Genomic DNA, 144,179 nt, shown 5'->3' on the forward strand with positions numbered 1-144,179 from the left:
CAAACAAGACCCAGCATTCATGATATGCACGCACTTAAGACTGTGCAATTGGGCAATTAGTTGAAAGGGGTGTGTTCAAGTTAATTCAATAGAATTAAATGTTTTTTGATTCCCAGTTAAACCGTATATGTGACAGAAATCACTGTATGATAACAAAGATCCATTCCTATCAACCAAATGAATTATTGACCAAATACCTTTCTCCATCCAGTCTTCCAAAAAAAGCCTATTTCTGAATAAAAAAATTCTGAATAAAAAAAATCACATTTAAGTAAGAACTCTATACCATCCAACTTCTTAAATATTTCTCTATGGATATGCCACAAATAATCATTTTAGAAAGGATTTTAACCAGTTTACTTTCAAGTTTCCATCCATCCATTATCTATACCCGCTTATTCCTTAACCCTCTGGGGTCGACGCACGCGCCGGCGCGTTTTGACGCATCTTTTTCTGATAAGGCCGAAACAAACTTAAATTACTCCGTCAATTCTGATCGCACAGATAAAAGAAGTATATCATTCAAATCTGTGTGGTGTGAGGGTAAAATTAATAAACCTATAAATGAGACAGGAAATCAACAACGCCACCCGGGGAAAACCCCAGAAACCCAAAAAAAAAAACACTCTTGAACAGATCAAAAGAGGAACCGCGCTAGGGACGGACACAAAAGAGAGACGTGATGCCCTAATTACCAAACAAAACCAATTTTATTTTAATACAATTAGCTAAAACACAATAGGCCTCTAAGATAAAATAGGACTAATGATAAAATAACCCACAACCAGTAATACATCAAACATAATAACAACAAAACTGATTAATAATCAAACACACCCGCGCCAATAGGGCACAGGGCACACAACACAACAAACCATGCAAATAAAAAGAAAAGTAAAGACAAAACACAGCAACAATAAACTCAAATCACAAAATCAAACCAACATTTAAATCACATTTACGAAATGAACATAAAACAAACAATCAACGAACCCCTTTCCGTCGGGGTGGAAACAGCACTCCCTTAACGGAGCACTCTCACGCCCCACCCGCCCCAACACACCGCGGAGGGGAAAAAAGAGCCCCGACAACGGCGTTCACAATGTGAGCAACGGCCCCCTTACCAAATAGCAGCCTTCACTCCGGGCTGCATTCAACTCCGGTACCTAAATAAAAAAAACACCAACATCAGTACATTGGCGCAAAACTAATCTGAATACACGCCATAAAGCTTTACCTACCAATGAAGACAAAGCACTTCCAGACAGCCAAAGGAGGAGAAACGCCCACAGGGATCAGCGGACAATCTTCACCACAACACAGGATCTAAACAAACAATTCTTTTTTTTTTAGATCAGCCCAAACATAAGGCCAGAAACACCCAGCGGAACAATGAGCCGACTTACCCTCCGGGAAGAGTCCCAACACTCACGACGCCAGTCAAGCTGGAACGCCGAGACGCACAACGTGCTCTAACCAAGAAACGATGGCCAATTACCAAATGGCACTACCGCTATGCCCACACAGCGTCGCACTCTCGCGAGCAAACCATCCCCTGAGCTTTTATAGTCTAACTAGCACCACCCACCAATCACGTCACAGGTACAGTGGACACCTACATGCTACATCTGTAAAGGGTCTAGTTTTAGTGGTATACCATCATAATAACAACAAAACGTTGTGCTTGTGCTAAAAAACACTGAAAAAAGCACAAATGTCAGGACATGTCAAAATTTGTCCAGGCCCCAAAACCCCCTCAGACCCCAGAGGGTTAACCAGTGTCACAGGGATCTGCTGGAGCCTATCCCAGCTCTCTTTTCGGGTGGAAGGCAGCGCTACACCCTGGACAGGTCACAGGGCGGTCACAGGGCGGTCACAGGGCGGTCACACAAAGACAAACAACCTCACACAGTCACGGGCAATTTAGAGTCACCAATCGAACTAATATGCATGTTTTTGGACTGTGGGAGGAAACTGGAGTACATGGAGTAAACCCACTCAAGAACATGCAAACTCCACACAGAAAGGCCAGGTGTGAACCCACAACCTTCTTGCTGTGAAGCAACAGTGCTTAACCACTCAGCCACCATGCTGCCCCATAAGGTTCCATCCATGAATTCAAAATCAATAGCTTTCAGGCCTCCCTCCTTCACTTCTTTAATCATCAATGCCCTTTTAACAGTGTGTTTTTTTCCTCCATATGTAATCAAAATCAATGTGATTAATTTTTTTAATAGCAACCTTATGAAAAGAGCAATCAAATACGCTGGGTAGATGTATCCTGATATACTTTCCATTATAGTCAAAAAGCTTCAGCCCGTTAAACTGATGTCAACAGCCAAGAGTTAAGTTTATTCTGGCAGTCTTTTATAACCTTCCATATGTTTATATTCTCTGTTTCAGAAGGACACATGTATTCCTAGATATTTTACAGAAGATTTTATAGGGATGGTGTAAGCACCTGTTAAATGACACTGATGGATTGGCATTAGTTCACATTTATTTAAATGTAGTTTTAAGCCAGAGGCCTTGGAGAAGGTTTCAACCAACTGAATTATCTTTGGGACTTCAGCGTGCTGTTTCATGAAGATAGTTGTGTCATCAGCTAACTGACTAATGATCACTGGTCTGCCAAGTGCATTTAAGGGAGCAGATGACATTCAGCTGTATCTATCTATTAAACCTGTTAACACAAACCAGTTAACCAGACTTCAAGCCTGTCTAACTGACATAAAGGCCTGGATGACCAGTAACTTTTTACTTTTAAACTCAGAGAAAACAGAAGTCATTATATTTGGGCCAAAAAATCTCAGAAATAACTTTTCTCAAATTATAGCTACTTTAGATGGCATAACCCTGGCCTCTAGCACTGTAAAAAACCTTGGAGTTATTTTTGACCAGGACATGTCCTTTAACTCACACATAAAACAAATCTCTAGAACTGCATTCTTTCACCTGCGCAACATTTCCAAAATTAGGAGCTTCCTGTCTCAAAATGATGCAGAAAAACTAGTCCATGCATTTGTTACCTCAAGGCTAGATTACTGTAACTCATTACTATCTGGATGATAGCAAGAGAGATCATATTTCTCCTATATTGGCTTCTCTTCATTGGCTCCCTGTAAAATATAGAATAGAATTTAAAATCCTTCTTCTTACATACAAATCCCTTCATAATCAAGCTCCTTCGTACCTTAAAGACCTCATAGTACCATATTATCCCAATAGACCACTTCACTCTCAGAGTGCAGGTCTACTTGTGGTTCCCAGAGTTTCCAGAAGCAGACTGGGAGGCAGAGCCTTTAGTTATCACGCTCCTCTCCTGTGGAACCAGCTCCCAGCCTGGGTTCAGGAGGCAGACACTCTCTGTACTTTTAAGGCTAGACTTAAAACCTTCCTCTTTGACAAAGCATATAGTTAGGGCTGGCCTCAGGCAACCCTGAACCATCCCTTAGTTATGCTGCTATAGGCCTAGACTGCCCGAGGACCATCGGTGCACTGACCTCCCCTACCCTTCCGTTAAAGGGAGTTTTTTCCTCTGCACTGTCGCCAAGTGCTTGCTCATAAGGGAATTGTTGGGTTTTTAGTTTTAGTTTTTGTAAAGTGCCTTGAGATGATTTGTATTGTGATTTGGTGCTATACAAATAAAATTGAATTGAATTGAATTGTTTTGTAACTGGGAATCGAACGTATCCATTTTTCAGTTAACAGCTCAATGGCTTTCATAACGGCATTCATACCCACTGCATCCTCTAGATCAGTGTCTTTTCTTTTAGTAGCAGGCGTTGGAATTACAGAAGTTTCTATCTTCGCAGCTTAGTCATGATAAATGGATAGATCGTTACCGCGAACCACAACAGGCGTCATTCTCGTTGTCATTAAATGATTTTTGAGGTGGTATCTTATCAAATGCACATATAGACATGCATAAACAGTTCCAAGGTTGAACCATTGAAGGCTGGTGACAAAAACATAAATATAACTGGGACAGAAAGGGAGTCGAAAAAAAAATACAAAATTCTGCATCGGGTCCGCCATCTTGCCGGAAGCCTATTACACCCAGACCTGGCTGCTCAGCCAGTGACAGGGCGACGAAACATTTGCCCTCCGTTGCCACTATTCTTTTTCTCTCACATACATATACTCTCTCACACACATATTCTCTCTCTCACACACATTCTCTCAATCAAATGATTATACTGTAAAGGGTCAAGGACTAATAGAATGAGAATATGTGTGTGTGTGTGTGAGAGAGAATACATGTATGTGAGAGAATATCAGCAGCTGAAGGGGCCCACCAACTCAGTGATTTAGGGTTCTGTACACTGCAGTGCCCATGTCTTACATTGAAATCTCCTTCAGCAGATACAGATCTCAGCGAAAACATTCAGCAAGGGAGTGCAGGAATGCATCATCACAGCCAAGAGATTAGAGTTACTGATGAAATCACAGTCACGAGGTGGCAGTATTGCCCACCCAGGTCCTTTTGTTTCTCTCTCCCTCTTCCTCGTTTGTGTTGTCTGTGCATGTTTTTTGTACCTTACTAAACTTACCTGTGTTTTTTGTCCCAGGTCTCCTGCACCTGTATCTACTGCTGAGTTGCTGGCCCAGACGGTGAGTCCCATTTCATCTCATCCTGAGTTTTTTCCTGTGGGGTTAGCCTGGTGGAACCAGTGATTTTTTGTTCTTTAACCCTCTGGGGTCTAAGGGTGTTTTGGGGCCCTGGACAAGTTTTGACATGCCCTGACATTTGTGCTTTTTTCAGTTGCTTTTAAACATATTAATGTCTAAAGTCTGATAACACTGTAATCAGCACAAATTGGGCTACAATAATATGTGAGCAGCAAGTTTATACATGATTGTGTTTTTGAGAAAACAGCGTTTATGCATGGTTAGTGAAAAAATAAAATATTTAAATCACTGAAATAAAAATACAGAACATTGGTTCACAAGACTTTTGAGAACTGGATCTTGTAGCCTAGAGTGTTTGCTTCAAAATTATATGAAAGTCATCTTGTTCACTTATTCACAGAAAACAAGACACTGATTTTAATTTTTTAAGACACTTGTTTTAGTAGAGAAGACATGCAGGATGGTGTGCCGATCATGAATAATCATGTGATTTACCTGAGAAGACAAAGACCCACATAATGAGCTGCATAATGAGCCTTTCAGTCGGGAATGTGGCTGAGAGGGAATTACTGCAATGCAGTGCAGATGCAAACATTCGTCAGGTGAGACAGCCTGCCTGACTGCTGGTTTGCTGACCCAACATGTGTTTTGGTATCCCTCAAGATATCATGTCGGACCCAGGCACCTAATTCACCTTCCAGGTGTGGAGGTCGTTCTTCAGGTCCCTAGGTGACACGGTCAGAGGACGCTCCGTCTCCTGGACATACGCCAGAGAGAGAGGGATCTCCAGTACCTCATCGACTAGGAGGGATATGGCCCAGAGTAGGGCTCATGGGTCTTGTGCTCCACCATCCTGGACCTAACACTTGACCGACGACACCCTGACAAACCAGGTGGTAGCTGGGTAGCGACCGTAAGGGGGGGGGGTACTGTCATGAGGTGGCAGTATTGTTCTCCCAGGTCCTCTTGTTTCTCTCTCCCTCTTCCTCGTGTGTGTTGTCTGTCTACTGTTAGATGATTGTGAAGGAGGACCCAAATGCAGATCCGAGTGAGCAAAACTTTATTAAACAATTTTATTTTTAATGGAGACAAAAGGCGTCTCGATCTGGTAATTCTCATCTCCAAAGGGGTGGCAGCTCGCAGGAAGGAAGGTGACGGCAGAGTGCCGGTAGCAGGTGTGTCTAATTTCCACCAGGCTGGAGATGCAGCTGGTTAGGCAAGTTGATAGTGGAGGTGAAGGCAATCTGCAAGGCAAACAGTTGGCCCACTGGAGCACCTGCGGATGCACAACAACAGGGACACGGTGGGACAGGAGGATTGGTTCAGGTGGAGTCCCAGATGTGGAATGGGAAAAGAAGGGGGGACAGGGCGTCTGTCTTGACGTTGCGTGAACCTGGCCGGTAAGTCGCAGTGAAATCGAAAGGGGGCCAACCGTGCCTGGCGAGAGTTCAACCTTTTGGCTGTCCGGATGTACTCCAGGTTTCTGTGGTCAGTCCAGACGATAAATGGCTGCTCTGCTCCCTCCAACCAGTGTCTCCTTTCCTCTAAAGATAGTTTAAGAGCTAGAGGTTCCCAGTTCCCCACGTCATAGTTAGACTCTGCAGAAGAAAGCTGTCGTGAGAAAAAGGCTCAGGGGTGGAGCTTGTGGTCTGTTTCTGAGCGCTGAGAGAGTACTGCGCCCACTCCGACATACGAGGCATCCACTTCCACCAAAAACTGTCGCTGAGGATGTGGCTGGACCAGGATGGGAGCTGAGGTGAACCGCTGTTTCAACTCTGAGAAGGCCTCCTCGGCCTGTGGGCTGCAGACAAAAGGAACTTTAACTGAAGTAAGCCGGATAAGGGGTTGGGCGAGGCTGCTGTAATTGCGAAATTTGCAAAGCCCAAAAACTGCTGAAGCCCCCGCCGGCTAGTGGGCCACAGCCAGTTGACCACTGTGCGGACTGAAACCAAGCAACGACAAGGGGTTGGCGATGAAACTCGCACTTCTCCACCTTGACGAACATCCGATTCTCCAAGAGTCTCTGCAGCACCTGGCGAACGTGGATGGTATGTTCGTCAAAGTTACGTGAGTAGATCAGGATGTTGTCAAGGTAGACGAAGACACACTAGTGGAGGAAGTCCCCACATCGTTAATGAGGGCCTGGAAGATCGCCAGGGCACTGGACAGACCAAATGGCATAACTGCATAGCTAAGTATTTGAAATGCCCTAATGGTGTTTTAAATGCGGTCTTCCATTCATCACATTCCTGTATGCAGATGAGATGGTGTGTAGGCGTTGCGGAGGTCAAGTTTTATTTTAATGATGGAGATGAAGGGTTTCTTGATCTGGGAATTCTCTTCTCCAAAGAGGCGACAGCTCACTGGCGAGGAAGGAAGGTGACAGCAGAATGCTGGTAGCAGGAGTGCCTAAATTCCACCAGGCTGGAGACGCAGAGGGGAAGGCGAGTTGACAGCGGAGGTGAGTTTTTTCCAGTGTGGAGTTAGCCTTGTGGAACTAGTGATTTTTTTGCTTAAATTTTGCTTTTAAATAAACACATTTTTGCCTTTGCCAATCCTGCACTTGGGTCCTCTTTCTAGATCATAACACACATTCATGTAAATCCCTTAAAATTGACTCACTTTAATAATATGGAATTGCACAGGTAATACATACAGTGCAGGTATGTATTACCTCTGTGGTGAACTGATCAGTCAGAAAGTTTGTCTCCTCTAGAATAGAAATTGGTGAAAAGGTTGAGCATGGAAGTGCTGATTTAAACCAGAAAAGTCTGACCAAGGACAAAACTCTTGTCATGACAAATGACACACTCAAACTCAAACAAATACATGTCAAGATAAATACATGTTAACAGTGTGTCTGTGTAAGTGTGTGTTACATAGATATCTGGGCATTATAGCAGTAATTGTAAAAATAATTTGCCAGTATTTGGCTTTTATCAAAAGTCAGATAGCCCCCTGCCACACTTTGCTAGCATTTTGTAGTAACAGAACTTTTTGGACAGTAGTCAATTTAAGGGGAGGAAACAGAACTGTGGTCTTGCAGACTTTTGTTGAAGAAATCATTTGAAACATTTACACTTAACTCACAAACATCACTGTTGTGTATAAACTTAGTACAGACACTTCACCAGCGATGTGTGCACATTTTTCACCTTTGGTCACGACACTAAATGAGTCCAATAATATCATATTAGAGTCAAATGTGTGTAGTTCACATGCATTTAGCCAGCCATTGTTCATGTAGAGATGGCTTTTATGTGGGGGAGGAAAAGCTTGACTTATTCCAAGCAAGACGAACACTGGGGAATGAATGTTACTAACCTTGTGCTCTCTCTCTCCCCTAGTTTGTGCTCTCTCCCTCCCTCTCTCTCTCTCTCTGTACCTTCTGCAGGTGTCCCTGGTCCTGGAGCTGTTTATCGCTGATGTGCAGTTACTGGCCCCACCAACTTGCAGTGTCTATTTGTTGTTTATTGTTGCTGTTCTTTTCTCTCTGCTCTATCCACTCACCCCAACCGGTCGAGGCAGATGGCCGCCCAAACTGAGCCCGGTTCTGCTGGAGGTTTTTTTTTCTTCCGTTAAAGGGAGTTTTTTCCTCTCCACTGTCGCCAAGTGCTTGCTCATAAGGGAATTGTTGGGTTTTTAGTTTTAGTTTTTGTAAAGTGCCTTGAGATGATTTGTATTGTGATTTGGCGCTATACAAATAAAATTGAATTGAATTGAATTGAATTGAATTGGGCTGGGCTTTCAAGGCGGAGCAGACAGCCCAGACAGGCTTATCTACTGTGGGCCAAGAAGGAAGATTAGAGTATTGATTCTGTAGGGTGAAATTCTTGATCAGGAGTCCAAGGGGTTGAGATTGGCAACTGGCAATGTGAGAAACTGTTTGCAGGAAGAGGAAGAAGGAGGAAGTGGCTGTAAATGAGAAAGCATTCAATTTCACTGCTAGGAAGTGATAGAACTTAGACACTCAAGTGCATCTGTTACCCAAACCACAGGAGGACTTTGTTTAGATTTTGATATAACAAAAAACATTTTCATGTTTTGAAGCTTTAATAGCTCCTCAGCTTCCTCTTTGAGCATTCTCAAAAAAGTGTTATTCAAATCTTTGCTTTTGTTCTGATAAGTATACAGAGGCTTGGCACAGGAGTTTTGTAATCGTGCCTTTTTATGTCTTCTTCACTTGTGTAATGACAGTACAATTCCCACTGAGGGCCCTATTTACTATTTGAATAGCTTGCACCAGAACAATGTTTGTATCTGTCCATTATATGTAAAAATATTGATGAGTCTGATTATTTAGTCTGATCTTTCATTTCTCAAATCTAGAAAAGCACCCTCTGCTGTATAGGAGGGCAATAGCTATTCCCACAAAGACGTGGCAGACAGTGTGCACACAGCCACAAAATGAGAAAAGACATTTGGCTTTTAAGATATCTCAAACATGATCCATTGCATGAAGTCCACAAAGTCAGTGTATTAAAATAACAAGTGCAAAAAACAAAAGGGAGACTGAGGACATGCTAGTCAAACATGGTCTGTACAATCTCTGCAGTGCTGGGCAGAGGTCTCATCAGACAAGTGAAAGTGAAACATCTGTGGGGGTGTGTCATGGCTGTGTGCGGTCTTTATAGTTTGTTCTTTGCCTGCATTTCTTCAAGGTCTATAAATTCACTATGACAACTAGTCTGAGCAGGCAAGGAAAAACAAACACCAGTTCTGCACACTTCTCAAATTCAAGGTTCTGTTATGATTCCATCAGTATTCTCCACATAACATGGGCTAGCAGATGGAATAATGAACATTGCTGTGTTCCATGAGTGTTGTGCATCAGCCTTTGAACCAATGGGACTATTGAACCAGATTTCTGTTTGGTTGCGGTAGTATCAATATGACCATGTACAGTCTGACCTGCATTGACAGGCTCGTTTCTGACCATCGATCCCACTTAGCCTGCTCAAACCAAACTATATGCAGCCACTTGCTGAATAATACAAATTCACACTCCACAGCAGCGTGCTAACAATGTGCTAACCCCCTATCCCTCACACTAGAATAGAATACTGAACACTGGCCACACGTACACACACATGCAGATAGACACTAATGAGTACAGGAAAGACATGCAACAATAGGATCTTGTTCTCTCTATTCCTGTTGTCTTCATTATTCTTCACAGGTTTTTTTTCCACCATAAGGAGAGTAGATCATTTTGGGTATAGACAATGAGGGGAAAAAGTCTGCCTTTGCCTTTTCTCTTTCTGACTTACACTCTTAAACACACACATATACACACACACCACACACAACAGTATGAACCCTGCTGATGACTGCACCAAGGTGCTGGCTTGATTGATGGCAATTAGCATGCTGTAATGGTAACAGCTGTTTGGGGTGTCAGGAGGCTGCTACTGTACCTGATGCCTACCACACCATCTGCTGCCTGCAGGAGTGTGATGATACACGCATATGTGTATGGGGGGGTGGGCAAAGAGCATGTTTTAATGTAAAACATTATGAAAATGAAAAAAACATCTAAACCCCACATAGACTTGTGTCAGCTAAACTGATGTTGACAACCTGTGGTATGTCAGTGTTTGTGTGTGTGTGCGTGTATGCCAGGCTGGCAGCTTCTTAATGTAGAACTCTGGCACTTGGTGCAGGCTGTCAACTGTATTATTAATGATACCATGTCTCCTAATGGCACCGCAACTCCATCTGTAAAGATCCTACACACATGCACACATACAACATGACCCTAAACAACCCCACTTGGTGAGAGTGGGTGATTGTGTGTGTGAACTTGGCTGAGAATGAAAGACTGAAATGAATGAAAATGAAATGAAAGAATGAATGAAAGTGACTTATATGGCCAAGTATGGTGGCCCATACTTGGAATTTGTGCTCTGCATTTAACCCACCCAAGTGCACACACACAGCGGTGAACACACACACACCGTGAACACACACCCTGAGCAGTGGGCAGCCAGTGCTGCAGCGCCCGGCGAGCAGTTGGGGGTCCGGAGCCTTGCTCAAGGGTCTAACCTCAGTCGTGGTATTGAAGGTGGACAGCGTGCTGGCTATTCACTCTGTGCCACCAACAATTCCTGCAATTTAGGCCACGACTGTCCAATGGGCCAACAGTTTATCCTTGGAGACTGCTGGTCATTGAAAACCTTCCCATTTGTCCATCTGTGCACCTCAGGGTGAACAACTTCAAGTGTGTCTATCTGTGTGTGTTTTCTCTATGTCTCAGTTTGCCAGGCAAGGCCCGTTGTGAGGTACTCTGTTACCTCAGAGAAAGTGGGCTGACTCAGCTGTGTGCAATATTGGCATACATTGTGCTTGTGATGGGGCCTGTGTTGTTTGCTGTGAAAACATTAAATAGCAAGAAAGAAGCATGGTGAGTCAGACAGAGAGATAAAACCTGACAAAAGGGAAATGTATCCTCATGTGATACAGCAACATTTTAGTCCACCGAAAAAACCAGGTCACACCCTTCCATCCACACAAGCAGTGTCTAACTTATGACTGGATCCAATAGCTTCACAGCACTGTAGTTTCTTTCCTGTTTTCCACATGGCATCAAAAGTCCATGGTTAAGGTATACAAGGATTTCACATGTACTGTACATAGCCATATGTGTCACAGTACATAAGACAGCTTAATTACTCTGTCCAAACTGTCAAATTTTGGAGAGGCTCCCAAATCTTTCCATTCATCATTTCTGACCATTTCTGTAATGATCAGGCATAGCTCCACAATTATATGCTTGGAATAACTTTTATACTTTAGATGAAGTGCACTAACAGATAAGAACTAGTCATGGCACTATTTTTCATAAGCATTTTCTCTTTATCTTTAGTGCCTAGAGCATATGCACAATTCAGTATGTGCATGAAATTTTATCACAAAAAAAATTAGCTTCATATTTATCTATAATTTATATCCATACTGTTAATTTCCCTCAGGTGTAAAAAGTGAAGCTTTGAGCAGCATGGAAAAAAAAAGATGTGCGGCTAGCAGACAGCTCTGGGCTACTCTCAAGTGTTAATTAAGCATGATTAAAGAATATCTTGGAACAGAATATCTCACCTTCATCACTTTCAATAAATGACCCCTACTCAGGAAGTAGTTGCAACTCTAGTTTTAACATAATCTGTTCTACTCTCCGTTTTACCAGTGCCTATACTTGTCTGAAGTTCAGAACAATAGGTATTTTATTATTATTATTATTTAATATATATATCTCCAGGAGCTCTTCACAGGGCTGACACAGAGACAAGACAAGCATTCATACCTAGCCCACCAACGTAATCCCAAATTGCATCAATTTGGACTATGGGAGAAAACCCACACAGACAGTGAGAACATGCAAACCTTCTTTGTGTCAGGAGGCAGTACTGACCACCATACTGCTGTGCCACTCCCTTTTAAACTCATCTAACTAATTTGGTAAAGAGCTCAAACGATTATCATTATTCTATAAACTGACTGAGCTGTGATCATGTAATTGACGCATGAACCTCCTGAGCATGCACTGGGGTAATGGACTAATGCAGCGGTCTCCAACCTTTTTTGAACCAAGGACCAGTTTCATGCATGGAAATGATTTTTCTGTAGACTGGGTAGAGGTGCGGGGGTTCCAATAACAAATACGTTTGTCAGTTCATAGTATGTCATTTGAATGCAACAATTATACTTTATATTAGGCAATTACAATACACTGCACTATACTATACTCTACACTATAATATCAACTCACCATAATGCAGAGTCAGTGGGAGCCCTGAGCTTGTTTCCCTGCAACTAGATGGTCCCATCTGGGGGTGATGGGAGACAGTGACACTCGTATTGTGTTCCGTATATCCACTCTACTCCGTAGTCTTCTTTTGGTGGCTGACACTGCAGAAAACCCCGCCTCACAAAGATATGAGGTTGGAAGCGTAAGAAGGGCTTTCAGTGATTTTGTGACGATGTTGCAAATTGCAAATAGGTTCGAAGTTGCGTCAAACATAGATCGAAGGCCACAAACCTTGGAGTTATTTTTGACCAGGACATGTCCTCACACACTCACACATAAAACAAATTTCTAGAACTGCATTCTTTCACCTGCGCAACATTTTCAAAATTAGGAACATCCTGTCTCAAAATGATGCAGAAAAACTAGTCCATGCATTTGTTACCTCAAGGCTAGATTACTGTAACTCATTACTATCTGGATATCCCAGTAACTCCATAAAAAGCCTCCAGTTAATCCAGAATGCTGCAGCCAGAGTCCTGACAGGAACTAGCAAGAGAGATCATATTTCTTTAGTTATCCTTCCTTAAGTTAGCCTTTAGCTATCAAACTCCTCTCCTGTGGAACCAGCTCCCAGTCTGGGTTCTGGAGGCAGAGACTCTCTGTACTTTTAAGGCTAGACTTAAAACCTTCCTCTTTGACAAAGCTTATAGTTAGGGCTGGCTTCAGGCAACCCTGAACCATCCCTTAGTTATGCTGCTATAGGCCTAGACTGCCTAGACCATCAGTGCACTGAGCTCCCCTACCCTAACCCTCCCCCTTCCCTTCCCCTCTCTTCCTCTTCTCCCACCTCATGTATATTCCACCATTGAATGTTACTAACCTTGTGCTCTCTCTCTCCCCTAGTTTGTGCTCTCTCCCTCTCTCTGTTCTCTCTGTACCTTCTGCAGGTGTCCCTGGTCCTTGAGCTGTATATTGCTGATGTGCAGTTACTGGTCCCACCAACCTGCAGTGTCTATTTGTTGTTTATTGTTGCTGTTCTTTTCTCTCTGCTCTATCCACTCACCCTAACCGGTCGAGGCAGATGGCCGCCCAAACTGAGCCTGGTCCTGCTGGAGGTTTTTTCTTCCGTTAAAGGGAGTTTTTTCCTCTGCACTGTCGCCAAGTGCTTACTCATAAAGGATTTGTTGGGTTTTTAGTTTTAGTTTTTGTAAAGTGCCTTGAGATGATTTGTATTGTGATTTGGCGCTATACAAATAAAATTTAATTGAATTGAATTGAACCATCATTTGCAATAGGGTTGAGTGACCTAGCATGTTCACATGCATTCCTTTCCCATCCTGAGGTCTTTTGTGATTGGGAAGTAATGCTCAAACTCTTTTAAAAGCTGCGACAGGTGGTAATTACCAACTGAAATAAACATACACTGAGCCATGCTTATTTGTATATTGTGTTTTTTCATTAAATAGGTTTCCATCTGCTCCTGGTTTTGAATTATATAAATGTGACTTTGTGGTTCTTGAGACAAAGCAATTTCCAGCATTGTAATCTTCCACATTGGAATACTCTGCAGTTATTGAGAAGATTCAAATATTGGTTTCAGGGCTATTTTTAGAGGGGGCAGTGCTTGTTAATAGAAGTTGGGAGGCTTGTGAATTAAAATGCACATGCAGCTTCAAAGCCTGTAGGTGCAATTTAATTTTTAATGTGTTTACAAGTAATTGCACAAGCACTAAATGTTGTGGATGCACTTTCTGTTAATGAGGTTTGGGCTGCGGCTGTTTAGAGAAGCCCCTTTAAGGACTAACACACAATAAGACGTGAATGTGTGTGTCTGTGCAAGTACACTGACACGTCAATGAAAGATTTAGGTAAGAAACTACTGCTGTTTTAGGATCCAGTAAATATAACAGTCTTATTTAGTGTCTATTAATTCATGTTATTCAAATAAAGTAATGGCCTGGTTTAAGTGTAATGCCACTTTTCTGATTGCAAAGATATTTTATCCAACACAGATTTAAAACACAGTGTTGAACTTAAAGACAAACTGATGATGCTAATGATAATGAATAGCCACGCCCCTTTTTATTGCAATTACTCAACAGTGCTCAGTTTGGGTGTTGTGGGCTGTCTTAAAAACAGCTGAATTCCTCTTGCATTCCCTCACTCATGCCAGTACTGTTGAGAGTTTCTGAGTTACCACTTGCAATGAAAGAACCAGTAAGTGCTATATGAGTTGACGTTTACATAGCAGAGGATGCTTCATGATTTACTGAGGCCCTCGGTATCAAAGTCATTCTCACTGATCACTTCAGAAAAGCTGAAAACTCTTAGGCTTAATTAATTCTTGTCAATGAATAACAAAAAACAGGAATAAATAGTGTCTGAATGCAACATTGCCTCAGAAAGAAACAGGAAAATGAGACTGTCATACAACAAAAACAGCTAAAGGTACAACAATATGAATACAAATGCTGTCAAAGGATCTCCACTTATACAACAATAAACAGGTTGACCTGCCTGGACCTGCAATGAAAAAAAAGTCAAAATAAACAGTGTTGTTTTGAAGAACATCTTTCTGCAGTGTAAAACAAGAATTGGGCTTAAGCAAATATAGAATAGTGTGTCGTTGCTGTCTCCTGAACAAGACCCCCATTTTATTTTCTTTCAGTTTTCAACTTAAAAGAAAATTAAAAGATACATTTAAATTGTCTCTGCAGTAATTCTGGATTAGCAACACTTTTACCATCATATACATCATGCTTCCCTCATTTTAATTAGTATGTAATTTGTCTAGTTGTGTAAGAAACATGCATATGTACTATATATACAGTATATATATAAAGGTTTTCTGTCTACTTTTCTTTTGCTCAGTCCCATCCAGTTCCTCTATGAAATCTTCCAGTGCAATTCTATTTTTTTATTCTACTCAAAATTATTTCTGTTGTTGAATTGGGTAGGTATAATAATTCTGATCAATATTCTTCATATTTGGAAATGAGGTAATTCCCTACAGCACATGATGAAGTGCATGATCACCACCAAAACACATGAACGATTCAGGGAGGTGCACATGAAGGCTCCACCCCATGTTGTCCCCCTCACATTTACCCTACATGTCCCCTCTTGTCCTCTTTCTTTTATCTCCTAATTCCGGCTCTTCCTTCTTCGTGCTGGGCCTTCACCCAGCACTCCTACTGCCTGCAGTCCCCCTGGCTTTCATCTTTGCCCTGTCAGGTGAGCCTTTTCAAGGTCTGTGTAGGGTGCAGGGAGTGGGGAGGGTTGACAACAGGGCCGGTTCTTGCCAGCTGTGGAAGGGTGGGTTGGCAGATATCCTGGGTGGGCAATTATTACGATAAATTCAGAATAATGATTTATTTATTTATTTATTCATTTAACACAGATTACAATGCTTCCATGATTCTGAATAGACTACTAAACAGAATGTGTAATTTACTTGAGGTTCTGACAAATTTTAATTGCTTGAGTCTATTTAAAAATAGCATTCCAGTGCTGCTTTCCAATTTGTATAACCACACGACATCTTTCTCGTTAGCAACACTAAACTTACGACAAGGGAAACAGAAGCACGCGTCCCACAAAACGCTGTATTCAAGCCATGTACGCAAACGGTACCACCCAGCATTAAATGACTGCGATATGGGCCCAAATGTAGGTTTGGGGTAGTGATTTAATACTGGCTGGGATGGTGCGTTTAAATTTAGGTCCAGTATTTCGCTGCCACTGGCAGCATGAATTTCAGTGGCTGAGGTGGAGGGAGACAGATTTATTTCTGAAGGGGGAGATGGGGAAGATGAAGTTTGTGAAACAACAATAACAGTTTCGCGGGTGCTGGAGCCACTAACAGGCTTCCTTATAGACACCAAAAATCTATGCATTGCATGCAAATACTCCTGCTTGTTATTGCTTGTGTTATTGTCTGTCAGAAACTGAATCTAAAAAATACTGCATTTTTCTGGTGTTATTTTTTGATTAGTTTGGACAGTCTACAACCATCCCTCAAACTTCATAACACGCAGCCCGCCTTAGATCGCCTTTACCAAAGCACAAATCATAAAAACTCGTAGATAAATTCTGTCTTTCACTAAATTCTAATTGGGTGGGCAAGACTGGCAAGCCCACCCCTACCCATGCCTAGATCCACCCCTGGTTGACAATTGACTCGACCTGACATAATCTGTCCCAGAATCAACAGTAAGGTAACACCAATGCTTCAGTTCTCTGGTAAATGAGGTATTCTTGTATACTTTGTCAACAGAGAGCAAAGAGTGCTTTAACATTAAGAGCAGATGTATAGTGTATAGAGTTGTGGATTGTTTCTTTAACTTTCTAAAGAAGACTTATATCATTGTTTGAAGAGCCTCAGATGTAGCTTGGAGCAGGTCAAATAGAGTATAAGCTTGACACACTTTGCCTGGGTAATCAGTTTGATTGAATGGGCACTCAACTGCTCAGGTCTGGGAATGAACAAGGTTAAAGCACCTTTATGACAACTTCCTGGATTTATTCCTGCCTCACTCATTTTCTGAAAGAATGACGTGCAAGAAAAGAGGGAAAGAAAGAGGTGGAGGGATGAGGCGAGAACATACAATAGCGCAACAAATAATCTAAAAGAGTGATAGTGTTCCTGTCCTTTTAAAAAATAAGCATCCATTTCCAAAATGAAGTGCACCACTGAATAAATCAGTCTCAGGTTAATAAAGTTGTCATTGGTTTGATTTTCCTGAAGAAAAAGTAAGGCAAAAAAGGAGAAAACAATGGCAGAAATATGACCCTGTCAACATTATCACTTTATTTCACAGAGGTCACTGTGAACACAGCTCCTCCAGTCGTTTTTCCTCCAACCTTTCTTACAGAATTTCAGTCTGTTCTTAAGCTATTTTAAGACTATGAATGAAAAACCACAAAAAACTAGAAAAACGTTTCCACACTGTGATGTCGGTTTTCTGGTGGTACACACATTTTACATCCCACCATACACCACTTAAACATGCAAGTAACTGCCACAAATAGTTTCCAGAACTTTGTTTCTTCAGCCCTTTGCACTTTAACTGCTTTTATTTGGTTTTCAGGCTGCCAAAAGAAGATTTTGCAAAACACAGCACAGACAAAGCAGTGGCTGTCAGTGATGGCATGGATATTCATGGAACCAATTTCAACTGTCCCTCACACCATTAAAAGGGTAGAGTGGACAGTGGCTGCACCAGCACTGAAGAGAGCTCAGCAGAATCCCCCTAAGTGCAAACTCTAAGACTTTAAAGCATACTACATAGCTGTGCAAAACAAACAAACAAAACAAAAAAAAAAAAACACACCACCTACATATATATTATTCTTTGTAAAGTAAAAGCTTTCCTTTCCATATTTGCAATAGTCTATGCAGGTATGTGTGTCTAGAACAGTTTTAAAGATTATATTTACAATTAATAAACATAGCAGATTCAAACAGGAACAAATCTGAATCTACTGATATTACAAATCATTAAAAGATCCCTACATAGGGCTGTGTAAGAGTTTAAATTATCAAGATATTAACAGTAACTGTTTTCCAGTATTGCTGTTAATTACAAAAGTTCAAATGCATCCTTATTGAGAATAAACCAACTGATGTTCAGTACATAATTCACTGCTTAATATCTACAAAAATATGAATTGACTTCAAATTTCCTTCCAGTGATTTTGACATGAGTATTTCTGATAAGTAGATCCAGACTTGCAGTGGTAGTTGGCCCAACTGTGGAGAATCAACAACATGCAGTTTGCTGCTTTTTGACTTAACCATGTAATAGTGTCAGAAATACTAAATTACAACCACATAAGGCCTTTTCTATTTATTCAAAATCAATAACACATTTATTAATAAGAGTATGAAAAAAAATCTTTCAGTTGAGACAGTTGTTTGTACGCGCTCTCCCTCTCAGGCATTCCCTTGGCAGTTGTACCTCCATCATTATGAAAAAAATCATGAATGTACGTAATGAAAATACTCTTTATGGCAGAACAAAACTTAGTGGTGGCAGATTAAGAAATAGTTCAGAATATGGTACTATTACTTGTTCACTGCAGAAAGTGCAGTTTACCCTCCTGAAAATCAAGGGAACATACTGTGCACTTAGATGACTTTCTGTCAGTGTGAATACTACATGACACCTATGGCACAGGACAGACTTAGTAATTTGGCCTTTACCCTGGTGATTAAGGGTGATCTGAGGCCTTTTTGTCTTTCTATGATAGGTCATACTAGGCTGCACCCACACACAAAGGGACACAATGTGACCTGAGTATGCTGTGACCATGCTTGTCCCAGGGGGACTGCAGGTTATCGATGGTTAGAACACGACATGCAGGGGACTGCTCACACAAGAACGCATTAACACCTACAAATACGATATGGATGGTGTGTGTCTGTACACACACAAAGAAAAAGAAGCAAATATACTATAAGACACAGGAATTAGGAAGTAACAATGAAGAAACAATATATGTAGAGATAATATTTTCAGTCAGGTGATCCTGCAGTATGACAAAAGGACAGGCAGGCTTTTTTGTTTCTTTTTTCCTCAATTGACAGAAAAACACACACACAATATCATGACTTTTTTTCTCTAGTGTGCACAGGACAGTTAATCCTCAATGCAGTATGAAATACAGTATTAAAGATGAAATTATATTGTATCAGCCAGTCCATTAAAAATATCTATGCAGCAAGTTCATGCTGTTTGACACTTGTAACAAACTGCTGGCCCTCCACTCTTTTCTCCATTCATCTGTATCATATGTGATATATTTTTTCAACACTCCTCCTTGCACAGCTTGCTTTGGTATTCTGTGCATGTTTTCTTGCCTCTCATGCAGTGGCTGGGAAATTATGTGTTTATGTTCAAATCTGTGTTTGAGTGTATGTTGGCTGTATATGTTTTTGTGTGAAACGGACTTCCCGTTTCTATTTGGCCCTGCAGACCCACATCTTATAGGTGTATTCTGAAAACCTAGAACAGGATGAAGCAAGGCTAACACCTTCATTTTCAGTGGGGTGTGGATACATTTGATTTGAGAGTCTTCATGATTTGGTGTAGGGTTTCCCACTGGGCGCAGGAAAGCCTCGCTTTAGGTTTTCAGCTCTGCAGCGCCAAGACAAGATAGCTGTGTCTGTAACCTGCTGTGTCCACCTCTGAGCCATGGCTGCTGATAAAGATCCTAGAACTCAAACTGTGATCTTCAAAATAATTTGTGAGATGGAATGAATGATGGACAAGGAAAATCTAAGGTGACACAGGATGAAAGACTGATCTTGTGTTCTTGTGTTAAGACCGAGTCTGGTCTGTCAGATGTGGTTTTGGTTTTATAAATGCCTTAGTCTCAGCTAGGGATGCAAACTTTCCCAAAATGCCCAATCCATCAGAATCAAATGCCTTAGAGGTTATCAAGTCTTTTTATTGATGCTGACATGTTTTTTCCAATAGTAGTGTATACATCATCACCTCAAAGTCAGTCTACGCTGATGGAAATTTGCAACAATAAGGATTTAACAATTTGCATTTTTTCATGAAAGATGAAAAGGTGGTTCAACCATTGGTTAATTTCATTAAGATGACACCAAATGATAACTTCAAGTAAGGGTTGAAAGACATTTAACATGTTGAAACATCTTTTGAAACAACACTACACAAAAGTGCCACTGCTTCCCAACTGAGCAGCAGTATATCCGTCGCTGAGGGTAAACATATTATAATGATATTAGCACCACCGGGCTCTGCAGATTTTTCTTTGACTAAAAATAATAAATAATGCTTTATGCTGTATGTTTAATAAACATGTCCACTCATAATTTTAATGTCATATTATTTGGGCAATAGTAAATCTGCATTTCTATAACTTAATGTTAAACTGAACCAGCACTTGTTTGCAAGTTAAAATGAGCAAGTGACTATTCAAGCCATAGCTATTTAGCCAGACTAATGGGGCTTTTCAATTAGCGACAGGTCAAGTAGTGCTCAACTCGGTATTTGGGGTTTTCCATTAGAGGATAGTACCTGGTAGCAGGTCCTTTTTTAGTACCTCCTCAGCCGAGGCCCCAAGTGATCTGAGTCAATTATAATTATATGACAATTATGATTCAAAATGTTAAAACTTCATTTCAACTATACTCACTATCTAATATATAATCAGGGAAAAACACTGGAAATGGCCATCAAGATGTCATCATAAACAAATATCACAGCTACCACCATTGGAAGCACCCCCCTTACTTAAAAAAAAAGAAAAACAAACAAATTAAGCTTATTTTTTTTAATTTTCAAAACACAAGTGGCAGGAGTTCATGATCTTCTTCTTTTCCTTTCGGCTGCTCCCTTCAGGGGTCCCCCACAGCAAATCATCTTCCTCCATTTAAACCTGTCCTCTGTATCCTCCTCACCCACACCAACTATCCTCATGTCCTCCTTCACTACATCCAAGAACCTCATCTTTGGTCTTCCTCTAGTCCTCCTTCCTGGCAGCTCTAACCTCAGCACCCTTTTACCAATGTATTCACTGTCCCTCCTCTGAACATGTCCAAACCATCTCAATTTGGCTTCCCTGGCTTTTTCTCCAAAACATCTAACATGAGCTGTCCCTCTGATGTACTCATTCCCGATCCTATCCATCCTCGTCACTCCCAGAGAGAACCTCAACATCTTCAGCTCTGCTACCTCCAGCTCTGCCTCCTGTCTTTGTCTCAGTGCCACTGTCTCTAAACTATGCAACATTGCTGGTCTCACCACTGTCTTGTACACCTTTCCTTTCATTCTTTCTGACACTCTTTTGTCACACATCACACCTGACACTTTCCTCCACCCGTTCCAACCTGCTTGCACACGTCTCTTCACTTCTTTTCCACACTTTCCATTGCTCTGGACTGTTGACCCTAGGTACTTAAAATCCTCCACCTTCTTCACCTCTACTCCCTGTAACCTCACCGTTCTACTTGAGTCCCTCTCATTTACACACATGTACTCTGTTTTACTGTGGCTAACCTTCATTCTTCTCCTTTCCAGAGCAAACCTCCACCTCTCTATATTTTCCTCCAGCTGCTCCCTGCTCTCACTACAGATGACAATGTCATCTGCAAACATCATGGTCCACAGAGATTCCTGTCTAACCTCATCTGTCAGCCTATCCATCACCACAGCAAAGAAGAAGGGGCTCAAAGCCGATCCTTGGTGCGGTCCCACCTCCACCTTGAACTCCTCTGTCACCCCTGCAGCACACCTCACTACTGTCTTACTGCTCTCATACATGTCCTGCACCACTCGAACATACTTCTCTGCCACGCCAGACTTCCTCATACAAAACCATAGGTCCTCTCTTGGCACCCTGTCATACTCTTCTTCCAAATCTACAAAGACACAATGCAGCTCCTTCTGACCTTCTCTGTACTTCTCAATCAGCATTTGCAAAGCAAATATTGCATCTGTGGTGTTCTTTCTTGGCATGAAACCGTACTGCTGCTCACAAATGCTCACTTCTGACCTCAGCCTAGCCTCCACCACTCTTGAACTTCATTGTGTGACTCATCAGCTTTATTCCTCTATAGTTTCCACAACTCTGCACGTCTCCCTTGTTCTTAAAGATGGGCACCAGTACACTTATCCTCCATTCCTCAGGCATCCTCTCACTCTCCAAGATCTTGTTAAGTAGCCCAGTCAAAGACTCTACTGCCACCTCTCCTAAACACTTCCATACTTCCACAGGTATGTCATCAGCACTAACTGCCTTTCCACTCTTCATCCTCTTCAACGCCTTCCTCACTTCATCCTTCCTGCTCCACAACAGTCACCTCTTCTACTCTGTGCTCTCTAACATTTTCCTCATTCATCAACTCTTCAAAGTATTCCTTCCATCTTTCCATAACACTTGTGGCACCTGTGAACACATTTCCATCCCTGTCCTTAACCCTCTGGGGTCTGAGGGGGTTTTTGGGGCCTGGACAAATTTTGACATGTCCTGACATTTGTGCTTTTTTCAGTGTCTTTTAAACATATTAATGTCTAAAGTCTGATAACACTGTAATCAGCTCAAAATTGGCTACAATAATATGTGAGCAGCAAGTTTATACATTATTGTGTTTTTGAGAAAAAAGTGGTTATGCTTGGTTAGTGAAAAACTACAATTTTTTACTCACTGAAATAAGACCATAAAACACAAACAGAACATTGGTTCACAAGACTTTGGAGACCAGCATGTTGTAGGCTTAAGTGTTTACTTCAGAGTGCTGTGAATGTCATCACACATTCACAGTAAACAATACCACTGATTTAAATTTTCTAAGACACTTTTTGTCCAGAAAGGCCATATGCAAGAGGGTGTGTCTGAGGATGAATAGTCATGTGATTTACCTGAGAACACAAAAGACGCACTGAACGACCAGACAAAGACGCGCATAATGAGCCTTTCAGTCAATGTAGATGGGACGGATTAGTGCAGCACAATACAACACAATGAGGAGCCTAACGATCCTCATTTGAGTTAAAATCAGTGTTTTTACTCTGAGGACAAACTAAACTATTTGTCTCTGTGTGGAATATAAGGAGCGCCGCTTCACGTGCGTAACGCGCCATCATCCAAACGCGCAGAAAAAGTGAGTAAATTCTATGATGAAGTTTGATATTTTGTGTCATTTCTCGGGGGTGTGCACATATTTACCTGGTTCACCTGAGATTATTTACATGTGAACAGTGGACAGTGTACAAGGCGGGACCGCATTACCTTACTCCGGGTATTCCGGTCTCCTCCCACAGACCAAAAACATGCATGTTAGGTTGATTGGTGACTCTAAAGTGAGTGTGAGTGAGTGTGAGTGTGTGAGGTTGTCTGTCTTTTTGTGTCGCTATGTGGCCCTGTGACAGACTGGTGACCTGTCCAGGGTGTACCCCTGCCTTTCACCTGAGAGGGGAGCTGGGATAGGCTCCAGCAGATCCCCGTGACCCTGGCTTTCACGAAAAAGCGGGTATAGAAAATGGATGGATGGATATCTGTGCAGTTAGTAGTTGAATCAATCACTGGTAGAAATGGGAGAGGACTCAGGTGGTGCTCCAGGGAAAACACAACATATACATCCAAATTTAAAAACAGCTGGAGTTAAGAAATTAATATTATATCTCAAAGTTACATTGAAAACACCCATGCCTTTCTTTTGTTTCTGTTACAGTGACTTTAACAAACATGGTGGGGAAAAAGACATTACACAGCACTTGAAATCACAGCAAAATCGCCCAGCATAGGCACAGAAGGGCACACAGGCCATTTCCACTTTCATCACTGGGTAGAGTCAGAAACTGTTACAGACGGTTTATGTTTTAAAATTTGTAATATTAGTAATATAAATAGGTAAAATTAAACATTAGTCACCTTATTATCACAATGCTGCATAGGTCATATTTCATACGGAAAAAACTACATTTGTTTTTTTATTAAAAAGAGTGGTAGGAGTTTATACCACAGGTCATTTCCCAAAAAGGTAAAATGTTGCCAGATATGTTTCATTAAAACCACAATTCAGTAGATAAATTGCTGCGCTTATCTTTTCAGCTTGTCTGTGTGCCTGTGGCCTGGATCTGAGGACTGCTCTGCTGCACCGTCTCCTCTTCACAAAAGAGCACCTGGCCAGCCGCATAATCCGCTCAGACCCCTATAGAGCCTGGAGCTCTAGATCTCCCCCTGGAGGCAGCAGCTAACCGCTAACAGCTTCTAGCATCTGGATAGTCATCACTAAATGCTAATGACAAATACAATGAGTGGAGAAATTTCAATTGTATAGCTGTCCGGGAGTCAGGAGAATGAAGCGATTTTTGAAAAGCATGTTAATATATTCTGCACACATTTTCAGTGATGTTCAGGGATTTTTTTTCCCAAGAATCTCCCCCAAAGCTACAGAATCTGTGCTTCTTTTCAAATACCAAATCAGTTACACTGAGCATGCACAAACACGCAAAAAGCATTTCACATGAATTTTTCAGACTAGAAAGTCTCTCAAACCCTCTTGGTGCCTCTAGCCCAGCTTTTCTTGTTTTCCGGTTTTGCTGTGCGTTGGCACTACTTTCTGTAAGAGCCAAGAAAGGAAACAACCCTCCAGAGATCAACTAAAGCGTACACACACAAACACGCTCATAAATTAATTACAAGGTCCCATCTTTGGTTTGCTACAGTAACGATAACTTTGTGATAACAGTAATGTGCTACTTAATAATCCTCAGCATGATACACCTTAACACAAATGCTATTATTTCAAGACCTATTAATAAATAAATTAAACCCATACCTTAGAAATGATAAGTTGTGACTTTACTCTTCTCAGTGAATGTTTTATTATTACAAAATACAATATTGTTTTTCTTATCTTGCAGCTTCCATTTTAGAATTACACAATTTCTCTTCTTCAGAAATATTTTTAGGCTGATTAAATCCCTTAGTGATATGAAACTAAAATAAAGCTCAAAAACAGGACTGTAAAGACTTAAAATTGGAATGACTGTATAATCTGAATGACAAAATAATTTACAGGTCTTTTTTATGCCTGTAGTTTGGTTCACTTCGTGCTGAGCAAGGAAATGAAAATTGTTATTATCTGGTTTATGTTCGAACAGGGATTTTGCAAAATAACCAACATGTGAAAGAAAGCCTTCATTCATTCATTCATCCATCATCTCTACGCACTTATTCCTATTTAGGATCACAGGAATCTGCTGGAGCCTATCCTAGCTCTCTTTAGGTGAAAAGCAGAGGTTCACCCTGGACATTCAAGCCAATCTGACCAACGATGACATGTTTAGCCGCATGTCGTCGTTCCGTCACTGGCTGTCTAGGTGATGTCCAGCAAACGATGTGGGTCACTTTCTGGGCAAAACCAGAGTGGGGACCGGGAAACAGAGACTCAGTCTAAAACGCCTCTCTGCAGTTTCTTTAGAGCCGTCACCCCCCTCAAACCCCATAGAGATTGTGTCTGCCCCTCGAACATCTAAGTCACATAAATCAGAAGTTAAGATCAAGATCAAGAGGCTTTATTGTCATGCACACAATATAAACATAACAGTTACACTGTGCGATGAAATTCTTATTTGCGACTCTCCTTCCACAGTAGTCAAAGTAAATAGAAATAAATTAACACAAAAATAACAGAAGTGATCCGTCTGTGTCAAAAGGGAGCCGCAAGGACGTTCGCCACAGTGGGCGCCATCTTGTGCCATTTCATTTAACGCAAGAGAAGTTATTAATAAAATCCTAATAAGAAATAAGACCACTCCTCTTACTGAACTCAACAACAGAACAGTCAGATGTGGATTATTAAATATTAGGTCTCTTTTGTCTAAATCTCTGTTAGTAAATGATTTGATAACTGATCACCAAATTGACTTACTCTGTCTTACTGAAACCTGGCTACAGCAGGATAAATATGTCAGTCTGTATGACTCAACCCCCCTCAGTCATAAAAATTATCATGTTCCTCGAAGCACAGGTCGAGGTGGAGGAGTAGCTGCAATCTTCCACTCAAACTTATTATTAGACTTTCATCCTCAGAACAGTTATTACTGAATGAGAGCCTCACTCAGCCTCTCACATCCAAACTGGAAAACACAAAAACCAGTTCTACTTGTCACTGTGTACCGTCCACCTGTCCCTTACTCAGAGTTTTTAAGTGAATTCCCAGACTTCCTGTCTGATTTAGTGCTTAGTTCAGATAAAGTCATTATAGTGAGAGATTTTAACATTCATGTAGATGTTGAAAATAATAGTCTCAGCACTGCATTTAGTTCAATATTAGATTCAATTGGTTTCACTCAAAATGTTAATAAACCCACCCACTGTTTCAATCACACCCTTGATCTTGTTCTGACCTATGGCATCGAAATTGAACATTTAATAGTTTTTCCCCAACATCCACTTTTGTCAGATCATTCTTTATTAACTTTCAAACTTAACATAATGGATCATGCAGCATTTGGAAGAAAATTCCACAACAGTAGATGTTTATCTGACATTGCTATTAATAAATTTAAGCAAATGATTCCATCTTTATTTAGGTCTATGCCATGTGCCAACACAGTGGAAGGCAGCTGCCTCATTCCCACTCCCTACCAAATTGATCATGTTGTTCTTGACAGTGCTGTATGTAGCCTAACTGCGTGAAACGCTTGATACTGTGGACCCTCTGAAAAAGCAGTTAGTGAATCAGAGGAGATTAGCTCCATGGTATAATTTACATATCCGTACCTTAAAGCAGCATCACGAAGGCTGGAAAGGAAGTGTTGTTCCACAAATTTAGAAGAATTTTAAGTAGCCTGGAAAAATCTATTAACATATAAAAAAGCTCTCTGTAAAGCCAGAACTGCATATTATTCATCACTAATAAAGGAAAATAAGAACAATCCTAGGTTTCTTTTCAGCACTGTAGCCAGGCTGACAAAAAGTCACAGCTCTGTTGAGCCCAGTGTTCCCTTAGCTCTCAGCAGTGATGACTTTGCATTTCTATACAAATCATAACCATTAGAGATAAAATTCATCAGATGCTTCCTATAGCTGCAATAAATGAATCATTTACTACTACTACTACTACTACAGTAGCTCTTGAATCATCTGTAAGACCTCAGTTATGTTTAGACTGCTTCTCTCCCATAGATCTCTCTGAATTTACATCAATATTTGCTTCATCCAAATCATTAACATGTCTCTTAGACCCCATCCCGACTAGACTGCTTAAAGACACCCTGCCATTAATTAACTCATCTTTATTAGACTTGGTAAATTTATCTGTAGTATCAGGCTACGTACCATAGGCCTTTAAGACTGCAGTAATCAAACCCTTTACTCAAAAAGCCTAGTCTTGATCCAGGAGTCTTGGCTAATTATAGACCAATATCCAACCTACCATTTATTTCTGCTAAGCAGCTATCAGACCACTTACAAAGAAATGAACTAGATTTTCAATCAGGATTTAGAGCACATCATAGTACAGAAACAGCACTGCTATGCAGATGACACTCAGTTGTATCTATCTATGAATCCAGTTAACACAAACCAGTTAACCAGACTTCAAGCATGTCTAACTGACATAAAGGCCTGGATGACGAGTAACTTTCTACTTTTAAATAAATAAAAAAGAGAAGAAAAAAGAGAAGTTATTGTATTTGGGCCTAAGAACTTCTGAAATAGGTTTTCTAAAATTATAGCTACTTTAGATGGCATAGCCCAGGCCTCCAGCACTACAGTGAAAAACCTTGGAGTTATTTTTGACCAGGACATGTCCTTTAACTCACATATAAAACAAATCTCTGGAACTGCCTTCTGTCACTTGCGCAACATTGCCAAAATTAGGAACATCCTGTCTCAAAATGATGCAGAAAAACTAGTACACGCATTTGTTACCTCAAAGCTAGATTACTATAACTCATTACTATCTGGATGTCCCAGTATCTCCATAAAAAGCCTCCAGTTAATCCAGAATGCTGCAGCCAGAGTCCTGACAAGAACTAGCAAGAGAGATCATATTTCTCCTATATCTTCTCTTCATTGGTTCCCTGTATAGTTAGGGCGTATAGTTAGGGCTGGCTTCAGGTAACCCTGAACCATCTCTTAGTTATGCTGCTATGGGCCTAGACTGGCCGAGGACCATCGATGCACTGAGCTCCCCTACCCTACCCCTCCCCTCCCCTCCCTTCCCTTCCCCTCTCCTCCCCCCTCACCTGTATATTCCACCATTGAATGTCACTAACATTGTGCTCTCTCTCTCCCCTAGTTTGTGCTCTCTCCCTCTCTCTCTGTACTCTCCCTCTCTCTCTGTTCTCTCTGTACCTTCTGCAGGTGTCCCTGGTCCTGGAGCTGTATATTGCTGATGTGCAGTTACTGGTCCCACCAACCTGCAGTGTCCATTTGTTGTTTATTGTTGCTGTTCTTTTCTCTCTCCTCTATCCACTCACCCCAACCGGTTGAGGCAGATGGCCGCCCAAACTGAGCCTGGTTCTGCTGGAGGTTTTTTTCTTCCATTACAGGGATTTCCCCGTCTCCACTGTCACCAAGTGCTTGCTCATAAGGTATTTGTTGGGTTTTTTTTTTGTTTTTTGTAAAATGCCTTGAGATGATTGTATTGTGATTTGGCACTATACAAATAAAATTGAATTGAATTGAAATTGAATTGAAGTCAACCACTTGGCAGTGTTACCAACGTCATCTGAGATCAAACAGTGTGAGAACACTGTTTGACCTCAGAAGATGATAAACTGCTTGTTTATGAGCATTATTAGTCAAGACTGCAACTGGAGCTTATATGTAACACAGAAAACTAAACTGAGAAACAGTACGACATGTCTTGTACCATTATCATGTAGGAATATTTATTGTTTTTAATAGATACAGTACATTTGTAATTTGAATCCCTGCACTTTTGCATATGCATGATTATGTTACCATGGTTACCAAAATATCTTGCAGTAATATATATGCAGTTTCTAATATTTATGCAGTGCCAGTTTTTGATGATGAATTTAAAAGCAGTTTATAATTTTGTTTTATGTTAAAAATCACCAGCTATGAGACCGTCTTATGGTGTTCCTGCTTTGCTTTCACACAATGATATAATGCTGACAAACTTACCAGCTGTGGTTTTCTGTAGTTGAAATGTGGAAGAAATGCGAGGAGCTTCTGTCAGACTGTTAGCATCTCTCTGCTGTCTGAGAGGGGGGAAGACACACAGAAAAATGGTTCAATGGATTTGAAACCTTTTATTCAACAATGTCAATGAACGGTCATTATTTTTTAATCTAGCACCCACAAAGGTTCACATATCAACCCTGGAAGTTGCCCTGATAAGTCACTGAGCACAGACACTGGAGGAGCTGGGAATTCAGTTTTTGCTTTAGGGCAGCCTGGAAGCAGCAGAACCTAACCTTAGAAGAGCTATCAATATTAAATAGGGGTTACTTTTCACCAATTTTATGTTTAGACACATATGGCAGTAAGATGTAGAGGACACACACACACAAACACACATTGAATGACAGACATCAGACAAAAATCATCAGTATATTTTGGCTTTCACTGTAGTTTTTATGTTTCTCTGTATTACCCAACTACTTGATATGGCACAAAGCATAACAAAGGTCAAAAGACCTACACATCAGCAAACCAGGGACTACACACTGATGCAGCATTAAACAGTAATGAGCAGTTAAATTACATAATTAGTTCTGCTTTCACATTAATGATTTTTTTTTTTTGCACTGCTGAATTAAATCTTGACTTATAAAAGCTTCAAAAGTACTGCAATCTACAGTAATGTGGGGTGGCTGGTGCTCATGAGGTAGAGTAGGTCAGCCATGAACCAAAGGGTTTGTGGTTTGAAGTGTTCTTGGGCAAGACACTGAACCTCCGGTGGCTGTTCCAACGTGTGTGTGTGCGAATGGGCAAAATAGTATAAAAGTGCACTTGAGTGTAGAAAAGCACTCTACAAGTATAAGACCATTAATAAAGTAATTTATTTAATTTGTCAGAGATGGGTATTTTATGTTCTTTTTTGTTAGACTGGTAAAAATTCAGGATATTTCAGTCATTTTTATTCCCACTACAGTTACCAATACACATGTGGCAAACAGTGTCAGGTGCGCAGAATCAGAGGACCAAAAATACCACACTCTTAAGTTCTGAACGAGAGTTTATTTACAAAAACAAATGAGGAAGTCGAAGACTGTGATGAAGACCATGGAGTATGGAGGAGAGAATTCGGACGTAGTCAACAGGAGGTTGGTTTATGCCTAGGCCCGCACCTGGTAACTTCACGGGGAGTCTAGGTTGGTAGGAGGAATGAAACCGGGTCTTGGTCCGCAGAGCAGAATCTCATGGTGCAGTGTATCCTTGGTCAGAATTCCGGGGCAACGGAAGAAAACAAAACACCTCCAAAACAAAACTCCAAGCAGGAAATGGAGGGCAAAACACAGCAAATAGTCCCTCTCCAAGACTTCACTTTGTACATCAGAGAACGGAGCAAAGAGTCATTGAATGCACAGACTTAGTCCGATAGACTGTTACCGGAGTTGCCGGGAGTAACGTGGCGGAGAGGTTCGGACCACCTTCCTTGGATCAGCATGTAGCTCCTCTGTGAGATCCCTCCGAAGCTTCTGATGATGGGTCTCGCAGTAATACCTCGTAAGACGAAGCAGACAATCCCGCACTAGACTGTGGCGGCCGAGGAGGATAAATACTGTGGGCTCCTGAAAGACAGACAGGTGAACAGAGTTGCCTGCTAATTACCAGAGGTCCAGGAAACCTAGGCACACAGGGAAATTACAAAACAAGAGTCGACCGGAAACCTACGTGACCGATCGTGACAGTACCCCCCCCTTAACGGCCGACCCCCGGCGGCCCCTAGGTTGATCAGGGTGTGACTGGTGGAAATCCCTGACGAGTTCGGAGTCCAGAATGCGACTCCCAGGTACCCAGGAACGCTCCTCAGGACCATACCCCTCCCAGTCCACCAGGTATTGTATGCCCCTACCCCTGCGTCAGGACTGGAGGAGACGACGGACCGAGTAGGCCGGACCGCCGTCGATGAGCCGGGGAGGTGGGGGGGACGGGGGAGGAGGCAAGAGGTTGCTATTATGGACAGGCTTGACACGTGAGACATGAAAGGTTGGGTGAATCCTCAAAGCTCTAGGTAACTGTAGCCTAACTGCTGCAGGGTTTATCACCTTGGTAATGGGGAACGGCCCAATAAATCTGGGGGCTAACTTAGCATATGGTACCTTCAGAGGAACCTCCCGGGACGACAACCAGACCCTCTGTCCTTTTTGGTAGTGAGGAGCCGGCCTCCGCCTTCTATTTGCCTGCCGGCTGTACCTGGACCCCGAGACTAGGAGGGCTCGCCTCGCCCTCCTCCAGGCCAGATGGCACTGGCGAAACCCCGCGGTGGCTGATGATGACTCTCCTCGGGGTAACGGCGAGTCGAACACCGAGGGCTGAAAACCATACACAATCTGAAAGGGAGAGAGTTTAGTAGATGAGGATGGAAGCGTGTTGTGGGCGAATTCCACCCATGCCAAGTTCCTTGCCCAAGTCCCTGGATCTTCGGCGCAAAGGATGCGCAAACCCTTCTCCAACTCCTGATTGAGTCTCTCGGCCTGTCCATTGGTCTGCGGGTGATAGCCTGAAGACAGACTCAGGGTGATCCCCAAGAGTCGGCAGAACTCTTTCCAGGATCTCTCGATAAACTGAGGGCCCCGATCGGACACGATCTCCTGTGGGACCCCGTGTAGGCGAATAACATGGTCCACAAGAGCCTGCGCGGTTCGGGTGGCCGAGGGTAATCTGGGTAAGGGAACAAAATGCACCATCTTGGAGAAACGGTCCACAATTGTCAAAATGGTCGTATTACCAGAAGATGGAGGAAGGCCGGTCACGAAGTCTATGGCAATGTGGGTCCAAGGACGCCGGGGTATCGGAAGAGGCTGGAGGAGGCCCGAGGGCGCCTGGTTGGATCCTTTGAATCTGGCACAGGTCGTGCAGGCCAGGACATACTGGTGAACGTCTCCTCTTAACCCCGGCCACCAGAAGCGCTGTAGGACTACCTGGAGGGTTCGTCTAACTCCGGGATGGACATGGAGTCGGGACGCGTGGCAGATCTCCAGAACCTTGGAACGTAACTGGGGAGGAACAAAGAGACAGTGAGGGGGACAACGGGAAGGGGAAGGATTACCAGCATTAGCCTGTGAAATCTCCAGCTCCAACGAAAGCTCCCTAGTCTCGCTGAGGCTGGCAGGATGAATTCTGGTTCCACATTAGAGTCCGGCGGGGAGTGAAGACGAGACAGAGCGTCGGCCTTTGAGTTCTTGGACCCGGGGCGAAAGGACAGGGTGAAGTGGAACCTGGCGAAGAACCCAGACCACCGGGCTTGGCGTGGGTTGAGGCGCTTGGCAGTTCGAAAATGTTCCAGATTCTTATGGTCAGTGAGGATGGTAAAGGGGTGCCTGGCTCCCTCCAACCAATGCCTCCACTCCTCCAAGGCCAGCCTCACTGCCAACAACTCCCGGTCCCCGACATCGTAATTTCTCTCAGCAGGAGACAGTCTCTTGGAGAAGAAGGCGCAAGGGTGAGCCTTAGAATCCTTGGAGACTACCTGAGAGATGACTGCCCCCACCCCTGTGTCTGATGCGTCCACCTCCACCAAGAAGGGTAAGTCAGGGTTGGGAATAGTCAGAACAGGTGCAGAGGTGAAGCGGACCTTCAGAGAATTGAAGGCTCTTTTGGCCTCGGGAGTCCAGGAGAAGGGAACTCTGATGGAAGTGAGTTGGTGAAGGGGTTGGGCTACGGAGCTGTAGTTCCTAATGAACTTACGATAGAAGTTAGCAAATCCTAAAAAGCTCTGTAACTGTTTGCGGGTCTGGGGTACCGGCCACTCCCTCACTGCCCTAACCTTCTCAGGATCCATGGCAATACTACCTGGCTCTATAATAAATCCCAAGAAGGAAGTCCTCTTGGAGTGGAACTCACACTTCTCTACTTTAGCAAATAACCGGTTCTGGAGAAGCCTCTGAAGGACCGCCCGGATGTGGAGAATATGTTCGGTCTCAGAACGGGAGAAAATGAGGATGTCGTCGAGGTATACGAAGACGAACTTATTAATCATATCTCCCAAAACATCATTGACCAGATTCTGAAATACAGCAGGAGCGTTGGTCAACCCAAATGGCATAACTAGATATTCAAAATGGCCGTTGGGTGTATTAAAGGCAGTCTTCCATTCGTCACCCTCCCTAATCCTGATTAGGTGATAAGCATTCCGTAAATCTAATTTAGAAAAAACCTTTGCACCCTGAATGAGTTCAAAAGCTGAGGTGAGAAGAGGTAATGGATAAGAGTTCCTTATAGTAATGTTATTAAGACCCCGATAGTCAATACAAGGGCGTAAACCTCCGTCCCGCTTCTTAACAAAAAAAAACCCCGCCCCTGCTGGGGATCTAGAAGGTCGAATTATGCCAGAAGCTAATGATTCCTGAATGTAAGACTGCATGGCCTCTCGTTCCTGCCCCGATAAGGGATACAACCGACCCTTTGGAGGGACGGAGTCCGGTAGTAACCGGATGGCACAGTCATAAGGGCGATGAGGCGGCAGAGAAGAGGCTCGCTCTTTATTGAAAACCTCCCGAAGGTCCAGGTACACAGAGGGAACTTTAGTCAGGTCGGGCTGGTACCGGCTCTCGGAGGCTGGGACGCTGGTACTAAGGGCGGTATGAAGACATGTGGCATGACAACTTGGACTCCACTCCAAAATCTCCCCCGTAGACCAATCGATCCGGGGATTGTGAGCCTGTAACCAAGGAAGACCTAGCACACTTGAAGATAAGGGAGAATCAACAACTAGGAAGGTAACGTACTCACGGTGGTTAGCAGTGGTTAGTAAAACAGGCTTAGTTCTGACCTGAACTTGATGTAGAGGTCGGTTGTTGAGAGCCTTGACCAGAAGGACTTGGCCCAAGGGTTCAGTGTCCAAATGGAGTGCCTCCACCACAGACTGAGAGATGAGATTTGTGTCCGAGCCGGAGTCGATGAGTATTGGAAGCTGCTTCTGATGCGGAGACGACCTGAAGAGGGCCTTGGTGAGGGGACGTGAGAAATTCAGTTCAGGCGATGGTTGGCTCAGCAAGGACCTCACCCTCCTTACTGAGCCGGGTCTTTTACTGGACACTGACGAATCTGATGTCCCGATCTGCCACAGTAGAAGCATAGGCCCCGGCTGCGTCGTCGGTCTCGCTCTGCCGGAGAAAGTCGACCTCGACCATGCTGCATAGGCTCCGGGTTTGACGGTCGAGGCTGATCCCAGGAGGGCTGGAAGCTTGGACGATGATTGCTGGTGTGAGATCCGGACGGCATCCGCTCTAACCGGCGTTCTAAATACCGTTCCTCCAGGCGAGTGGTAACCTCGATCAGTCCCTTTAAGTCCCTGGGACGCGGTTGGTGAGCCAGATCGTCCTTAAGTCGGCCGTTGAGTCCCAAGTAGAAGTGGTCGTACAGTGCGGCAGCGTTCCAGGCGCTGTCCTCCGCCAGGCGTCGAAATTGGACCACGTATTCGGCTAAGGGCCTGTCCCCCTGAAGTAGCCTGGTGAGGTGGTTCTGGGCTCCTACTTCAGGTCGGATGGGGTCGAAAATACTGGAGAGTTGTTCCCCAAAATCTCTAGCAGATCTACAATAACTATCCTGTCTTCTCCATGCAGAAGTTCCCCACTGGGCTGCCTCCCCCTCTAGTAGGGAGATGATATAGATAACTTTTGACTCCTCAGTGGGGAAGGCAGATGGTTGAAGGGAGAAAACAAAGTCGCACTTGGTGAGGAAGGAACGGCTACGACCAACCTCTCCACTATAGGAAGTGGGAGGAGGGAGTCGTGGCTCCGAGACGACGGGACTCCGGATTGTGGGAGGGGAGGCCGGTAGGGGCGTGTCGGAGGCCTCGCGGGATGGACGGGCGGGAATCAACTGTTGAAGCTGGCCGGATATGCGTTCCATGGACTGGGCGAGACTCAGGAATCGGTCTTCATGTGACTGAAGAGCGGTCTCGATGGTGGCGCACCATGATGACGTGGCAGAGGTGGCTTGATCCATAGTGGTGGGATTGTACTGTCAGGTGGAATCAGAGGACCAAAAATACCACACTCTTAAGTTCTGAACGAGAGTTTATTTACAAAAACAAATGAGGAAGTCGAAGACTGTGATGAAGACCATGGAGTATGGAAGAGAGAATTCGGACGTAGTCAACAGGAGGTTGGTTTATGCCTAGGCCCGCACCTGGTAACTTCACGGGGAGTCTAGGTTGGTAGGAGGAATGAAACCGGGTCTTGGTCCGCAGAGCAGAATCTCACGGTGCAGTGTATCCTTGGTCAGAATTCCGGGGCAACGGAAGAAAACAAAACACCTCCAAAACAAAACTCCAAGCAGGAAATGGAGGGCAAAACACAGCAAATAGTCCCTCTCCAAGACTTCACTTTGTACATCAGAGAACGGAGCAAAGAGTCATTGAATGCACAGACTTAGTCCGATAGACTGTTACCGGAGTTGCCGGGAGTAACGTGGCGGAGAGGTTCGGACCACCTTCCTTGGATCAGCATGTAGCTCCTCTGTGAGATCCCTCCGAAGCTTCTGATGATGGGTCTCGCAGTAATACCTCGTAAGGCGAAGCAGACAATCCCGCACTAGACTGTGGCGGCCGAGGAGGATAAATACTGTGGGCTCCTGAAAGACAGACAGGTGAACAGAGTTGCCTGCTAATTACCGGAGGTCCAGGAAACCTAGGCACACAGGGAAATTACAAAACAAGAGTCGATCGGAAACCTACGTGACCGGTCGTGACAAACAGTGACTGAGCATTCCTATGGAATCTCCACATCCATATTAAATTATGCTTGATCATGTGGTCCCAAAGATGAGTGTCCAGTCACACCATGATAAATCTTCAAGGCCCTACAACAAACATTCTACAACCCTAAGCTGTGATATAAAATACAAATCCCAGGATTTCACAGGCACCAGTACAGTGCTTGGGGGAAAAATCCAGGCCATCCAGCAGGTTCAGACTCACTGATACAGTCAATTTCTTTCGCTTGTGCAACACTGCCAAAATTAGGAACATCCTGTCTTGAAATGATGCAGAAAAACTAGTCCATGCATTTGTTACCTCAAGGTTAGATTACTGTAACTCATTACTATCTGGATGTCCCAGTATCTCCATAAAAAGCCTCCAGTTAATCCAGAATGCTGCAGCCAGAGTCCTGACAGGAACTAGCAAGAGAGATCATATTTCTCCTATATTAGCTTTTTTTCATTGGCTCCCTGTAAAATACAGAATAGAATTTAAAATCCTTCTTCTCACATACAAATCCCTTCATGATCAAGCTCCTTCATACCTTAAAGACCTCATAGTACCATATTATCCAATAAACCACTTCATTCTCAGAGTGCAGGTCTATTTGTGGTTCCCAGAAGTAAAAGTAAAAGTAGAATGGGAGGCAGAGTCTTTAGCTATCAAGCTCCTCTCCTGTGGAACCAGCTCCCAGCCTGGGTTCAGGAGGCAGACACTCTCTGTACTTTTAAGGCTAGACTTTATACCTTCCTTTTTGACAAAGCGTAATCCTGAACCAGGGGCACCGCTAGCAGTTTTGGGCCCTATGAAAAAATTTGAAGTTGGGCCCTCTACCTCACCCATTCTGCACCAAACATACAAACCAAACTAGATATCCAAAATCTTTGCAGTTTAGTCATAGTACTGACCTCTGCCTTTTATTATTTGTTTTGACCACAACGTATCAGTATTCAGTCAAAGAACAACCATAGCTGTAGGTAGCAGATGATCCATCCATCCATTTTCTATACCCGCTTTTCCTGGCTCAGGGTCACGGGGATCTGCTGGAGCCTATCCCAGCTCTCTCTCGGGTGGAAGGCAGGGGTACACCCTGGACAGGTCACCAGTCCATCACAGGGCCACATATACACTATAGACACACAAAGACAGACAACCTCACACACTCACACTCACTCCTACGGGCAATTTTAGAGTCACCAATCAACCTAACATGCATGTTTTTGCATGTTAGTGGGAGGAAACCGGAGTACCCGGAGTAAACCCACGCAAGCACAGGGAACATGCAAACTCCACACAGAAAGGCCGGGATGCGAACCCACAACCTTCCTGCTGTGAGGCAACAGTGCTAACCACTCATCCACCATGCGTAGCAGCAAATGTAAATGTTATACAAAAATAAAGTATAGTAATACAGTAATAAAGTACAAAAATAATAACTGAAAAATGAAAAAAAACATTCTTAAACATGCATTACAAACACAAAAAAATATAAACTATGTATAAAAAAGTGCAATGTGCAATACACTACAACAGTGACTTAACAATCAATGTGTCATTATAATAAATTAGAAATGGTCTTTAACCTGCCAATGACTTAAATGGCAAAAACCTGGCCTTCTTGCAAAATCTTCAACCAAATATATCAAACAAACAGAGTGCAAAATGCAATACATTGCAACAATGACTTTTCAAAATAAATTAGACACAACATAAATAAATTGGAAATGGTCTTTTTTTTAACTGGCCAATGTCTTAAATGCCAAAGGCCAAACGTCTGGCCTTCTCGCTGGCAAAATCCTCAATCAAATCCTTAAAATCCAGTCTTAAAGCCAACTGGCTTTCAATGGACAGTATAGCAAGGTTGTTCAACCTCTCCTAAGACATGGTTGATCTCAAGTAACTTTTTATTCGTTTAAGCTTGCAAAATACCCTCCCTCCACTGGGAACAATGACAGGAAGAGTGCAAAAGATCCTCAGGGCAATACACACCTCTCCAAAAATGCTGGCAAGTGGCTACAAATTAAAGATCTATATCTGGATTAAAATTACATTATTTCATTTTCAATGGTGAAAAACGTTTATTGAATAAGAGTGTCAGCTATTAAAGTAGGGCTAACATTACTGCAAAGGATAAACAAACCTTTCTTTTCAAAAAAAAATTGTAAGTAATTGTCGGCCCTTCTTGTCTTCTCTCCCTGCTTTGTTAAACCTTTCTTTTCGTTTCTGATGGCCGTATTTATTCGTCGTTGACCGCGAGGACATTGCTGCTTTATAACAGTTTACGATCTGACGAATCAGCATCGAGGATACAGATGGACGGACAGAACCATGCAGTAAATGGGAGGAGGGGTGTCATTTGACCGGAGAGGCAGAAATAAGCCGTAATTTAGTTTTATTTGTATCTCTTTCATAGATAAATTTGTTATATCAATATATTACTGCTAATAATGTTATTATGAATAAAGCTGGTCTCTGGGGCCCCCAAAGTTCGTGGGCCCTTAGAATCGTCCTAGCTTTCCCTCCCTTAGCGGCACCCCTGCCCTGAACCATCCCTTAGTTATGCTGCTATAGGCCTAGACTGCCTGATGACCATCGGTGCACTGAGCTCCCCTACCCTAACCCTCTCCTCCTCGCCTCCCTCCTCACATGTATATGCCACCACTGAATACACAAATATACAAATAAAATTGAATTGAATTGAATTGCCTATACTCACAAGGACAGGACAAGGACAGCTCAACATCCTGTTTACCTTGTTAGCTTGGTCATTCTATCACAGAACTACCCACTCTGAAGATGAAATTTACCTCTCTAACAGTCACAATCTGAACATATGTTGAAGTTTACAATTCAGTCCAGTCTATTAGTTCTACACTTACCTATCATTGCCCCAGTGACACACCTTTCTCAGACTGCACTGTTAGCCATGTTTTACACTGTTCAATTTAGGCAATTTTATATCCAATTCACTAAACAGAGAAAAAACTCACTTGCCCTTTGTATTGAGCCTCTAGCCCCGTGCAGTAATCCTGAACAAAATATGTCCAAGCATTTAGTCCTAAAATGTGCTATCAGTTCTATCCTATTTGGCTATACAAAAGAAAAATAAAACCACTGTTGTTCAATATGCAGTTTTTAATATCCTTAAAGAGGATTTTGTAATGAAAGTGAAAGTGACTTATATGGCCAAGTATGGTGACCCATACTCGGAATTTGTGCTCTGCATTTAACCCACTCAAGTGCACACACACCAGGAGCAGTGGCCAGCCAATACTGCAGCACCTGGGGAGCAGTTGGGGGTACGGTGCCTTGCTCAAGGGTCTCATCTCAGTCATTGTATTGAGCCTGGACAGGGCAATGGCCATTCACTCTGCCACCGACAATTCCTGGCAGACCTGAGACTCGAACCTGAAATTTTCAGGTTACAAGCCACGACTGCCCCCTAAATGAAACAAACAAGCCCTCATTCAAGTTTGTTTGAGGCACATTGCATAATCCCTTGTACCTCTTCATGAACTGCAAACCGTTTTATTCTCCGCAGGAGTTCAGCTCATTCATTCTGGCCGGAGTGTGCATCCCATCTGAGGCCTGTGTCACTGAGGTGGCACAACAGCTGGCTGAGTGGGTAACGAATGTGGAGATGCAACATGCACCCAGACTCCTGCTCATCATTCTGGGGGATTTTAACAGAGCAAACCTCACCCGTGAACTTCCCAATTCCGGACAGCATATAAAATATCCCACCTGGGACACAAACACACTTGACCACTGTTTCACCGCTTTGAAGGATGCTTATTGCTCTGTTCTCCATGCTGTTTTAGGACTCTCTGATTACTGTCTGCTTCATGTCATCCCAACCTGCAGGCAGAAGTTGAAATCCTCTAAGCCTGTTATAAGGACTGTGAAGTAATGGACAGCCGAGTCAAAGCTGGGGTTGCAGGGCTGCTTTGACAGCATTGATTGTAGTGTTTTTGAAAGTGCAGCCACAGACCTCAACAAACTCATTGACATTGTGACATCTTACATCAGTTTTTGTGAGGACATGTGTGCGCAGACCAAAACCTTTTGTGTATACAACAACAAATAATGGTTCATACCCTACCTCCAGCCATGGTGAGGCCAACATAAGCGGGCCCTGTACAAGCAGGCCATAAACAAGCTGATAAAGGAGATGAGGTAGCTAAGAAGAGGTACAGTAAGAGGCTAAAAAAGAGCTTCTCAGTCATAGACAGTGTCAGTTTGGAGAAGCCCGCAGCACATTACCAACTACAGGAAACCATCCCCCCACCCTGAGGAAAACCTTAGACTGGCAGACAACTTGAAGAGTTTCTATTGCAGGTTTGAAGAGAGTCCTATCACACCTCTCACTCATGTGAATGGACTGCCTGCAAATCCCATCCCCCTCCACCCAGACCCCTGCCTGCACTAAAGATCTGTGAACAGGATGTTCGACAGCTCTTTCATAGACAAAAGATCAGGAAGGCTCCATGCTCTAACAGTCTGGCCCTCTCCTGCCTGAGTCTGTGCTGATGAGCTGGTGCCCAAATTCTTTGAAATTCTGGTATTGAGCCACCTGAAGGACATCACAGGACTCTTGCCATCACAGGTTGGTGGATGATCCTGTCAGCATGCAACTGCGCTACATCTTGCATCACCTTGACTCCCCAGGGACATACATTGCTGTGAAGTGTTGGCTCCTTCCTGATTTCTTATTTTTTTTACTTGTTTGTCACACTTTGTTTCAGATCATCAAACAAATTTAAATATTAGTCAAAGATAACACAAGTAAACATATCATGCATATCATGGTTTTTATTATTAAGGGGAAAAAAATCCAAAACTACATGGCCCTGTGTGAAAAAGTGTTTGCCCCCCATCACACTACCACCACCATATTTTACTGTTGGTACTATGTTCTTTTTCTGAAATGCAGTGTTACTTTTACGCCAGACGTAATGGGACACACACCTTCCAAAAAGTTCAACTTTCGTCTCGTCAGTCCACAGAGTTTTTCCCCAAAGTCTTTCCCCAAAGTCTTTCTTATGGTGGAGTCATGAACAGTGACCTTAACTGAGGCAAGTGAGGCCTGCAGTTCTTTGGATGTTCGACACCATCATCCCTGAAATGCACAAGAAGCTCACCCAGCTCACAGTGCCCACCTCCACCTGTCAGTAGATGACCAGCTTCTTGACTGACTGTCATGATTCCCTTTTGGGGCTTCCTGCTGGGGACCTTTACTTTGTACTGGTCCCCGGCAGCTTTACATTAATTAACCGTAATCACTTTCACCTGGTCACACGCTGCCTTTTGTTCTCTCTTCATTTATATGTGTTCTTCTTTCCCTTGTGTTTTTGGGCGCATTAACATCTGTTCGTAGTTGTCAGTGGATGCTAGGATTACATTTATTTGTATTTTTCCTGAGCCCTGATAATTCCAGGGAAATAAAAGCCTTTTTTCTTGTCCTGCACTTGGGTCCTACACCTCTTCTTCTCCAGCACACCACTGCGACATAACACTTACAGGAGACAGCAGGTGATGCTGGGGAGCATCACATTCAGGCAGGAAGTGGAACAGCTGGTCCACTGATTCAGTCAGAACGATCTGGAGCTGAACCCGCTCAAGACTGGAAATGATGGTGAACTTCAGGAAAAGCCCCCCGACTCCCGACAATCCAGTCTGCATCAGGGATGATGTTGCCTCCATCCAAGAACTGTATCAGTCCATGGTCAGGAGATAGGAAATGAGCACCTCTGCAGAGCCCTCACACCCTAGACACAAACTGTTCACACTTTTCCCTTAGGTGCTACAGAGCACTGTACCTTGCGCTCATATTGCACTAGTTAAGAAACTGTATATATAATATAAATTTAAAATATATTCTAGCCTTTTTGTATTTTTTATTTTATTTATTTTTATCTTTTGCTTTCTTTTTAATCTTCTATTTTACTTTTTTAAAAAAGAAATTTAGCTTAATTTTAATGCTTGTACAAAAAGAGAACTTTGTGAACCAGGATCAGATTCCTTGTTTGTGAGCACAAACTTGGCCAATAAAGCTGATTCTGAAAGCAACCCTTATGGGTGCATCAACACTGGTGGTACTGAACCTGTTCTGTATGTTCTGAACTGCAAGTCAAGTAGGTGTAATGCAGTGTAAATGAAGCACAACAATGCAATACTATCAATTTTACCTATTTGGTAGCTTTAGAGAACCAAACATTGCATGAGTTGTTTTTACATTAAAACAGCTTCCTGCAGGCAGGATAGCACGCTGCTATTAACCAAAAGAAAAGGCCCTCTCTGCATCTCTTTATGAAAACTATTGACTGTCCTTTGTATTGCATATGTACACTGCCAACTACTGGATACTGAACACTAAAATGCAGTACATCGTTTTTCTTTTGTTTTCAGTATTTCAGTGGACAGTTCACCATGAAAAATAAACGCATATATAAGAGCAAATGCAACTAACACTGTCGTATTTTTGCTTCTGTGTTTGATATACTTTCAGTTTGGCATTTAAAATCTTCCATATGTTTGAGGAGCAGCTTGTATGAAGTTTTGGCAGAGTGTGGAGATGCTCTGTTATTGGACTGTAGCTCCAGGCAGTAGAATTGCACATGTATACACATGTGACACATGTATAATTAAACAGCAGCAATCATGAAAGGTGCTTCCTCTTCCATATGAAGGATTTCGCTTTTGTGTTCTCCTTTACCACTTCGCACTCACACTCATCTCTCAAACTGATATTGAAAAGTCCTACCGGTGGCTGGAAAAAGCTGGACTGAAAGACAGCACAGAGGCACTAGATCCCAGGAACAACATCAGAGGTCTCAGTTCAGAAGAGCGCAGTGCTAGGAACAGCTAAGATACTGTGAAGAGCCCTCAAACTCCCAGGCCTCTGGTAGAGGAACCAAGATTGAGGAAGACACACACATACCACCCGTAGGGGTGAGAAGGGAAATGGGAGAAAACAAAGAGAGCAGCTGGGAGAAAACAAAGAGAAGATACAGTGGGTACGGAAAGTATTCAGACCCCTTTAAATTTTTCACTCTTTGTGTCATTGCAGCCATTTGCCAAAATCAAAAAAGTTCATTTTATTTCTCATTAATGTACACTCAGCACCCCATCTTGACAGAAAAAAACAGAAATGTAGACATTTTTGCAAATTTATTAAAAAAGAAAAACTGAAATATCACATGGTCATAAGTATTCAGACCCTGTGCTCAGTATTGAGTAGAAGCACCCTTTTGAGCTAGTACAGCCATGAGTCTTCTTGGTAATGATGCAACAAGTTTTTCACACCTGGATTTGGGGATCCTCTGCCATTCTTCCTTGCAGATCCTCTCCAGTTCAGAGGATCCCCAAATCCAGGTGTGAAAAACTTGTTGCATTGTTGTATAGCCTGATGGCAGTAGGGATGAAGGATCGCCTGTGGCCTCTTTACTATGTGTATCTCTCCACCACAGTGTCCAGTGAGTCTAGTTTAATTCCAGTCACTGAACCAGGTTTTTACACCAGTTTGTCCAGCATCTTTCTGCTTTATGCTGCCTGCCCAAAAGACTGCAGCATAAATCAGCACACTTGCTACCAGTTTGGTAAAACATGTGCAGCATCTTCCTGAAGTTGTCTAAGGACCTAAATAGCCTTAGGAGGAAAAGTCATCTCTGCTCTTTTTTTACATAGAACATTTGTATTCAGTGACCAGTCCAACCTATTGTCCAGGTTCATGCCTAGATATCTGTAGGTTGACACCACTTCACTTGACTGGATAAGGAGGGGGCTTAGACCTTCAAAAGTCCACTACTGTTTCATTTGTGTTAGAGGTGTTCAGTAGGAGGCAGTTTATGTGACACAGCAATGAATGCTTTTGTCAGACCCCTATTCTCCTTTTCTTCTCCATTCCTGACAATTACTTCTCCAGTATTGAGATGCATATAAGAAAATAGTTTAGCAATGACAGATTAGTATTGCCATACTGGGAGGGGATAAGAAGAGATGTAGGAGATGGAAAATAGACAGAGAAGAAATGTCATTGTTCTGCTTGTTTTACTTTCAGGTCTTTAAAAATTTATTTTCACTATGACTGTTTGGTAGAAAGAGACAAAAGAAAGCAAAACAGACAACTCATTGAGAAAGCTTTGGAAAAGAGTGTCAGGGTTTCACACCAGAAGGCAGCACAGTGGATTAGTGGTTAGCACTGTTGCCTCACAGCAAGAATGATCCTGGTTCAAAACCTAGCAGAGGCCTTCCTGCTTGTGTGGGTTTTCTCCTAGTACTCTGGTTTCCTCCCACAGTCCAAAAACATATATGTCAGGTTGATTGGTGACTCTATATTGCCTATAGGAGTGAGTGTGATTGTGTGTAAATTCCTCTTTTTAAATATTAAGAGGGTCTTGGTTATTACTGACCTAGCTGTACTAACTGGTAATTTGTTACCAGTTTAATGTTAATTAGTTATTTAATTAATTAGTTTGATGGCACCAAATTCTATGTACAAATTAAAACCAAAAAATGTCAAACTTCTCTAGTTGGCTAAATTCTTGTGATAAAGAAGAAAAATATTCTCATCTGGCCAAGCTGTCCAAGAAGTAAAAAGAACTGTTGTTTTTCTACATGTCCATCTTTATAGCCACTATAAGAACCACTCAAAACGTAATGATGACATAGATATGTGTTTCAACATAAGTATACATATATCAAGAGAGAAACACTGTTTTGAGATGTGGTCACATTTTATGAAGAAATCTTAAATATCTTACATATAAGTTTTGAATATTCTAAACACTTTAAACTGAAATGCACAAGGAATTTAGAACAATTACTGTAATCACGGAACAATTCTCAGGTATTGTTCCTAAAGTGTTCTGCAAATGTTATGTGTGATTATGTGTGATCGCACAGAGACAAATACAAATAGATGCACCAAAATCAATACATCTAGATGCACACTTTTGTGGATTATTTCTTCATGGCCATCACCTTGTTAGTTTGTCATACAGGCATAAACCACAGTGAGCTTTCACAACTGTTTAGAGCTCTACTGAATGAACTGGCCAGAAATCAAAATGCAGTCTGACTTAGTTTACTCATTTGTGTACACTTTTGCATGGGTACCTTTGAGTTCAACCTGGTTTTCCATGCAGTTAGTACAAGGAACTTGAAGTCAGTGCCATGTACTGTAGTTTCAATCTGAATGAGACACAACTGAGTGAAATAAACACGCTGAGAGCATGTTCTTAAAGAGAGGGAGTCTGCTGTGAACACAAGAAAAGTCAATTTCAACAAGCTTAACAATTACCTTGCTAGAGATTCAACCAGCTGAATTAGCATATTTAAAGAATGTTTCACTTCACTTTCACAAAGATAATGATGATGGGCTCAAAATAGCTTTGCTAAATTAAACATTCATGTTTGTGAACACATGTATGTGTGTGCACATGAATAGACAAAGTAAATATTAGTGTGTGGCTCAACAAGCCAATATGCCAGCTTCACATGTAGGGACTGGGCTTGTCATACAGCCTGAGGAATGTAATAATAAACAATATAATGAGGTTAAGCTAAACCCAAGATGCAGTCAAAATTCCTTGCTGTTGCATAACTTCCTTCAGGCATTCCTTCCATTTCTACAATTTAAATGAAAGGAAATTTAACTAAATTTACATTATTTAAAAAAAATCTTCCAAGATAGCAAAATAATCAAAATTGTGGTTTGACATTACTATCTTCCAAAGTTGTTACACATCACTATTATAAAAATGATTCATGATGACTTTTCGTCACATGCCATCACTGTGATTAAGCTTAAATAAAGTTATGCAAGTTGATGCAAAGTTATGCAACAAGTACTTTGTCAGGTTACAAAGTACCTTTGTCAACATGGTACACTATCTTTGACAAACTTTGCTCCTTACATTTCACTAGAAGTCCCTGTCAATTTACTTGTGGAGACAAGCATGCACTGTAAATTTTGTTTCATTGGGAAAAGAATCTTATTCTGCACCCAGTGGCTATGTTTATTAATGATCTGCAGCATCAAGAGACATTTTCTCTCTTTTTCATCCTCTCACTTCCCAGTAACATTCCCATGGAACATTTCAACTCCCCTGGGGCCTATGCTTGGGTCCTGTTTGTGGACTTCAGCTTTGCATTCAACACCATTGTTCCAGACATCATCTGGTCCAAACTCACCAAGCTCACATCCTGACAGACTGGAGACAGCAGGTGAGGCTGAGGACTTGGTGAGGCTGAGGAAGTACAACCTGCCTGAGGAGCTGGTGGTACAGTATGGCTACAGGGGAAACTGTTCTCTGCTTGTCCATCACTGTTTGGTTTGGTTCAGCATCTAAACATGACAGAAACAGACTCCAGTGGACAGTTCGGGCTGCCCTCCATCGTATACCTGTACACCCCTCACATCTGGGTCACAAACTGTTTGAGCTCCTCCCTTCTGGTTGGTGCTACAGAACACTACACCAAAACAACCAGGAGCAAGGACAGTTTCCTTAACTGTGCTCTGGTGAACACTTAAAGACTTAATCCATGTTGTCTGACAACAGAACACTGTGAACAACCCCCAGTGCAATATCTGTCCAAGTGCAGCAACTATTATTGGTGCAATAACTGTGAATAACAACTGTAAATATTGTAACAATATCACCTTTAAATACTGTAAATATGCAACAATTACTCAGAAACTCTTCTACTCTCTGGACTTGACCTACTCCTATTTCTATTTCCATTTCCACTCTATTTCTCCCACATGTATTTAATTAATCTTGTCACTTATGTACATATTGTGTGAACTGTTGTGAGACGCACACTGAGAGCCAATGTACCGGAGTCAAATTCCTTGTGTGTCCAAATTACTTGGCAATAAACCTGATACTGATTACACTAACACTAGCTGATATTCTTTCTTACTGTGATATGTTAGTGGACATTTTGCAGATGCATGCATGTTTACTATTTTCTTATGCTGATGTATGCAGGTAATATTGCATTTCCTTCTAAATATTTGAGTTGAGAGGGTTGTAATCCATCAAATGCAGAAAAAACCAAATCAATCCAAAGCATCCCCTGTTCATTAGAATGTTAATAATAAGGCGCCCCAGTGCATGAATGAATAACATCTATTTACCACCTCAGAACAACTGAAGTCCAAGACAAACAATGTCAATTTTTGCTTTTTACTATTTATCTATCAGGAAACAATGTACCAAGTTGTTCTTTGGGGTTGTGCCTGTGTTGAACTGACAGTTCTGCTTATTCTGACAGCACATAAGAGCAGCACAATTTCCTATATACAGTGGGTACGGAAAGTATTCAGACCCCTTTAAATCTTTCACTCTTTGTGTCATTGCAGCCATTTGCCAAAATCAAAGAAGTTCATTTTATTTCTCATTAATGTACACTCAGCACCCCATCTTGACAGAAAAAAACAAAAATGTAGAAATTTTTGCAAATTTATTAAAAAAGAAAAACTGAAATATCACATGGTCATAAGTATTCAGACCCTGTGCTCAGTATTGAGTAGAAGCACCCTTTTGAGCTAGTACAGCCATGAGTCTTCTTGGGAATGATGCCACAAGTTTTTCACACCTGGATTTGGGGATCCTCTACCAGGTTGGATGGTTGGATGTTCTGTCAGGTTGGATGGTGAACGTTGGTGGACAGCCATTTTCAGGTCTCTCCAGAGATGCTCAATTGGGTTTAGGTGTGGGCTCTGGCTGGGCCAGTCAAGAACGCTCACAGAGTTGTTCCGAAGCCACTCCTTTGTTATTTTAGCTGTGTGCTTAGGGTCATTGTCCTGTTGAAAGGTGAACCTTCGGCCCAGTCTGAGGTCCTGAGCACTCTGGAAGAGGTTTTCTTCCAGGATATCTCTGTACTTGGCCGCATTCATCTTTCCTTCAATTGCAACCAGTCGTCCTGTCCCTGCAGCTGAAAAACACCCCCACAACATGATGCTCCCACCACCATGTTTCACTGTAGGGATTGTATTGGACAGGTGATGAGCAGTGCCTGGTTTTCTCCACACATACCGCTTAGAATTAACGCCAAAAAGTTCAATCTTGGTCTCATCAGACCAGAGAATCTTATTTCTCATAGTCTGGGAGTCCTTCATGTGTTTTTTGGCAAACTCTATGTGAGCTTTCATGTGTCTTGCGCTGAGGAGAGGCTTCCGTCGGGCCACTCTGCCACAAAGCCCCGACTGGTGGAGGGCTGCAGTGATAGTTGACTCTGTGGAACTTTCTCCCATCTCCCTACAGCATCTCTGGAGCTCAGCCACAGTGATCTTTGGGTTCTTCTTTACCTCTCTCACCAAGGCTCTTCTCCCATGATTGCTCAGTTTGGCTGGACGGCCAGGTCTAGGAAGAGTTCTGGTCGTCCCAAACTTTTTCCATTTGAGGATTATGGAGGCCACTGTGCTCTTAGGAACCTTGAGTGCTGCAGAAATTCTTTTGTAACCTTGGCCAGATCTGTGCCTTGCCACAATTCTGTCTCTGAGCTCCTTGGGCAGTTCCTTCGACCTCATGATTCTCATTTGCTCTGACATGCACTGTGAGCTGTAAGGCCTTATATAGACAGGTGTGTGCCTTTCCTAATCAAGTCCAATCAGTTTAATTAAACACAGCTGGACTCCAATGAAGGAGCAGAACCATCTCAAGGAGGATCAGAAGAAATGGACAGCATGTGAGTTAAATATGAGTGTCAGTGCAAAGGGTCTGAATACTTATGACCATGTGATATTTCAGTTTTTCTTTTTTAATAAATTTGCAAAAATTTCTACATTTCTGTTTTTTTTCTGTCAAGATGGGGTGCTGAGTGTACATTAATGAGAAATAAAATGAACTTTTTTGATTTTGGCAAATGGCTGCAATGACACAAAGAGTGAAAAATTTAAAGGGGTCTGAATACTTTCCGTACCCACTGTATATATATTGTATATATATGTGTGTGTGTGTGTGTGTGTGTGTGTGTGTGTGTGTGTGGCTGTCTCCAAGCCCAGATATTGGTAATTGTCAGTGTTTTGGCAGGGCAATCAGTTCCATGCCACTAAGCACCACGTCTTGACATGCTCTATAGCAACTCTCGATACACACATACAAACTCCAGGCGCCTGACCGCCACACCTGTTCAGTGGTGTGAGAGTATGAACCCTGTTCCCCACTGCCTCGCCTAAGAAGAACAAAATAACAACCTACTACTACTACTACTGCTATTACTACACACAAACACGCAGAGTCATGTTTTCATCTCTTTAGAGGACATTACATGGACTTACATTCATTTTCTAGCACATACCCTGACCTTAATCATAACCAGCAGAACCCTAAACTTAAACCAAGGTGTCACTCTAAAATCAGGGGACTTGCTTTATGTCCCAATAAAGACATACACTCCCCACCATGGGACTGCCTAAAGAGATTTATGTAATACCAGTGCATACACACATACACATAAACTGTATGTCAAGGCTAAAGAGGCGCTAGTCCCAAGTAACTTGTGTGTTCAAATTCAGCCTCAACACACAAAAGTGTAATATCACAGTCAACTGCACAGTTCTGAATTACATTATACTGATGGATAAAGATATTGCCCATTTATCAACTGGCAATATGAAAATAAAGAGGTAGTTCTATTCAGAGATGAAAAGAGGTTATACTTTCTTTAACTTTAACAGAGCAGCCTAGAAGTTTTGTCATACCTCTAGTTAACATGCTAAGCTAGACTAACCATGCTGTGGCATGAGATTAGTATCAAGTTTTTTATTTAACTTCTGACAAGAAAGCAAATTATCCAAAATGTCAAACTACAGGTTTCCTTTCATTTCCTCAACCACAATACAGTATGGACTTAATATAAAATGAAATAGCCAGTGTACACAGCAATAGCCAGTGTACACAGCAAGTGTATTAATTCATCACAGAACACAAATACACATAGACTTGTGAATCAGTCAGGAATCACCATTCATCATGGAGCCCATGTGCTGCTGCTGTTAGCTGTTGATTGGCTGACCTTTTCTGAAAGAGGCAGTGAAAGTAAAACTAATGACTCTTAACACAACAACGTCACAGCTTTGACAGAGCAAAACTGTCATTACACTGAATTGTGTGTATGTGTGCAAATACAGATGCTAGAAAGAGCATCACAGGAGTTATAACAATAAGCTTACATCAAATGCACATAGACTCTATAGCACATACACGTAGCCAACCTGATCATCAATCACACATGCACACAGTCACATTTTCAGTTCAATTCTGAAGTCACAGAATTTATATTAATGGACAACTAAAATGATCAATTCTGTCAAAATCATTATGGCTGTCAAAAAGTGATCTTTATAAAAGTAACCTTTTCCATTCTTGTGTATCTAAGTGTGTTCAATCAGCCCTTTCCCTAGACTAACCCCATAAAAACTGGTAGATGGAAAACCCAACTAGTGTTATTAAGTACTGTCCATCTCATACAGTACATTTTCTAATATGTGGCTCTCATATTAGGCACACCCATTAATCACTTCATTTGAAAGGCTGACAAACATACAGTAATGCAACCCACAGTAATGGCAGGTAATCTCCTATTTCTCTTTACCATTCCAATCCAATCAAACTTAGGGTGGCGGGAGCAGGGATGTCTGTTGTGGAGGTTTGCGAACAACAGAGGATGAGGTACACAAGTCCGCTGGGGCCTGTCTGAAGGGAGTGTCTCAAGTTGATTGAGAAAGTGGTCCTGACACCATGTATGCATGGCCTGTCTAACCCTGGTTCTGCCTTGTGGACCCAGCCTGTCAGTGCAGCGTGTTCGAATATTTATCAGCAGAGAAAACAGCTTGTCCTTGTTACTACTGTCATGTATGCTGAGGGAAGCAGAGAGTGAGGCTGAGAAAGGAGAGCAAAGGAGAGCATACAATAGTATGCATGAATGCATTACGATCATAAATGCTGAAAATAACTATAAAAACCATGAGAGTGACAGAAAACTAATAAAAACATATTTTACAATATGCTTTACAGCACAATAAATTGAAAATAAGATATTGGCTTTCAATTATATGTACTACATCAACCGTGAGGACTAGTGCTGATACTGATAAAAGTCCTCAAATACTTTGTGTGAAGTGAATACAGAGCTACAAATGGCATGCAGATTAGCAATAGCTGTACTTGTGCTGGTTTCACAACTTGCTTAGTTCTAATGCAGTGTGGGGAGGACATTAAACTCTGTGCAAACCCCAAATGTTTGTATTGTTACCACTCCAAATGATGGAAAATTAATTGTCATGTTTTTACCTCCATGCACTTTTCATATCTTCTCCTACATTCCTGGCTTCCTTCCCCCTCTCCTGCTCTTTGTGCTAGAGGCAACAGCTCATAAACAAAAAAGCAACAGAGAATTGTAAATTGTACTGTACAGTCATGACTGGTAAATAACATTTGGTGCTGTTTCTGGACCTAAACCTGCTCACTCATGTAGAAAAGGATTACAGTTCCACTGGCTGTTAAATCAAATATGACTGAAAATGAAGTTGTTGAAGGGATCACAGTATTGAACTCTGGATCAACTCTATAGGTTTATGACTTAGTTTCTTATTCATTTTGAAATGCTAAGGTACAGTGGAAGGTATGGAAGCTGGAATCTTTGAGTGTTTGAGGCCTCATCAGCTGGTTCATGGTCCTGAGGAAGGTTTATTCATCAGCTCACTTGTACACAACCCTAATAGTCAGGGTGGGGGAGGATAAGAAAGAGAGAGAGCTATGAAAGGGAGTAGGGTGAAGAGTCAAATCTTTCAAATTAATACCCTGAAGTAAGTAGAAGGATACTATAGCAAGTCCTGATGCAGGATAGGTAAACTCCTCATAATGCATGAGTAACTAGTGGAGTAAGAAACTCAACTTTGACTTCACAGGATAGAGTTCATGCATAGGTAAGTAACATAACCTTTGCCTCTCAGCACAGACACAAAGGGATTCATGAACAGGATGACACAGATTAACAGCAATCTAAAGCAACTGACCAGAGAAAAGAAGTCCATACATAAACCTGGGAACAAGACACGCTCATTGTAAGGGATTCTTCAAATGAACAAGGAGAGAGAAATAGGAGTGAGACACTTCCACAGTGGAACCTGGCCACCTAAAGACTAGAGATGCAACACAGCTCCAAGGAGTTGGAATGACATGCTTTGTATTACGAACTGTCTAAAATCAAAAGATATTTCATTTACAAGATTTACTAAGAATAGGGAAACCAGTAAATCCTCACAAGTGACAAGCGGTATCAAGAAAATGTTGCAGATTATTTTTCTGTCAGTGGATAAATAGTTGATGGATCTCGTGTCATGGAATAAATATATGAATGCGATAGGCTAACATATAGGTTGTGCAGCCTTTGTCAGAAAAGAAAGTTAGAAAGTTTTATTTTGTTTCTTTGCATATTATTACAATTATTGTTATCACTTTGCTGTTACATATGCATAAGTCACCATCTGTTCAAATGCACAAGACCCTCCATATTTTTTAAAAAATGGCTTCTATACATTGAGTATTAAGTTTGGAAATCTCACTTCTACAGGTTACATCAACAATGGAGTGGGGACAATTTCAGTCTAGCTTGAAATTCTCAGCCCTCAGACTGAGCAATACAACATCTACAGTAGTAACAAAATTTGTCTATTTTGGTTGATTGCCTTTCATGTGAGCTTCCAGTTCTGACATGGAGCCTCGTCTGCCTGCAGCTTGCCAGCTTCAAAAGCAGAGCTGACCTAATTTCCCTGTCCTCCTGCTGAGTCTGGCCCACTGCAGATGGTCAGGCATGGGGAGTTCATCGTCACGCTCACAACAACACAACTTTGTTCTATTCACCTCTACTCTTTGACGGCCAGTTAGGCACCTGGTGTTGGTGTCTCTGTTTGTGTGTGTGGGTGGGTGAATGATACTGCAACTGACAAATACTTTCGCAGGTTATGGTAGCCCTTGAAATTTGGTTTGTCACCGTAACAAACAATGCAGGAATTTAGGAAAAGTTAAGGCTTGCAAGATGTTTATGGCACATCAATGCAGATAAAAACACTGGATCCTGACTATGCAGCCAGCAGCATTCAGTTTTATTTGTATAGCGCCAAATCACAATACAATCATTTCAAGGCATTTTACAAAAAACAAAAAACCCAACAAATCCTTTCAAGAGCAAGCATTTGGTGACAGTGGAGAGGAAAAACTCCCTTTAACAAAAGAAAAAACCTCCAGCATAACCAGGCTCATAAAGCTTGGTTATGCTGGAGGTTTTCTGTTAAAGGAAAGAGAAAAGAGCATCCTTATCCCCTTGAAGTTCTGAGGGCACAAATACATTTTTGCAATCTCCAATTTTTTGTGCACATGCCTGAAAAATTAAACTTGTTGTACTGTATTTTAAGGGTTTGGCCTATATTGATGACCTTGGTATCATTGGAAAGGATTTTTTGGCCAGATCTGTGCCTTTTTTTTAATGTGTTTTTGACTAGAAAGCTCTAAATTTAGGTTATTCTGGTGAACCTAGTGACAAAATGAATTTAGAGCCCACACTTGTGGACCAACACAGGTCCAAATGTTGTCACAAAGGAGCTAAAATCAAACTTTTTTTTTGTAAGACTATGTCTAGGTGGACCTCATTGTGCCATTTGGACACTCCAAAATTGGCACAATGCAACTAAATGACTTATGGGTTTTAGAACTGTAAAACGCAAATATTATATTATATATTATTTTATACAAATAAGCAAAACTAGATTAACTATTCATACAAAGTGGATTTATTGTAAAAAAAAATTTAAAAAAAGAAGCAAAACAGCCGATACAGCTGTAGTGCTGCTAGTAGAAGCAGTTGGTTCCTTCTGCCTGGACCTTGCTCCTATCTTATTACTTCCTCTGGTCGATCCCAGTTTACCTTCTCTGTGTCAAACCCACAGCTCTGCTCTCACCAAAATCTATGGGGCACAACAGACTGTTTAGCAGCTGCTCTGGGCAGATCTGAACAGTAGAAACACATAGAAAAACAGAATGAAAATCCCTTCTAGAATCACTGGCTCTCACTGTGTCACAGGTGTTATCAGGGCAACACAGCAATCTGCAGAATGTAAATCTACTGTCTGTTTGTTTCGTGGTAAATAAACGGTGAAAACAACCAGAGAGCAAACAGAATTAAAACTTTTTAATGAGGACTGAAAAATGAAGGATGATGGTTGTATGGCTTTTACTCAAGGATAATATGTCTTTTGGACTCAAAACATTGAGGCATTTTGTTCACTGGACTCTTACGAAAAAAACAGATATGCAACACTACAGTACAGTGTGGAACTGTACACATCAGCAAGTTAAGAATTATTGTCTGTATTTGTGCTTTAGGAACTGTTGTTGCTGTGATAATTCAGTCCTACATTGGTTTACACCATTTGAATCATGGAGCTTTCTGCTTTCAGATATATAGTTTATCATTAATAGAACAGTAACTGCGTAGATATCCAAGGCTGGACTGGTGTCTCACTCTTGTTCACTGTGTTGTGAATGTTACGCAGAGCAGCATGCGGTGGTGCCATCCAGGTTTGGTGACAGTAAGAAGAGCCAGTATGTTGACATCCATTGCTGCTCTACACCAAAAGAGGCCAGGACCACAGAGGCAGCCATCACACCTGTCCATATTCACCCCCCACCCACACACACATATACTTTGACCAATGCTCACAATGTCACTTAGAATTATGCTCATGATGGACAATACAGTCCACGATTTAGAGACTGAGGTGGAAATATTGATATGGAAGTTATGTTGGTGTTGTGCACTAGGCTCAAGGCCCAAGTTCATGTTCCGTGTCTGAACTTCAAACACTCTGATCAAAACCTTTTATTAACTTGAAGAATTCTTATAAAAGAAACTGTCTGTTAGTTTTTGCCATCATATCAATCATTTCACATCATTTCATTTCTATCAGTTCTTGTACGCAAAAAGGTGAACATAATGACAACATTCAAAATAAGTCCAACAAGGCAAGAAATGAGCAGACAAGTTGAAAACTTTTCTTTTTAGAATTAAACATTTTATTACTCGGTTGGTCATACACAATTTCACACAGTATGCAACATTGAACACATTTGAGCTCAGAAGATTGAAAATTACAGACTGAATGCTAGGGATACACATTTTCACCAATACACACACACGTCTTTATGTACCATTCATCTGCCATGCCATCACTCCATCTGCTGCCATAGACCCAGCATGGGAACTGCTCTAAGTATATGTGGCGCTCTCTTTTTGTTTCTCTCTATGCCTTCAGCCCTTCTGTGTCACCTCAGGCAGAGAGAATGTGCATGAAAATGAGTCTGCTGGATTGTATTGCTGACAAATTTGGAGTCCCTGAACCTTGGGAGTGAAGTCAGCTGATCCTCAGAACTGCACTGTTCTGTGACACTTCTAGCTCTACACCAACTTCTCATTATCACAACACCCTATCTGTTCTTTGAAGGAGGCCTAGTGATAAAAGCAGCAGCAACTCCCACCTCCACCTCCCACTCTGACACTGACAGAAGCTGACACTCAATCAGCTGCAGAGAAGCCAAGGGCTTATATACCCGAACGTGCAGTCACATCAAAGGACCCCAGACCCTTTCCTTTAGAAAGTAGCTAAAGTAGCATTAACATCGAAGCAAATGTGGCTAGAAGTCAATTATATGCTGGAGAGTAGTAACGGAGATGATAGCGGAAACGCTATGAGCAGGTTGAGTGCTGTGGTGGGTTACACTATTATAAAAGCCCAAGTACTTTGTCCTTGTCAGTTCAGGCTGTGGGCCTAAATAAGGAGAAAACAGTGTTTGACCAATGGTTCTTGAAAATTTTGCTACATGTTCAGACACATGAGAAAGATTTCAAAAACATCATTATGAACACCAAAACCAATTTCAAAATCAAAAAATAATGTATGGTTGCCTCTGTGCTTGCTACTGTCTGATGCTCTTGCTTTTGTCTACTCCATAACTTCTTGCCAGTTGTGATGGCAATCGTCCTTACTGCTATTACAGTGCTATTACACTGGAAGATGGCCCACTGCCTATTAGTATAGGCTATATAATGTCTAAGCCTTAGCCCAATCCCCTTAGACTCTAAGGGGATTGGGGAGAAAAAAATCAGATCAGCCCTTATAAGAGGTCTGTCCCAAAGGTAAAATCAACAAACTTCTCAATGGCCACACCAAGCCTATTTAAACATCAAGATATATGAAAACAAATTTCTAAGAAATATTTAAATTGAATGGCATTAGCGAAAGTAAAGAGAACATATAGTTAGACAAAAAGGACCTAACCAGAGGCCCAAATGGCCTTTCAAAGATTTCTGATCTAAATTTGTCCTCTAAGTGTTCCATGCAATTCATTGCAAAAAGACAAACGGAGCACTCATTAAGCCAGCTGGTTAGGAAACATAGATTTGTGTGAGTAAATTGGTGTTTAAGTGCATGGATGTGTCTGTAGATGGATCCATTGCCTTGGATTGTGCCCAAAACTCATTTGACTGTATTCTAATTTTGTTGAAGAAAAGCATGTTTCAGGATGTTCTAAATGGGCTTCATGGGACTTTGGCACATCAAATCCTCTCTGAACCATAAAAACTCATTTAAACAACTGAATAAAGGCAACCTCTTGTGCAAGTGTTTTGATGTGACAGCAGCAATATAGTGTGTTTCTTAGTTAAGTTAATTGAAGTAATGGTGGCAAAGCTCTTCATTCAAAACCATTTCAAACAAAGCACATATTTTACTCTGTTTTTGATATTATTTAGTCCCTAAACCCTTGCTATCTGTGGTCTGAGTTTCTGCCATCCATAAAAAATCTGGACTAAGACCTACATATCTGCCTCTACCTCTACCTCCTTGTTTGTGGTCCAATAGTATCGATTGACCATTTGGAGCCAGGGAACCCCATAGAGACAGGCATAATTACAAGGAGATAAGGCAATCTTCTGCAATTAACCACTCCTCCCTTGGCAGCCCTAGCCATGGACCATCTCTCATCCTAAGCAGGAAATAAATTACCTCAGTCTGGCCACCATCATCACAGCCATGAAATATAGGAACAATTAAACAGGAATTAATTCTAATTCATGTAGCCCCTATCAATAAAGGGACATATTTTAACCATCGTTTTAAAGAACTATTACATGAAATTAATTGTAAACCACAGTTTCTTTGATCTGCATAATAAATCACTGGTTCTTTCATAAAGAGCTTGGAAGAAATAAGTTTAACACTGTTGTCAGACATTTTGTAAGGTTGGAGGGTTGTTCTGAAAGACTCTTTGTGGAGAAGGCTTTTCATTAGGATAAATAAATCTTGTCATGGAGTTTAGTATGTGACCTACACATAAGGACAGTCATTTTCTTTAAATGTCATTTGCAGTTTTATGTTGCAGGAACTATTTCAGCCACCACACAGCATATATAAATTAGCAGTGGATACAGATAATGACGGTGAGCATTTGAACTGAAAATTTAACTAGTAGAAATGTTACTTGCCATAGGATTGGTGACTAGGTCAGAATTACAACTGTCAGTAATGATGAGGGGGAGCATCTCCCTTTGAGCCACTGAACAGAATGAGACAAAGACTGGAATTATTCATTACAGGAGACTGCAGCATCATCATTTCTCACACTCGCCTTGTTTATTTCAAATATACAATTTCAGCCTATTTTACGCCAGATTATTGCAATGTCAGGCCTCCACTTTTCTCCCCATGGAACATTTTCATAATTTTCCTCTCTATCCAAACTGCTAAAAAAGGAAACTTTCAAGGCAGTTTGTTTCTCTGCTTTGAGCTCCCTTGGGTCCTTGTTGCCTTGTAAGGCTTGAAAACAACTCAGAACTCTTTTTTTTGGCATTTTAATAAGCATACGGTCACCCTGCAGGTAATTAGCTAGGGGATGAAGAGGAGCTGCCAGCTTGGATTCCGCTCCCATTTGAACTGCTGTTATGTTGTACAGCTTGAGAGGACTGTGTTGAAAGCTAGAGCCCCTAGTCAGCCTTTGAGGAGAGAAGTCCAGCACATTGAAAAGTTCCATGTTCTCAGTCTCCACTTAAAAAAATCATAGCATCAAATAGAATTTCAAATCCTTTTGTTTCATTCCTCTTCTGTCGGTACTGCCCCCTTTTTATCTGTGCCCTCCCCTTATTCTGCATTCCGGTTCCACACAGAAATCAGGGCTACTCCCAAATTGTTCTGCCTCTTTTTTTTCTACCAGAGTTGGCACCTGATACACCGTGTTTGTGAAAAAATAATTGGGAATAATGTTGGAGCCATAACAACACTTATTCCACAGCACTAGCACTGAAATTTCACCAGCATCACAAATGGATTGGATGAAAAATGCTATTTTCTGTTTCCTTCAGGAGAGGTCCACATTCATTTGGACTACTTGTGACCAGGAGTACAGAATCATAATAAAGTCATCATAGGTGCATTAAAACAGTACAATTATGTGGCAGTTTTATGTACCCTCTGGCTTATTGGAAGCTAAAGAAAGGTGTAACAAACTGAAAAGGTGGGTTTGACTGAATTAATTAGCTGCCGTAGTTGACTGTGTGCCAGCCCTTTAAAAGTATAAATTCCATCTGGTAGGGTATTATAATATAGCAGTAGCCAAGACATTTTAGATCTATTTTCTAATATGAGATCATACATTTATTTTTATTTTATCAGATCATATGTGAAATTTTCTATGAGACATCAGCACTGGATTTATGGTAAGTTCCATTTAATTGTTTACAATATACAAAGGGACATTCCCATATTATCCCGTTTTGGGTTTTTTTTCCTTGCCTTTCTTTTTTTTTTTTTTGTCATATTCATTTATACATTTAGCTGACAAAATATCCACAACATACCCTCGAGGCTCATTACTGAAACACTGTTATAATAAATGGACATTATAATGTATATGTGAGGTGTATTTAAATTTAGGCACACACACATGTCATTGCTGGCTCATTTACTGCAGACAGGGGCAACCTGACACCCTGCACCTGCTTTGGGATCACCTCCAGCGCTGGCCACCTTCATTACCTACCCTACCAGCCCCTCTGGCCTGATAGTATTCTGGGAGGGGCTCTTCAGCCTTGCTGTGTGTACTGTATGTTCCTGATGTGTCATGTATTCGCTCAGGAGCACCTGTTCATGAAACCTCAATTCCTTGCAGCTAATGTAATTTTTTAGTTAGGCCATAACTTGATTACAGGAACATTACAGGAAGCCAGAGTGATGAGTTAAGACTATCTATCTGAAATAGGCATTTGAATTGACAACTTCACTCATAAATAAATATATTTTATACTCACCCTAAAAGTTCCTTATTTATTTAGATTAAATTTACACTTGGTACTAATGACAGATTAACACATCACAATGTGCCAGTGGCAGACATAGGTGTGTGACTCTAAAACAACAAAAAAAACCTGGTTAGTCTTAGAGCATCTGGGCCGCAGTCTATATATACACATGTATGTATATATATCAAAGCACAAGACAAACCATTAGTCACAAAAACAGATTGTTCCCACAGTATGACAACTTGCACAAGCTTACATGTATTGGGAACTGGTGTAGTTAGCTAAGGGTTAGAGCCAAAGGACAAGGTAGAGTGGAGATGGCAAAACAGAAGAGGAGGATGAAGGGAGGAGGAGGTGGGGGAGAGGGAGCTGTCAGCTGGTTCTGCATGGCTGCAAGGCCAGGTTGAGCAGCTCCCCGACCCTCAAGCAAACATACACCAGTCCCTACAAAGATGCATGAGCAAGCACACATTTCAGCGTGACTCAGACACAAGAAAGAAATATTTCTAACATGTCACTTATTAATCTTTAGTGGTAACAGCTGAGTGACAGGAGCAGTGACCAAATGTAGGATATGAAAGGACATTCAGAATGACCCCTGGACTGCCCAAAAGCCTTCCTCTCAAAACACACATACATACACACACTCACACTTTAAAAAACACAAACGCACACCTCCTGCCTACACCTGACATGCTCAGTTGTAAGTTGAATGTTTGCTCTGTGATCTGTATCACTTTTTGCCAAAGTGCTAGCCAGCTGTGTGTGTGATGCACACAGAGATGGATGAAAGTGAAGCAAGGAAAGGCTTAATACAAGCCAAAAGACTGTATGATGAAAGAGAAAGAGAAGAAAGTAGAGAGGGATGAGGATGGGAACATGGAGGATTGGGTGGAGGTGGGGGACCCTGTTGAGTGTCATACCTTCATCTTACAGTATGTAATGGAGGAGGAGGAAGAGGAGCAAAGAGAAATTGAATTGGACGAAGGAAAAGTGATGAATGACCCAGAGGTCACAGCAGATCTTGACTCATTTTCCTGACCCAGTGTGAGAGCTCACAGAGGGGGGATGACCAATCAATGGACCAGCTGAAGAGCAACTGAGGGGCAACACACACACACAGAATGAGAAAGGTTGAAAATTGTCTTTTTTGGCCCACCAGCTCAACCAGGCTAATGGATTTAACAGTACAAGCCACTCTCAATTTTCACTTACCAAAATGTATTTTTTCTACAAATAAGATCAAAGGATTATAGAAAATGTCCCTGAAAGCAGTCCATCATCTTCATTAATAACTTTAAAGGTCAATAACAGAAATACTATAGAAACATTCATGTATCACTTGTTATTCCAACTAAAGCTGTAGTTTCTTCCTATTTTCTTGTCAACATAATGTTTGGAACATCAATAGCAAATCATCAACATCCATTATTGGTCTGTACACTCTACAGGAGAAAAGTGTGTGTGGGCAGTGCAGTGAAGTTTCAAGTCTGAGTGAGGCAATTACCTCTTACTTTAACTGGAACAGAAATTTCTGACTTCACCAGCAGAGGTGAATGAAACACATTGTCAGCTGTCAGTGAAGCCTATCCTGAGTGATGCAGTTATTACCGGAAAGAGAAATTAATTTTCGTATGCCATTCTAGGGCAAATAAAAACAAAACAATTAAATAACGAATTTTAGCATAGTGGCCACTGCAGATTACATGACACACACATATTGCCATGAAAAAATGAAATTTTGCTGACAAGGGTTATAAGACCAAAATATTCCTTTTGTTATTTTTCTGCCTTTTGTCACCACTTTTTTCTCTGATATGGCACAAAAATCCTATACAAAAGCAATATTATTGATGCATTTTTCTCTATATTACAAACAGTCCAACCTGTATCATAGTTTGAAGACCAATAAAATATAACATCTGAGAGCTGGCAGGAAGTGAGACAACTCAATCCTCTCTGAGAAGGAAACATCATCAACAACAACATAATAAAAACTTTACTGCTGACATAATACCGTTTATAAATACACGCATATGGAACAGCAAAGCAGCTGAGATGTAAATCCACCCACACACATATGTTCACACTTACACTCACATACACGGCCAAAAGTCATAAGACATAAACAGAACAGAATGATAGAGAATTGGAATATTTTCTTTCTCCCTGCTTTGTTTCATCCAATCAAGTACACATGAAGGTACTCTCATTTACCAATAGGAAAATGAATCCTAAATCACTGTCCCCTTTAGCAATTTAATTAGCAGCTGACTAAAACTTACTCTTGCAGTTTACACAAATTCATTAAAGTGTACTAATTAAACACTTCTTTTTTCTTTTACCAGATTACATCTTCACACCACATAAATAATCAATGCACACCAGTGGAAACTTAAGACAGGGTCACAGCTCCATACACCCCCAGCCCCACCATCAGTCCTGTCAGCAACAGCCCCTCTCCATAATGGATAACCTTCATATTTTTGGTGGACCAAGTATGACAATTGCAAGTGGCTGCCATGCTGTTTCAACGGTGTTGAGGATGCTTTTTAAGAGGGTTTTAATTTCACAGTACATTAAGCCTTATACAACACAGGGCATTTGGCAAACAGTTTGTGAAATGCCCCCCAAACTGAATCATCATGAAACAAAGATAAGGAAGCTTACATCAAACAGAAAAGCTCAACTTTTTACTGTTTATGCAAATTTTCTCTTTATACATTTTTGTATGTTTTTTTTTCTCATTTGATAGATCATTGGTTCCATTTCTGGCTTTGCTTTTGTAATGAATAAATTCAAAGTTTGCCACAACTTCTTGTTATTCCCTCCCCACAAAAATTCCACCCCTTTAGTGAAGGGTGTGTGAAGGTTGCAGTGTGAATGTCAGAAGTTTAAGTTTGTTCTTCTGAATTCTTGAAGAAACCCTTTTTTACCTGTTGGACTCCTGTCTTTCCCCTGAGGCTATCCTGCAGCACACGCTCAAAGACACCCATCCATTTTAAATGTCTTCTTTTTCCTTTATATACCACCCTCTGCTTCTTGTGGTTGGAATGTTTTTTCTTTTGTTTTGAGTTTTTATTTATTAATGCTGGAAGGTGTTGTTGGTGCAGTGTTGGATCCCTTACTATAGATATTGTTTATCACAGACTTAAGCAGCCAAGGATGATATTGATACATCACACAGATAAGCCACTTTTAAACCGCACTGACACACACAGCAGGAACACGAACACAAACACACACATTTAATACAGACACAGATACACACTGAGGACCTGGTCCCAGCTGAAGGGGTTCATTACAGGTCTCCATGACCATGCTGTGGAGTCAGCACTGCCTCTGGGCTCATTCGCACTCTTCTATCACCTTCACACAGACTCACACACCTACCTGTATATGACCACTGCCTATTCAGCAGATGTGTGTGTCCCAGTTATTCAGTGTTAGCCTGAAAGGCCCCAGGGAGATGACAGTGCTTAGGCCTGTGCACACCTCAACACTGTGAGACAGCCTAACTTTCATTTTGCTTTATGTAAGCTTAATACAGGTAAATTCAATTAAATTCAATTTTATTTTTATAGCGCCAAATCACAATACAGATCATCTCAAGGCACTTTACAAAAACAAAGAAACGCAACAAATTCTTTATGAACAGCGCTTGGTGACAGTGGAGAGGAAAAACTCCCTTTAATGGAAGCCTCCAGCAGAACTGGGCTCAGTTTGGGCGGCCATCTGCCTCGACCGGTTGGGGTGAGTGGATAGAGGAGAGAGAAAAAAACAGAATCAATAAACAACAAATAGACACTGCAGGTTGGTGGGGCCAGTAACTGCACATCAGCAATATGAACACATTTACATTTACTATGTTATATTCTGCTCATGGAAACAGACACTTCACAACCACAAGACATAAATTAATTTTTAATTGTTGTTAAATACATTACATTACAATGAATTTCTGAATTTCACCTATGGGGGATGAATAAAGTATTTATCTATCTATCTATCTATGGGGCAGGGAGAAAAAAAGATCTTTTCTCACATAAAAACAAGTGGAAATTGGTGGTCTGTCAGTTACAAAAAGAGAGAAAAACAAGAAAAGAAAAAACATCTCACCGCTACACTCTCCATCCACACAAAACCTCTTTTACCTTAAACATAACTAATAGTGTGTGATTCAATGAGCTAATTAAGTTTCATTCTTTTATTTATACTTTATGTATAATCCATACTACTTTTTTCTGTAAAACAAAAAATTGCTTTATGTTAGTTGTATATACCTGTGCAGTGACACTCATATTTAACTCACATGCTGTCCATTTCTTCTGATCCTCCTTGAGATGGTTCTGCTCCTTCATTGGAGTCCAGCTGTGTTTAATTAAACTGATTGGACTTGATTAGGAAAGGCACACACCTGTCTATATAAGACCTTACAGCTCACAGTGCATGTCAGAGCAAATGAGAATCATGAGGTCGAAGGAACTGCCCAAGGAGCTCAGAGACAGAATTGTGGCAAGGCACAGATCTGGCCAAGGTTACAAAATAATTTCTGCAGCACTCAAGGTTCCTAAGAGCACAGTGTCCTCCATAATCCTCAAATGGAAAAAGTTTGGGATGACCAGAACTCTTCCTAGACCTGGCCGTCCAGCCAAACTGAGCAGTCGTGGGAGAAGAGCCTTGGTGAGAGAGGTAAAGAAGAACCCAAAGATCACTGTGGCTGAGCTCCAGAGATGCAGTAGGGAGATGGGAGAAAGTTCCACAAAGTCAACTATCACTGCAGCCCTCCACCAGTCGGGGCTTTATGGTAGAGTGGCCCGACGGAAGCCTCTCTTCCGTGCAAGACACATGAAAGCCCGCATAGAGTTTGCCAAAAAACACATGAAGGACTCCCAGACTATGAGAAATAAGATTCTCTGGTCTGATGAGACCAAGATTGAACTTTTTGGCGTTAATTCTAAGTGGTATGTGTGGAGAAAACCAGGCACTGCTCATCACCTGCCCAATACAATCCCTACAGTGAAACATGGTGGTGGGAGCATCATGTTGTGGGGGTGTTTTTCAGCTGCAGGGACAGGAAGACTGGTTGCAATTGAAGGAAAGATGAATGCGGCCAAGTACAGAGATATCCTGGAAGAAAACCTCTTCCAGAGTGCTCAGGACCTCAGACTGGGCCGAAGGTTCACCTTTCAACAGGACAATGACCCTAAGCACACAGTTAAAATAACAAAGCAGGGGCTTCAGAACAACTCTGTGACCGTTCTTGACTGGCCCAGCCAGAGCCCTAACCTAAACCCAATTGAGCATCTCTGGAGAGACCTGAAAATGGCTGTCCACCAACGTTCACCATCCAACCTGACAGAACTGGAGAGGATCTGCAAGGAAGAATGGCAGAGGATCCCCAAATCCAGGTGTGAAAAACTTGTGGCATCATTCCCAAGAAGACTCATGGCTTTACTAGCTCAAAAGGGTGCTTCTACTCAATACTGAGCACAGGGTCTGAATACTTATGACCATGTGATATTTCAGTTTTTCTTTTTTAATAAATTTGCAAAAATTTCTACATTTCTGTTTTTTTCTGTCAAGATGGGGTGCTGAGTGTACATTAATGAGAAATAAAATGAACTTTTTGGATTTTGGCAAATGGCTGCAATGACACAAAGAGTGAAAAATTTAAAGGGGTCTGAATACTTTCCGTACCCACTGTATATTACCCCACACTTCAACACAATAACTTAAGGAATGGCAAAATAAGTAAGCAACACAAAATTCACATTGCTTTGTAGTGTAACAATAGCTTTCAATACTGATTTTATTAATAGACAATAGCACATATCCATTCTTGTTGTGTTCAGAAAAGATAATAGTTTTATCCAAGTTTAATGACAACCTATTTTCCTCAAATCCATCCATCCATTTTCTGCCGCTTTATCTGGGGTGGGTCACGGGGGGCAGTGGTCTAAGCAGAGATGCCCAGACTTCCTTCTCCCTAGACACTTCCTCCAGCTCTACCGGGGGAATACCGTGGCGTTCAAGCATGACCAAGCTCCTCATCCTATCTCTAAGGGAGCGCAGGGCCACCCTTATTTTGGCTGCTTGTTCCTTTGATCTTGTCCTTTAGGTCATCACCCAAAACCCATGACCATAGGTGAAGGTAGAAAGGCAGATTGACCAGTAAATCTTTCTTCACCACAACAGACTGTTACATTGCTGCCGCTGCACTGATGCATCAATCTCCCGTTATCAAACATTTTTTTAATCCGACCATTTCCTTTACAATACTTTCTACTATTTGTTTTAATTTTGTATCATCTGTGAAAAGAACAAACTGCAGTATCTTTGATATTTCAGATATTCATATACAAAATAAAAAGTTCAGGCCCCAAAGTTGTGTCTTGAGGAACTCCACAAGTAAATTAATTAAATAAAATTATTAAAATCCTCTCAAACCGAATTGATTATAAGGGCAATATTATCAAGGAACTACTATTACAGAAATGATAAAAAAGATCGATAGATCTATATGTAATCTTATGATTCAGCAGATTAAATGGAAAATACTGACCCCAAAGTACAACCTCAGTGCAACAATTCAGACTAATTCCATTAATATGGTTAGGAAATGCCACAGCTCTGCAACTTTTGGCTTGGGCTGGGTCAGTTTGGATCCATGGTAAGGAATATTCTGAACAAGTAAAAAACCAGACTGAGATATCATACACATGGGAATGGTAGAAGAGCATTACTGGGAGACTGGACATGAGCTAAAACGCAGTTGCAGCAGTGGTTAGGAATTATAGAAAGAGTTGTGCTACCAATAACAGAGAGACCACAATTTGCTTTTCATGCAATCTTGCATTGGTTTGTGTTTCTATCCCTGTTTCAGTGACTGATGCTATTAGTAGAGGTTAACTTTTGAAATGTTGTTTGGACTGTTGGATCAAAGTAGAATACCACTGCTCTCTACAGCAGAAATATGCAAGATTAAACTATACCAAAGAACAGAAAAAAAGCCTGAAGAATATTGGCAGTACATTTTTGGTTAGATGGAACCAAAATTAATTTGCTTGATTCTACTGGGGTCCAGCATTTTTAGCATAGATATTATGGCAGGACCTCAAGAAAAAAGAGAAAAACTATAAACTATGACCTGTACGCCCCCGGACTTAAATCAAACAGAACACTGGAGTACTGGAGTACAAGCATTAGATCAACAAAACCCCTCCAGTAATGAGTAGTAGAAAAGAATGTTTGCAGATTTGTGCAAGACTGGGCTCATCCATGCCCAGAGCATCCATTTTGTCATCAAATGTAACAGTACACATACAAAATATAAAAAACAATGAATTTATTCTCACTAATTATGGGTATATATAGTGACAATTGAGTTTAACTAATCACACATTTCTTTTTCTCGAATCAGTTGAATTAATTATTTTTAAGCTTTTTAAGCTTTTAAGCTTTTTAAGCTTTGGCAGAAATCAAATAACCTAAAGTTGTTTTACATGGACATGATTTGTAATTAAGACTTTAGTGATACTAACTGAAACTGTACTCATGTTAATTAGGGATAAAAACAATTAAGGTGAATGTTTCACAACTCTAATGGGCTAAACATCACCTGATACGAAATTAATACATTTTAGATTCTATATTTTTTCTCTGTTTTTTGTAATGTAATTCTGTTTACAAGTATCCTAGATAACACCAAATAGCTGACGGAAAGCAAAGGGTTTCATATATGACAATTTTTGAAATTAAGAATGGTAAACACCATGTCAGAAGTGTACAGTCAGGGGTCTCTAGTTACTGTATGGCCATATATCAATCCAGCCTACCAGTCAGCTATTAGTGAGCCAGCTAGCTGCTCCCCAGCCTCAGTACTAGACCCTCTAACCTCCAGCCCATTCCCCAGTCTGCTGGAACTGGAAGGATAAAAAAGTGTGTGTGTGTGTGTGTGTGTGTGTGTGTGTGTGTGTGTGTGTGTGTGTGTGTGTGTGTGTGTGTGTGTGTGTGCCCATATGGCATGTGTAGGTGTGTCTGTAAACAGCTGTAGCAGGAAAGATGAAAGGGTTTACAGCAGTAACAATCCATGTAAAGGACCCAGGATCAATGTCGCAGTCACATACTCACCAACACAATGGCTCCACAGACACACACACGTACTCAGAGAACATCAGAGGAGAGAGGAGTAATTCATCTCACACATCCATCCACCATCCGTTATCTATACCCGCTTATTCCTTAACCAGGGTCACAGGGATCGGCTTGAGCCTATCCCAGTTGTCTTTCAGGTGGAAAACAGGAGTACACCCTGGACAGGTCATCTCACACATGTATACATTAATTCATGCACACTCATACATTTAATGTAGACCCGTCCAGGAGCACTGCCAACTTGTCCTCTCTGCTCAGTCTCACTGTTACAGATGCCAAATGACATTGAAGGAAATAGATCTTTGCAAAACAAAATGTTAGATACTAATAATATTTTTAAAAGGTCTATCATGCAGGCTTATCTCAAGACTTTAAAAAATATGCCAAAGAGAAAACTGAATGATTTTTAATAATTTTTATCATTTAACCAGCAGTTGTCTTCATTAACTTTAAGTGAGGAGTTTTACTTAAGAACTGAGTCTAAAATATTAAAACTTAGAAGTATTATCATTTTGTTTGTAAGATGGATGACAACGTTATAAAATTTTTAGAAAATGTTATAAAGTGAATGAAAGGTTAACATTTTTGTATATTTTGTGTTGTCTAGAATTATATTCATTCAATATCAGATTTATTTATTTTTATGTTATCAATAAATTTATGTAGTACATGTATAATGTATAAAATATTGCATTAATTGACATAATGAAAATAAAGAAGGGAACTTAACACATGAAGTTTAATATGATTTCAAAGCATTTGCACACACTCAAATGGGTGTACATGTGGATGTACACAGGAAATGATGAAACTGACTTCCTGTTTCATTTTTATTTTTTTACCATTTTGAAATTCTAAAATGTCACTGACCCATTAACAAGTAATGACAGTAAGGCCATTACAGTTGTGGACATATATTTTCTAAAATTTGAATTTCTTGTTTCATAATGAAATATGACAGAAAATGTGTCGTTGCATAGCTTGGTAAAGGATTCAAGGGCAGTGAAGGTGGAGTTTTTCTTCGGGCCAGTGGTCTAAATCTTTGTGTATTTCTAATATTTGTGTTGTTAGATAGTGTGTACTTTTTACTTCTGTGTACTCCTGTGACAAACAAATAATTATGTATATTAAGGGAACCTTCACTAATTCCAATTAAAGCAATTCTTGCAATTCCCTAGAGGGGTGATTGTGGTGTCTAGGTTTTTTGGCTTCAGACTGAGAGATGTAAATTCAGCCACTCATCTTACTTCACTGTGAAGATGTTTCTGTGGAAAAACATCAAGTCTTTTCCCTGCTCTGGATAAGTGAAAGAATTTGAGGAAGTCTGCCTCTCTGCTGCTACAAAGCCCTTAGAGGATTTTCCCCTTCCACAGTTCCACAGCAGCTTTTCAACAGTGGCACAGTTTAAACCTTGTGTAAATTCGCTAACGCATCATCTTTTCAACGCTGATGTGCCTGTGAATAATTAAGACAAAGCTGCCAGCTAGCACTGTTTATGCACACATTGGTTTGTGCATTTGTCAATTATAAATTTACCATACCATATGAACACAAGAAGGAGATGAAGTGCCTGTGCTCAAAATGTCTACTGGGACAGGAGCATCTACATGTGGAGCATTCGAATATCATTCAAGTAGAGTGATACATCAAGATAATGCTTCAGTAGTACAGTATTTCTCAGTATTGTCATGTGTTTTGGTGATCATTAACAAATTCTTCTGTGGTTTGAGTCAGCTGCTCAATGCCTACAGCTACATTCAAGCCCAAAACAAACCAGTGATTCAGTTTCATTTGCAGAGCGGAGGAGACACACCATGCCACTAACAATTAGCCTAATATGTCAGCTGATCTAGTCACATTGGGTTTGTGTTAATTTGATTTAATGCTGACTTAATCTGAATGTGCCACTTAATGACACTAATTCATACTTTTAGAGAAACTCTGACCTGACGCAGAAAATACCGCCTGAATCCAGACTATGGACTACTTTTTTTTAACAGACAAGTAAATGAACTAAAAAAGAAAAAAGAGCCAAGACTATCTCTTCCGACTTTCGGTGCCTGTGTGGACAGGCTGCCCTCAGCTGCTCTGTGTGAATGAAATGAATGAATGTATGAATGAACAAGTGAACAAACATTACCATTACGAACTAACATTACTACCATTACCACTACTTCATGTATCCTATATGGTGGGGAGTTTCAAACAAGATGCTGCTAATCTGGTTTACTCGAGAGAGGAGCTGCTCACGCTGACGGAAATGAACGCAGCTGGTGTGCATCATCTATCCCAAGGGAATCGAGGAGGAAGTACCGCGGGTGCAGAGCTGGAGCGAAAGTCAAGACCGGAGTAACAAATAGTAAGATATAAGCCATCCATTCCTTCCATACTGATTGTCAATGTCAACGCACTTCTTAACAAGATCGATGAGTTGTATGCCTCTGTACTCAGAGGCTTTATCGGGAGCAGTTTGATCTGATGATGGAGGGGACATTAAAGGCTCTACCACTGCCTAACAGACTACTTAAACTTTTGTCTGGACGTGGTGGTTCCTGTTAAAACTGTCCATTGCTTTGCCTTCAAAAACAAGGATGCTGAAGAGATGAGGAGGGCTCAATGAGAACTTAAGACCTGTGTGAAGGAAGCCAAGGACTTCTACAGGAAGAAGCTGGAGAGACAACTGAAGGCCAGCAATATGCGAGAGGTTTGGAAGGGGATTGAAACCATCACAGGCTGTAAGCTGAGGAACGCTGCAGCTGGGGAGCAGAGAGAGAGTGAATTAACTTAATCTCTTCTTTAACCAGTTTGACTGTACACCTGCCCCCTCCCCCACCCTCCTCACCAGCTCTCCATTCCTGTGATCCTTCGTCTTCCCCATCCGTCTTTCCTTCCACCGACTTTGCCACCCCATCCATCACCATTACCACAGAGCAGGTCAGACAGGAGCTGAGTAGACTCCGTCCCAGGAAAGTTGCCGGTCTGGATCAGTTGGTCCTGGGGCTGCTGAAGGCCTGTGCTGCATAGCTGGCAGAGCCCCTGCAGTGCATTTATAATCTGAGCCTGCGCCTGGGGAGGGTGCCAACACTCTGGAAAACAACATGTATTATGCTGGTGCCCAAGAAGTGATGATCCAGTGACCTCAACGACTTCAGACCCGTAGCACTCACCTCCCATCTGGTAAAGACACTTGAGTGATTGGTTCTGTACATCTTAACACCCCAAGCGCAGCAGGCACAGGATACCCTCCAGTTTGCGTGCCGGAAGAGCGTGGGGATGGAGGATGCTGTTCTCTACGTCCTGCACCATGCCCTCTGATACCTAGATAGAGAGAGTGGAGCTTTGAGAAATCTTTTTTTAGATTTCTCCAGCACTTTTAATACTATACAGCCTCTCCACCTGAAGAACAAACTTACAACCTTGCAGGTTGACCCACCCCTCATGTTCTGGATTACTTATTTCTTCACTGGCAAACCACAGTTTGTCAGGTTGGGGACTATTACATCGGATACAGTCACCAGTAGCACAGGGGCGCCACAGGGGACCATACTGGCCCCACTCCTTTTCACCCTCTACACATCAGATTTCTGGTATAATTCAGAACTGTGCCATGTGCAGAGGTTCTCGGATGACACCGCCATCGTCGGGTGTATTAAAGGGGGGGACGAGGGGGAGTACTGGTGCCTTGTTAAGGACTTTTCCACCTGGAGTCATCTGAACAACTTGCAGCTGAACACCTCGAAAACGAAGGAGATGGTAGGTGACTTCTGAAGGTGCCACCCAGCACCTCTGCCTATTAACATCAGTGGCGAGGAGATTGAGGTGGTTGCTTCCTAAAAGTACCTCAGGCTGCAGGTGGATGACAAGTTGGACTGGTCAGTAAACTCTGACCATGTCTATAAGAAGGTGCAGAGTAGGATGTACTTCCTGAGGAGGCTGGCATCCTTGAAGATCTGCAGGAAAATGCTGCAGATATTTTATCAATCTGTGGTTACCAGTGCTCTCTACTATGGGGTGGTGTGCTGGGAGGGAAACATTAGGCAGAGGGACACAGAGGTTGGACAAATTAATCAACAAGGCCACTTCTGTGATTGGTGCAGAGCAGGACTCTGAGGTGTCGGTCATAGAGAGGAGAACACTTCTAAAATTGCTCTCTGTCATGGACAATAGCAGCCATCCACTGCATGAAGTAGTGATGGGGCAGAGGAGCTCCTTTGGTGAGAGGCTGCTCTCCATGATCTGCTCCACAGAAAGGCTCAGGAGGTCCTTCCTGCCCAGAGCTGTAAGACTTTTTAATAAGTCAGTGAGGAGGGGAGGAAGAACACCGAAGGACTGATATTAATAGTGTTTACCCGTTTTAATGTATTTATTTTTAACTTTCATATTGTTTGAATGGCTCTTTCATATTGTTTGAATGGCTTCTATGTCTTCTATGTATATCTTTTAAATATCTAATATCTAAATTGAGCAGCTGGGAAACATAATTTCCTTCGGGATTAATAAACTATATATCTATCTATCTATCAAATGAAGTGAAGGACTTTATGTACTGTGAAACAACCTGATCCCAGTGTTTGAATTGTGTTGATTGGATGTTGTTTCTTTTTTTCGTTTCTTTATATATGGTTCATTTTTTTTATTGCTTTCTTTTTGTTGCGTTAATTTAATCCTTGAATACATCTTTTTGCATTAAGATCATTTCGTTGCTCTCATCATTCGCACACTCAAGGCTCCAAAAATAACTGTTTTTCTGTGTTATAGTCATATGTCGTATTTCCATAGTGATATTCATAGCAAGAATCAAACAACTTCAGAGTGACACTACACATACCAGACACACATTCCTGTAGGTCAAGGTCTAATGGGACTCCCACTGATCCTGCCCTTCTCAAAGGATATTTAATCAGGCTCTGATTAACGAGTGTGTAACAGTATCAGGGCTACTGTGTGGATGCACCCACAGACACACGCGTTTCCACAGACAGGAAAACAGTATACCTCCATAATCACCAAACAAATCTCCTGTATCTGTTTCTCTTAGTCTTTCCCCTCAATCTCTCCCTCGCACATTCGTATTCTATCTCTCTTTCTCTATCATGGCTGGAAACAAAGCAGCAAAAAAAAGGTAATCTTTCCTCCTCCGTTCTTTCTTCTTTTCTTTATTTCTTGTTGTCCTCTCTGACTCTCCTTCAATGAATTAAACATCAGGACCCATTCTGCACAATTGCCACTGCCACCAAGTTAGCAGGTAGGCAAGGCGAGGTAGGAAGGCAAGAAAATGAAAGAGGAAGCAAGAGCACTGAACCTCCCCTTGCTGTCTTTTGGATGCCCTGCTGTTCCTTTTCTTCCCCATCCACTCTCTGATTTCTCCCCTCTGCCATTCCTCCACTTCCCCATCCTACTTTTTCTCCTTGCTGTATCAATGTTTCTCTCCCCACAGTCTTTAAACCCCAGGAAACTGGTCTTCCGGCTGCCTCATCAGTTGTCTTATCATGTTGCAGCACCTTTTATGATGCACACACTTTCTTTTCTCCCCGTGTCACCTTTGTTTTTCCTTTATAACAAGTACGTCGCAAGTACAAAGTCTTGATTTTGGCACACACTGGTCACCATGGCACCAAGAGAAAAAAAGCAAAAGACCTTTTTATCTCTCCTATGAAATGTTTCGCTCTCTAGGCCTCTGTCCTACACCCTTGGTAACTTGAGGTCAATCCACCAGCAGTGTTCTCTGAAGGGTTTCTAAATTTATTTTACTGGTTTTCACAGAATATATACATTCCTATTTCAGCCACTGTTGGAATTCATACTGACTACAAGAAACATGAAAGTGCAACACTCTTCTGTTTTAATTTTTATTGCTACATTGTTTATATTACACCTCCATAGGTTTTTCCATAGATTCTCCTCCTATCATATTGTAAACTAACTGTATTAATTTGGGGTCCAGTTTTAGTATTTGCTTTCTTTTTTGTACATTCCTGTTGCTCAGAGGACGAACCCTAACATCTCTGATGACTGGCATACTGTTCAGGGTTGAGATATCTGCTCAGATTTCACAATGTTTTCTTAAACTATAAGACAAGGATGGAAATGTGTTGACAGGTGCCACATGTGTGATGGACAGATGGAAGGAATACTTTGAAGAGTTGATGAATGAGGAAAATGTTAGAGAGCACAGAGTAGAAGAGGTGACTGTTGTGGAGCAGGACATAGCAAAGATCAGTAAGGATGAAGTGAGGAAGGCGTTGAAGAGGATGAAGAGTGGAAAGGCAGTTGGTCCTGACAACATAGCTGTAGAAGTATGGAAGTGTTTAGGAGAGGTGGCAGTAGGGTTTTTGACTGGGCTACTTAACAAGATCTTGGAGAGTGAGAAGATGCCTGAGGAATGAGGAGAAGTGTACTGATGCCCATCTTTAAGAACAAGGGAGACGTGCAGAGTTGTGGAAACTACAGAAGAATAAAGCTAATGAGTCACACAATGAAGTTATGGGAAAGAGTAGTGGAAGCTAGGCTGAAGTCAGAAGTGAGTATTTGTGAGCAGCAGTATGGTTTCATTCCAAGAAAGTGAACCACAGATGCAATATTTGCTTTGAGAATTCTGATCGAGAAGTACAGAGAAGCTCAGAAGGAGCTGCATTGTGTCTTTGTAGATTTGGAAAAAGAGTATGACAGGGTGCCAAGAGAGGACCTGTGGTTTTGTATGAGGAAGTCTGGAGTGGCAGAGAAGTATGTTCGAGTGGTGCAGGACATGTATGAGAGCTGTAAGACAGTGGTGAGGTAAGTTATAGGGGTGACAGAGGAGTTCAAGGTGGAGTTGGGACCGCACCAAGGATCGGCTTTGAGCCCCTTCTTCTTTGCTGTGGTAATGGACAGGCTGACAGATGAGGTTAGACAGGAATCTCCGTGGACTATGATATTTGCAGATGACATTGTCATCTGTAGTGAGAGCAGGGAGCAGGTGGAGGAAAATATAGAAAGGTGGAGGTTGCTCTGTAAAGGAGAGGAATGAAAGTTAGGCACAGTAAAACAGAGTACATGTGTGTAAATGAGAGGGTCTCAAGTAGAATGGTGAGGTTAGAGGGAGTAGAGGTGAAGAAGGTGGAGGATTTTAAGTACCTAGGGTCAACAGTCCAGAGTAACGAAGAGTGTGGAAAAGAAGTGGAGAGGCGTGTGCAAGCAGGTTGGAACGAGTGGAGGAAAGTGTCAGGTGTGATGTGTGACAAAAGAGTGTCAGCAAGAACAAAAGGAAAGGTTTACAAGACAGTGGTGAGACCAGCGCTGTTGTATGGTTTAGAGACTGGCACTGAGAAAAAGACAGGGGGCAGAGCTGGAGGTAGCGGAGCTGAAGATGTTGAGGTTCTCTCTGGGAGTGACGAGGATGGATAGGATCAGGAATGAGTACATCAGAGGGACAGCTCATGTTAGATGTTTTGGAGAAAAAGCCAGGGAAGCCAGATTGAGATAGTTTGGACATGTTCAGAGGACTGACAGTGAATACATTGGTAAAAGGATGCTGAGGTTAGAGCTGCCAGGAAGGAGGCCTAGAGGAAGACCAAAGAGGAGGTTCTTGGATGTAGTGAAGGAGGACATGAGGATAGTTGTGGTAACTGTGTGTGGTTGTGTAGTTGGTGTGGGTGAGGAGGATACAGAGGATAGGGTTAAATGGAGGCAGATGATTCACTGTGGCGACCCCTGAAGGGAGCAGCCGAAAGGAAAAGCATAATAATAATAATAATAATAATAATAATGATGATGATGATGATGATAATGGACAAATTCACCACTGAGGCAAAAATCAACAGAAAGATAATGAAAACCAAACAGTACAACTATTACACACTGGCCTCATAGATAACTGCGTATGTAGAAAAGCAACCAAGGAGTTCACTGGCTCTCTAATAAAGCCAGTAAAAAAGAGACTCAACAACAGCAGTTGCTAACCCAGTACCAGCACTCAGTGAGCTCTCTCACTCACAATTTACTGCATTCCTAAATGGCACCAAGACTGGGTGGATTAGTAAAAGTATCATTCCAGTCTTGATTTTGGGTTTATGCCCTACACTTCAGTCTTTAATTGTGCAAGGAGACTGCAGCATAAACAGCCCAGGAATGCTGAATTATCCACTGATGATGTTCAGCACAGCTTTATGTGTCCTTCTAAGAGCTTGTATATGTGTGTGTTTGAGTTTTCTCTCTCTCTTCATCTTTTTTTATCTTTCTCTTTCCCTGGGTGTGTGTGTGTCCAGTCCTTACTGTTCCTGTGAATAGAGGTGATCACAAATTTAGCAACTTATGTTTGGCTCTTGCTTCACACACTGTGTGTGTGTGTGTGTGTGTGTGTGCGCGCGCGCGTGCGTGCGTGCGTGCGTGTGTGTCCTAAGTTTCTATCAAAGGCAGATAATGCTTGCTGCTGTCCTATCAGCTGTGGCCCGAAGCCCAGTGCTGAGATAATTTAAGTTATTAGCCTGCTGCCTGTTAGTCAGCACAGAGCTCGAGGTGGGTCACAGCCAGCTTTAACCTTGCAACCCACCAGTCCCCACAGCCCAACACACACACACACACACACACACACACACACACCACTCTTCAGGCCTGCCACTGCCTGCTTTCACACACCATCCAGTGGAGATGATCCTTTGTATACACTGAAGATGAAAAGGATGGATGAAGGAGATTAGTGCATGGGTGTCATGTTTCCTCAAACTCTGCAGATGTGTCAAATGATTGATAGTAGAATGGTTCCATCTGTTCAGTGAATAGATGAAAACTTCTCCAGTGTTTTTCCACACTATTGTATTCTTCACCTAGCACTGAATATTAATTGTCATCATTCTAAGAGACAGTGCATGCGTGTGTGTAGCTGATTCTAAAAGACCAAAGCATTACTTAGAAACTCCTACTTGGAGGCCACAGATGACGAACCAGAAATTGTTACCATCATGACATTTATAATTTAGTAGTATATAAACATAATTTCTAGGAGACAGGTTTGCACACTATGAGCACTGGTTCACATTTTTAAAGATGAAACTGTATTTTTAGCTTTTGCTAAAATTTGCATAGGAGCCAGTGGGCTGTATGCCACATTTAAGTATAGACACAGGCTAACACATCATTGGTAAAATTTGTTGACAGTAAGAAAACTAGAGCATTATGTTATCCTTATCTGGTATTACACAAGCTATGTGTGATCTGTGACCAACTTTACATTCCACAAAGGAACAGTGTAGCATATATATTTCATATAGCAAAACATACATATCAATGTGAAGGTTAAGATCCCATAACTGCATACTTTGTTAAAGTGTTCATTACTTGGTAATGGTAATGCATAGCTTATGGCATTATTCAAATTTACCATTAGACACATCCAACATTCGGATAAAATATTACTAAGGGCAGCTAAGCTTCAATACACAGATACCATGTTCATATTAAGATCTTTCCTAAAAGCGGTACCCATTTCTAGCAATAAGCACATAATTAATTAGCACAAACACTCAGTAAGGTGGCATGATACACAGAGAAACTTCAGACACATGTTTGTTTTCACATCCACATTATTTAGCAAAAAATGTGCTGATTAAAAGTCAAATTGGTACCAAACTTGAGTTTACTGGCTTTACCTCCCCAGGGCCACATGGTAAGATTACTAACATAGCTTAAAATGTCAAGTCAAGCCTCAAGACAACAACACAAACCTGTCTTATCAGTGTTCACTCCCTTTTTCACATATGTTATGGCCCCTGAGGTGCTTTTTGGCACTCCCTAGGAAACTCCAGCTATGATCGTTGGCTGTTGGCTGGTGACGCGTGATGTGCGCCAGCTGAGATGCTTCAGCCAATCATTTTGTCCTGTTTATAAAGACCGGAAAAGCCTTACTCAGGCGCGAACTGGGATTTGAAATGAACAGTTCGCCATACGCAAAGCCTTTGATACCATTTATGTCTTTTTGTAGACATAGTATTGTTCGTTAGATCTGTTGGTCAGAGTACGCTGAACGGGTTGACGCTCCGTTCGGGGTACTCGTGTGTGCAACTGTTGAGTGTTGGTTTGTTTTGTTCCTGTCTTACACTTTGTTGCGTTAGTCTTGTTTGATTGTTTGTAAATAGTCAGTAGTCCCTTTATTGTCATTGTTAAAATAAACACTAAACCATTAAGCATTACGTGAGCTGTTTTCGCCTTCTTTCCATTTTCCCTTCCCTTTTTACATTATGTTAAGTTCTGTTCGGGCGGGGACGTAACACATACTTCCAGAGGATGTGGGGAAACAGTATGTCAGGAATATACTGGATCAATCATATTTGTGGCTGTGCAAATGCCTAATGTCCAGCAATAATCACTACATTATACAGAAGCATTCACTCTAATATCCACTTGTTAGCAAAATCTTTTACATCAAAAGATTTCAATTGCCACACATAGGCAGATTAATATTGATCAGCTTTTTAATATGGACTGGGTTTCAGTCTTCTCATTAACTTGAAAATGTATCCGTAACAATGCTCAAAAATTTAGGAAGCGCAAGCTGCACAAATAGTAGAGGACTTGTCACATACTATTTTTAAAGTGTAGTATTTACAAAATGTTCTCTCCCTTATGTCTAAGATTTTTGCTGTCACTACAGTAAAATGAAGATCCCATTGCAGTGTGAAATTAAGTGAGAACATTTATTTTGGTTTTTTGTTCTTTATATACCACAGTTTCGGTTTATCAGAATTCACATCTGGTGGTTTTCCTCTGCAATCTTGCGCTATATTTCTTTCTTTTTCCTGATGACACCAAAGGGAGGTGAGGCAGTGTGAGTAAAACACAGCTTTGACACTAAGCCGTGTTTATCTGTTTAAAACCACAGAGCTGTTCCTTGTGAAATCTTTACATGTTAAAGCTGATAAGTGCAGCAAAACAATAAACAGCATCATCTCAGTGTTAACTAGGGATTCCTCCTTTCATCTGACTGGAGTTCAGGTTCATTTGTTCGACTCGTGGCACCTCAGTGCCTGAGATTAAAACCACGGCAAGGCTTTGTCACCCCCTGACGAACACATTGCCAGGCATTACCTTCAAAAAGATTAGGCTATGATTAGACACTTTGGATACAATAACACTGCCGTCATGTCAGTTTGAAACAACCTAGTGGTTGGCAGACTAACCATCAGACAGGTTTAAAAATAATACCTGCAATAAAACATCACAGTCAGATGTGGATTATTAAATATTAGGTCTCTTTCGTCTAAATCTCTGTTAGTAAATGATTTGATAACTGATCACCAAATTGACTTACTCTGCCTTACTGAAACCTGGCTACAGCAGGATGAATATGTCAGTCTGAATGAATCAACCCCGCTCAGTCATAAAAATCGTCATGTTCCTCAAAGCACAGGTCGAGGTGGAGGAGTAGCTGCAATCTTCCACTCAAACTTATTATTAAACTTTCATTCTCAGAACAGTCATTAGTCATTTCTAACTCACTCTTAGTCTCTCACATCCAAACTGGAAAACACAAAAACCAGTTCTACTTGTCATTGTGTACTGTCCACCTGTCCCTTACTCAGAGTTTTTAAAAGTCACTAACAATCTTCTCTTAGCCTTAGATAATGGACTTGTTTCTATACTTGTCCCGTTAGATCTTCACTTTCAACACTTTCGACCACAGCATCTTATTACAGAGACTGGAGCATCTGATTGGAATCAAAGGAACACAGTTAAAATGGCTCCAATCTTATTTGTTAGACAGATTTCAATTTGTTCATGTTAATGATGAACCTTCCAGATGTTCCAAGTTCAAGGAGTTCCACAAGGTTCTGTGCTGGGACCAATTCTGTTCACCTTATACATGCTTCCTTTAGGCAATGTTATTAGGATGCATTACCACTGCTATACAGATGACACTCAGCTTTATCTATCTATGAAACACAAACTAGGTAGCCAGATTTCAGGTGTGTCTAAAAGACATAAAGGCCAAGCTTTCTACTTTTAAACTTTTAAACATAAATTATTGTATTTCAGCCTAAAAGCCTCAGGAACAGCTTTTCTAATAATATAGAACAATATAACTTTAGATGGCATAGCACTGGCGTCCAGCTCTACTGTGAAAAGCCTTGGAGTTAATTTTGACCAGGACCTAGAACTGCCTTCTTTCACTTGCACAATATTGCAAAAGTTAGGAACATCCTGTCTCAAAATTATGCAGAAAAACTAGTTCATGCATTTGTTACTTCAAGGCTAAAAGAGGCATAAGACTGTTGAGAAAGCATCAAGCAAGACCTAAAAATGTGTTAATGTATCATTAATAGGATGTAGAAGCAGAGGGCGGTTCATAAAAAAACAAAAATCAGTCAATCAATGAGTCGTACTACATTTGCACTTCAACCAAATGTGGCATTGGAACGTGGATTTTTCATCCAAACTTTGTTGACAAGACTCACACTTTGCTTTTGATTTCGTGGAGGGGCTAACAAGTATCAAAGGCATTTTGTTATGTGGAATATCAAAATGTCAACTTTCCCCTGTGTATGGATTATTAATGCTGCTGTGTATTCACTGAAGCTGACAGCAGAACGCCAGAGACCTGTAGCTCCTCTATATACTCTAACTGGATTTCACAGTTCCCTGTGGAGCCATGAGGCAGCCAGGGTGGGGTGAGTGGTGGCGGCTCATCCAGAAAATCACAGCTTCAATTGAGAGAATCAAAATAGCAAACACAGTTACATGCTGAGTACTGCAGACAAAACATGGATACAAGATGTTGAATATTCAGTTTGTCACCTACTGTAGTTTAGAGCAAATGTCCATTTTGTAAAGATGCAGAGCTTATTTCTCCAAGGTACCCAAAATGTTTTTTCAAACCAAAACCTACCACTCACCTCAAAAGTGTTTTTGCTCAGTTAAGAACTGTATTTGTTTATGATTATCCCCTGTCACTTCGGTAATGCGTGATGCTTGTGATGACTAATTGCAGGAAATGCTCTTTTGAAGCTATCAAGCATAATCATAAGAATCAAACTTAAGGGTCAGTGCTTCACTTTAATACTCCAAGGGTTAAGGAGCACGTCTTTTGATACTCTCAATATGAGAAACTAGAGATCATTTAAGGTATTAAAATCTCATGTCAATGTTAATTCAGCTAGACCATACCATCCTGTGATACTGCATGGCTCCTCTCTCCATCCCCATAACCCACAGGTTAGATTAGATTAGATTAGACTTTTTGTTAAAGCACATGTCACAGTACCACTGTTCATTTTGTTGGTGAAATATTTTTGTTATAATTTTCATCAACGACAGGTTGTCACCGACGAAAACGAGACGATAACTAAATAAAAATTAAGTGATGACGACGAAAACTATAATTAAAATATACTGACATTTTCATTAACTAATAAAAACGAGACGAAAATGTGAGTGAGGGACGTTTTTAGAAAAGATCCAATCAGAATTAATCTTCTTAGACACATTTGAAAAGTAACTGATGCACCTGGCGACGCCGGATGCGCGAGTACACGACATCATCATAGCCTACATTGGGTTTCTGTCTGACTTAAACTATAATGAAATGGCAGCTGGGAGAAAACAAAGAGAAGATACAGTGGGTACAGAAAGTATTCAGACCCCTTTACATTTTTCACTCTTTGTGTCATTGCAGCCATTTGCCAAAATCAAAAAAGTTCATTTTATTTCTCATTAATGTGCACTCAGCACCCCATCTTGACAGAAAAAAACAGAAATGTAGAAATTTTTGCAAATTTATTAAAAAAGAAAAACTGAAATATCACATGGTCATAAGTATTCAGACCCTGTGCTCAGTATTGAGTAGAAGCACCCTTTTGAGCTAGTACAGCCATGAGTCTTCTTGGTAATGATGCAACAAGTTTTTCACACCTGGATTTGGGGATCCTCTGCCATTCTTCCTTGCAGATCCTCTCCAGTTCTGTCAGGTTGGATGGTGAACGTTGGTGGACAGCCATTTTCAGGTCTCTCCAGAGATGCTCAATTGGGCTTAGGTCAGGGCTCTGGCTGGGCCAGTCAAGAACGGTCACAGAGTTGTTCCGAAGCTACTCCTTTGTTATTTTAGCTGTGTGCTTAGGGTCATTGTCCTGTTGAAAGGTGAACCTTCAGCCCAGTCTGAGGTCCTGAGCACTCTGGAAAAGGTTTTCTTCCAGGATATCTCTGTACTTGGCTGCATTCATCTTTCCTTCAATTGCAACCAGTCGTCCTGTCCCTGCAGCTGAAAAACACCCCCACAACATGATGCTCCCACCACCATGTTTCACTGTAGGGATTGTATTGGGCAGGTGATGAGCAGTGCCTGGTTTTCTCCACACATACCGCTTAGAATTAACGCCATATGCGGGCTTTCACGTGTCTTGCACTGAGGAGAGGCTTCCGTTGGGCCACTCTGCCATAAAGCCCCGACTGGTGGAGGGCTGCAGTGATAGTTGACTTTGTGGAACTTTCTCCCATCTCCCTACTGCATCTCTGGAGCTCAGCCACAGTGATCTTTGGGTTCTTCTTTACCTCTTTCACCAAGGCTCTTCTCCCACGATTGCTCAGTTTGGCTGGACGGCCAGGTCTAGGAAGAGTTCTGGTCGTCCCAAACTTTTTCCATTTGAGGATTATGGAGGCCACTGTGCTCTTAGGAACCTTGAGTGCTGCAGAAATTCTTTTGTAACCTTGGCCAGATCTGTGCCTTGCCACGATTCTGTCTCTGAGCTCCTTGGGCAGTTCCTTCGACCTCATGATTCTCATTTGCTCTGACATGCACTGTGAGCTGTAATGTCTTATATAGACAGGTGTGTGCCTTTCCTAATCAAGTCCAATCAGTTTAATTAAACACAGCTGGACTCCAATGAAGGAGCAGAACCATCTCAAGGAGGATCAGAAGAAATGGACAGCATGTGAGTTAAATATGAGTGTCAGTGCAAAGGGTCTGAATACTTATGACCATGTGATATTTCAGTTTTTCTTTTTTAATAAATTTGCAAAAATTTCTACATTTCTGTTTTTTTCTGTCAAGATGGGGTGCTGAGTGTACATTAATGAGAAATAAAATGAACTTTTTTGATTTTGGCAAATGGCTGCAATGACACAAAGAGTGAAAAATTTAAAGGGGTCTGAATACTTTCCGTACCCACTGTATATCTTCTGATGCAGTTTCCATAATCTCCACAGGAATTAGAAGATCCCAACTCATCCACTTTCATCCATTATCAGAGAAAGCGTAAATCTTGACTTGACTTGGATTAACATGATAATTCAGTAAAAAACTTGCAAAAAACAAAATACAAACAGAGGAGCTGCTGTAACTGGCTGCCATCTAACAGGCGCCATTCTAGAATCAGAAAGTCCAACAAGCCCATTAAAATGGAGAAAAATGAGACCTACTCACACACATAGTGTGTGTGTGTTTGTGTGTGTGTGAATTGAACAGTTTAGTAATATGTTACTTTCTAACAAATAATTAGACAGCTGCTGAAATGATGTCTTGGCCAAGGCTGCAGGCCTGCCTGCCTGGGATGATCGGGTGGATCGCGGGTGAGGGAGTAGGGAGAGAATGTGGAAAGGGAGAGCTGCAGTCTGAGCTGAGGCTAAGGTCACAAAAACTTCCAAGGGCTAATGCAGAAAGGCCAGGGGAGCAAACGAAGGCCAAGGGCTCCCACATGAGCACTCCTTCATTATGCATACGACTGCATATTTTATGCATATTTTGCACAGTAATGTTTTGATGGTATCTATAATCTCATTCATCATTTAGAGTTTCAAGGTTTTTCAGGAATGTATGTATGCAAATACTGACAAATACAACAGAACAAAAGACATACCACTCACTATACCACTCATGCATTTCATCAGGGTAAACTGCATCTCATTGATTACTGGGTTTTCCCCATCAGTGAGCCAGTGCAGTAACAGTGATGGATGTTTACAACTGACAGAAGGTTTCATACTTTTAGTGCTTTAATAGTAATAAAGCACAATTATCATTATAAAAAGTCTGCTTATCTTTAAACACTTAGATGACTTAGATTAGAAAAACATTTTAATCATGGTTCTTTCTTGGTGTTTTCCTAAACCAATAAATCACAATGGCTCTCTTCTCTTCACACTTCTTCACACTGTAGGATTTTTTGTACCCTTACTACATTATTTCCATTAGTTGGCTGAAAGGCATAGCAGACTGCGTGTAGGACCCCACCCAATCACTTGGTGCCAGGGCCCAAACCTTCAGTTTTACCTGACCACATCAGCAACAAATGTGAAATGCATGCAAACATGTTTACAATTGAATCTGTGATAATTCTCTTGATCAAGAACACTAAACACATGATAGAAGTTGTGAGTTTTGGTATATCATGTGGTCTGATTTCAGCATGAGATGACCCTGGAGTTTTTCAGGACAGTTTAAATATAATATGGTGTTTAACAAGTGTTTAAACAAGCACTGTTGTTCTGCTGTCAGGCACGTGCAGAGGTAGGGCTCAACCTGTGCAGAGCACATGCCCTTTTTGTCCTTACACTCCAAAGTGCCCATTTTTTGGAGGTGGTGTTTTTTTTTTTTGTTTTTTTTTGTTGTTCTTCTTCTTCAACAAATCAATGCTATTGGTCAAGCTTTATGTCTGTCTGTTTTCATTTAGTCAATGAAAGGTATTCAAAAGAGCTTGTAACTAAATCTTGTTGAGAAGCTGAACGTCTTGCAAGGGTAAATAAATATCTTGTTTGAATAAGTACAGCATTTTCTTTACGCAAGAAACACTAGTATGTCTATAAAGGTTCATATTTTATGCATTTAAGGTCTGAGACCAGACAGGGGAGAGAGAGAGGGCTAACATGTGCCATCTAAGGTAGTCATAACCAATTGCCTACACTTAAATAGCCTATGCACACAGTAGCATTTCATCTTTTATAAAATGAGATTTTGGCCAAATGTATTTGGCCAAGCGCCTATATTGCTACAACAAACTTTGTAACCTGTTGATGAAAATGTAATGCAATGCTGCTGTTTTAATGACAGACAACTTGCACATTCGCTGGTCAAAAACCCAGCCGTAACTGCATTTGAGTTTGACACAAAGCGACTGAGTGATCCTCGACAGTTACGTAAAATAATTATAATAATTTTTTAGAAATGTTTTCTTTTGATTTATGATGGCTATCTGCTGATACACCTAATTTATTAACATTTAATCATATCATATGGTCAAAGCACGGTTAATGTTTACAATCTATGTATTTGCTGGCTAGCTAGCTTTTTCAGTTTCAGTACATGCCCCTCAAAAGGTCTGTGCACAGCTGCTGTGTAGAAAGGTGGTTGCTAAACTTACAGTGGACAGAACGGAAACTCGGCCGTTTTAATCCACAGTATGTAATTGGACTCTAGCCTGCAGTACTCAGTGTGATCCTATACAATTATCTATATAAAACTGACTTTATAGCACTGAAATTAAATAATTAGTATAACACTCCATGAAGAATCCGCATTTCCATGAGTTTGCCTCCCACTGCAGCAGCAGTGGATAATGGGCTGTTTAAGTGGAAATAAAGCCTCAGTGTGACAGCACTCCTCTCTCTTGCCAAGCTCACCTCATGACTCATTTGCCCAAAGAACATTCTCACCGGCACATTAGAATAACTGATGCACCAAACATAGTTGTCAACCAATATTAATTGTTTAATTAAAAAGAATGTATTGTTGCCTTGAGTTTATAAGGACTTCAGTCTCTCCTCAGAGCATTTAAAATAGAAAAGAGATCAAGGTGGGTGGAAATGCGCAGGATTCAGAGGTGGAGGGAAAAGGATCAGAGGTACCAAAAAAAAGTGTCTATTCTAAACATAAGTAAGCTTATGAAGTGTGCCTATGTGGAGGGAGAACATGTTAACTTCAGTGGGGACATGAAAGCCTGTTGCAGTAATTTCTGAGTGGTACAATCACATAATCACATATTCATTCTTACCAATAATGTAGGGTGGTGATTTTCTTTAAAATTCAGTGAGGTCCTTTAACTCACACATAAAACAAATCTCTAGAACTGCATTCTTTCACTTGCACAATATTGCAAAAATTAGGAACATCCTCTCTCAAAATTATGCAGAAAAACTAGTCCATGCATTTGTTTCCTCAAGGCTAGATTACTGTAACTCATTACTATCTGGATGTCCCAGTATCTCCATAAAAAGCCTCCAGTTAATCCAGAATGCCGCAGCCAGAGTCCTGACAGGAACTAGCAAGAGAGATCATATTTCTCCTATATTAGCTTCTCTTCATTGGCTCCCTGTAAAATATAGAATAGAATTTAAAATCCTTCTCCTCACATACAAATCCCTTCATGATCAAGCTCCTTCATTCCTTAAAGACCTCATAGTACCATATTATCCCAATAGAGCACTTCGCTCTCAGTGTGCAGGTCTACTTGTGGTTCCCAGAGTTTCCAAAAGTATAATGGGAGGCAGAGCCTTTAGCTATCAAGCTCCTCTCCTGTGGAACCAGCTCCCAGTCTGGGTTCAGGAGGCAGACACTCTCTGTACGTTTAAGCTGTATACTGCTGATGTGCAGTTACCGGCCCCACCAACATGCAGTGTCTATTTGTTGTTTATTGTTGCTGTTCTTTTCTCTCTGCTCTATCCACTCACCCCAACCGGTAGAGGCAGATGGCCACCCAAACTGAGCCTGGTTCTGCTGGAACCTGGTTCTGCTCTTTTTTCTTCCATTAAAGGGAGTTTTTCCTCTCCACTGTTGCCAAGTGCTTGCTCATAAGGGATTTGTTGGGTTTTTTTGTTTTTTTAAAGTGCCTTGAGATGATTGTATTGTGATTTGGTGCTGTACAAATAAAATTGAATTGAACTGAATGATCATTTACCATTCAATAGTAACAACTTTCTGTTTTTCTGATATACTATAGGCTCTTTTATAACTCTTTGGAAATTTGAGAGATTGATTTATATTTAAAACATATTAGTTTTGCAGCCATGACTCTATATGTTCACCCAGTGGTTAAAAACAGAGAAAGGTCTACGATATGTCTGATGTGCTGGATCATTTTAGAAAGTCATGTGGTTGTGTTTAGTAACACAATTGGCCAAATCCAAATTGTACAATTATTATTATTATTAATGAATTATTATTATAATAAAAAAATGGCAAATCAATAATAAAATTATTATTGAAGATTCATGTCCATGCTCTGTTTTAAAAGACAGATAGTATTATAATATCAGAATTACACTAATTGGTGTACAAACTTACAGAGGTATAAATGTGGTAACATTTTTTTCAGCAGTTTCAGCAGTGAACATGTATGACTATAGTCACAAAAGTTGATGACATCTGATGAAGAAAGCACTACAACTGAGCTTTCTGAAATGTTCTAATTAGGTCCTGATGGCTCCTTAATACAGCAGTTCAGCAGTAAATCCTGCTTTTACAAAGTTCACATTTAGCTGAGTCTGTGTCAGTAAGATTCCACGCTCACTGTGTTACGTTCTAAGATCGTTTTAATATTTTGTCCAGTTGCCACAATATCAGGAACATCCTTCACTGTAATGGAACACACATCAAAAGCACGACAGAGTACAGCTTAGAAAATTAGCAACAATTGCTCAATATTCCTGTCAGCAATAATGATCTGAACACTGAACATCAGGTTTTAACAAAAACACGAAAATCATAAGATTTAAAAACACAGAAAAGTTATTGTTAATGACATTTTCTCCAAAAGTCAAAAATGGGAAATGGAAACATTATTAGACCTTTTTTCAATTAGTTGAATGTTGCATGAATGTAATTTCCATAGCAAATGACAGATTAGAAGAATTAAAAAGTCTGCCATGATGGCTCTGCTGTGCTTCAGCTGCTGATGGTGCAGCAGATACGGCTGTGAATGTGAGATAACACTACACTGTGGTGAGGATAATAATTCAAACCCTCACCAATGCAGAGAATGACGGTGATTTATTGGAGTAGCTCCTCAAATACAGAAATAGGAGAGTGTGGTAATGGCTTGACTACCAGGGCTGGGGAAGAGAACCAAATGAAGTAGGCTTTGTTGAAACCTGCTGGAGTTAAATATGCAACATCGCTGTTGAAAACAGTGGTTAATGCCACTGACTCTGGTGCAGGAGATTGGGGGTCGGGGGTTTAAATCCCAACCAGGGCATCCCCAGTGTGGGACCTTAGGCAAGGGCCTTAATGCTACTGGCCTACCTCATTACAAAATGAGCGATAGAGACACAAGAGTCATACCGGCTTGGACATAGCCCAGATTAACAAGGTCTGCGTCAGGTGCTGGAGAACCTGCACTATATATATATATATATATATATATATATATATATATATATATATAGTGGTGGGGAACCTGCACTGCAACCTGATTGTTGGAATGCTCCTACATGTGTAACCCCAGAAAGAGGGGTTATATGGGGCTCTGACCCCCAGAGTGGGAGAGTGGCTCCAACAGAGCTAGGAACAGCTGATAGTGCTAGGATACTGCGAAAATCCTTCAAACTCCCAGGCCTCTGGTAGAGAACCTGAGACTGAGGAAGACACACACAACCTGCAGGGGGGAGTAGGGAACATATATATATATATATATATATATATATATTAGCTCCAATATGCCAACCCTTACTATATATATCTATATATATATATATATATATATATATATATATATATATATATATATATATATATATATATATATATATATATATATATAGTAAGGGTTGGCATATTGGAGCTAAGCTATCTCACTGGCCCTGAACTAAAAGTGGCTAGCGGGAGGCTAGCATCTACCCGTCACGACTATACTGGGCACCAAAAGGTGAGAACACAGAAATTTTAGAAAAGTTATTTCTGAAATTTTTTGGCCCAAATATAATGACTTCTGTTTTCTCTGAGTTTAAAAGTAAAACGTTACTGGTCATCCAGGCCTTTATGTCAGTTAGACAGGCTTGAAGTCTGGTTAACTGGTTTGTGTTAACAGGTTTAATAGATAGATACAACTGAGTGTCATCTGCATAGCAGTGGTAATTAATAGAGTGCTTCCTAATGACATATCCTAAAGGAAGCATGTACAGGATGAACAGAATCGGTCCTAGCACAGAGCCTTGTGGAACTCCATAACTAACTTTTGTTTGAGTGGAAGGTTCATCATGGACATGAACAAACTGAAATCTGTCCAATAAATAGGATTGGAACCATTTTAACGCTGTTCCTCTGATACCACTCACATGCTCCAGTCTCTGTAATAAGATGTTGTGGTCAATGGTGTCGAATGCAGCACTAAGGTCTAGGAGGACAAGTATCGAAACAAGTCCATTATCTGAGGCTAAGAGAAGATCGTTGGTAACTTTTAACAGTGCTCTTTCTGTACTATGATGTGCTCTAAATCCTGATTGAAAATCTTCAAATAGTTCATTCCTGTGTAAGTGATCTGATAGCTGCTTAGCAACAGCTTTTTCTAGGATTTTAGAAATACATGGCAGGTTGGATATTGGTCTATAATTAGCCAAGACTCCTGGATCAAGACTAGGCTTTTTGAGTAAGGGTTTGATTACTGCAGCCTTAAAGGCCTGTGGTATGTAGCCTGATACTAGAGATAAATTTACCAAGTCTAATAAAGATGAGTTCATTAATGGCAGGGTGTCTTTAAGCAGTCTAGTCGGGATGGGGTCTAAGAGACACGTTGATGATTTCGATGAAGCAACTACTGATGTAAATTCAGAGAGATCTATGGGAGAGAAGCAGTCTAAACATAACTGAGGTCCTACAGATGATTCAAGAGCTACTGTAGTAGAAGATTCATTTATTGCAGGTATAGGAAGCATCTGCTGAATTTTTTTCATTAACATTTTGAATGAAATCAATTGAATCTAATATAGAATTAAATGCAATTCTGAGGTCGTTATTTTCAACATCTACATGAATGTTAAAATCTCCCACTATAATGACTTTATTTTATCTAAGCACTAAATCAGACAGGAAGTCAGGGAATTCAGTTAAAAACTCTGAGTAAGGGACAGGTGGACAGTACACAATGACAAGTAGAACTGGTTTTTGTGTTTTCCATTTTGGATGTGAGAGGCTCAGAGTGAGGCTCTCAAATGGGTTATAACTGCCCTGAGGATGAAAGTTTAATAATAAGTTTGAGTGGAAGATTGCAGCTACTCCTCCACCTCGACCTGTGCTTCGAGGAACATGATAATTTTTATGACTGAGGGGGATTGATTCATTCAGACTGACATATTCATCCTGCTGTAACCAGGTTTCAGTAAGATAAAGTAGGTCAATTTGGTGATCAGTTATCAAATCATTTACTAACAGAGATTTAGATGAAAGAGACCTGATATTTAATAATCCACATTTGACAGTTCTGTTTTTCTGTTCAATAAGAGGAGTGGTCTTAATTTTTATTAAGTTTTTATGAATAACTCCTCTTCTGTTAACTTCTGATTTATTTGATTTATATGTTCGAGGGGCAGACACAGTCTCTATGTGGTTCGAAGGGGGCGGCGGCTCTAAGGAAACTGCAGAGAGGCGTTTTAGACTGAGTCTCTGCATCCCGGTCCCCACCCTGGATTGTCAGGCTTTAGGTCGGCTCTAGGTCGGAAAATCTATTAGAAACGTGAACAGACAGATGATGAGCCGTGGGCTTCTGCTTAGGAGTACGTTTCCGTCGGACCATCGCCCAGGCTAATTCTCCGGGCAGCTCTGGAGCTGCCCTTGGACCGCTAACAGACCCTGAGTTCGGTGGCTCCACACCAGCTAACGGGGTTAGGCTAGCTGGCTTTTGTTCGAAGGTGCAGAGCCGCGCTTCCAAATCAGTGATCCTCGCCTCCAAGGCTAGCAGAACCTTACACTTATTACAGGTATCATTGTCGCTAAAGGAGGCAGAGGAATAACTAAACATGTGGCACACCGAGCAAGAAAGAGAGAGAGTGGGAGAGGCCATGTTAGCTAAGCTAACTAGATAGTTAAGCTAACCGGTGGGGTAACGAGCGCTAAGTCAGTAAATAGCAATAAATACCGGTCAAAATAGAAAGGTACTTGACTTGTACCGGAATGTAGCAGTTAATGAATTGTTTAGAGTTTAGCTAGTTGGTTTTTAGGTGTGTTAAACTATAGCTAGTCTGTTGCTAGTCTGTAGACAAACTATACAACACACACAACACGACAGGCTTGCAAGACAAAGGTGATTTGCTTACCCGGAGAGCAACCACAGGTCACCTCAATGCCTCACACATGGATCCTGGAATGCTTGGAGCTATACAACATCAATAGGACTCTAAGAACCTTCATAAAGAACTCAATTGGACTGTGGAAAACAACCGTAGTGGCCCACCCCAAGCCGATGGTACAAGTCTCCATCAAGTGCAGCATCTACCAAGGAGATGCTCTGTCCCCAGAAAAACAAACAAAAAAAACACCACCTCCAAAAAATGGGCACTTTGGAATGTCCCCCACTGTTCTGCATAGGCCTGAACCCCCTCAGCCAGATCATCACTAAGACTGTCTTCGGATATTGACTACGAAATGGAGCAACCATCAGCCACCTCCTGTACATGGATGACATCAAGCTGTACGCCAGGAGTGAGTGAGACATCGTCTCACTGATCCACACCACCAGGATATACAGCAGTGACATTAGAATGTCATTTGGACTGGGCAAGTTTGGTCGAATGATAACGAAGAGAGGGAAGGTTGTCAGGACTGAGTTCCAGAAGGCAGCATAGCAGATGTTGAGGAAAGTTACAAGTACCTTGGAATCCCACAGGCAAATGGAAACCAATAAGAAGCTGCAAGGAAAGCAGCCACAGCCAAATACCTACAGAGAGTAAGACAAGTCCTAAGAAGTCAGCTAAATGGGAAGAAGAAGATCCAAGCCATCAACACCTATGGCTGGCATAATAAGCTGGCCAAAAGAGGACACAGAAGCCACCGATGTCAAGACAAGGAAGCTCCTCACAATGCATGGAGGGTTTCACCCCAAATCCAGCACCCCGAGACTACACTAAGAGCAAGGAAGGAGGCCGAGAACTGGTGAGCGTCAGAACCACCATCCGAGATGAAACAGCAAAGAACCATGAGTACATCATGAAAATGGCCCCAAGTGATGGAATATCTCAGGCAACAGAATCCCGATGCAGAGGAAGAGGAGCAAGAACCATCATGGCAGGACAAACCCCTGCACAGTATGTACCACCAACAGATAGAAGAAGTGGCTGATATTGAAAAGTCCTACCATTGGCTGGAAAAAGTTGGACTGAAAGACAGGACAGAGGCACTACTCATAGCAGCACAAGAACAGGTCCTGAGCACAAGATCGATAGAAGCTGGGGTCTACCACACCAGGCAGGATCCCAGGTGCAGGCTGTGCAAAGATGGTCTGGGACAATCCAGCACATAACAGCAGGTTGTGAGATGCTAGCAGGCAAGGCACACATGGAATGCCATAACCATGTGGCTGGATTATTAGTGTACAAGAACATCTGTGCCGAATATGGGCTGGAGGTCCCGAGGTCAAAATGGAACACACCTCCAAAGGTGGTGGAGAATGACCGAGCTAAGATCCTGTGAGACTTCCAGATACAGACCGACAAACAGATGATGGCTAACCAACCAGACATAGTAGTGGTGGAAAAACAGCAGAAGAACACCGTAGTGGTACGAGTAGCAACCCAAGTGATAGCAACATCAGAAAGAAGGAACATGAGAAGCTGGAGAAATACCAAGGGCTGAAAAAAGAACTAGAAAATATGTGGAGGGTAAAAGCAACAGTGGTCCCCGTGGTAATCGGCACTCTCTGGGCTGTGACTCCCAAACTGGGAGAGTGGCTCCAACAGATTCCAGGAACAACATCAGAGCTCTCAGTTCAGAAGAGCGCAGTGCTAGGAACAGCTAAGATACTGCGAAGAACCCTTAAACTCCCAGGCCTCTGGTAGAGGAACCAAGATTGAGGAAGACACACACACACCACCCGCAGGGGTGAGAAGGGAATTTCTTTTTACATATGGATATATATCACATGTCTGGAGTCATATATAGACGTGATTTCCAGTCCAGCATTCATAGTTGTACTACTCCTGTAATAGCTCTTTCACACTTCAATCCAAATCTGTCTGTAAACACTGTGATTGATTACAAAAAAACACATGGAAAGGGTATAGCTGCACAGAGTGGGTCATTTAGCTGTCAATTATTTGATTGAAATGGAATGGCGTCCTGTTTAAGTGTGCTCTCTATTTACTCAAATGCCAGTCAAAACTAATATGGTTTGGTGACTCATTCATGTCATCTCAACTAGATTCAAAGAGAAATGATTATATGTAATAGTCACTGGAAAAGGTTAGGCTGCAGTTATAAGATGTTTCTGCTGAAAGTCAGAGCACATTCTAAATTCCTGTCTAATTTTAACCTTTTTCATTTTAGGCGTAGCTAAGCAACCCACCATGCATTGCTTCTGACCCTCAACTGAACTTGGAGATTGTTTAAATAATCTTGTACTTTTGCTGTGTGTATGTGCAAGTGTGTGTGTGTATTAGAAAAAATAATCCAATACATATTTCTCACTTTCATGGCTTCTTTTCCACTTCTCTATGTTGTCTGACAGACCCTGTATTGCTTCTGCTCCATTTCTCGGTGTAGAGGGTTGTTAATAACAACCCTGTAACAGCATGACATAGATACACACTCACACCAGCACTCACAGGCATGTGCAGCAGATTTGCACGCACACAAACACATACCCCTGCTGACAATTGCTATTTTACACACCACAAACATTTGATTATTTAATTTATTGAAAGGACAGGAGAATATACACATGCACACAGCTATCCTTTCATCAGATCAAATACATACATGCTGCTGCTAATCCACACACAAGCATCATATTTCCAATAGAAGATGTTTGTTGTCCTTATAGAGATGCAAAGCACGTGCATGTCATGAAATAAACTTTTGCGTAACTGGAATGCATAATTGGTAGCATGAAACATATATCACACATATGTATATAAGCAAAGATATGCTTATATACAGTACTGTGACACAACCTTATACATACTAATTCTAATTCACACACAGTAAGTGTAAAAGTATTTCTTAGTCAGCTGATATTCCATGGTGCTCCAGCTGGGAAAAATCCAAAACAGACAGCTGACAGCAAAATTGACCTACATATTGCTGTAATATAATTTTTACTCAACGCTTAGAACAGACACAAACACACACACTATAGTTACCTGCACACACTGAGGCAGAAACAAGACTTGCCCATGCGCATGAGCAACAAAACAAAAATGGTGACAGCATAATGAACACACTACAGTGTTCATTATTGTCATATGTGCATTGCAACTTATTTGAGAAATGTAAGTGGAAGGTAAAATTATTAACAGCCATTACATTACATTACAGACCCACTTCTTGTTCAACCTTTGAACTGCTGTATCATTTTTCTTGTACAGTGAGGGATTATTAGCAACATTTCAATTCTGCTCAACTCTGAGTTTCACCTCCAAATGAAATGGTTCAAATCATCCAGATAAACTTACCAAAGTGAAACACAGAAATACATTCACGGAGATACATTACATAATGCAATGTCTGTATTTTAATAAAATATACCGCACTTCTGTAACTGTAAGGAAAAGTTTTTGCACACCAGATATTGAACTTCTATCAGTATTTTTTACCTCCCCCAGCTCTTCATCGTATATTCACCTGAAAGCAAATACTGTTTTTGATGTAGTGCAGAGACTCCAGACGCTCTCTCCAGATGCACCAAACTTTGTGCTGGGTGATTTTAATCATGTTTCTTTTAACAAAACACTTACAAACTTTTATCAGTACATTTCCTGCCCAACCAGGCGGGATAAGACTCTGGACCTTTGATACATATAAAGGATGCATATATGTCACAGCCACTACCTCCACTTGGCTCAGCCAATCACAACTGTGTACATCTAATTCCCACATATAAAACCATTTTAAAAAGACAGAAAGCACAGACAAAGGACATAATGGACAGGACTGATGAATCTGTGCTTTTTCCAGGAATGCTATGGTTGCATAGATTGGAAGATGTTTAAACCTGTTACCTGGTTGTCAATGTTGTATGCGCCTATGTGGCTTTCGCAGACGGGTAAAAATCTACCCTAACAACAAACCTTGGGTAACAAAATTTGTTAAATCACGCATATAGAAAAAGAAATTGTGTTTTAAACAGAGAGCAATCTCTGATCTGCAACTGGCGAAGAGAGAGCTAAAAAGAGAAATTCTCCAGGCTAAACAAAATTATAAAACTGAACTGGAGAATAAGATGGCTACTAAAAAAACTTGCCAGAGCCTGGGATAGTCTAAAAATTATAACTGGCTTCCACAATCCAAAGAGCAGTAACTTGGTTACCCTGGCTGGCTACAACACTGATTTTGAGTTAGCTAATGCTCTTAACCATTTTACAATGGTTTGATACTTTGGATTTTACTAAGAAAATTCAGGAATTGAAAATCATACGACAAAAGAACGTGCATAAGGCCTTCCTCTCAGAAAGAGTGAACAAAGGCAAAGGACCAGATGTCTGTGGGTGCACACTTAAAATCTGTGAAAAGGAACTGAGTCCTATATTTGAATACATTTTTAATAGGTCTCTACAGGCACAACAGGTACCCAAGGTTTGGAAGGATGCTGTGGTAGTCCCTGTTCCAAAATCTAACTCACCCAAAACTTTTAATGAGTTTGTAGCCCTAACATCAATTGTGATGAAAACATTTGAAAAATTAGTGAGGTATGAAATCCTAGGTAGGAAATCCTGTGCATGCACCTGATCCCATGCATTTTGCCTATAAGCCTCACAGGGGAGTAGAGGCTGCCACAGTCACTTTACTTAACCTACTTTTACAAACATCTAGAAAAAAAATGGTTCCCATGCCAGACTTTTAATATTGTTTGTTCGTATGACTTTAAAAATTTTGTTGATTTCATTCAATTCAATTCAATATATTTCAATCAGTAGGCTGCTGGAACAGTTTAACCGCATCATCATTAAGTATGCTGACGACTCAATTGTTAGAGTCGACTTCATGACAATGGTCCACTACTCAGGTGGTGTGAGGAGTCCTATCTTCAGTTAAATATATCAAAGACAAAAGGAATGATGATTGATTTTTGGAAGACTGCCCACACAGAAGTGATCTGTTGAAGGTGTGCAATCATATAAATACCTAGGCCACTTACTGACTCTAAACTGACCTTTGTAGAGAACTGTGAAACAACATGTAGAAGAGGCACCAGCGCTTGTTTTGTCTGAGGAAGTGGAATCATTTCCATATTGATAAATTCATGATGTCCTTATTTTTACCATGCTTTTATTGAATCAGTTTTATCTTTTTGTCTGGTGTCATAGTTTGGAAACCTTTCTGTAAAGGACAAAAACTCTCTTAATCAAATAGTTAAGTGGTCCAGCAGACTGATTGGGGAGCCACTAGCTAATTTGGAGGCCGTATATACCAGACAACTAAAGAGAATAACAAACTCAGTTCTATTTCATCCTTTCTGACCGCCAGAGGGCGGTGCTGTAAGCACTGAATGTTCCCTTCGCACATGCGCAGTTCGAGTATTTATACCAACAAAGTCACGTGTGACCCTGGATGACCCCCGGAGGTGATATATTCCGGCGTCATCCAAGGCTCTTTTCCTCTTTTCTTCTCGCGCGCGGTTCGCATGGTGGCCGATTGCTTTGCAAGCGGCACATTCCTTACCAGTTGCTGGGAGCCCCGTGACTCGAGTGGTCGGAGAAGCGGATTCGCCCTCCAGGGGCTGCGACTGTGGATTCGGGATCTTCCCGTTGTTGCATTACCCGGGAGGTAATAATTGTACGCTCTTTCGCTGTGGGTGCACCGCAGCAGCAAAAGTTGCTTTCTTTTGGAGTGCCGAATTTGTTGGTGACGGTGGCGTTCGCGCTCCCCTCTCCCATTGTTTCTTTTTCTCTCGGCATCGGACGCATTGTGCGTCCGCCTCGGTGACAACGCCGTGGTTGTTTTTCGTTAGTGCTATTGCAGTGCTGGTGGTGACGGTAGCGTCTCCCCTCCCCTCTCCCACTGACTGTCGGCTGAATAGTTTGATTGCTCCGCCGCCATAGCGGTGTTTCATTTGCCAATATCAAGGACATTTACTTGTGTTTTCTGCTGCGGCTAAACCGCCGCAGTTGTTTTTCTTTAACGACGCTACGCCTGTAGCCTCTGCTGGTGACGGCAGCGTTCGCGCTCCCCTCTCCCATTCTTTCCTTTTGCTGCATCGTCTCTCCATTACAGTCGGGATGATGTAGCTGGCCTCCTAATCATATAATAATATAACAAGACAGAGAAAAACGAGACAAGAGGAGGGACGGACAGACAGTGTCTCCGACCTCTACTGGTGACGGCAGCGTTCGCGCTCCCCTCTCCCATTTTTTCCTTTGGCTGCATCGTTTCTCCACTGGTCGGGACGATGTAGCTAGTTTCCTAATTATATAATAATATAACAAAAACAAAAAAAAAAAAAAAAAAGAAACGGACTTCTACTGGTGACGGCAGCGTTCGCGCTCCCCTCTCCCATTTTTTCCTTTGGCTGCATCGTTTCTCCACTGGTCGGGACGATGTAGCTAGTTTCCTAATTATATTATAATATAACAAAAAAAAAAAAACAAAACAAAAGAAATGGGCCTCTACTGGTGACGGCAGCGTTCGCGCTCCCCGCTCCCACATCGGCTTTGCCACATCATTTCTCTCCTGCAGGTGAGTTGTGGTACCTGCTCTTTCTGTGAAAACAACAAGAAAAGGACGGCAGTGCACCCGCTTTCAGCCTCTATTGGTGACGGCAGCGTTCGCGCTCCCCGCTCCCACATCGGCTTTTGCTGCATCATTTCTCCCCTGCGGGTGAGTTGTTGTACCTGTTTTCTTTGTGAAAACAACAAGAAAAGGAGGGCAGTGAACTCACCTCAGCCGCCATTGGTGACGGCAGCGTTCGCGCTCCCCACTCCCAATTGGGTTGCTGCATCGTCTCTACCTTGCGGGTGGGACGCTGTGTCGGGTTTTTTCTTTGAAATAATAAAAAACAAAAAACAAAAAAAAGGGGAGACATACAGTCAACACTCTCAGCTGCTACTGGTGACGGCAGCGTTCGCGCTCCCTGCTCCCAGTTTCTGGCACTTGGATTACTCCCCTGGGCGGCGGTTGCAGCGTCAGGGGCGTATCAGCCCTTTGGTACTGGGGCAAAGCCTCTCAGCATGGCTCACTGCTGTGTGAATTGTGGTGCCAGGCTTCAGCCGGACGATGGGCACGACCTCTGCCCGGCCTGCCTCGGCCCGGATCACTTGAGGGAAGGGTTGTCTGACAACCCGTGCATGAACTGCAGCTACTTGCCTAGGGCACAGAGGGTAGCCAGGTTGGCACTGCTGACACCGGGGGATGAGGGTGACCTCCCCCCCTCAGGACGAGTGGCGCTAGGGCCCCCTCGGCGGTCAAGGCGCCTGGCGGAGCCCGCGGTGACAACGGCCCCCCCTAGGAAGAGGGCAAGGATCGGACGTGGGCTTTCCTCGAGAGTTGACAGGCTGTCAGCAGAATTAGCGGAGATGAGATCTGCGTTCTTGACTCAACACGCAGACCCTCCAGCAGCGGCGGCAGTGCCACCCTCTCCGCCTGGGCCCAGTTGGGCCCCGGAGGAAGATGTCCTCTCATTGGCTGCCTCAGCTTCCCAGTTTACGGATAATGCTGAGGAAGGGCCCTCTCAGACTTCAGGCCCGAGTTCGGTATCCTCTGGTCACAGCTCGGCGAGTACCACAGGGGACACTTCAATGCAAGACCTCATGCGCATGGCGCTGGGGTGCTTGAATATAGAGATCCCACAGCAGGTGGACCCGAACCCCCAGAGTGCCTTCTTCAGGCGTGGGCGGCCTCCTACGGCCTTTGTTGTTCCCCCTTCCAGAGAATATCTGGAGGAGCTACATACCTGCTGGCGGGACCCAAGAGCCAGGTCTCGGCTTTCAGCAGATGGTCGAGTCCTAGCATCCATGCACAATGCAGCAGAGGCTGGCTTGACACACATGCCAGCAGTAGAGCCAGCAGTGGCCTCCCTCATTGTGACACCTGAGGAGGCCCTGCGCCCCACTGTCCGGTGCCCGCGGCGTCAGATATGGCTGGCACAGTCAGCTCTGACCGAGCAGTGTCGCAATGTCCTCCGTAGTGTCCCTGTGGAACCGGGACACTTGTTTGGGTCAGCTGCATCGGCAGCGCTGGAGCGCACCATTCAGGCTCGGGAGACCAGACAGCAGTTGTCGAGCCTCAGTAGACCCATGGCGCCCCCACCCACAGGGTATCAGAATTCGGGCAGCAGCTCCGAGGACCCGGCTGCCGCGTAGGACCCACCATGCTACTGGTCCTGTTGGGCTGCCCTCACGTCGGACCCATGGGTGGTTGCCACCTTGACTCATGGGTACAAGTTGCAGTTCCGACGCCGGCCCCCCGTTTCGAACCGGGTCAAAATGACCATCATCGGAGACCCGGCAAAAGCCCTGGCATTGGACCAGGAGCTCTCTGCCCTCCTCGCCAAAGGGGCGATCGAGGCAGTAGACCCTCTGTCACAGCCCAGAGGGTTCTATTCCCCATATTTTCTCATTCCGAAAAGGACGGGCGGGTTCCGCCCGATTCTAGACTTAAGACGGCTCAACAGGTATCTGAAAGTTTTGCCGTTTCATATGCTGACAGTGACAGAGGTATTGCAGACCGTCGCCAGCGGGGACTGGTTCACCTCTATAGACCTCAGGGACGCTTACTTCCACGTCCCCATCTCACCACTGCACAGGAGGTTTCTCCGCTTCGCATACCGGGGACGCCACTGGCAATTCCGAGTGCTCCCATTCGGGCTGTCGCTTTCACCACGGGTGTTCACTCGGTGTGTGAAAGCGGCTCTTGCTCCCTTGCAAGCCTGGGGGATCAGGCTGTTACCATACCTGGACGATTGGCTGGTCTGCGCCAAATCCCAGGCTCAGGCCACTCGGGACACGGCTCGTCTGTTGTCCCACGTGGCCAGGTTAGGCTTCCGGGTCAATCCGGACAAGAGCTGTCTGATCCCCTCTCAGTCGGTGACCTTCATCGGGATGTCCTTGGACACAGTCTCCATGATGGCTCGCCCAACCCCGACTCGGGTGGGCGACATTCTTCGCCTGCTCCGCCACTTCAGGCCGGGCAGGTCGCTGCCCTACATCGTGTTTCTCCGTCTTCTGGGCAAGCTAACCTCTGTCTCGCAGATTGTTCCTCTGGGCCTGCTGTACATACGCCCCCTTCAGAGATGGCTGAACGGCTTCCACCTGGATGCAGAGCGCCACAGGCGGCAGAGGCTCCGGGTATCAGGGCGGTGCCTTCGTGCCCTGGCTCCTTGGCGGAGCAGGGCCTACATGTCCAGGGGGGTCCCCATGGGCATTGTAGTGTCGCGGAGAGAAGTTGTCTCTACGGACGCTTGCCCCACAGGATTGGGAGCGGTGTGGCAACACAGGACGGCACAGGGGCAGTGGCCTGTCAGGGAACGCACCGACCACATCAATGTGTTGGAACTGCGAGCGGTGCATCGAGCCCTCGAGTACTTTTTGCCATGCCTACGGGGAAAACACGTGCTTATTCGGTCGGACAATACCTCGACCGTCTATCACGTCAATCATCAAGGGGGGACCAGGTCGGCGCAGCTTCTGAAGGCATCCTGGGACCTTTTGGTGTGGGCCGCACCACGCCTGGCCAGCCTGCGGGCAATATACCTACCAGGAGAGAGGAACCAGCTCGCAGACTACCTCTCTCGGCAGGTGCTCCCTCCAGGGGAGTGGCGTCTCCACCCGGAGGTGGTACACAACATCTGGGGACCTCTACGGCAGGGCGGAGGTGGATCTGTTTGCCTCGCAGGAGTCGACGCACTGTCCCCTCTGGTTTTCCTGGATGGGGCCGACAGGCCCCCTGGGCCAGGATGCTCTAGCCCATCCCTGGCCCCGGGGCGTTTTGTATGCCTTCCCGCCGCTATCCCTTGTGGTTCCAACACTCCACAGGGTTCTTCGGGAGGGTCACAGACTGTTATTGGTGGCCCCCTTCTGGCCAGCACGGCCATGGTTCCCACTGCTGTGCGAGCTCTGTCGCGGCAGGCCATGGTGCCTTCCGCACAGGGCAGACCTTCTGTCCCAGCTGGGAGGGAGGATCTGGCACCCCAATCCTCGACATCTCCAGCTGTGGGTTTGGCCGCTGCAGGGTCCGAACTGCAGCGGACAGTTCTCTCAGACCCTGTCTGGCAGACCATCCTGAACGCCAGGGCACTGTCCACTCGCCAGCAGTATGAGAACAGGTGGAAGCTGTTCGCACAGTGGTGTGTTGAGCGTGCGGAGGATCCGGTATCTTGCCCAGTGGCCACGATCCTGGATTTCCTTCAATCCCTCCTGGAGAGGGGCCGTTCCCCCTCTACCCTGAAAGTTTATGTGGCTGCAATATCATGTCACCATGTTTGGGCGGGCCACAATACGGTGGGACGTCACGCACTGGTATCTCTTTTTCTGAAGGGTGCCCGGCGCTTGTGCCCTCCGACACGCCCACGTGCACCGGCATGGGACCTGCCGCTGGTACTGGAGGCCATGTGCACGCCTCCTTTCGAGCCGTTGTTACAGGCGGAACTGAAGTGGATATCTTGTAAAACTGCGTTTTTGCTGGCCATTACCTCTGCAAAACGCGTCAGCGAGCTGCATGCCCTATCTGTCAGTGATACATGCCTGAGATGGAGTCCAGACGGGTCTGGCGTTACGCTGTGGCCAAACACAGCCTTCCTTCCAAAGGTGCTGTCTGGTTCGCACCGCAATCAACCCATACGGCTTGCGCGGTTTGACCCCCCACCGGAATCAGGTGGGGACAGGCTGAGATTACTGTGCCCGGTACGCGCACTGCGGGCATACATGGCAGCTACAGCGGTGATACGAACAGCTGACCAGCTGTTCCTGTGCTATGGGGGACCTAAGAGGGGTCGCGCTCTCTCTAAGCAGCGCCTCTCCCACTGGATTGTCGAGGTCATCTCGCATGCCTACACGGCAGACAATCGCACCTTGCCGCAGAGCGTGACAGCCCACTCCACTAGAGGTGTCGCAACATCATGGGCGGCCTTGAGAGGAGTACCCTTGGCCGATATATGTGCTGCGGCTTCATGGACATCACCCAACACATTTTCCAGGTTCTATAGGCTGAATGTTGTCACTCCTCAGCCGCTGGACGTGGTCCTCCGGACGGAGGCCTGGGGGCCCTCTCCGTGAGAGGGATGCTCAGGATTCTTCGTGACTTCGCTGGTATAAGTCATTCAGTGCTTACAGCACCGCCCTCTGGCGGTCAGAAAGGATGAAATAGAACGAAAGTTACGCATGTAACTGCGGTTCTATGAATCCTGAATGACCGCCAGAGCTCTCTTGTCCCTCAGAATCCTCGCGTTCTCGCGAGAAGAATCTGTAGGAAAAGAGCCTTGGATGACGCCGGAATATATCACCTCCGGGGGTCATCCAGGGTCACACGTGACTTTGTTGGTATAAATACTCGAACTGCGCATGCGCGAAGGGAACATTCAGTGCTTACAGCACCGCCCTCTGGCGGTCATTCAGGATTCATAGAACCGCAGTTACATGCGTAACTTTCGTTTTAAGTGACCCCTCACCCACTACACAGAGAGTTTCAGCTCCTTTCTTCTGTTCGCAGGTTTTCAGTGGCAAGTTGTAGAACTAAATGTTACAAAAACACTTTCATTCCGGCAGCCATTAGACAGTTGAATAGGTCATAGAATATAACAGGTGTTTTGTTTTTTGTTTAATTTATTTTATTTTATTTTACATACCTTTTATCTATATTTATTATAATTGTTTTACTATTCTTATTGTTTATTTTATAGCAGAGGTGGTTTATTTGTTTTATTCTACACCATTTTTATTACCTCTAATTGTCTTAATATTTTATTGGTATTTATTTTATTTTACTTTATGATCTTATTTGCACTTTCAAAAGTCTTAGAGAGGACTGGACATCTGAAAACTCATGTTTTATGTTTTTGTTATGTTATATTATGTTATGAATGAGGTCTCTTTACTGCAAAACAAATCTACCTTTGGTACAAATAAAGTAACCTGAACCTAACCCACAACTGGCCCAGATCTGTTTTTTTTTCTCTTTGAAGGATCAACCAAATTTTGTTGTGATTAGAAATACAGATTCATCCTTCCATCCATTATCAATACCCACTCACTCCTATGTACAATTTAGAGTCACCAATCAACCTGACATACATGTTTTTGGACTGTGGGACGAAACCAGAGTACCTGGAGAAAACCCACACAAGCACAGGGAGAACATGCAAACTCCACACAGAAAGGCCCCTGCTGGGTTATGAACCTCGGACCTTCTTGCTGTGAGGCAACAGTGTTAAACACTGTGCTGCCCAAATATAGATTCAATGATCAGTCAGGAGAGCAGAACTTCAATTGTGTAATTTGTTGCTTTAGACATGAGTTCAGAGCTGCCAAGTAATGCAGGCCAGTGGATGACTGGCTTCGCACATAACTGGGTCAGATAACGTGGCATTGATACAAAAAGCAACTTTGATATCAGATGAGTACATTTGGAAAATAGCTCTGGCTTGTCACAACATGTGACATGATGCAGTGAGAGTCAGAAACCTTGCCGTTAAGATATACATACTTGTTGAGTTAAAAATCTTAAGGGAATCAACCTTCAGCTCTCCCATCCTTGCCGCAATGCTTTGCCATACGCAGAAAAAGCCAAAGGTAGTGGGCAAGATTTTTCTGTATTCATTAATGGCATGATTGCTGATTAGCACTTAGATACACTATAGAACATTTCCCCTGGGCTCCTTTAGATACAGCTCTGGGAGAGTGAATTGCACAAGCTAATGTGTCCTGGGTGGACAACAGGGGTCTGTAGCTCCTAAACATAACAACAACTCAGTGGAGTGACAGTCAAGCTGAAGGTTGACTGTTCGCAGCAGGAGCTATGGAAATGAATGTTGAATGTTTCAGTGGTGTATAGGAGGTGAGCACAATAACAAAAGTATATGTTTAAAGTTTAAGGGCCAGCAGAGCAACTTCAGTCTTCCTTTGACTGCTGTCATCAAAAGATTCAGTCAAGACACTGATGCAGTTTGATTTTTGGTTTGGAATCTGTTAACATAATTTTCCATAATGTTGTACAGTACTTGGCCAGTGTCACCTGATGTCTTCCTTTATTCACATCATAATTAGCACAGATACTAGAGGGCTTTGTCACTTCAAGATAAAAAACTGTTTTTGGGGGACTAGTTGATATGACTGATGCAGACATTTTTATTGAACAGTCTCCATACATAGAGGTGAGGAACTTCCTGTGTTAAATATTAACCCATTAACTAAAAACTATGTGTACTTCATAACACTTTTCCTCCCTTACAATCTTTTGACAATCTATGAAAACCAACAAGCACATACTAAAATGTGTTTAAAATTGTACATCTATGAAAGTAAACATCTTTCCTAATTACCATTGCATGGAAGAGCAGGTGCAGATAAGGACCAGACGGATTACTGTGTTGTTTTGTATATTTAATATATAATTAAATCAGTATAAGTTAATAACCAACCAGAGAAAGACAATATAGACGGAAACCTTAAACCTTTGACTTGCACTGAAGTTCATCTCATCTTCACCGTCATATCTGGAGCAAGTTAGCAGTATTGGTCAAAAGTTGAAGTGTATTAGTATGGTCTTCTAAAGCTGAAATATACTGATCACCAGCATCCAACTGCTGCTTGGAATTTTACTTCTCTTCATAGTGAAAGCCCAACTGTAACAGGTACAGGACCTACAATATTACGGCATTGACACAATGCTAAGGCAAGGCAAGTTTATTTCTATTGCACAATTCATACACAGAGTGATTTAAAGTGCTTTACAGAAATAAAAGACAAGTTAAATGTACATAGGCAAAAATTAAAATAAGAAACAGCAAATAGTATAGAAAAAAATAACTTAAAATAAAATTAAAGGGTAATGAGTGCAGGTAAAACACTTTCAGTTGTCATATGCAGAGCTAAAAAGAAAAGTTTTTAGCTTGGGCTTAAACATTATTAGAGTTGAGGCTTGTCTAAGAAATAAAATCCTGCACCGTGCTGTCATAACCTGATACACACAAATACACATAAACAGAGACAGCAAAGACTAAACTGGAGACTGAGCTTGAAATGGTTAAATTGAAAAGACATTTTATAGTACCAATATTACTTTGTTCCATCTGTCACACTCTTCTCTGCCTTTTTTCCCAACTGTCCCTCCCTCATTTCTCCATCCCCCCACCACCTCTGCTCTCTTTTGCTCTGTAAAAGGGGTCATCTGTCCTCTCCCATAGCTGAGCTCCTTGGCTCTTTACAGCAATCTGACAACACCCTGCACTCCTTGATTCCACCTTGTCTTTCTCTCTTACTCTTTCATTCCTGCTCTCTCTTGCTCAGCTGTCAGAAGCACCAGGGGTGCTTGGAGGTGAACTGGTGGATGGGTGGAGGAGACTGAGGTAACTTGGTGAAGAGGCTGGAGACTTCCGAGGGGAGAACAAGTCAGAGACAATGACAGGCCAGGGCTAAATAAAAACCCACAATATTAGACAGAGAGAAAGAGAAGTCATGCTGTCTCCAGTCTCCCGTCTTGGTTTATTTTTAGAGGTCATGTACACTGAGGATTTAAGTGCAACACTTTATGTCAGAAGGAAAATGTTCTCCTCTCATTCTGTTGCTGCACCACATTGTTGACTAGAACAAATAGGCATGATTGGCAGGCACAGAGGCCAATCATTTAGGATTACAAGAGCACTGCAATATTATACTCACACAGTCTCAGGAAAGTGAAGCCATGGATCTGCTCTGACACACATGATGTCACTTAGCGGGAAGACGAAGTGAAATGGTATCCCCCAGCTTCTGATTCGCTGAACACACCTACTCCAGGTAATCAGCACTGGGTAGGCATGTTGAAAAACAAGCAGAATTTTATTCCTTAGACAGTGGCCCTTGAGGACCAGGACTGGGCACCCCTGGACTAGTCAGTCCTGTTCAGAGGCAATTTCATGCCATCCTCTAACTGAGCCAACCAATTGCACACTGCTGGCTTCACACCCACTGCAAACCTGATTGATAATCACTGGTGCAGATGGTTTCAATAAACTAACTTAAATTTTAACTTAGGTTTTTTAGGCCTCTTTTAGCTCCTCTCCTATGGAACCAGCTCCCAGCCTGGGTTCAGGAGGCAGACACTCTCTATACTTTTAAGGCTAGACTTAAAACCTTCTTCTTTGACAAAGCATATAGTTAGGGCTGGCTTCAGGCAACCCTGAACCATCCCTTAGTTATGCTGCTATAGCCCCCCCCCCCCCCCCCCCCCTCCCTTCCCCTCCCCTCTCTTCCTCTCCTCCCACCTCATGTATATTCCACCATTGAATGTTACTAACCTTGTGCTCTCTCTCTCCCCTAGTTTGTGCTCTCTCTCTGTTCTCTCTGTACCTTCTGCAGGTGTCCCTGGTCCCACCAACCTGCAGTGTTTATTTGTTGTTTATTGTTGCTGTTCTTTTCTCTCTGCTCTATCCACTCACCCCAACCGGTCGAGGCAGATGGCCACCCAAACTGAGCCCAGTTCTGCTGGAGGTTTTTTCTTCCGTTAAAGGGAGTTTTTCCTCTCCACTGTCGCCAAGTGCTTGCTCATTTTTAGTTTTAGTTTTTGTAAAGTGCCTTGAGATGATTTGTATTGTGATTTGGCGCTATACAAATAAAATTGAATTGAATTGAATTGAATTTTCCAAAACAGCACTCACAGTGTGACTGAACGTGACACATGACTGTCGAGACCTCCATAACATTACTAAGGTGTAGAAGAGGATGGTAAATCTGTTTTCAATATTTATGTTTAACTTCAAAAGATGACTGACAAAATCAAATGTTTCTACACTTTGTTTCAGTAAGCATGGTAATAAATATGGAATGGTACATTCAAGTAGGCCTACCTTTTCTATTAAACTGGGAAGAAGTAACTTTAAGAAGCTGAAGTGCTCTGTGAGGATTGGAAATTATCTCATAATTTATGAAACCTTGTAAAACTGCTATCATTACAAATGTAGCTGGATGAATAAAGCAACAGCTGGAATCAAAAAGGGATGGCAAAGAAAAATCATGTGAATTCAGCATTCATCCCAGAAGGATCAGTTAATGCAACCACAGGGGGGCACAATCCAGTGTCTTCATGTGTCGGTCCCAAGTCTGGGTAAATGCAGAGGGTTGTGTCAGGAAGGGCATCCGACGTAAAATCTAAGCCAAATCAAACATGCAAATCGCAAATATGACTTCCATACTGGATCGGTCAGGAAGGTCGGAAGGCGTGTTCATGGGCAAAGACAGAAGAGGAAGGGCAGGAGTGTAGGACTTAGAGTAGGGATTTTGAATGTAGGGACTTTGTCAGGGAAAACTAGAGAGTTGGCTGATATGATGGAGAGAAGAAAGATGGATATCTTGTGTGTTCAGGAGACCAGGTGGAAAGGTAGCAAGGCCTATAGATTGGGAGCAGGGTTCAAGCCATTTTATCATGGTGTGGATGGAAAGAGGGAATGGAGTAGGAGTTATCCTGAAGGAGGATTTTCCTAGGAATGCTCTGGAGAAGAAGAGAGTGTCGGGTAGGGTGATGAGTCTGAAGCTGGAAGTTGAAGGTGTGATGTTGAATGTTGTCAGTGGTTACGCCCCACAGGTAGGATGTGGGTTAGACGACAAGGAAAAATTCTGGAGGGAGATGGATGAGGTGATTCAGGGTATCCCTAGTGGTGAGAGAGTGGTGAATGGGGCAGACTTCAACGAACATGTTGGTGAGGGAAACAAAGGTGACAAGGAAGTGATGGGTAAGTTTGGTATGCAGGACAGGAATGCAGAAGGATAGAGTGTTGTGTGGCTTTCAGGGAGGAGCTGAAACAGGCTCTGGGAGGCCAGTTCTTCCAGATGACTGGACAGCTACAGCTAAAGTGATCAGGGAGACAGGTAGGAGGGTATTTGGTGTGTCATCTGGAAAGAGGAAAGCACATAAGGAGACTTGGTGGTAGAATGAGGAAGTTCAGGAGTGTGTTAAGAGGAAAAGGTTAGCTAAGAAGAAGTGCGACCCTGAGAGGCCAAACAAAGGGAATATGAGGATTTGTATCATAGTTTGGACACTAAGGAGGGAGAGGTGGATTTGTACAGGTTGGCGAGGCAGAGAGACAGATGGGAAGGATGTGCAGCAGGTTAGGGTGATTAAGGACAGGGATGAAAATGTGTTGACAAGGTGCCACAAGTGTGATGGAAAGATGGAAGGAATACTTTGAAGAGTTGATGAATGAGGAAAATGTTAGAGAGCACAAAGTAGAAGAGGTGACTGTTGTGGAGCAGGGAGTAGCAAAGATCAGTAAGGATGAAGTGAGGAAAGTGTTGAAGAGGATGAAGAGTGGAAAGGCAGTTGGTCCTGACGACATACCTGTGGAGGCATGGAAGTGTTTAGGAGAGGTGGCAGTAGAGTTTTTGACTGGACTACTTAACAATATCTTGGAGAGTGAGAGGATGCCTGAGGAATGAGGAGAAGTGTACTGGTGCCCATCTTTAAGAACAAGGGAGACATGCAGAGTTGTGGAAACTACAGAGGAATAAAGCTGATGAGTCACACAATGAAGTTAAGGGAGAGAGTAGTGGAGGCTAGGCTGAGGTCAGAAGTGAGCATTTGTGAGCAGCAGTGTGGTTTCATGCCAAGAAAGAGCACCACAGATGCAATATTTGCAATATTTGCTTTGAGAATGTACTTTTTGAGAAGTACAGAGAAGGACAGAAGGAGCTGTATTGCGTCTTTGTAGATTTGGAAAAAGCGTATGACAGGGTGCCGAGAGAGGAGCTGTGGTGTTGTATGAGGAAGTCTGGAGTGGCAGAGAAGTATGTTCGAGTGGTGCAGGACATGTATGAGAGCTGTAAGACAGTGGTGAGGTGTGCTGTAGGGGTGACAGAGGAGTTCAAGTTGAAGGTGGGACTGCACCAAGGATTGGCTTTGAGCCCCTTCTTGTTTGCTGTGGTGATGGGCAGGCTGACAGATGAGGTTAGACAGGAATCTCCGTGGACCATGATGTTTGCAGATGACATTGCCATCTGTAGTGAGAGCAGGGAGCAGGTGGATGAAAATCTAGACAGGCTGACAGATGAGGTTAGACAGGAATCTCTGTGGACTATGATGTCAGGAAGGAGGCCTAGAGGAAGACCAAAGAGGAGGTTCTTGGATATAGTGAAGGAGGACATGGTGTGTGGTTGTGTAGTTGGTGTGGGTGAGGAGGCTACAGAGGATTACTGAGCCCGGTTCTGCCGGAGGTTTTTTCTTCCGTTAAAGGGAGTTTTTCCTCTCTACTGTCGCCAAGTGCTTGCTCATAAGGGAATTGTTGGGTTTTTAGTTTTAGTTTTTGTAAAGTGCCTTGAGATGATTTGTATTCTGATTTGGCGCTATACAAATAAAATTGAATTGAATTGAATTGAATTAAGAGGGTTAAATGGATGCAGGTGATTCGCTGTGGCGACCCCTGAAGGGAGCAGCCGAAAGGAAAAGAAGAAGAAGAAGAAGCAGAGGAACTCAATAGACAGACAGAACAAGTCTTTTTCTTTCTGGTTTCTCAGCATTATTTGATACATAATTAATTCATTTATTATTTTTTATAAAAACTTTCTTCTGTCTCCAGCCCTGAGTAATAACAGTAGTAGCATAATAGTCAGAGGTGGGTTTAAATAGGTGAGGTGGGTTTTTCTTGGTATCTAAGATTTGGTCAATTTGGTTTGGCACATATTAGTGCATAATCTGAAAGGTTTGGTAACCAGAGCCAGATGATTCGCTGTGGCGACCTCTGAAGGGAGCAGTCGAAGGAAAAGAAGAATCCCAGAAGGATCAGTTCCTTTCCACCACCTTCATCCCTCCTTCACCTTCTCCCTCTGGTTTGTCACCTTGCCTGGTTTGGGTGAACATAAGCTGTCTATTATATGTACGATTCTCTGAATTACCAAAGCACTTTCTCTGTGTGCATCATCTACATTACCTGCTTTGGTTGGTACAAATGTATGGCACATTTAATGCAATTTTAGTTATTGAAACAGTAGTGGAGAAAAGTGTGTGACTTACAGTACAATGGGTGACCTAAATAATGCACATATTTGGTTGATTGCGGTAGTGTAACTGCACAATAAACATCTGAAACCAAGTAAAACAAAAAACAACTTGTTTATTTTCTTGTATGACCAGTGCACTTCACAAGTCGCGGTAAGGTTATGTGATAGCCAAAGTACTGTCACTTATATTTGCATAATCATTATTTTGTCTCACTCTCCTTTGCAGAAAATATTTGCTTTGTACAGAGCATAGTATAAATAGTATAAGGGTAAACTTTGCAACAAAAGTGCAATTCATAGTATTCTGAGAGTACTTCTCATACAGTAGTATGACTCAGTAGTATACTCATTTCTCAAAACTCAACAGTTTTGTTTAGTGATGTCACTAATATAACCAAAAAGGAACTACAAAAGATTGCTGAATATTGCCATCCAGGCCAAGACAAAACATAAGTGACATGCTTCTTTTAATTTTGATAATTGTTAGTTGTGATAATTACGTCATTAGTTAGGTTAAATAAAAGCATGGATTCTTTGATTTTTTAGTAACCGCATAAAGGTTGTGACCATCACACTCTCAACTATACCAATACCATGTGTTACAGTGACTAATAATTGGTTCAAACACTGTCATGTGCAGTGTGATATTGCATTCTTCTGAATTCCTTTGGGAAAAAGTAATGTACAGCAGCTGGTAGGCATGTCCAGGCTGTGTGTGCAAGTCAGTAACAACATTTAGAAATGTTGAACAGTAATAATGGCACTCTTTTAAATGTTTCACTCTTCCACTCAGCCTTGTGCTTGAATTTTACACTAAAATTAAAAGCTCACCAACAAGCCTGTGGTTGTAACAAGCCTGTTAGTTCAAACCCCAGCAGCCGTTGCTCGTGTCTGCCTGTTCAGTTATTACTGCTATAAACATATAGAAGCAGGTATGCACAATTGTAATTTCATCATTTAAGACAGAAGACATGATACCCATTAGACCAGTGGGAAAAACAGGTTTTAAATTCTAATGAAAGCAGTTGTGACTTATGTAGGAATCATTCCTAAATTAAATACACTGTCAGGATCCTGCCATGGACTTCCTATATTGGACTTTTAGTTTGAAGGATCAGACAGGATCCACTCTTTCTGTTCGTTTCACCTTGTTTTAATTTTGATGTGTTTCACCTGTGCCTCGTTGTCTTCCCCTAGTTTATATACCCCTCCTGTTCCCTCAGTTCTTTGCTAGGTTGTCTGTGTTGCTTTCCCTTGGTGGTTGTCATCCCAGCACTTGATTACTGGATATTCCCAGCCTTTTTGTTCCTGCCATGTCTGTGTTTCCCCTGTCTGGATTTTCGTCTGTGGAGCCCTTGTGTTGTGTTGAGTCTGTGTTCCCGCATGAGTGTGCGACCAGACGTATGCTTAGTTCTCCGACTTTGCGTCTATGTTCCAGGTTCTGTGTTTTGTCTTGTCTGGTGTAAATCCCTAGTTCTCTCCCGACCCGAGCCCTGTTCTGTGTTCTGATTTCTGTTAATAAAACCCTGCCTGCACAGAGTACCAGTCGTGTGAGTGTCTTTTGGTCCTTTAAAAACAAGAACCTCAGGTTCTGACATACACCCCTTAAAATTCAAAATAAAAGCTATCCTATTTCTTGTAAATAACGTTTATGTTAAATTGTACTTAATGGTTTAATTATTCAAACAACATAAAAAAATAGTGGTAATATTTTTGGCAAAATTTTGTTAGGTCATCTATTTTATCTCAAGTCAGTTTTACACTGTTGTAGGAGTGTAATTGTATGTATTTGTGTATATGTTTTACTTTAATCAAGAAAGACTTACACCAGTTCTCCATTTGCGTGGTGCTTTTCCTTGAAAATGTTTCTTTCTCTCCTCAAATTTTTACTGCTCTCCTCAGTTCATGTGACTGTCAATTTCTCTGAATGTCCTTTTCTGAAATGTTATCTGAGTCTCTGTTTGAGAAGACCCTTTCAACATGCAAAGGTGAAATATTTAGAGGGTACGAGTCACAGAGCCCTGCAATTACGGCCTGAGGCTACAGCTACAAAAGAGAAAAGTATTGGTTAAGTGTGTAGGAGTGATATGCATGAGTGAAACCACGAGGGTATTAGTTAGTCTGGTGGAATAGGCAGTCAGGAAATCAGCTGGTCCAGAGTCTTATGAGGTGCTGAAACCCCTGAGAAAGGAGTTTCTGATTTGAAATATAAGTGCTTGAAACTGTCAGGGATAATTCAGTGATAACTTTAAACAGATAGATAGAGGCAAATACAGGCGTCAGAGATGCTAGAGCCTTGTGTGATGTGTGTGGGGTCTGCGGCAACAACAAATTTATAGGTATGTGTCCAGTCTGCAGTGTGTGGACATAAATAAAACTGGGGAGAAAGCTCTCCATAGAACATAATTAAGTAGATCCTTCAGAGTGCCATTCCTCTCTCTCCTGCACACACACACACACTCATTTAACATTCATTGACATAATGCATTCTCTAGCCCCTCATGCTAACCCTAAGCATCACAACTAAATGCCCTCAAACCCTCAAATGGGTGAGGACTGACTAAAATCTCCTCATTCCCATGGTAAAAAAGTGCAAACTGGTCCTCACAATGTGTAGCTAAACACAGAATTCTCAGTATGTATGTGTATGTGTGTAGATAGATAGTTAGATAGATAGATGGGGGTGTCTGTACAATCCAAACGCCTCTTACCACATTTTTTCTGCCCCACTCAAACATTTTACCTTCATCTTCACACACATTTAAACTCACTGTGAACCCAGAAGGCTGAACTGCACCGTAAAAATCATACAAAGTAAACAACTATTGTGAAACTGTGGCTGTAACACATCCTGTGTCCACTTCCTCTTCTAATCATGCTTCAACCTAATCATCTTTTAAAAAATTATTTTAAAGTAGTTTTGTACAAAAATCAGTCTCTAATCTATGGAGCCAATTTGTCTGATATGTCTTTAAGTTTTGGCATTGTAAATAAAGTTTGGCACTCAATACTCAATAATGTTGTTGCTAATGTTAGCTAGCTAATGCTAGCTGTCAGCTTATTTCAGCTGCTACTAAAGCAGCAAAAAGTCATTTAGAAGTTAATGTTAACAGATCCTGCTTCTTTCTGAATAAACAATGGCAGAGAGCACAGACTCATTTGTGGTTTAGGAGCTCCACGAGAACTTGTACATGAATTTATGTCCATGGTGAGCAATGGGCTGAGTCAGAGTAAGTTGACTGCTTCTCCTTTGGTTACTCAGCGGACCGCGGAATGCAAATGATATGTAAATCATGGTCTCATAGCCCCTCCACGCCAAAACGGTGTCAGAAAGTTGGAACTGAAAAACAGTCATTGGCATTGTAAAAAAAAAGGAGCAGCATCGTACAAGAAAGAACGTCATCAAAAAAAAAAACAGGAAGTATCAAAAGATTATCACTGAAAAACACACCATAATGCAAATTGTTTATTGTTGCTGTTCTTTTCTCTCTCCTCTATCCACTCACTCCAACCGGTCGAGGCTGTATGGCCGCCCAAACTGAGCCTGGTTGAGCCAAGTGCTTGCTCATAAGGGATTTGTTTCAGGGGTTTATTTTTTGTAAAGTGCCTTGAGATGATTGTATTGTGATTTGGCACTATACAAATAAAATTAAACTGAAATGAATTTAATTGAATCTGAGGTACTACAATGGAGACATGACTGCAAATTGTCCAGCCTTTTTACAACAATGGTTCTGTTGGCCTTCTGTGATCACAGACATCCAAGACTACGTCACTGCATCACTGCAGCAAACCCTCTCATTAAGCACCTACTGGTTTCCTCCAACCTCTCCTCCCTCAGCAACCCTGGTGGTGGCCTACACAGGTACTTTAACCATTGTAGACAAGTTTTTGAAATCTGTACATTTTGTTCCTCTGCCCAAGTTACCATCAGCACTTGCCATCCTCCTTGTTCACCATGTTTAGAGGTTACATGGTATACCCTAGCACAGTGTCTCTGACAGGGGCCCACAGTTTGTTTCCCAGGTCTGGAAGGCCTCATATATAGATATACAGTGCTGCTTGAAAGTTTGTGAACCCTCCAGACATGATCAGGTTTTGTGTAAAAAAATAAAAATAAAAAAAGAATAACCTAATCAAATGTACATCCAAAACCCAATTTGTGAAGTAGACTTCCAAATGATGGACACAAACAAAAAAAGGATATATCGTCATTATTTATTGAACAAAAGGGGTTAATCTCACAAAAACTGGAAATCTGACTTGTGCAGAAGTATGTGAACCCTTTTATTTAGTAACTTGTGGCACCTCCTTTTGCAGCCATTACTACAACCAAACGTCTTCTGTAACCACTGACCAGTCTCTCACATCTGTCTTTGGGGATTTTTGCCCACTCCTCCTTGCAGAACTCAGCCAATTGAGAGAGGTTGGAAGGACATTTGGCATGTATCGCCCGCTTCAGGTCTAGTCACAACATTTCGATTGGATTGAGATCCGGACTTTGACTAGGCCAATCAAGAGTGTTAACCTTTTTTCTTTTAAACCATTCCTTGGTGGATTTGCTTGAATGCTTGGGGTCGTTGTCTTGTTGCATCACCCATTTTCGGCCCAGCTTCAGCTCTCTGACTGATTGCAGGAGATTCTCTTCAAGAATTTGTTGATAGGACTGAGAATTCAAGTTTCCCTGAATAATATGGAGTCGCCCTGGCCCGGAGGCAGAAAAGCAACCCCAGACCTTCACATTTCCACCACCATGCTTAACTGTTGGGAGGAGGTTCTTTTCCTGGAATTCAGTGTTGACTTTTCTACCAAACATGGCGGCTTTGATTATGACCAAATAAATCTATTTTGGACTCATCTGTCCAAAGAATGGACTTCCAAAAGGCCTCTGGTTTGTCCAAATGCTCTCTGGAAAAGTTGAAACGGGCAGCTTTGTTCTTTTTTGAGAGCAGAGGCTTCATTCTAGCAACCCTCCCATAAATGTCATGCCTGTTCAATTTTCGCCTGATTGTAGACGCATGTACATTTACCCCAGATGCTGCCAGAGAAGTCTGCAAATCTCTAGAGGTGATGTGTGGGTTGGCCTTTACGTCATTTATTATTTTTCTGGTGCTTCTTGATGATAATTTTGATGGGCGTCCACTTCTAGGCAGAGTTGTGGTCATGTTGAATGCCCTCCATTTGTAGATGATTTGTCTTACAGTGGATGGATGCAGTTGGAATCTCTTGGAGATGGTCTCTTAGCCTTCCCCAGACTGGTGGGCAGTCACCACCTTCTTCCTGATGTCCTCGGATATCTCCTTTCCTCTTGGCATTGTTTGACTCCTTGGCACCATAGTGGTTAGGTTGGTTTCCACTCTCTTTTAATCAGTTGCCCAATCACATTCCTAACGATGTCTAATTTGATTGGTCTGCTTAACTGATTAATTAAGCCCCAAATGTTTCACCTGAATCTGTTACTCACTGGACTTTACCAATGCAGCAGGGGGTTCACTTATTTTTGCACATACAATAATTCAATCTTTCATGTAATTTTTTGGCTACTTACAAAATTCCCTCTAAAAAAACATATGCAATTAATCAACATACATCTGACATTTAATTTATAAAAAGCAGGTGATGTAAAAATAAGAAAATTATGGTAAAACAACAGAAAGCTCAAGGGGTTCACAAACTTTCAAGCGGCACTGTATATATTAAAGTCTTGGTTAATGCGTCTGGTTTACCATTGATGGAGTCCTCAACCTGGTTTTGTCATTTGTGCTACTCCTATCAGCCTCCCACTGAAGATCTTGATGATGAGTTTGTTGAGTGACCATCTAAACGTTCACAGCCTTTTTCAATGCAATACAATACAATAAATTCTTTACAAAGCCTTTCTGTTCATTTTACAAAAAAAGTTATCAAATGTTAAACGTCTTAACACAAGTAGCTGTAAATACTTTATCTAAAAATTATGGTTTAAACTAGGAACTGTGTGATCAAAGAATATGTGCACAAAATGACTGAAGTGACACGTGATGCCATTCTGTGTGATAGTTGTAACTAACAAAACTGGTGCAGTGACATAAAAATAAATATAATCACAGTCTTCAACAAGCCTTTATATTGAGTAAAATATGTATAAATTAGATCCAGTCATTTTAACAACAAACATCAGACATTATTTAAGATGAGTAATATGGCCAAAGGGTCACTGGATAAGTCAGCTATTTTGTTTATAATTTATTACACTGCAAGGCTTTAGGCAACACTGGAATTACTCATCTGGTATTAGTATGTAAATACTTGTTGTCAGCAAACCTGGTATATATATGCATATACTGTATATCCTGAGTTGAATCACAATGACATAAATATGGTTATGGTAAATGTTAAACAATTTCAGGCTTTACAGTAATTATCCTTTGAACTGCGACAACAAACATTTTTGAAAAAGAGAAACCTTGAATTATGACTGCAGTATGTGCAAAATGCCAGAAAACATGTCTTGAAATTAACTGTACATTTAAGCACATACAGAGATGCAGATGGCTGCAATATATGTAAGCAAAAAGTATCAGTGACCATGTTCAGACAAAGGCAATACAATGTGGAGTTTTAAAATGAAGTGTACTGAGATCTCTGCTGACCCTTGGTGTATCAGAGTGCACTCCTGCACCAAAAGTGTCTTTCAGTAAATCTCGATGATATACTCTGGGAACATGACTTTTGAAAATGAGCTGAACTGGTATGTTGAACTAACAATTTACAGCCATATATGCCAAGCTCACTTTATCACTGGAACAGCTCGTCCAGCCATTAGGTGTTCTTCACTTCCATTGCAGCCACTTTTTTTCAGTATTTTTGGGTAATGAGACCAACAATTTTCAAAAAACAGACGGGGATGAGGTTTCATATTTTTATTTACAGTGGTGTGAAAATGTTGGCCCCCTTGCTGATTTCTTTTTTTTTTTTGCATGTTTAAATACTTAAATATTAGTCAAAGACAACACAAGTAAACACATCACGCAGTTTTTAAAATGAAGGTTTTTATTATTAAGGGAAAACAAAATCCAAAACTACATGGCCCTGTGTGAAAAAGTGTTTGCCCTAGGTCCTATTTAAGTGGTTTCTTGATTGTGAACAGGTGTGGCAGTAATCAGGCCTGGGTGTGGCTAGAGGAATTGAACTCAGGTGTGATAAACCACAGTTATGGTTTAACGGGGGGGGGGGGGGTAAACACTTTTTCACACAGGGCCATGTAGTTTTGGATTTTGTTTTCTCTTAATAATAGAACCCTTCATTTAAAAACTGCATGATGTGTTTACTTGTGTTATCTTTGACTAATATTTAAATTTGTTTGATGATCTGAAACATTGAAGTGTGACAAACATGCAAAAAAATAAGAAGGAGGGCCAACACTTTTTCACACCACTGTATCTTTGTAAGCGCATAAAGAAGAAATGGGATTATGCACTTTGTCATATGCAGGCATCACTGTACCATAGATTTCTATGCTTAAAATCAAGAAATTAAAAAACATGTTAATCCTTTGATATAAAGTATTGTATATTTTCAAATATGTCCTTAGTGTCCACATGGATTTATAAGGTCAAAAACCTTGGATTTCTTTTTCTTGCCATTCCCCAGACATTTTTGGATGACGCTGCCACAGCAAACAGCAACAGAGAACATAGCTATACTGAACAAAAAATTTTGAAGGAGAGCATGTTTGCTGTGATTTGCAAAACACCTGTTTCTGAACAACTCACACCACTCTTGCTAAAAACCTCCTTGAATGTGTATTAACGGTTCACAGCTCTTTTAAAGCCCTTGTTCACATGCAAATCCCGTTGTTGGTCCATTCTGAAATCCTCCAGTATTGTGTTGTCTTCATCAGGGTGTGTGCATGCGTGCGTGTGGGCACGGGCACACACACACACATATAAGCTTTCACTATGCAAACAGAGTTTCTCAGGGACTTGCAAATGTGTTCAATGCCAGTCTCCCTATCTCATCTTTTCCTCCATCCATGTCTGTCTGTGTAGAAGAGGGATTAGGCCTCAGGAGAATATCTGTGCTGCCAGTACAGCACACCAGGCAATACCAACAAACACACACACACACACACACACACACAGTATGACAGTGTAGTACATTCACTTTTAAACCAACAAAGATAAAAAACAGCTTTTAGGTACATCAAGCTGAAGCAGTGATACAGTTCATCATGGGTTAGGATAACTCTTCTTAAAAAGATTAAGCAGTGTGTGAATAAAGATGCAAAGGCTTCTTTATGAAATTTCCAAATGGTCTTGGGTTTTATAATGTATGCATGAAGGGTGCTCCTTTCAGAGAAGAAACTTTGTAAATGGCTTTTTTAATTCCAAAGTCCAAAAAGTGCATGTGATAAATTACACAAACAGCTGAAATGTAACGTCTAATGTTCTCCTAATGAAAATTGATGTCTATGAAAAAAAGAAAGATGTAAATAGAATGTGTTATTCAGATTTAATTGTTATTGTAGGAATTATTGGGTGATGATGACGAAACAGTAGGCAATTAGACTGCAGTCATTTACTCTCCATTAGTTTTCATTGTGAGCAGACAGCATCATTTTTCATTTTACATTACACTTCAGTTTTTTGTATTTTTGTGTTATGTCAAAGCTTGTATGACAGTATTTGCACTCTTACATTAAGACTATATAAGAACCTTATTGTACATCTGCGCACGCACATATACACACACACATGCACCAGCAGACTTTGCCACACTGATCACACACACACACACTAGTTTATATTTAATGACATTAAGGGCAAACTTCTCCCAGCCGTTTTGCTGCTGCTCCATGCTGAGAAGCCACTTTGAAGTAGACACACCCTGCCCAAGTGTCACCTGCTAAAGCCTTATGAGGAGAGGAAATCCCAACAAAAGCCACAGACATCCTACTCTTGACTCTTCCCTAGAGAGCCTGGCAGCCCCCTGTGAACATTCCTTGATCCTCCACGAAAGCACTCTCCTTGACACAGACTCACATGCACAAACACACATATATCTGTGCGGGTACTCATGGAAATCATTTCTGCATTTCCCTCCTAATTGCACATTATTCAATATACAGTTTCTCTGAATGCAAACTCCTGTGCAGTCTGAAATATATTTTCTTTATGAGAGAAATGTGCTTTTTTAAATGTGCTTCTATCTTATGTTAAGAAACAAGACGGGTTAGCACTTATCATAATCCCTCTCTTTAAGAAGTTATCATAATCACTCTTTTTAGTTCTTTCCTCACCACACCCTACCTCTTCTCCCTGCTGTCCTCAGCATCAGCACTGCATTTTATAATACACGTCCAGTATAAAGTACTCTCCTGTCCTCCCTACTGACACTGTCTCACAGAAGTGAAAAAACTGAAATAAACAAAACTTATCTCACTGTGGAAAAACAGGCACAGCCTTCATTCAGTTTTTGGTGGATTTGTGTATCTGGATATGATTCTACACTACACCAGTGTGTGCAAACATGTCACAAATATACTTTTATATAAAAGAAAAAGTGAGGTAAATAGGTTAGGAAAAAATCCAGGATGAGAGTAATGTCAAAGGGACAAGTAACATCCTGTTTTCAGTGTGTGTTGATAAGTGTGTTATGTGATATGTACATCAAAAGATGACCGAACTAAAAATGGTTAAGTTGCATTCAGTTAAATGTCTACATAGAGTACAGCTGCTGAAGAAAAAACACTTTATGCATGTCAGTAGCCTATATAGTATGATAATTTACCATCAGAATGCAATACATCTCTGCAACTGCAGAAAGCTCATCAAAAGATGACTGAACTACAATACATTAAGAATACATGAAAAAGACATTTATATCACATGATTAAGTGAGTTCAGGTGCACAGAATATATGTGCTTAAAACTAGTATTTGCCCTGCATTTCTAAGTCTGAGTTAGTTTAAGAGCCACCTTTACATGCCTATAATTTATACACATTCATGAATGCTTCCAAAAATACAGAGAGAAAATGTCACACACACACACATACGCACACACACACACACACACACACATTTATTCACAGGATATTCTGCAGCTTCACACTCACAAACACACTGTGACTCTAACCAACAATTTGTAAGTAGAAATGCATCTTCCCATGCATTTCTACTGTATTGCTGGGGTGTATTCTGCATACTGTATAACACACAAACCAGTTTAGTTAGTTAGGAAACAGCTCCCTCAATAGTGAGTGAGTGGAGAAAAGCATGTATATACAGTGCAGTACTTACGGTGGTCAGGAGTGTTGCTTTCTCTCAGTCCAATCAGTGTTCCCTCTGGATGTCTCTCTCACCTTTTCTATCTGTCTATTTCTCTCTCTGTTCTCACTGTGATTGCTGCTCTGGACACACACACACAAGCTCCACACTAGACACACACTCCATTCTGTTATACTGCTCTGCCGAATGAACTGCTCTGAGCGGGAGACCGAGACCGAAAGAGAGAGAGAGTGAGAAAGACAGCTAGAGGAGGAGGGGGCATTAGAGAGCGAAGGAAGGCAAGCTGTGTGTGTGTGTGTGTGTGCGTGCGTGTGCGTGTGTGTGTGCGTGTGGGTGTGTGTGTGTGAGAAAGGTGAAGGATGCGTTTGGTGTGGGTTCAGCAGGCAAGCTACAGTACGGGAGAGCTGGTCCGTGGCGCGACCCAGCGAGTGAGTGGAGACACACATGCACGTTCACATGGATGCGGCTGTAAATGCTAATGCAAAGATTAAGCTAAATATGCATTTTAATGAGAGACAAAGAGTCAAAAAACACACATATAACATGAAAGAGAGAGAATGATCAACAAGACAGAGAAATGAGGCAAAGACCACTGCTGGCGGTGTGTGTGTGTGTGCGTCTTTTAGTAAGACTTAGGTCAGCAAACCATGACAGGTAGTGAACCTCAGAAGAAACAAGCTTTCCTGCCTCATTCTTCCTCTCTTTCACCTCATCTATTCCTCATTCCTGGCTCTACAGAGACCTCTCTATTTGTATAATCTTTCCACCTGTCATAATTCCCCTTTGGGACTTCCTGCTGGGGACCCTTACTTTGTAAGGACTTCCTTTTTCCACTGCACTGGTCCCCAGCAGCTTTACACATTGATTAACATTAATCAGTTTCACCTGAGTTCAACTATCCTTTTGTTCTTTCCCCTATATATGTGCCCTGCTTCCCTTTGTGTCTTGGAAGTATTGGTTACTGTGTTTTGTTGTTGCTAATTTATATCATGGCATTTGGTTTATGTTTTCTCTCAGCCCTGGTATTCCCAGGAGGAAATAAAGCCTTGTTTTCTTGTCCTGCATTTGGGTCCTACACTTCAATTCAATTCGATTCAGTTTTATTTGTATAGTGCCAAATCTTTACAAAAACAAAAAACCCAACAAATCCTTTATGAGCAAGCACTTGGCGACAGTGGAGAGGAAAAAACTCCCTTTAACGGAAGAGAAAACCTCCAGCAGATCCGGGCTCAACCGGGCGGCCATCTGCCTCGACCGGTTGGGGTGAGTGGATAGAGGAGAGAGAAAAGAATAGCAACACTAAACAACAAATAGACACTGCAGGTTGGTGGGACCAGTAACTGCACATCAGTGATATACAGCTCCAGGACCAGGGACACCTGCAGAAGATACAGAGAGGGAGAACAGAGAGAGGGAGAGAGCACAAACTAGGGGGGAGAGAGAGCACAAAGTTAGTGACATTCAGTGGTGGAATATACATGTGAGGGGGGAGGAGAGGAGGAGAGGAGGGGAAGGGAAGGGAGGGGAGGGGAGGGGAGGGGTAGGGGAGCTCAGTGCACCAATGGTCCTTGGGCAGTCTAGGCCTATAGCAGCATAACTAAGGGATGGTTCAGGGTTACCTGAACTATACTAACTAACTATACACTTTGTCAAAGAGGAAGGTTTTAAGTCTGGCCTTAAAAGTACAGAGAGTGTCTGCCTCCTGAACCCAGACTGGGAGCTGGTTCCACAGGAGAGGAGCTTGATAGCTAGTGGCTCTGCCTCCCATTCTACTTTTGGAAACTCTGGGAACCACAAGTAGACCTGCACTCTGAGAGCGAAGTGGTCTATTGGGATAATATGGTACTATGAGGTCTTTAAGGTATGAAGGAGCTTGATCATGAAGGGATTTGTATGTGAGAAGAAGGATTTTAAATTCTATTCTGCGCTTACGCTTCTCCCTCATTTTTCTCTCCAGCACACCACTCATGTAACACCACCAATGCTTTCACATTTTTGTATTTATGATTTAAACACATAACACACACTTTGAGCATATGAAAATATATATCTTCAAATCATATTGCAATTATGCTAAACATACAATCCAAAAACATGTTACGTGTTATAGTGCCGTGTGTGTTTGAGGGAGGAGGACCAACATGCAGATACAGTGGTAGATTGATTTTATAAACGTTTGTGAAGCTCGGACTGAGGGGAGTAGCGTCTTGGTCCGGGGGGGAGTGGCAGCTCGGACTGAGACGAGTGGCATTTTGGTCCCGGGAAGAATTGTCCCATTGTGCAGTGAAGGCTGGGTGTGTTGTCGTGGACACTGAAGAGGTCTCCAGCAGAGACTGTCAGTGGGAGAGGAATTGCTCAGCGAGGTTTGGAACGCAGGTGCTGTGGACAGAGATGGACCTGGACCTGGACCTGAGAAGAGATATCCCCAGTGAAAAGAGCACTGGCGATGTGACTGAAGGAAACTAGGGCTTATATTGGTGCAGAAGTGATTACTGGAAGGCGTGCTGCCCCCCCACCTGCGGGAGGTCAGACAAACACAGGAGGAAAGGGGACACAGAAACAAAAGGAGAGAGAGGGGAAATGAGGTGCCCAGCGCTTCATGACAAAACATCTCTTATCAGTGCTTGCACGTCTAAAATTTTTGCTGCTACTGCAGCATGTCCTGTCTATGAGGACCTTCCTTTCCCATGCATGAAGCCTCTGTCACGTCTTCAGTAGAAAAGGAGGTCTTGGACTTAACAGCTGTTACCAGAGACTTTTGGGATATCAAGGAATTTTTTAGCAAACGTCAAGCCAAACTTCAGCCAATGCAGTACTTTCTGAGGGCCCGGAGATCACAGACATCCAGTATTGTGTTGCAGCCTTGTCCCTTGCACACAGGGATTTCCTCAGATTCTCTGAATCTTTTGATGATATTATGTACTGTAGGTGATGATATATTTAAAGTCTTTGCAATTTCACACTAAGAAACATTTTTCCGAAATTGTTTGGTAATTTGTAGATTTTTTTTTTAACAGATTGGTGAAACTGCCCATCTTTACTTCTGAGAGACTCTGACTCTCTAAGCTGCTCTTTTAAACCCAATCATGTTACTGACCTGTTGCCAATTAACCTGACTAGTTGCAAGATGTTCTTCCAGCCCTTCTTGTTAGTGCCATGCACTTTTCCAGCCTTTTGTGGCCTGTCTCAATTTTTTTGAGACCTGTATGCTGCCATCAATTTCAAAATTGTCTTATTCTTTTCTTAAAATTATACATTTATGCAGTTTAAACATTCAATATGTTTTCTATGTTCTATTGTGAATAAAATATGGTTTTATGAGATTTGCAAATTGTTGTATTCTGTGTCTATGTAGATATATAGTGTCCCAACTTTTTTGGAATTGGGATTGTACATGTGAGGTGGGAGGAGAAGAGAGGATAGGAGCAAGGTGATAGGGAAGGAGAGAAAATGAGAGGGGATGGGAGGAGAGAAAGATAGAGAGAGGAGAGGACGGAGTAGGAAAGAAGAGGAGAGAGGAGCTCAGTGCACTGATGGAGAGTCCTCAGGCAGTAGGCCCATAGGAGCATAACTAAGGAATGGTTTAGGGTCAACTGAGCTAACTATAAGCTTTGTCAAAGAGGAAGGTTTTAAGTCTAGCCTTAAAAGTACAAAGGGTGTCTGTCTCCTGAACCCAGACTGGGAGCTGGTTCCACAGGAGAGGAGCTTGATAGCTAAAGGCTCTGCCTCCCATTCCCTCCCATAGAAGGCAGTTGTAGAGATTTGAACATGCTGGACTGTGTATACAGTATAATATACTGGGTAAAAATATTGTGTAAAATATTAGTAATTAGTAAAAATAACAGTAATTCATGTGAGACTGTTAGTATACTTTGAATTGCGTAGTGTATGAATGGTGCTATACAAATAAATTTGCCTTGCCTTGCCTATATACATGTAATGCAATAGGTCCTCAGTAAATAATTTCTAATTACACAAGTTTTGGGAACCTGCTTTCAAATGCTATGTTCGGTAATGTGTATCGTTCAAATGTTGCAAGACTTGTGTAATGGATACCACCTGGTGCGTATCAGGGAGGGAGATGAATGGAAGACAGTATTTAATACACCTTTGAGACATTTTGAATATTTAGACATGCCATTTGGACTATGTAATGTTCCTGCAGTATTTCATTCTTTCATAAATGATGTGATAAGAAATATGTTTAATAAGTTAATTTTTATGTATTTGGATGACATTTTTTTAAAAAGTATAAAAACTCTTATGGTGTCCACAATATCAATAAGGCATCAGAGATTAAATTTAACTCAGTTCTGGGAATTAAAACAAGGTCAGAAGTAATCCAAATCCAATTTATAATTCATACACCTAACGTTGAATGTCTAGTTCAGAGTCAATAGAGGTAATCTGCTTCACTTGGAGGCAGAAGACAGGGTCAGAGTTCTGGCTTTGTTCCCATCTCAGAGGCAGAATCAGAGGAAGGTTCAGACCTTAAATTCAGACATAATATCATGTAATTTACTTATCTCCAGGTTGGGGCAGGAAACGATCGAGTACATAGCCAAAGTGAGGTCCAGAAGACAAAATCAGAGTCCAGGCACAATCTAGGTCAGGCAACGGGTAAACAGACAGGAATCAGGCAGGAATTGGACAGAAATGGCTGGAGAGTGATCCTGTAGTGATCCTTCCCCCTCCCCTCTCTCCTCCCTCCTCACATGTATATTCCACCATTGAATGTCACTAACCTTGTGCTCTCTCTCTCCCCTAGTTTGTGCTCTCTCCCTCTCTCTCTGTTCTCTCTGTACCTTCTGCAGGTGTCCCTGGTTCTGGAGCTGTATATTGCTGATGTGCAGTTACTGGCCCCACCAACCTGCAGTGTCTATTTGTTGTTTATTGTTGCTGTTCTTTTTTCTCTCCTCTATCCACTCACCCCAACCGGTAGAGGCAGATGGCAGCCCAAACTGAGCCTGGTTCTGCTGGAGGTTTTCTCTTCCGTTAAAGGGAGTTTTTCCTCTCCACTGTCGCCAAGTGCTTGCTCATAACAGATTTTTTGGGTGGTTTTTTTGTGTGTGTGTAAAGTGCCTTGAGATGATTGAATTGCAATTTGGCTCTATACAAATAAAATTGAATTGAATTGAATTGAATTGAATTGAACCACAATCTGATGTGTGGCTGCAGACCTGCTTAAATAGTATGAAGCACAAGTGAATTCAATAATGTTGATAAAATTTTGTTTCTGAAAGTTACTTAGGTGGTTATAGGAAGGATTTTTCAGAATAAGAGTATGAAACAGGAAGTTTGGAACTCAGGATTCTAACACACTCTTTTGTACTTAATTGTTCTTCTTGGTTTATTCAGCATCAACAATTGTGCTGGGTTATTAAATGCATAAGGTTGCTTATAATTTTCTTTTTGTACTTTAAAAAAAGAGAATATGACCTCCTTACCTGCCCATCTGTCTGTGGCACTTAGCTTCATGCCCACTAGTCACTACAGAAGACATTAACCTTTAAAACGGCACACAAACACTGCACTGCTGGGGAAATACTGCCTTTGCTGGGGACTATTTTCAGCAACAGATTAAACCACTTGTGGTATTCATTCCAGACTGCAGCAAAATATATATAGGACTGACTCTAAATAAACTACAATGGCTGTGTTCATGTTGATGATGGAATATGTCACCCAGTGTTATAGGTGATACCTCATTAAATACCCAGAATACATTGGGAGATCATGTCAAATCACACAAATGAATGACCAAGTTAACTGCAATGATTCACTCATAAACAGAGAAGTGAACAAGAAGACAAAGACAGACTAAATAAAGGACTGACCAAATAGTCATGCAGTATGAATATTTGGCTTTTTGCATACATAACCTAAACACACATATTATCACCACTATCACAGTAATTTCGTCTTCCAAGTATGTGCTGGGAGGTTTCCTGTCACAGCCAGTTAGCACTTCTGCACCCCACCACAGGTATGATACCTATTAATGGGGTGAGTACTAGCCTTCAAGCAGACCCAGTTTACGTTCAAGTACCAAGAGAGAATATCAAAACCTGGTGTATAATGTTTCTGTTTTCTGCACGTCAAATGTTCTATTTGACAGTGTAGATTTTTTAAGAGGATTGAAAGGCAGTATTGTTAATAATCACTAATGAAATTTAAAAAGTAATATCCAAAAATCCCTCTCCCCTTTTGTTTCACCCTCTTTTTCTCTGTTTCTTTACTTATCTCTCATCCCGCCACCACAGTAAAGGGTCATGGGACTTTGTGGGTGGCAACTGTAAATAGATTATCATCTCCTTTGGTAAAATAGACATACACAAACATGCATACTCTTTCTCTCTCTGTCTCTCTCTTCAAAAAGGCTCTTTTTCTCTCTTAGATGAGTAAATAGGAGAATTGCAGCTGGGGGTTTGCAGTATCACTGGCAGCAGCAGTACTAAAGACACACACAACTAAATAATGAAGCTCCATTTATTATTAGTGCACATGGAACAAGCTGAGAGCTGTTTGAAGTGCACTGCCTTCCTTTTCTCTCTCCTGTCTTTTGCTTCCTTCAATTCTGTCCTTTTCATTTCTTCCATCTCTAAGTCATTCTCTGTCTTTGTCCTTGTTCTCGCTTCATCGTTTTTGTTCCCCCTGTATCTTGGATGAGTTTATTTTTGTGAAGAAGAGCCATTTTTTAAAAGAAGTGTACATGTGTAGAAAGTGCCTCAACATGCATGCTCTGAAATAACATTTCTCAGCCATGCCAAATTAGGTCAGAGCACCAGTAACATCATTCACTAGGAGAACTGTATCAGAATCAGTGCAAGCACTAAAAAAGTTAATGCAAGTCAATAGGACATAAATGTGAGAATGGCACCCAACCAGATATCCTAGACTAGCTCACTCATTCATCAATTTTCAGCTTCTTATTTGGGCATTCTATCAGTGCAGCTCTGCACCATAGGAAGAAAACTCCTCAGGGTTCTGGCAAGAATTTCAGAGGTTTCCAGTCAACTTGCTTAAACCCTGATGCTTCCATGTTTGATAACTTTAATCAGCAATTCACAAATGAGATTTGTGCTGCTGATCTGACTCAATGCCTTTCAGAGTAACAGTTGATAGGTCTGTCTTTAGGTCCTGGATATACTCTTCAAAAATAGATTTGAACTCTGCTATTTACTCACCACAAGTTTATATTACATATACATATATGTGTGTGTGTGAGCCTAAAAAGTGAACTTTTTTTGTTCTTGCATTCCAGTCCCTCAAATGAAATGATCAGCACCATACAAAAAAAATTAAAGATCTCCAGACATGCAGTGCCTAAAAAATGTTTATTCTGTAAAAATAAGTGTGCTGATTTTACAAATCAGTGTATTCTATTTGTTCTGAACATAGTGAGTGACCATTATACCCCCTTACAGAGAGAAACTGACAATCCTACTGAGAAGCTGACACAACACAAACAGAATCCTGGATTACAGTATATTGTTGAAGTCATAATCACATTGGCTATAAGATTCTTGAGTCATCATAAACATGTGATTAGCAAGCTGTGCACAAGGGAAATGTGTAGGCTGACCCCCTACTATGCATCTTAGAAACTTTTATTTTTTAGAAAAACAATGACAATATAAATGCAAATACAGTTTCAGTCAAGCACAAAATTTTCCTGTTCTGCTCCCTGTGTGATTCCCTGCGATTTTTGCCTCTGTGTTTTTGGATCCCCAACTCAGGTGTAAGTTTTGGCTGTATAGAGACACTAGATAAGAAGGCTGTTGTCTCGTACATTTTACATGTTTTGGAACGGTTGTTATTTCAGGGAAGGCAGGTTTTTGTTCCACATTCTTTTTTTCTTTTATTAGCAACTGATTAGAGAAGACCAGTTAGGGTGCTTTGCTTTGTTTCTTTTTTTTTATTTGAGGCAATACCAAGTGGTCCTGCCTCCCGCCCTTTGCTAATGAGTTTCATTTCCTTACTTGTACACCATAACTAACCATGGTTTCTATGCTACTCCCTTGGCCATTGTTATCTCTTCTTGGTGGTCACTTATAATTTCCTCTCCTCCCTCTTTTGACATGAAGTGATGAAGTAGTGTTGGCTGAGCAACAACTTGTAACACTTTCTTTTGCAAACTGTCAACATGAAGACATTCAGTAACGTTCAGGTTGGAATTGTAAATGCAAAATTATGTGCTAATATGTGGTAAGTGTAACTGGAGTCCTCTCCCATCCTATTTAAGAGGGTTTGAGAGGTTTGACTATAGTGTGCATCGTACATAATACATGTAAAAATGCCTAAGACATCAAGAGTGTGACTCCATTTAATCAGGTTAAAAATGATAACGATTAACATTCATGATTAATATTCAATAATCTGTTATGTTTACAATCCATTATTGATAGCCAAAGGAACAATCTGGATGAGATTTACCCTTAAAGAATTGATTGTTCTGAGACTGATAACCCAGGGACCAGTGATCCACTGTGATGGAATTTGCATTACACAGCAGGAGGTAACAACCTCTGCATTTCCAGACTCACTTAGATCATGAACACACTTTGCAAAGTCAACACATTTGCCCTGACCAAAAGATCCATTGTAAAGGACAGACTCACCACTTGTCACAACAATAAAGACCTTTAACCATTCCTGATCTCCTTTACCAGCTTTTTTTTTTTTTTTTGCACCATTGCAGTCAGGTGACTGTGAATCAATCACCAGCAAGCCTTGGGCATGTTCCCAGACTAATCAGATTGCTTAAATCACAATGACTGACCAATCAGATGAAATCCCCACCCAGCATAGCAGAACAAGACACACTTGGATTCTCCCTCATCTGACATTACTGAGAATAGCCTCATGACTAGGATTTTAGCAGGAAACAAAAACTCATCCAACTTGTACATGGATGCTTGGTAAATATAAGTACTGTAATAGGTGCAGTGACTTAAATTGGGACCCCCATGAAATTTTAGATATTGTGTAACTTTACCTTATGACTATAGATAGCTATCTAATGTAGCAAATTTAAATATATATATATATATATATATATATATATATATATATATATGTAAAAATTCCCGTCTCACCCCTATGGGTGGTGTGTGTCTTCCTCAATCTCGGGTCCTCTACCAGAGGCCTGGGAGTTTGAGGGTTTTTCGCAGTATCTTAGCTGTTCCTAGCACTGCGCTCTTCTGGACTGAGATCTCTGATGTTGTTCCTGGGATCTGTTGGAGCCACTCTCCCAGTTTGGGGGTCACAGCCCCGAGGGTGCCGATTACCACGGGGACCACTGTTGCCTTCACCTTCCACATCCTTTCTAGCTCTTCTTTAAGCCCTTGGTATTTCTCCAGCTTCTCGTGTTCCTTTTTTCTGATGTTGCTGTCACTTGGGATCGCTACATCTACCACTACGGCTTTCTTCTGTTGTTTGTCCACCACTACTATGTCCGGTTGGTTAGCCATCACCTGTTTGTCGGTCTGTATCTGGAAGTCCCACAGGATCTTAGCTCGGTCATTCTCCCTCACCTTTGGAGGCGTGTCCCATTTTGACCTTGGGACTTCCAGCCCATACTCGGCACAGATGTTCTTGTACACTATGCCGGCCACTTGGTTATGACGTTCCATGTACGCTCTGCCTGCTAGCATCTTACAACCTGCTGTTATGTGCTGGATTGTCTCAGGGGCATCTTTGCACAGCCTGCACCTGGGGTCCTGCCTGGTGTGGTAGACCCCGGCCTCTATCGATCTTGTGCTCAGGGCCTGTTCTTGTGCTGCTACGATCAGTGCCTCTGTGCTGTCTTTCAGTCCAGCTTTTTCCAGCCACCGGTAGGACTTTTCGATATCAGCCACTTCTTGTATCTGTCAGTGGTATATGCCGTGCAGGGGTTTGTCCTGCCATGATGGTTCTTGCTCTTCTTCCTCTGCATTGGGCTTCTGTTGCCTGAGATATTCACTAAGTATTCCATCGCTTGGGGCCATCTTCCTGATGTACTCATGGATCTTGGTTGTTTCATCTTGGATGGTGGCTCTGACGCTCACCAGTCCCCGGCCTCCTTCCTTCCTCTTAGCGTACAGTCTCAGGATGCTGGATTTGGGGTGAAGTCCTCCATGCATTGTGAAGAGCTTCCTTGTCTTGACATCAGTGGCTTCTATGTCCTCTTTTGGCCAGCTTATTATGCCAGCGGGGTATCTGATGACGGGCAGGGCATAGGTGTTGATGGCTTGGACCTTGTTCTTTCCATTTAGCTGACTTCTTAGGACTTGCCTTACTCTCTGTAGGTATTTGGCTGTGGCTGCTTTCCTTGCGGCTTCTTCCTGGTTCCCATTTGCCTGTGGGATTCCAAGGTACTTGTAGCTGCCCTCAACATCCGCTATGCTGCCTTCTGGGAGTTCAACTCCTTCAGTCCTGACAACCTTCCCTCTCTTTGTTATCATTCGACCACACTTGTCCAGTCCGAATGACATTCCAATGTCATTGCTGTATATCCTGGTGGTGTGGATCAGTGAGTCGATGTCTCGCTCAGTCCTGGCATACAGCTTGATGTCATCCATGTACAGGAGGTGGCTGATGGTTGCCCCATTTCGCAGTAGGTATCCGAAGCCAGTCTTAGTGATGATCTGGCTGAGGGGGTTTGTGAGGATTTTACAACAGAGCAAATGGTCACTGACTTAAACCAATGTGGGGGCTGAATGTTTGCTTGACCCTTTGATGGTATGTGGTTCTGTCTGTTTTATTGGTTTAGTGTTTTAGGGTAGGAAGTTGTAAATAACTGCCAACAATTTGTTTCTTTGATGGTAAGAAGACTGAAGATAGTACCTGAACAAACGTGGAGTCTGTTCAAGATTAGTCCACCCCTTTCTTGTCAAAATGTATATAAACTGGTCTTTTAACACAGACGGGAGAGGACTTTCTGCAAGGACGTCCTCTCCGGGCCCGTGATTAAACCTGAGATGATTCATCACACTTGTGGTTGTTTTCTGAGAATTAGCAACTCTCAAACTTAAAGAAATTTCTACCACAGGTTCAGGCCTATGCAGAACAGCAGCGGGGACAGAGCATCTCCTTGGTAGATGCCGCACTTGATGGAGACTTGTGCTATCGGCTTGAGGTTGGCTACTAGGGTTGTTTTCCACAGTCCCATTGAGTTCCTTATGAAGGTTCTTAGGGTCCTATTGATGTTGTACAGCTCCAGGCATTCCAGGATCCATGTGTGAGGCATTGAGTCGTAGGCTTTCTTGTAGTCAATCCAGGCGGTGCACAGGTTGTTCTGCCTGGTCTTACAGTCTCGAGCGACCGCTTTATCCACCAGTAGTTGGTGTTTTGCTCCCCTGGTGTCCTTACCTATTCCTTTCTGGGCCCCGTTCATGTATTGAGCCATGTGCCTACTTATCTTAGCCGCTATGATGCCCGACAGGAGCTTCCATGTTGTGCAGAGGCAGGTTATCGGACAGTAGTTGGATGGGACTGCTCCCTTTTGGGGGTCCTTCAGGATCAGGACTGTCCTGCCTTCAGTTAGCCACTCTGGGTGAGTCCCATCCATTAGCAGCTGGTTCATTTGAGCTGCCAGGCGTTCATGGAGGGCAGTTAGCTTCTTTAGCCAGTAGGTGTGGATCATGTCAGGCCCCGGTGCTGTCCAGTTCTTCATGTTGGAGACCCTTTCTCGGATATCTGCCGTTGTGATGGTTACTGGTTCCTGTTCAGGGAGGTTGCTGTGGTCTGCTCTCAGGTCTGCCAGCTGCCAGCCACTGGGCATTGGTGTTATGTGATGCCTCCCTCTCCCATATGTTTTTCCAGTATTGTTCAGTCTCCAGCCTTGGTGGGTCTGCCCTCGTGTTACTGCCCTCCCACTGAGAGTACACCTTGGATGGTTCGGTGGAGAACATCCTGTTTATTCTCCGTGCTTCTATTTCTCTGGTGTACCTCTTCAGGCGTGTGGCCAGGGCTGTGAGTCGTTGTTTGGCAATCTCCAGGGCCTCTGGTATGGACAGCCTGCTGTATTTCTTACCCAACTTCATCCCACTTTTCTGCAGTTCTGATAGTTGGCTGACTTCTCTCCGTGTTGCCCTTATTTTTGCCTCTAACCTCCTTCTCCAGGCAGGGTACTGCTCCTTGGTGGTGGAATGTATTTTGTGGCCAAGCATCTCAAGGATCACTGTTGCTGTGGTGTATATCAGCTTGTTGGTCTCGGTGATGGTCACAGTGGGGATTGTTCGTAATGCTGCATTCACATCTTCTAGTAGACTTTCAGAGAGTACTTCACTTAGTCTTGGTAACTGGCTGCGGAAGTTCCGGGTGTCCATCTTGCCTACGATCTTCACTCTCAGGTCAGCTGCTCTTGTGTTGAGCGTGTCGGGACTTGTCATCGGGGCTTGATACCCAATCTCGGGTGGGGGTGGTGTTGTTTCCCCCCTGACCTGGCGTCGTGGCTCCCCCTTGCCGTAGCATTTGTGTTGTATTTCTTCAATCTCTAGTTGTGATAGCAGCTGCCGTTTGCGGATGTTGGAACACTGAGCTACTAGATGCTTTGGCCCTAGTGTGGATGGTGGGTTTCGGAGTTTCCATAGGTCCCACATCCTCTACATGTAGCCCCTGTCGCTGGGGTTACTCATGTAGTAGCACTCCAACAGTTCTCTGTTATCAGCCCTCGTCCACAAGTGTCTTGTTCCAGTAGCCCATTTCTCATCAGGTTGCCCTGGATATATATATATATATATATGTATTGAACATGAAGGTTTATTATATCTGGTTTATGAATTATGAATATCATAAACCATCTTAATAATATGGGGCACCAGATCCTTTAACGGCAGATCAACCAGTCAATTAATGATAATACAGGATATCAGTCCACGATCTGAGGGAGAGTTCTCCAGATTCAGTGACGAATTTACTGTGAAATAATATTATTGATACCAGTCACAGTTGTCTTTTTAAGATTTATTCAGCTATTTGCAATATATACATGCTATTTACATATGTATATTGTTTGCAGTGGTGGAAAAGACATCTTGAAATTAATTTATGTTCTGTGTTTGACTCTAAGGTCTAAACATAGTTTAAGAGGAATCTCGAGACTTGTCGTTTACTGAGGCTCGGTCCATTCCGCTGTGGGCTGGTCCGACTGCAGTCTTCTGACGGGTTTCCAGGAGCAACATAGGCGTTCCCTGAAGTCCTCAGCCGCAGGCCTAGAGTCCATTCATGGCCTTTCCTCACTCTCTGTCTGGTTGCTGCAGGGTTGTCTCATGGAGTGGATTGATATGAAATGGTCAGGTGGAGGATAGCCACACGCAGGGAGGACATCTGTTTCTCTCTGTTTAAAAGCAATCTCTACTTCATCTTCTCCTCAGAGAGAGAGAGAGGGTTTCGAGGAGTCTGGAAATCTATTGACTTTCTTGGAATCTGTCTGGAACTCTGTCTATTTCTGTTCAGAACTCTGTTCTAGAATTCTCTTCAGCCATTCTGTTCTCTTCAGGGTCTGCTCATTTTCCCAGGGTGTTCAGGGTGTGTCTGTCTGTGTACTGTCTTTTGTGTCTTGCTGCACTGGGTGGGGAATGCATCTGGTTCGTCCCGTGACTGTGCTTGGTACAATATGATTGGTCCAGGAAGTGCTGCATCCTTGCTGGGGATTGGTTCAAATCTCACTGGCCATGTGTGAATCAAGAGAGTAACTGATTGTGCTGTAAGTTTTAAGAATGTGTTTCTAAGATAGGAACAATAATTTCTTTTTCCACCCAGCAAAGTCCGAACACATGACAAACTAATCAGAGTCAATAGATCACCAACAACATAAATTAAAATCAATAAAACTTCACATAGTTATATGGATTAATTACAAGCATGAATGAAAGATAAATAGACCAGCTTCTATATCACACCATAGTCTGACAGAAATGCTCTGTAGATCCAGTCACACATTTCATATTTAGCAATCAAAGCAGAAATATACAAGAACAGGATATAAACACCAGTTCATAAGTCATTGTATAGGTTTCAGGTCTTGCCTGAAAGGGAGTAGTTTCATAGTTATTTATGGCAGGATGTAAAGCAAGGAGGATTCTCTCAGTGGTCTGCTCTTTATCAAATGGAGTCTTGACAACTGTACCACTGTTGTTTACCTTGGTAGATTTTACAGCCATAAATTGTGGACATCACTCCTGCCTCAATCAGGAACGTGAACATATCCTGTTGCTTTAGGTTCGCTACACTAACTTAAAAGCTATAATACATTAAGACCTATCGTAACATCAATTTGAAAAGGTTAGCTTGTTAAAAGGTGCTTATTCATTGGGTCAGCTGGCTAAACAGCTTAGCTATCATTTTTAACTTCTGTCCCTTCTTTTTCAAAAAATGCACCGTTTTGAATGGCAGAAAGTCCAAGTAGCTCCTGTGTTTTTTGTTGTTTTGTCGTATGTTTTTTTCTTACAATGTGTACTGGCTCAAGTAGAGTGGTGTACACTAGAGAGGAACTGTTGGCCCTGTCGAAGATTGGACATGGAGTAACTCACCCAATCCCCACTATGCTGAGAAGACAGTTTCGTGGATGTAGAGCCGGGGCTAATCTAAAGGCTAAGAGGAACAACAGAAGGTGGAGATACAAGCCTTTTCTGCCCTCTGTGCTCATGGGGAATTTTAACTCACTGTATAATAAGTGTGACGAACTGGAGGCGCTTGTGAGGAACCAGCTACAGGGAGTGCAGTTTGATATGTCTTTCTGAGACCTTCAATTCAATTCAATTCAATTTTATTTGTATAGCGCAAAATCACAATACAAATCATCTCAGGGCACTTTACAAAAACTAAAACTAAAAACCCAACAATTCCCTTATGAGCAAGCACTTGGCGACAGTGGAGAGGAAAAACTCCCTTTAACGGAAGAAAAAACCTCCAGCAGAACCAGGCTCAGTTTGGGCGGCCATCTGCCTTGACCGGTTGGGGTGAGTGGATAGAGCAGAGAGAAAAGAACAGTAACAATAAACAACAAATAGACACTGCAGGTTGGTGGGACCAGTAACTGCACATCAGCGATATACAGCTCCAGGACCAGGGACACCTGCAGAAGGTACAGAGAGAACAGAGAGAGAGGGAGAGAGCACAAACTAGGGGAGAGAGAGAGCACAAGGTTAGTGACATTCAATGGTGGAATATACATGAGGAGAGAGGAGAGGAAGAGAGGGGAGGGGAAGGGAAAGGCGGGGGGGGTTAGGGTAGGGGAGGTCAGTGCACCGATGGTCCTCGGGCAGTCTAGGCCTATAGCAGCATAACTAAGGGATGGTTCAGGGTTGCCTGAGGCCAGCCCTAACTATATGCTTTGTCAAAGAGGAAGGTTTTAAGTCTAGCCTTAAAAGTACAGAGAGTGTCTGCCTCCTGAACCCAGGCTGGGAGCTGGTTCCACAGGAGAGGAGCTTGATAATTAAAGGCTCTGCCTCCCAGTCTGCTTTTGGAAACTCTGGGAACCACAAGGAGACCTGCACTCTTGAGAGAGAAGTGGTCTATTGGGATAATATGGTACTATGAGGTCTTTAAGGTATGAAGGAGCTTGATTATGAAGGGATTTGTATGTGAGAAGAAGGATTTTAAATTCTATTCTATATTTTACAGGGAGCCAATGAAGAGAAGCCAATATAGGAGAAATATGATCTCTCTTGCTAGTTCCTGTCAGGACTCTGGCTGCAGCATTCTGGATTAACTGGAGGCTTTTTATGGAGATACTGGGACATCCAGATAGTAATGAGTTACAGTAATCTAACCTTGAGGTAACAAATGCATGGACTAGTTTTTCTGCATCATTTTGAGACAGGATGTTCCTAATTTTGGAAATGTTGCGCAGGTGAAACAATGCAGTTCTAGAGATTTGTTTTATGTGTGAGTTAACCCTCTGGGATCGACGCACGCGCCGGCGCGTTTTGACGCATCTTTTTCTGATAAGGCCGAAACAAACTTAAATTACTCCGTCAATTCTGATCGTACAGATAAAAGAAGTATATCATTCAAATCTGTAAAGGGTCTAGTTTTAGTGGTATACCATCATAATAACAACAAAACGTTGTGCTTTTTTTAAATAAAGAAAGCCGACAGGGTGCGCTCTCGGCCTTTTCTGTCTCTGCCATTTCTCTTCACAGACACGTAAATAAAACAACCAGAATCTCAGCGAATACTTGGCTCATAAAAATAAGAATTATATGGCTAGAAAGCTTGAAATGTTTTCTTTTGAGTGAAACAATTCAAGTCTAAAACAAATCATCACTTTTTATTTAATCCGTATGAACGTAAGGAGAAGTCCGTTTTTTCCTGTCTCACCTCATTACAGGTAATGCGGTCCCGCCTTGTACACTGTCCACTGTTCACATGTAAATAATCTCAGGTGAACCAGGTAAATATGTGCACACCCCCGAGAAATGACACAAAATATCAAACTTCATCATAGAATTTACTCACTTTTTCTGCGCGTTTGGATGATGGCGCGTTACGCACGTGAAGCGGCGCTCCTTACATTCCACACAGAGACAAATAGTTTAGCTTGTCCTCAGAGTAAAAACACTGATTTAACTCCAATGACGAACGTTTGGCTCCGCATTGTTTTATATTGTGCTGCACTAATCCCCTCTCAGCTACACTGACTGAAAGGCTCATTATGTGCATCTTTGTCTGGTCATTCAGTGCATCTTTTGTCTTCTCAGGTAAATCACATGACTATTCATCCTGAGACACACCCTCTTGCATATGGCCTTTCTGGACAAAAAGTGTCTTAGAAAATTTAAATCAGTGTATTGTTTACTGTGAATGTGTGAACAAGATGACATTCATATCATTGTGAAGTAAACACTTTAGCCTAAAACATGCAGGTCTCCAAAGTCTTGTGAACCAATGTTCTGGTTTGTGTTTTATGGTCTTATTTCAGTGAGTAAAAAATTGTAGTCTTTCACTCACCATGCATAAACACTTTTTTCTCAAAAACACAATCATGTATAAACTTGCTGCTCACATATTATTGTAGCCAATTTTGTGCTGATTACAGTGTTATCAGACTTTAGACATTAATATGTTTAAAAGACACTGAAAAAAGCACAAATGTCAGGACATGTCAAAATTTGTCCAGGGCCCCAAAATCCCCTCAGATCCCAGAGGGTTAAGGTCATCCCCCACATCGGGATCCCAAAACAAATCCTGACTGACCAAGACATGTCGTTCATGTCCCGCACAATTAGGGAACTTTACAAGTTATTAGACATCAGGGCTGTTCGCCCCAGTGTATACCATCCGCAAACAGTCGGACTGGTGGAAAACCATGAAGAAAACCTTGAAGTCAATGATTCAGAGGTTTATTCATGAGGATGAACATAATTGGGATAAATGGCTGAACCCTCTGTTGTTTGCAGAATGGGAGGTACCCCAGGGATCCACGGTATTTTCTCCCTTTGAGTTACTGTTCGGACGAAAACTGTGCAGCGTCTTGGACCTCATTAAAGAAAGGTGGAAAGATGGTCCAAGCACCAGCAATGAGATTCAGTGTGGATTACTGGAAGATGAATGGAATCTGACAGTTTGATGTGTATCCCATGCCCCGGGTAAGGCCGGGGCATGGGATAAGTGCTCAGCACTGCTCAATTTTTTATAACACTGAATTTAACCAAGGGCTACTGGGCAATTCCCTTATCTCCAGAGTCCAAGAGAAAAACGGCTTGTACCAATTCATCACGCTTTCATACAGGTTGTTTGGTGCCCCTGCCACATTCCAATGCCTGATGGAACGGGTGCTGCAGCATATCTGGATGACATCATCATCCATAGCAACACCTGGGCGAACCATGTGCTGAGGGTGGCTGCAGTGCTCAAGTCACTGAGGCAGGCGAGGCTCATCGCCAACCCGGGGAAGTGTGCAGTTGGACGGACGGAGGAACAGTATCTGAGGTACTGAGGTACTAAAAGAGGTGAGGAAGTTTCTAGGATTGGCAGGTTATTACCAGCAGTTTGTCTCAGGGTTTGCGGACATAACCACCCCCTTGACCGACCTCATCCGTAAGGGTGCCTCAAATCTGGTCCAGTGGACGGAGCAGTGTCAGGTAATATTTGAGAGGTTAAAAAAAGCTCTCTGTAGGAAACAGTTACTTCAGGTACTCCTAATTTTTCTTTTTTTTTACCCTGCAGACCAACGCCTTGGACAGCGGTTTGGGCACTGTGTTGTCCCAGCAGGTTGGGGGGGGTCGATCACCCGGTGCTGTACCTCAACCAGAAACTCTTGGAACAAGAATTGAAGTACAGAACCATGGAGAAGGAATGTCTGGCCATACAGTGGGCAGTCGAAAAACATGGAGAGTTGGCGCAGTTTGTCAGGTTAAAAAGGTTAAAAACCAACATTGCCAGTGAATAGGTTAGTCAGGAGTTGCTGTCTCTGAAAGTAAAACAATTCAATTCAATTCAATGTATTTGTATAGCACCAAATCACAATACAATCATCTCAAGGCACTTTACAAAAAACAAAAAAACCCAACAAATCCCTTATGATGGTGACAGTGGAGAGGAAAAACCCCCTTTAGGGGAAGAAAAAACCTCCAGCAGAAACAGGCTCAGTTTGGGTGGCGCTCTCAGTGTGCACGTCTACTTGTGGTTCCCAGAGTTTCCAAAAGCAGAATGGGAGGCAGAGCCTTTAGCTATCAAGCTCCTCTCCTGTGGAACCAGTTCCCATTCTGGGTTCAGGAGGCAGACACTCTCTGTACTTTTAAGGCTATACTTAAAACCTTCCTCTTTGATAAAGCATATAGTTAGGGCTGGCTTCAGGCAACCCTGAACCATCCCTTAGTTATGCTGCTATAGGCCTAGACTGCCCGAGGACCATCGGTGCACTGAGGTCCTCTATCCTAACCCCTTCCTTCCCTTCCCTTCCCCTCTCTTCCTCTCCTCCCACCTCACATGTATATTCCACCATTGAATGTCACTAACCTTGTCACTAACTTTGTGCTCTCTCTCTCCCCTAGTTTGTGCTCTCTCCCTCTCTCTCTGTTCTCTCTCTGTACCTTCTGCAGGTGTCCCTGGTCCTGGAGCTGTATATCGCTGATGTGCAGTTACTGGTCCCACCAACCTGCAGTGTCTGTTTGTTGTTTATTGTTGCTGTTCTTTTCTCTCTGCTCTATCCACTCACCCCAACCGGTCAAGGCAGATGGCCCCCCAAACTGAGGCCGGTTCCGCTGGAGGTTTTTTCTTCCGTTAAAGAGAGTTTTTCCTCTCCACTGTCGCCAAGTGCTTGCTCATAAGGGATTTGTTGGGTTTTTAGTTTTAGTTTTTGTAAAGTGCCTTGAGATGATTTGTATTGTGATTTGGCGCTATACAAATAAAACTGAATTGAATTGAATTTCCAGAGCAAGCCTCTAGATTTTCATCCACCTGCTCCCTGCTCTCACTACAGATGGCAATGTCATCTGCAAACATCATGGTCCACGGAGATTCCTGTCTAACCTCATCTGTCAGCCTGCCCATCACCACAGCAAACAAGAAGGGGCTCAAAGCCGATCCTTGGTGCAGTCCCACCTCCAACCTAAACTCCTCTGTCACCCCTGCAGCACACCTCACCACTGTCTTATAGCTCTCATGTCCTTCACCACTCGAACATACTTCTCTGCCACTCCAGACTTCCTCATACAAAACCACAGCTCCTCTCTCGGCACCCTGTCATGTTTTTTCCAAATCTACAAAGACACAATGTGTCTTCTCCATCAGCATTCTCAAAGCAAATATTGCGTCTGTGGTGCTCTTTCTTGGCATGAAACCATACTGCTGCTCACAAATGCTCACTTCTGACCACAGGCTAGCCTTCACTACTCTTTCCCTTAACTTCATTGTGTGACTCATCAGCTTTATTCCTCTATAGTTTCCACAACTCTGCACGTCTCCCTTGTTCTTAAAGATGGGCACCAGTACACTTCTCCTCCATTCCTCAGGCATCCTCTCACTCTTCAAGATCTTGTTAAGTAGCCCAGTCAAAAACTCTACTGCCACCTCTCCTAAACACTTCCATACCTCGACAGGTATGTTGCATCAGGACCAACTGCCTTTCCACTCTTCATCCTCTTCAACGCCTTCCTCACTTCATCCTTACTGATCTTTGCTACTTCCTGCTCCACAACAGTCACCTCTCTCTCTAACATTTTTCTTATTCATCAACTCTTCAAAGTATTCCTTCCATCTTTCCATCACACTTGTGGCACCTTGTCAAGACATTTCCATCCCTGTCCTTGATCACCTTAACCTGCTGCACATCCTTCCCATCTGTCTCTCTGCCTCGCCAACCTGTACAAATCCACCTCTCCCTCCTTAGTGTCCAACCTGTCATACTCATACACCCTTTGTTTGGCCTTTGCCACCTCTACCTTCACTTTATGCTGCAACTCCCTCTACTCCTGTCTGTTCTCTTCTGTCCTGTCAGTGTCCCACTTCTTCTTAGCTAACCTTTTCCTCTTAACACACTCCTGAACGTCCTCATTCCACCACCAAGTCTCCTTATCTGCTTTGTTCTTTCCAGATGACACACCAAGTACCCCCCTACCTGTCTTCCTGATCACTTTAGCTGTAGCTGTCCAGTCATCTGGAAGAACCTCCTGACCTCCCAGAGCTTGTTTCAGCTCCTCCCTGAAAGCCACACAACACTCTTCCTTTTTCAACTTCCACCACTTGGTCCTCTGCTCTGCCCTTGTACTCTTCATCTTCCTCACCACCAGAGTCATCCTACACACTACCATCCTATGCTGTCTGGCTACACTCTGCCCAGCCACTACTTTGCAGTCACTGATCTCTTTCAGGTTGAAACGTCTGCACAAGATGTAATCAACTTGTGTGCTCCTGCCTCCGCTCTTATATGTCACCCTATGCTCCTCCCTTTTCTGGAAAAATGTGTTCACTACAGCCATTTCCATCCTTTTTGCGAAGTCTACCACCAACTGTCCTTCTGCATTCCTGTCCTGCATACCAAACTTACCAATCACTTCCTCGTCACCTCTGTTTCCCTCACCAACATATCCATTGAAGTCTGCCCCAATCACCACTCTCTCACCACTAGGGATACCCTGAATCACCTCATCCATCTCCCTCCAGAATTTCTCCTTTTCCTCTAACTCACATCCTACCTGTGGGGCATAACCACTGACAACATTCAACATCACACCTTCAACTTCCAGTTTCAGACTCATCACCCTATCTGACACTCTCTTCACCTCCAGAACATTTCTAGCAAAATCCTCCTTCAGGATAACTCCTACACCATTCCTCTTTCCATCCACACCATGATAAAACAGCTTGAACCCTGCTCCTAATCTATAGGCCTTGCTGCCTTTCCACCTGGTCTCCTGAACACACAAGATATCCACCTTTCTTCTCTCCATCATGGAGACAGGATTTAGTGGCACTAGGCTGCTCAGCTTGAATCCTCGCACTGTGTCTGTATCTGGCTGCTGATTGTGCTGCTATGGAGTTTGAGCATTGGAATTCATCTTTTATTTGCATGATACCTTAAGGTCTTCCAAAGACATTAATTACTATGATAGGTTGTGCCCCTCCATCATTTTCCTCTCTCTCTCTGTCTCTCTCTCTCTGCCTTCTTAATTTGAACACTTTCTTCTGCAGCCAAAGGTCAGTTTTAATCACTGGCTGCAATAAAAGGGATATTTTTCTTATGAAAGTCCTGTTGTACTCTGTTTCCAATTAGCTGGGGCTTTAAAATACTGCTTCTTGGCATGGTCAAAGAAAGAGTGCAACCCATTTACACACACACACACACACTGATCTACTTTCATTTCGAAACCTCTTCCATCTCAAACTTCCAAACTTCCATTTATACACAGCAGAGACAGTAGATAAAAATATAATATATTTTGAAGGAGCAGCCCCAGTGCTGGTGGTTGCTCACAGTGACACTCATTTGTTCTATTGGGAACAAGACAGTACAGGCTGGCATTCAATCAAAGCCACTAAAAACAAGTCAAAAGGCCATCCATCATCCTCTACAAGTATGGATTAACAATACCCAGAAGAAAACATCTCCACCATGAGGTCATTTATAGTATATTGCCTTACACTGAGTTGATGCCCCTGCTTATTTTTCTATAGTATCTCATGCACAGCACATATCACAACTGAAAAAGTCTGAGGTCAAGTCCCTCATCCATGAATACAACAGAAGGCGATGGTACCTCAGGGTTTTATGAACACTGGCTGGCCTCACTTATCACTTTTATGTGAGAGTTTCAATTCAATTTACTTTTAATGGCTTTTCAAATTCTCTCTCTGAAGTTACCAGTGTTACAGTTTGACAGATCTCCCTGTATTTCCCTAAAGAACCCCCATACCCGAGGTGTTGGAGAAAAAACGTCTGCAACCCGTACACCAGTCATTTTAATTAACAACCCCATTTTAATTAAACATTGATTAGCTGCTAATTAGCCCCTGAAAGCTCCTAGATGTGAATTGGAACAGGTACTGGGAGTGACAGGCAAAGGGGCAGAATGAAGGATCTGCCCCTGTAGGGCTGAATGTTTTGTGATTATTTTTTCGATTATAAATGATGCCTTCACATCACATTCCTCCTAACTGATGTTGTTTTGATAGCTCCGGGATGACAAATGCATGGAAGATTGAGCGTCTGTGCACGTTCTCATCAAATTTAGGCAATTTCCTGCCATTGCAAAGCAATAAATACATTTTTTAAAAGTGTGAGATTGCTGGCTGGTAAATGAATTTGAGCACTGATAATAAGAGTGTTAGTTTGTTGTAGGGAAAATTAGCTCAAAGTAAAGTCTTTATCAGGGACCTCAGCATTAGGGCTTCAAGCCAATACCAACTCATAGTCTCATCAGCTGAGTAATTGTCTCAGCAGAGGTGCTTATTCTGTCTAGTCTGCCTTAATGTCAACAATTATTATTAAGAAACAGAATACATAAAGCACATCCAAATTTGATTCTAAAATTAAGTTTCATAGCAAATACTGCATTGTATAGTACCAAATTGCAACTGCAAAAAAAAGGTGAAAAACATTCAACAGTCATAGAGCATTTGATTAGGAAAACCACTACCAATCTACTAAAACCTGAGGAGGTAATCTCTTTGGTCTTCAAAGCCTCATTTCTTTGTGGCATGGATTATACAAGATATTGTTGTCATTCTTTTGACTTTCTTGCTCCATGTTGACATGATTTCTTCACATAATTTCAGTAAATTTGTCATCAGTGAATATCTCCTGCAAAAAATCCTGAAACTAGCCCATCTGGCAACAAAAATTGTTCAAAGTATGTGTATCATCAAATTTTAATATGAACATCAACTGATGCTGTGCCTGCGTGACTTTATGCATTGCACTGCTGCCACAACTGCAAATGGATAATTGTACACTTAAAAAGGTGTACAGGTGCTCCTAATAAAGTGTTTGGTAAGTGTACTTGTACTGATCTGTACATTAGATCACTATGGAACATTTGACAACATGCTAACAGCTGTGGTGATTACCACTCAAGTGGCAGACATGCGGATAAAGTCAGTAAATAAATGCCTGGCTATCACAAAAGCTAAACCATGAATAATGAATACTGTTATCCACCCTACAATAAGTTCTAACTGCTTTGACTCAATGCTTTGTCTGTATGTGTGTGTGTGTGTGTGTGTACCTTCAGTCACAAACTTGTTTCCCATATTGATTGGACTTGCGATATCAGCTGCCAACATCAATAATTAATAATTATACATGTGTTATCATGACAGCGAATGATGGATTGTTCCTTTTTTACCATCACTTTTCCTCTTTCTCATTTCTAGTAACACAGGCTTGTGTGTGTGTGTCCTCAATGTGTTCCAGTATTTACACAGGTAGTATTCACCACTATTAGCTGCTTCTATGGCCCAAGAGGATACAAACAGAACACTAGTGCTTTAAAGCAGGATAAGAGATAAATGAATGCTAAATGAGCACTTTTCATTGCAGTAGGCCTGATCATTACTGACAATTTAGGAAAAATACATTCTATTTACAAGATATGAAAACTTTTCACACATATAGTATAGAAAATTAACTTGAAATAAAAATAAAGGAGTTTTTAGCTTGGACTTAAACATTGTCAGAACTGAGGCTTCTCTAACATCATCAGGAAGACTATTCCAGATTTTAGCTGCATAAAACCGAAACACTTCTTCTTTCTGTTTAGTCCTGACTCTAACCTGCTGGAGTTCAATGCATGGATAAGTCTCTCCAAGTCTTGTTTAGACATGATCCTTTGATTCTGACAATGTTCTTGAGGTGATAAAATGCTAGTGATGTTATTGATTTAATGTGGCTGTTAAAATTCAAGTCTGAGTCCATGATTACCCCTAGATTTATAACATGATTGTTAGATTTTACAAAAAATATCTTGAGGTGACTGCTGACACTTTCTCTT

The sequence above is a fragment of the Mastacembelus armatus genome, chromosome 19, assembly GCF_900324485.2.
Source record: "Mastacembelus armatus chromosome 19, fMasArm1.2, whole genome shotgun sequence".
Lineage (NCBI taxonomy): Eukaryota > Metazoa > Chordata > Actinopteri > Synbranchiformes > Mastacembelidae > Mastacembelus > Mastacembelus armatus.